This window comes from Macaca nemestrina, chromosome 3 (genome assembly GCF_043159975.1).
Source record: "Macaca nemestrina isolate mMacNem1 chromosome 3, mMacNem.hap1, whole genome shotgun sequence".
In the NCBI taxonomy this organism is placed as follows: Eukaryota; Metazoa; Chordata; class Mammalia; order Primates; family Cercopithecidae; genus Macaca; species Macaca nemestrina.
The window spans coordinates 117,589,570-117,733,748 of NC_092127.1; the positions used below are offsets into that span (position 1 = coordinate 117,589,570).

The window sequence follows — 144,179 nt, forward strand, 5'->3', positions numbered from 1 at the left end:
TTTTACTTTGCTAATACTTTTATTATTTTGGAGAATTACTTATAAACTTTATGCACGCCTTTATTAAGTAGGAGTGTTACTAATTATAGATTAATATTATCTTAGTAAAAATAATACAATCTCAGAATATTTTGGTTGGAAAGATGGCAAAGAGCAATTAATACACTCATAGAAATTACACTTTGAGCTAAGAGAACAGATGGAGTTGAAGACACCTGCCTCCAAGTTCCTATACTGTGACAGTGATGGACTCTAGGAATTTATGGCAGCAATTCTCTGTCATGTAATCATAAAAGTCACAGTGTAACACAAGATTATTTGCTGCTTTCCTGCCAATACAGGGCGGTCAAGGTTAAGACCTCCAGAGTCAGACAGGATTGCTCTGGAAACTGCTGTGCTGCTTACTAACTGTGTGGTCTGAAGCAACAGACCTACCTAGCCTTTCTGTAACTCACTTTTCTCGTCTGTAAAATGGAAATGACACTATTCTAAGGTTGTTTTGGGTTTTAAATGAGATAGTTCATTGAAAGCAGGATTTATCAACTTCAGCACTATTGTGATGTGGGGCTGGATAATTCTTTGTTGTGGGAGGTTGTCCTGTGCATTGTAAGATGTTTAGCAGCACCCTGGCCGCCATCCACTGAACGCCAGTTTCACCTCCCCACTCTCCTCCTCCTCTAGTTGTGACAACTGAAAATGTCTCCAGGCACTGCCAAATGTCCTCTGGTGTGCAAAACCACTCCTCCACGGTAACCAGTGATTTCAGGAATCTACCTGGCACACAGTAAATACACACAAAAAATTAGCTCTCACAATTATTATTATTTTGTATTCCTATTAAGGAGCAGTAATTTTGTACTTACAAAATCTTTGTTTCTTTTCTTGGCCTTCATGAAAATGTGTAGAAAAATGGTAAAATGCAAGGCATAGGGAAAAGATGAGCCACAAACTGTAGAACCAGCTTCTGAACAGTTTTGTTAAATGTAGTGATTATCTTTTTTTCTCATTCTCTAAGGAGAAGAAGGTGACCCCATACCTAACCCTTGGGTACTTTCTGATGTGTTCCAAATTTTACCATGCCCTGCAGATGCCTGAGTCAAGGGAATGTTGTCACCATACCAAGCCTGATGTATGAGGAAAAGAGAAAAAGATAACATGGTTAAATCACTTGCATGCTATTAATACAAGTTGCGCTCTGGTGAGCCAAGCCATCCCCGAATGTAATTTCTGTGTATTTCTTCACCTCTCACCTTCTACCATTGCTATTACTTAACCCACTGACCCAGATAGCTGCTTATTAACATTTAATACATGTTGAAGTGTTAGTGGGCTTTGAACAAAACATGAAGAAGTTTCTGATTTGCTTTTAGCTCATTGCCCTTGAACCATTACATGAGTCATTCTTTAAAGTCCTGCTCTGTCATTGCTATAACTGTGGGATGCATATTTTCTTTAAGATAAAAATGAACAATTATGAAAAAGAATTTCCTCCCTCCCCCATGCATGCAAGCTTTCATTCATTTAACAAATGTTGATGAGTTCCTATTATGCTAGACATTCTAGGCTGGAGAGGTCACAATGAACAGACATGGTGTTTATTTTCCAGTTGCTTGTAGTAGGGGAGGTTGGAGGCTGGGAGACAGGAGCACATAAGAGGGGGATTACAACACAGTGTGAGAAGTACAAAGACATTCAAGGTGTGTGTCTGTAAGCACACAGGGGACAAGTGGAACCTGTCCAAGGGCCCCTAACCAGTCTCAGGGGTTAGAAATATTTTCCCCATTTAAAAACAAATGAAAATAGAAGTATCCTCCCTCCCCTCCTAAATAAATAAATAGTCACACTGAGAAAAATACAGGATTCAATCATGTGGGAACCTGAAAGTCTGTGACATCTGAAGTGTGTAACCCTCATATATGCAAAATGCAAGAGCATTTGAGAATAGGAATGTTTAATTTGACATAAATATTTATTAATTCCTAAGTTCATTCCAGAAAATATTTGCCATAGCTAAATTGGGCAAATAGCAACTTATTTTTTTATTTCTTAAAACATAAAAGTAATACACGAACGTGTTTGAATAAAAGTTCAAACATTACAGAAACAAACAAAGGAAGAAGTGAACTCCTCTACCTAGCCCCCTCCCCCTCATTCCTTAATGTTACCCTCCTAGCCAAAATGAGCAATTAACAGTTTGGTTCGGCCGGGCGCGGTGGCTCAAGCCTGTAATCCCAGCACTTTGGGAGGCCGAGACGGGCGGATCACGAGGTCAGGAGATCGAGACCATCCTGGCTAACACGGTGAAACCCCGTCTCTATTAAGAAATACAAAAAAGTAGCCGGGCGAGGTGGCGGGCGCCTGTAGTCCCAGCTACTCGGGAGGCTGAGGCCGGAGAATGGCGTGAACCCGGGAGGCGGAGCTTGCAGTGAGCTGAGATCCGGCCACTGCACTCCAGCCTGGGTGACAGCGAGACTCCGTCTCAAAAAACAAACAAACAAACAAAAAACAGTTTGGTTCATGTCTTTTCAGAGATATATAAAGTCACATTATCAGCATCTTGGTATGATTCAACCTAATATTTAATCTAATTCAAATTATCCTACGCATATTAATTTTGTGACTTTCTCTTTTCTTTCTTTTTGAGACAGAGTTTTGTTTTAGTCACCCAGGCTGGAGTGCAATAGCGCGATCTCGGCTCACTGCAACCTCTGCCTTCCAGGTTCAAGCGATTCTCCCGCCTGCCTCCCAAGTAGCTGGGATTACAGCTGTGTGCCACCATGCCTGGCTAATTTTTGTATTTTTAGTAGAGAGGGGTTTTCACCATGTTGGTCAGGCCAGTGTCAAACTCCTGACCTCAGGTGATCCGCCCGCCTCAGCCTCCCAAAGTGCTGGAATTACAGGCGTGAGCCACCTCACCTGGCTGACTTTCTCTTTTTCTTTAACAACATATCTTTAAACTTTGTGTGAAAAAATAGAGATTAATCTTATTTCTTTGGCACATAACATCTCTAAAAGCATTATTAAAAAATACTCTTGAGAAGATAGATTAGTGCTACAGCAGAGATGCCAATGATGGAAGAGCTGCTGGAAAAATTACGAATAATAAGGGACAATTTGAAAAATAATTCCTGGTCACCTGAGGTCAGCCCAGAGGCCCAGTTCTTTCCAAAAGGCCCAGTGTACATGGTTAAGAAGCTTTTCAGTATGCAAACAAAAGAATGCCCCTGTCCCCTTCTCCCTGCTGGGCTGGCTTTTGCTGGCTGGTGTAATTTACCTTCCAGCCACCCAGCGCTCTCCAACTGCACTGTGCCGGGCTCCAAGCTGTCTGGGAGATCGGCTGGCTGGCTCCAGGACCCAGAAGCCGCAGTCTGAGACTCAGATGAAGTTTTTGTAGTTAACAACAAATGTTAACTTATTTTCTGATGACTGCTGGAGTCTTGGGATATTACCTGATCCTCCTAGATTGTTGTCTAGTATAATTTTTCATAATTTGCTATTTTTTATAATAATGCCCTAAGAGGGCAATTTGAGTAGAAGTAACATTGGATTTATGGTTTAAACATTGCGTTTAAACATCCACTCTCTCCACTGTTTATTAAAACAGATAGACTGGCTAAATCGCATATCCTCACTGAGCCACGATTAGTTTTAATAGCTATAAAACTAGAATAGTAAAAAAAAATATGTATCTGTCATTTATTGGGTGCCTCCTATATGCCAGGCACTGCTTTTAGCACTTTACATATATTAACTCATGTAATAGTCATCATAGCCCTAGGAGGTGGTTATGACCCTATTCTCACCCTATTTTACAGATGAAAAAATTGAGGTACAGGGAGGTTACATAACTTGCCCAAGGTCACACAGCTAGGGAGTGGAAGCAAAAGGTGCAGTGTTTGAAGAGGAATGAAAAGAGAATTAGGAGTGGTTTCAGTAGCTCCACTTGGCCACCAGAGCTAGCCAGGACAAAGAGGGAACTTTCTTTTTTCCTTTAACTTTTTTTTCTTTCTTTCTTTCTTTTTTTTCTTTTTTCTTTTCTTTTCTTTTTTTTTTTTTTTGAGACAGATTCTCACTCTGTTGCCCAGGCTAGAGGGCAATGGGGTGAGCTCAGCTCACTGCAACCTCTGATTCAAGCCATTTTCCTGCCTCAGCCTCAAGCCATTTTCCTGCCTCAGCCTCCTGAGCAGCTGGGACTACAGGAACATGCCACCATGCCTGGCTAATTTTTGTATCTTTAGTAGAGACGGGGTTTCACCATGTTGGCCAGGCTGGTCTTGAACTCCTGACCTCGGGTGATTCGCCTGCCTTGGCCTCCCAAAGTGCTGGGATGCCAGGCATGAGCCACCGCACCCTGCCTTTTCCTTTAACTATTGCCCTCATATCAGATAATTAAAATTTTAGAGCTGGATGGAACCTCAGAGATAAGAGATCATCTGGGGCAAGCCTCTCATTTTAAGAGGGACAACAGTAAGTCCAGAACATTGAAGGGACTTGGACAAGGCTCAAACTTGCTGACATGAGTGCAGGGCAAAGATTTTGCTGACTATGGTCCTGTCATTCCCTTGGTTTTCTCCATCTGGTTAAATACGTCAACAATTTAAAACTACTGTTTATTGTGGAAAAAGTTAAACATCTAGGAAAGTATAACGAACCTCTGCCTCCTGCCTCCCAGGCTTCAGCAACCATTTGGCCAATCCTGCTTCATCTATCTTCCCTGTCACCCCTCATCCCTGCTACACTGGAAAATTTTGAAGTGACTCCCAGGCACCATAGGATTTCATCATAATTACTGAATATATCACCAAACTATAAAGACTCTATTTTTAATGTTAGTACAATGCTACTATCACACCTTAAAAATTATCTTGCTTAAAATTATCAAATATCCTGTCAGTGTTCAAATTACCCCATTTGCCACACGTATTTATTTTTATAGTTGGTCTGTAGGAAGCAAGTTTTGAACTTGTATTCAGTACAAGACACCGTAGAGGACACAGATATGGCTAAAAAAACAATCCCTTTGGTTCTAAACAGTAAAGTGTGAAGTTGAAAACCTACTATTAAAATGGAACAATAGTGCACTATAGTCCCATGGTGCAGAGGGAGGCAGCAGTGTGGAGGTTTGCCTGGGTCTATTCTATTCTTCTTCTTTTTTTTTTTTTTTTTGAGATGAAGTCCCGCTCTGTCGCCCAGGCTGGAGTGCAGCGGCGTGATCTCTGCTCACTGCAAACTCCACCTCCTGGGTTCAAACAATTCTCCTGCCTCAGCCTCCTGAGTAGCTGGGATTACAGGTGCCCACGACAATACCCAGCTAATTTTTGTATTTTTAGTAGAGATGGAGTTTCACCATGTTGGGCAGGCTGGTCTCGAATTCCTGACCTCAAGTGATCTGCTGGCCTTGGCCTCCCAAAGTGCTGGGATTGTAGGTGTGAGCCACGAAGCCCGGCCTATTTTACTTTATTTTATTTTTGAGATAGAATCTTGCTATGTTGTCCAGGCTGATCTAGAACTCCTGGGCTCAAGTGATTCTCCTGCCTCAGCCTTCTGAGTAGCTGAGACCACAAGCATGGTCCCAGCTGGCTACCTGGGTTCCAAACCTACCTCCACCACTTCCTAACCAGGTGACCTCAAGTAAGTCACTTGACCTTTCAGTGCTTTCCTTTCCTTATCTGTAAAATGGGGCTAATGATAGACCTACCTCAAAGGGTTGTTTGAAGGAGAAATGAGATAATACAAGGAAACACTTCCATCAGCACATGAACCATCAGGATTAATTAATAAACATTAGCTAGTATTATTTCTTGATATGGCTATGGCCCATAAATAAGTCTTAAAGTCACTTGTGTAGTAAAAAGATGGGTATTCTGATCATTATACCATGAATATACAATTACGTATTATTATAATGATAATGAGAATGATGATTATTTTGGCCAGGAATTTTATTTTTAATATGCAAGTCAATACTATGGTGTTTTTCTTTCTTTCCTTTCTCTCTCTCTCTCTCTCTTTTCCTGGAGAGAGTCTTGCTCTGTCGCCCAGGCTGGAGTGCAGTGGCATGATCTCGGCTCACCGCAACCTCCGCCTCCTGGGTTCAAGCGATTCTCCTGCCTCAGCCTCCCAAGTAGCTGGGACTACAGGCACGTGCCACCGCGCCCGGCTAATTTTTGTATTTTTAGTAGAGACAGGGTTTCACCATATTGGCCAGGCTGGTCTCGAACCCCTAACCTTGTGATCCGCCTGCCTTGGCCTCACGAAGTGCTGGGATAACAGGCGTGAGCCACCATGCCCGGCCCCCTATTGGTGTTTTTCCACTGGCTTAAGCTCTCTCTCTCTCCCTGACACCCCATAATCTTCACAACTTCCCCCCAAGCTGAGGTCAAAAGCATCAGTACTTGCAGCCACATTTCCAGGGCATTTCTGTCCTAAAGGGCCTTAGGGATAGAAGAGACCTGATTCCTAAATGAAAAGGGTGGCAGCAGAGAAGTTTCCACAACCCCTATCCTGAGGATAACCATTCATCTTGGAGTGCCTAGTTTATGCCTTTTGTTCTTTTTCACTACTAGAAGTGTCCTAGTATGGATGATAAATTATATGATCATCCTACTTATACACAACTCAAAATATCAGGAGTGTTTTAAAAAACACAGCTTGTAGAGTCAGCCTTTCCTTATTTATCTCCTTCCTCTTGCCTCGGGGCCGTGCCAAGTAAATATCCCCATCTCGAGAATATCCCCATCTGGAGGCCTGTGGTCAAGCGATGATCAGAGACTCCTTCTGTCGCTGGGAATGGTTTATGCTACAGCACCTGTATAATAAAGGCCATGTTCCTAGCAGGAAGGGCTACCAAATTTTGTCAAAGGCCTTTTCTGCATCTATTGAGATAATCATATGGTTTGTCTTTGGTTCTGTTTATTTATTGATTTGCATATGTTGAACCAGCCTTGCATCCCAGGGATGAAGCCCACTTGATCATGGTGGATAAGCTTTTTGATGTACTGCTGGATTCGGTTTGCCAGTATTTTATTGAGGATTTTTGCATCGATGTTCATCAGGGATATTGGTCTAAAATTCTCTTTTTGTGTGTATGTGTGTCTCTGCCAGGCTTTGGTATCAGGATGATGTTGGCCTCATAAAATGAGTTAGGGAGGATTCCCTCTTTTTCTATTGATTGGAATAGTTTCAGAAGGAATGGTACCAGCTCCTCCTTGTACCTCCGGTAGAATTCGGCTGTGAATCTGTCTAGTCCTGGATTTTTTTTTTTTTTTTTTTTTTTTTTTTTTGAGACGGAGTCTCACGCTGTTGCCCAGGCTGGAGTGCAGTGGCGCGATCTCGGCTCACTGCAAGCTCCGCCTCCCGGGTTCACGCCATTCTCCTGCCTCAGCCTCCTGAGTAGCTGGGACTACAGGCGCCCGCCACCGCGCCCGGCTAATTTTTTGTATTTTTAGTAGAGACGGGGTTTCACTGTGGTCTCGATCTCCTGACCTTGTGATCCGCCCGCCTCGGCCTCCCAAAGTGCTGGGATTACAGGCTTGAGCCACCGCGCCCGGCCAAGGTCCTGGATTTTTTTTGGTTGGTAGGCTATTAATTATTGCCTAAATTTCAGAGCCTGCTATTGGTCTATTCAGGGATTCAACTTCTTCCTGGTTTAGTCTTGGGAGAGTGTAAGTGTCCAGGAATTTATCCATTTCTTCTAGGTTTTCTAGTTTATTTGCGTAGAAGTGTTTACAGTATTCTCTGATGGTAGTTTGTATTTCTGTGGGGTTGGTGGTGATATCCCCTTTATCATTTTTTATTGCATCTATTTGATTCTTCTCTCTTTTCTTCTTTATTAGTCTTGCTAGTGGTCTATCAATTTTGGATCTAGAACTAGAAATATCATATGACCCAGCCATCCCATTACTGGGTATATACCCAAAGGATTATAAATCATGCGGCTATAAAGACACATGCACATGTATGTTTATTGCAGCACTATTCACAATAGCAAAGACTTGGAATCAACCCAAATGTCCATCAGTGACAGACTAGATTAAGAAAATGTGGCACATATACACCACAGAATACTATGCAGTCATAAAAAAGGATGAGTTCATGTCCTTTGTAGGGACATGGATGCAGCTGGAAACCATCATTCTCAGCAAACTATCGCAAGAACAGAAAACCAAACACCGCATGTTCTCACTCATAGGTGGGAATTGAACAATGAGATCACTTGGACTTGGGAAGGGGAACATCACACACCGGGGCCTATTATGGGGAGGGGGCAGGGGGAAGAGATGGCATTGGGAGTTATACCTGATGTAAATGACGAGTTGATGGGTGCTGATGAGTTGATGGGTGCAGCACACCAACATGGCACAAGTATACATATGTAACAAACCTGCATGTTGTGTACACGTACCCTAAAACTTAAAGTACAATTAAAAAAAAAAAAGAAAATAAATGATTTGACATTTAAGAATTGCAAAAGAATTCATATGGGAAGAACCATAGACTAGAAATAGATAATGCTGGATGTGGAACTCTGCAAGACGCTATAAAAAATAGTGTGATGGGATACGTAAGGATTTGCTAATTGGACTGGGAATTTGTGAGAGAGAGGAGCTGATAACTCTGAAGTGATTTGGAAAAGAATATTATGTCAGCATTATAATAAAATGAAAAAAAAGGGTCAAAAACAAAATAAATAAAGGCCATGTTCATGTTGCTATTTTTCCATTGTGTTAATAGTTTCTGTCAATCAACAATGAGGGACAGGTGGCTCATGCCTGTAATCCCAGCACTTTGGGAGGCTGAGGCAGGCAGATCATGAGGTCAGGAGTTCGAGACTAGCCTGGCCAACATGATGAAAGCCCATCTCTACTAAAAATACAGAAATTAGCTGGGTATTGTGGTGGGCGCCTGTAGTCCCAGCTACTCGGGTGGCTGAGGCAGGAGAATTGCCTGAACCTCGGAGGCGGAGGTTGCAGTGAGCCGAGATCACACCACTGCACTCTAGCCTGGGCGACAGAGCAAGACTCCGTATTAAAAAAAAAAAAAAAAAAAAAGAATGAGAGGCAGTCCCTAATCTGAGATCATTTAGTTGCAAATGTTAAGAATTGCATAGAGATTATAAATAGTTCTGTCTGCCCAGTCCCCCACCAATCAGGAAACTTGATTTATCTTTACTCTTTCTTGTGTTAAACACATATTTACTCCTTGTATTTACTCAATCACTTAAGACTTTTGTTCTTAAGAATAAAAAGAAGGGCTGGGTGAGGTGGCTCACACCTGTAATCCTAGCACTTTGGGAGGCCGAGGCAGGTGGATCACCTGAGGTCAGGAGTTTGAGACCAGCCTAATCAACATGCAGAAACCCCGTCTCTACTAAAAATACAATTAGCTGGGCGTGGTGGCACATGCCTGTAATTCCAGCTACTCAGGAGGCTGGAGGCTGAGACAGGAGAATCACTTGAACCTGGGAGGTGGAGGTTGCGGTGAGCCAAGATTATGCCATTGCACTCCAGCATGGGTAACAAGAGCCAAACTCCGTCTCAAAAAAAAAAAAAAGAAAAGAAAACAACAACAACAACAAAAAAACTAGAAAAAAAGAATAAAAAGAAGAAAACCAAATTTTTCTCCTGCAGCAATGTAATATAACTTCTTTATCAGATCAGAAGGAAAATAATAAAAAGTAAAAAGAGTCATGGTGTTCACTACGAGATTAACATAGATTTGGATTATACAAATTTATGACAATAATAATAATATATTGGATTTCCTGGGGCCAAAACAAATCCTGATGAAGTAAAAACCACAGGGAAAAGCCTCCAGATGCATAATTTGTCAGTAATTATGGTTTTATAAACACAGTGCCTATTGGGTGCCTGGCTTGTCTGGCTGTGTTTTGGGCAAGCCCTTTGTTTGAGACTCACGGTTGACTTATAGTACAATTTCCTCAAATAATTTATTATTTAGTAAAGATGCTGTGACAAGATTACAAATAATTGTTATATAAGCCAAAAAAAGATATATGACTTAAAAGATGTCTGAACCATGTGCTAAGGAGATTTATGGAACTCTAAAGTTTAGAAATACTCCTAAATCTGGGAAGCAACACGGATTTAGATAAGATGCCCTATTACTTTACATATGTATGTATGTATGTATGTATGTATGTATGTATGTATGTATGTATTTCTGTGCAGTGCCTCTGTTGTAGGAAGTTCTCAGGAATGATTGTTGATAATTAGGAAAAAGTTACCTATTAGTATCATATTTTAAATACTCATATATATATATATATATAAAATGGGACTCTAGGATTTTTAAATTCACCCTACACACTTCTCCCATTTCTCACTGGCCTTGTTCCTTCTGGTGTCTAATGTTCATTCTTCTATCTTGGCTTTAGATTGTGTTTCCATTTCCCTTTTCAAATCTCCTCCCCCCTTACCTAGATCTTCGAGATTCGTTTTTTTTTTTTTTTTTCCTTTTCCTTTTTCTTTTTTTTTGAGACAGGGTGTCACTCTGTTGCCCCAGGCTCAATCAATTCTCCTACCTCAGCCTCCTGAGTAGCTGAGACTATCAGCACACGCCACCAAACTCAGCCAATTTTTGGATTTTTTTGTAGAGACGGGATTTCGCTATGTTACCCAGGCTGGTTCAACTTTCAGGCTCAAGCCATCCTCCCACTTCAGCCTCTCAAAGTGCTGGGCTTATAGGAAAGAGCCACTGTGCCAGCCCAAGATCTCTTTTCTCTGGTGCTTTCAGTAGAGCCTACAAACGCGCAGGGCTCCCCAATCTTCCCTTAACCTCTTTCCTCTTCCCCTCTTTCCTCATACCACCAAACTTGAAAACTTTCCAAGGAATAAATCCCTGGGCCTAACTCTTCACTTCTAACATATTGCTCAACCCCTTACATTCTGAATTCTGGCCCCACACACTGTGTATGTGTGTAGATGGGTATGTAGGTGTGACAATATGTGTTTAAAGTTACCAAAGACTTGTAGGTTTAGGGACGTGAGATATTACAGTAATTAAGCACAGGGGCTATGTCAAGGGTTCCAATCCTGGCATAGGATTCCAATTTTGTGCAAGTTACTTAACTTCCTTGTGCCTCAGTTTCCTCATTTGCAAAATGGGGAGAACAAGAGTATCTACCTGGTGGAGTTCTTGGGAAAATTAAATGAGTCAGTGTACATAAAAGAATTTAGAACTTTGGTAGACCTTGTCAGTTCTTATTACGATGACAAATTCCCACTGATGCTTTTCTGCCCTTATCTTATTTGACCTCCCTAAGAGATATGATACAGTTGAACACTCCAGCTTTCCTGAAAATCTCCTTTTGCCACACCCCTTTTTTGCCTTTCTGACCCCTGCTTATTGGGATCCTTAAAGGAGTATTCTTTGTTTTTTTGAGACAAAGTCTTGCTTTGTCGCCCAGGCTGAAGTGCAGGGGTGCGATCTTGGCTCATTGCAACCTCTGCCTCCCAGACTCCAGTAGTTCTCCTGCCTCAGCTTCCCGAGTAGCTGGGACTACAGAGGCCTGCCACCACGCCCAGCTAACTTTCGTATTTTTAGTAAAGACAGGTTTCTGCCATGTTGGCCAGGCTGGTCTCAAAGTCCTGATGTCAAATGATCTGCCGCCTTGGCTTCCCAAAATGCTGGGATTACAGGTGTGAGCCACCATGCCTGGCCCCTTTATGGGGTACTCTTTGTCTGTCCCTTATGGGTATTTCCCAAGGAGAGGACATCTTTCCTCTGCTTTCTTTGTAATGTACATTTTATCCGGAGTGACCTTGTGCAAATCTGAGGCTGCAGTCTCCTCTCTGCAGCCTGGTCCAGTGCTGAGCCCCAGGCTTGCGGATCTAGTGTTAAGAAGTCTGGCCTGACGCAGTGGCTCATGTCTGTAATCCCAGCACTTTGGGAGGCTGAGGTGGGAGGATCACTTTAGCTCAGGAGTTTGAGGTCAGCCTGGGCAACACAGTGAGACCTCATCTCTTTAGAAAAATTAGCCGAGTGTGATGGCATGTATCTGTACTCCCAGCTACTCAGGAGGCTGAGGCAGGAGGATGGCTTGAGCCCAGGAGTTTGAGGCTACAGGGAGCTATGAGGGCACCACTGTACTCCAGCCTGGACAACAGAAGGAGATTTTGTCTCTGAAAAAGTCAGCTGGGCACAGTGGCTCATGCCTGTAATCCCAGCACTTTGGGAGGTCGGGCTCAGGAGACTGAGACCATCCTGGCTAACACGGTGAAACCCCATCTCTACTAAAAATACAAACACAAAATTAGCCAGGCATGGTGGCGGGCGCCTATAGTCCCAGCTACTCGGGAGGCTGAGGCAGGGGAATGGTGTGAATCCGGGAGGCAGAGCTTGCAGTGAGCCGTGATTGTGCCACTGCACTCCAGCCTTGGTGATAGAGTGAGACTCCATCTCAAAAAAAAAAAAAAAAAAAAAAAGGTCCATGAGCATCTCAAAATCAACAGGCTCAACTCCAAATCCTTGACTGTCCGCTACCAACTACCTCCATGTCTTGCTGGATGGGAGCACATGTAGCTCCACAATACTTTTGGTCACACAGGCCTATTGAGTCTTCTTAACTTTCTTATTCATCCCCTTTCACTATTCTCACCTCTGTGGACTTAATTCAGTTCCCCGTTTCTCCCATGGATCACTGCATTAGGCTCCTTACTGTTTTCTTCCTGCCTTAAGTTTTGCCCCCTTTCAAGTCACCCTTCACTGAGTTTCTTCACTGTCTTTCCAAAAACGTAAATCTTATCACAACAGGCCATAGCTTAAAGTCCTTTAGTGACTCCCCATAGCTCAGAGGATGAGGTTCTCATTTCCGAGTATTTACAGTTCTTGTCTGTGTCTGTGGCCTCGACTCTCCCCACTCCCCTCCAAGCCCCGTTTCCTTGACTGGGCAGCACTCCTTGTTCTTCCTATTCCTCACGCTGTTTCCGGCCTCTAGCCCTGTGAGTTTGTCCTTTCCACTGCTGGAACATTCTTCTCTCCTTTCCCTTTCCCCTACTCCTGATCCTTCAGAGTCTAATGGCCACCTCTCTGGGAGGCCACATGAGCTCACCGGACAGGTGCTCCTCTGTGTGCAAACATTACTGTGCATAGCTCTGTTAGAGTACTTCATGCCATGTAATTTTTGCCCCTTTATTAATCTCTCCCCTCATTTGCTGGAAATCCCATGAGGGCAGCATCTGTGTCTTGTCTAACTTGGTATCCCTGGCACCTAATATACTACATCTGACACAGAGATGTTCATTCAATTAATACTGAATGAAAGCTGGAATGAAGACCATACATTATCTCCTTTCAGACTCACAAACTGCGAAGTGGCTATTGTTAGTATAGAATCTAAACGGGGGATTGTATTAATCTATTCATTTCTTCAACTTTATGGACAAAAGACTTTCAGATGATTGCTGAAAACCAAGAAAAGCTATTAAAAAGCAAACTTGAAAAGGATTATACTCTTGGTGTAGTAATTCCAACCCTGGGTAGGAATGCATACTTAATAACTAACCAGGAGCAGGCAAGTTTTATTCACCAAGACATTAATCATCAAGTAATTTATGATAGTAAAAAAATTGGAAAAAAAAGAGAAATGATTAAACACCCAGAATTATGGTACATCCATACAACTGAACATTATGCTGCCATTAAACAGTATGTTTCCAAAGGATTTTTAATGATCTGTAATAATGCTCATGTTATTTGTGAAAAAGCTGGATAGAAAACTGAAAATAGTAAAGATCTTAAATTATGTAAAGGGAAAAAAACCTCACAAATAAATAGAGAAAAAAGAAAGGAACATATTAAACTCTTCAGTGATTGTATCTTGAGTGCTTTCTTTGTTTTTTATAATTTTTGATATTTTCCAAATTTTCTACAATAAGTATCTTTACTTATACTGTCAGAAATATAATGAAATATTTTAAAGTTCGAGATTTTAGCTGTGTTAGTTGTATTTGGGTGGCATTATTCCTCTTTCTTCTGTTGATGGTGCATCAGTTTTTCTTTGGGGATGCACCCCTCCCCATCTCAGGCCACTGGTGTGAAGTGGACCCCTGACCCTGGCTTCGGGGGTGGGCACATGACTCAGACATGGCCAATCAGTATACTCTATCCCTCTGGCTCCTTCCCAATGGGCACATGACTTAAGCCAGGTCAGTGAGACTCGGTTTCTCCCGTAAACTTTTATAGGAGATGTTTATGGGGGCAGGAAAGCTCTACTTCCGTTGGTACTAGTGAGCTGTAAGCCTAGAGCCGCCCTGAGTGTATACAAGGATGGCAAAACAACACAGGAAAGTATTGTTGAGGATAAAGGAGGAAAGTGTACGTGCACTTGTGCACACATGCATCCACACACACTCACCCTTCAAGTCCTGAAAACTTTGAGTCCTTGGATCTAGGAAAGTCTGAAACACTATCATCCCTGGACTTTCTGGTTATAAGAGCCAATACATTTTAGGCTTCTTTGTTTGCTTGCTTAAGTTAATTTACGCTGCTTCTATAAGTTGCAATCGAGAGTCCTTGCTAAAAGAATTATGAAAACAATGAAATACATAAAGCACAATCCCTGAACATGCCCAGGACTATCACAAAATACAGTATAGAATTAATCCATACATCCTACCTGAGATATACATTTCCATCATTGCCCATGTTCCATTGGACACTGCTGATCTATAATAGAGTTCCTTATATATTACAGCACATATGTCCACTCATAGTGCCTTATATATATGCTTCCTTTCTTTATGTAACAGGCAGGGGTTATTACTAAAAACAGCTAACAACCCTAAAGGTACAAGTACTGGAGGCTCTCTGTTGTGGCCAGCATTAAAATTTTAATTCCTGGATCTAAGGAGATGTAGTGTGTCTCAAGGTTGGGTTGGGAGATGTTTTAGGGGATGGTTTTTTTTTTTTTTTTGTAATCAGTACACAAGGATTTCAATATTGTGTCAACCAATAAGGCCAAATTGGTGTGTACCGGCTGAACACAAATTCTGTTAGCAGATATTATAGTTTCTTATTTGAGTACCTATTTTCCCTGCTGGACTGTGAATTCCCCTAGGCAGAGACTTTGTCTTACTCATTTATGTAGGTCTTATGCCTACCTAGATGCTCAAAAGATATTTGCTGAATGAAAAACTGGAATGACAGTCCAACATTTTATAACTCCCTATTGAGGTTTTTTTTTTTTTTTTTTTTTTTCCTGATAGAAGTTTCTTGCCTAGAATTAAATTGCAATATGGTCTCTTTTCACCCACTCTTTTGAAGATGTTATCCTCTCCAATATCAGCTGATTGAAGAAGAAAATTGTAAATTTTCTCTCTCAGGCATAATGTTGATATTTTAACTCATAGTGATTTTTTCTCAATTCAAAATGGATTTTAGAAATAAATCAAGATCCCAGAAACTTATGATTGCTTTGAGTGGTATCTTTTATCTGTCATCCTAAGAAAAACATGAGATCTGATGGCCCAGAGCACAGAGACCTTTTGTATTTCAGTTCTCCTACAGCCACATGACTCGAACCTTTTGCTGGGAGACTGGGATGTAGGTCCCCATACTTGATTATAAGGACTGTGAGGGCAGGGGCCACATCTGCTTATCTGTCTATTAATAATAGTACTCCTGGTACCTAGCTCCTCGTTGCTCCACAGCAGACACTAAATAAATGCTTGCTGAGTGAATAAATACTTACATTTAAAGAGAGGCAATTATACACATTGATCATTTGATCATCCTCTAGTACTGATAATTTTTAAGTGATTAACTTTAAAAATCATTTTTCTTACGTCAACCTGGGTCCTCACACTATTAAACAACAGGAGAGCTTTCAACATTAAATGGAGTGGGGCAGCTGGGCAACTATAAATTTTGGATGATACTTCAGAGAAGAGTCTAGGTGTATCTGTTCTATCCCTTTTTCTCATGGGCATCTGCCACTTATTTTCCATTCTTAAGCTCTCAGGAGGGATGTCTTTTTAGTTTATCAGAATCCATAGGGAAAGCTCATCTTTCTTGGAGTAGGTCTTCAAATAAGGGTTCAAGCCCTGGGTCTTCCCTCACTACAATAAAAAACATACCTGCTCTACCCTCCTCACAAAGCTGTTATGGTGAGCATGAAAAGAAGAGTCGGTGTGGGGAAGAACTATTAACCCCTATACAGATACCGTGTTGCTTTCCGTTCAAGGATCCACCATGAGACTGTGGGTAAAGCACTTTCCGGGCAGTGAAATCTGGCTTAAGAGAATCATTGTACTTTTATTCTGCTCCTGGGACCGGCAAGGGCAGTTAAGAGGAACACAGGGATCCCTAGCCCTAAAACTGTCGTCTGATACAGAGGCAGATAAATCATTACTGGGGTTGGCAGCATTGGGGGGAGAGGGGGAAATGTGTATGAAAACCTGGGCTCCCAGAGCAAACTTTGCAACGCGCCCCTCCCCACTTCACCGCCCCAATCTCCACACAAGTCCCGGCAGGGGCTTCTTGGGCGGAGGCCACGCCGACCAATAGGAACCCACTGTATTCTTACAGGTTACGAAGCAGGTGGAGAAACTGAGCAGAAACAATTAGCTAAGCCGGGCTCAGCCTTTACCGCGGTGCCACGCGCTCCTAACAGGCCTGGAGGGTAATGTCGGGGCTCAATTTCCTAACGCTCCCCTCCCCATCCCCGTGTCACCTCCACCAGCAGCGGCGTCCAGCCTCCTCCCGCCCGAACGTGCTCGAGGGACGGGCAGCCGTCCTTTATTGTCTGGGGAGCACCTGGCAGGTGGCGGGCCCGTGCCCTAACGTGCGTGTGGTGCCCAGCTTCACAAAGCGAGCGGGCAGCACCTCTTTGGTCCGGGAACGGCCTCGGGCGGGCCGACCACATCCCAGGGGTGGAGAGGTGGAGAGAAAAAGGGGCTCCGGGGTCAAGAGCTGGGAGCTAGGGCGCGCGCGCGCCCTCCTCCTCCCCGCGGGCACAGCCCCCCCGGCATTAACACGTCGAAAGAGCAGGGGCCAGACGCCGCCGGGAAGGAGCGAGACCCGGGCGGGCGCGAGGGAGGGGAGGCGAGGAGGGGCGTGGCCGGCGCGCAGAGGGAGGGCGTTGGGAGGAGGGGCTGCTGCTCGGCGCTCGCTGCTCTGGGGGCTCGGCTTTGCCGCGCTCGCTGCACTTGGGCGAGAGCTGGAACGTGGACCAGAGCTCGGATCCCAGCGCAGCCACCGCGATGAGAGGCGCTCGCGGCGCCTGGGATTTTCTCTGCGTTCTGCTCTTCCTGCTCCACGTCCAGACAGGTGGGTCACCGCAGCTGGCACCCCGACCGTGCGACTCCTCGGCGAAGCCTGTGCCCGGGAGGGTGGTACACGCCGGAGTGCATCCGGAGAGAGGACTGCGGGCCCTCAGTGCCTGTGCGTTCCAGTCTCCGGGGGAGACTCCAGGTGTCCCTCGGACTCTCCTGCGCCTTGCCTCGCTCACCTGCGCGAGGAGACCCCAGCTGCTAGTGGTGGGGACGCGAAGCCGGGGTTCTTCGGGAATGGGAACAGCGAGGGGAGGTTAGGCGTGAGCGAGGTTGCAGGCTGCGTGCGAGTTTGGGGTGGCTTTTGTGCCGAGGTTGCGCGGGGGGCGGAGGCGAGGGGCTCAGGGGTTCCCACCGAGCGCCTTCTCTCGCCGTGCGAGGCGCGGCCGCAGCTTCCTTTTGTTAAAAGTTGCGTGTGTGTGACCAGTGCCCAGGAGGACCTGCCTGCAGGTTCTCCGCCGCGCGGAGGGCAAAGTTAGAGAGCCCTTTCTCTCCTCTGCGGCTGCTGCCTTCCAACCGCAGGCGCTCTTTGTGCCCAGAGCTGGGGACCGACCCGCTGCCGCCTCTGCTCACGGCGCCACCCGTGGAGACGAATCGAAGCCTGCGGATTTCCCCGCCTCCGGGTTAGGGTTTTGCTCTGGGAGTGCGCGGCGTGTGGCTGTGGGGCCGGACTCCCGCGAGCCTGGAGGTGGTGGGTACGGGGACAACTTGGGCAGGGCGTGTGGAAAGCAGCCGCTAGGTTGCAGACTTTTTGCTTTCGTATATCCTGTGCTCGTCCCTTTCGGCCGCGGCGCCGTTTCATTCCTGCCACGCGCCCCGGGGCGGCTGGAGGCTGCGTTTGCCGCCTGCTCCGGGAAGGCAAGGGACAGCGTGCTGGGACTATGCGTGCCCTGATCCCGGCTGCCTAGCACGCCGGCCAGTGTGCCCGGCCTGCCTGGCGGGCTCTGGAAGCCCGTAGTCCCGGTATCTGCGACCTGTATTCGCAGGTCCTGTTTTCTTCGGAAATTTTTGAGATTAGTGACCGCCCGCCTCCCTGTCCCCGGGGAGGGGACATCTATACTTCAGGGCTGCCTGGGGGTGGGGTGGGAGATGGAGTGGAACTTTCTGCAAATCCTACTCAGTTCTTAAAGCTATAACAAAAAACCAGATATATCCGCGCGGGAACTTGGGTCTTAGGTGAAGGATTTGCCGGCTGCTGGAGCCCCTCGGTCAGATTTCTGCCTCTCGTTCCCTTTTTTCCAGGTGTCGCTGGTGCGCGCGAGTGCAGGTCGCCCAGCTCACTCCTGAAGCACTGCTCTCTCCCAGGTCATTTTTAAAACAAACCTTTAAGGTTACCTTGATGGTGTAAGGATAGAAAGTGAGTCTTAGCTGGAATCAAGCGCTTGAAAGGAAGCGGCGCAATGAACGGTTGTGAGACTGTCTACTACTGGTCAGTTTCTCTATAAAGTCTCCAGGCGCAGTCTCCCGCGTCCTGGTCTTGTAACTATTGTGAGGGCTTTCCTGTGGGGGCAGAGAGGCCTTGCATCTGGACCCCTGTGCAGCAGGAGGGGTCAGCAGGGGTCACGAGGGAGTGTTCAGATTCCCTGGAGGATTTGATCACCTAGCTTAAAACAACACATCTGGTCTTTATGTTTTTGTGCCTTGACCTTTTTAATATCAGTTAAGGTATGTGAACTAGACCCCAGTAGGAGACTAGAAAGACCACATCGAATATCTCCCTTTTACAAAATTAAAAGAATCAATGGTTTTCTTCTTCCCAATAGATTTTTGGCAAAGGGAATTTTAAGTCTGTCTCCTGGGGGGGCAGTGTGGTGTAACGACAAAGCCTTGATCTGTCCCCTGGGTTCTCCTTTTCTCTGCCATTTCTTGGCTGCGTGCCCTTGGGCAGGTTGCTTAAGGCAGGTTGCTTAAATTCTGGGGAACCCAGTGTCCTCCAGAGTACAAGGAGGCATCTGCATCATGAAGGATCCTTTGGGTCCAGAATTTTCCAATGTTCTGAGTGTAGACTCAGCACTCTTTTCAACTATTCCCCTGGTCCCTGTCTGCCTCCTTGAAATTCCTCTGCCTCTCCTGCTCACGGGGACCTCATGGAGTATGGGTGCATCTGACCGTCTGCCCCTGGCTGCAGCAAGGAGCTGTGGCTTATGCTTCCCACCCCTCAATTCCCATATATTTCTCTGTATTGCCCTTTGAGGGCTAGGAGGTGCCCACTTTGTCCTAACCGTCATTCTTCTCCTCCCCCACCACCACCCCATTATTACAGCTCCTGTGCCTAACAGGATGAAGCTGCAAGGAATGGTGAATCATACCTTCCCCGCTTCATTCCTGCAGGTGTGAGGCTGGAGTCATTCTCAGCAGCTGGACGCAAGGCAGTCTAAATTATTATCCTGCTGGAAATATCCCAAATAAATATCCCAGATAATTCATTTATCCCTATTCTGTTTTTTCCCCCACTCATCCCCATATTTTTTCTTCATGACTCTCTAAATCATGTATGCTGTGCATTTATAACATGCTTTCTAATGGGCCTTAAATTTTGTATGACGTGTGTGTTATACATAGTTGTTGCTCTTCAGTTGGAAACTGTGTGCCAGGCCTGTTGCTTGGGGCTTTACCTGCTATTTCCGCTAGTCTCAATGAGCCTAGGAAGTAGTATTATTATTACCCCTAACATTTTACAGCTGGAGAAACTGGCTAAGGATAAGCGCCAAGTCATCAGTGGTGAAGCCTGATGAGATTGGCTCTATGTGCCCAGCTCTATAACCATTCACATGATTCACCGGAATCTGTAGTAAGACTCATTCAAAAATATTTAATGAGTTTTTACTATGTGCCAGGGATTGTTGGAAGTTCTGGGAATGCAGAATGGCCAATGTCACTGCCTTCCCAATTTTGGTGAAAAATATTTAGAATTGGGTGTCTTATGAAAGGGGAGTATTTATGGAGGGAGGATTAATTAAATTTTAGCTTGGAGGAAGGGTTGTAGGCATTTGACCCTGTGGTATGCTGGCCTTAGTTGTTAGCTGTCTCATTCTAGTTAGCGTCCCTCAGAAATGAAGGTAAGCTATTTCTAAAATGATGATGCAAGCCAGTTAAAAACTCATCTCCCACTCCAAAACATAAAAATGGTCTTGTGCATAGGTGTAAAAGAGAACACCCCCAATAATGGCTGATGCCATTGGCTATTTACCCTGGACAGCATGGTGAGAAATAATGACAATATACCATCCAAAGCCATTTTTTCTCCCAAAAGAAATTCTCGTCAGAAATGTGCCAAGTATTGTGCAGGCTTCCCTTGGAGCACATTTATGTACAGATGTTGTTGTGGTGATGAATTGTGCTGGTGTTGTTGACAGCCCTTCGAAGTTACCCTTAGGGTTTTGACTCATTTCCTCAAGTCTCTTCCAGCTGATTAAAGAAGGACACAAGGAAATGAACCTCGGTGTCTCTAGCGGAATTCTCAGAGCTAGACTGCAGTGTGGGGACCCCTTCAAAGTAGTGGTCAAGGCTGTGGCAGCATTTTCTTCAGAATGAATTTAGTTTAAGAGTTGGCAGGCTAGGATGTGGGAAGTGCTTTCTTTTGCTGCATTAATGTGTGGTAACTTTTAAAAGTTGAGATTAAATGACATTTGCAGGAATCCAAATATGCAGATTTCATGTGCAGTTTTGGTAACTTGAATAGATATTGCCACAGCTGTAAGTCCAGAATGAGGAAGGCCTGGGGGTGAGTTAGAGGAGGTAAAAGTTTGCCTGGAGGGCAAATCCAGTGTAAATCTTTGTTGTATATAGAGAGGAATTGAGTTGAGTCGGCTTGGCGCAGCAGCTCTGATTTCTGACATTTTTTGGACATGATCATGTAGCTCATCTTTTGACCTAAGACTCTTAATAAGTAAAGAGCAGTTGTAATCTGATAGCCCGCGGAGACATGTTTTCTTTGGCCTACATGATGCTTTTCAGAAAACATTGAGGCAGTATTAAGCAATCTAGAGATTTTTTAAAATCAAGATCTCTATTTATGTCTCCTCTTTAAGAATTATAGGTCATGGCTCCTGCAGATGAGGCCTGTGCTCTTCAGGTTGCATTAGGCTCTAGGGCCTGCCATCCCTTAGGCATTTCTCACTGGGCAATGGTGAGTGCAGGATTCCAAATATGCCCCTGGAACCAGGCAGATGACAAGTGGGAGGAGCACAGGCCTGCCTACCTTGTGTTGGTCTGATGGCTTCATGACTGACAGCTCGGTGGCCTTAGAGCAAATTGCTTAACCTTTTTGAGCTTTCATTGTCCATCCTAGTTTTGCCACTTATTAGCTCTGTGACTTTTGACAAATTACTTAACCTCTCTGTGCTGGTCAGTGTGTTGCTACATGTAAAACTTTTGGAATGGTGCCTCATAGTAGAGGCTCAATATGTGTTAGCCATAATTATCATCTGTAAAACAGGAATTATTATTGTCCCTAAAATGGGAATAATGCCCCCTCTTTTAAGATGATTGCCCTAAAAATTAGAGATTTTTTTTTTTTTTTTTTTTTTAAGAAAATGTCTCGCCCTGTTGCCCAGGCTGGAGTGCAATGGCGCAATCTTGACTCACTGTAACCTCCGCCTCCCGGGTTCAAGCGATTCTCTTGCCTCAGCCTCCTGAGTAGCTGGGATTACAGGCACCTGCCACCATGCTCAGCTAATGTTTGTATTTTTAGTAGAAATGGGGTTTCACCATGTTGGCCAGGCTGGTCTTGAACTCCTGACCTCAGGTGATCCGCCCACCTCTGCCTCCCAAAGTGCTAGGATTACAGGCATGAGCCACTGCACCTGGCCTTACAGATATTTGTAAAGGTTCTTAGCACAGGGTTTGGGATGGGATAGGCACCTAATAAATGAGTGAATGCCTCAGGTATATATAGAACTTGACTACTTCTCTATGATTCTTGAGCATGGGTAGCAGTAAATATGAACTTGACAGTTTTTTTGTTTGTTTTCGAGATTGAGTTTTGCTCTTGTCACCCAGGCTGGAGTGCAATGACGCAATCTCTGCTCACTGCAAACCGCCACCTCCCGGGTTCAAGTGATTCTCCTGCCTCAGCCTCCCTAGTAGCTGGGAGTACAGGCACCCACTACCATGCCTGGCTAATTTTTGTGTTTTTAGTAGAGGCAGGGTTTCACCATTTTGGCCAGGCTGGTCTCGAACTCCTGACCTCAGGTGATCCACCTACCTCGGCCTCTTAAAGTGCTGGGATTACAGGCATGAGCCACCATGCCCAGCCGACAGTTTTTAAAATAAACTTTAATTTTTTTCGTCTTGTTTTATTTAGCTTTTGATAAGAGGAAATCTCTAGTCTTAGAGATTGAAAAGATCTTGAACTTTTCTTTCTCTGGGGGGGAAAAAAAACAAACTACACATCTTATAAGATTTCTTCAACACAAACATTTGTGTCTGGTACTTTTCCCATTCATCTTATGTTTTAACTGTCATGCTTACATTTTGGTTATGACACACTTGTTAGACATCTTCCCATGCATACCTTTCTGACAGGTTTTCAACATTTTTGCAAAATTTAAGGTTTAAGCCAAATTATTATTCAGGACATGTGGCATCAGTTAATTATGAGCTTGGGCTCTGAAATTGACACCCTGGATTTTTATTCCAGTTCTGCCTCTTCCCTGCTGTGTGCTCTGGGACAAGACACTTAACCTCTCCTTAAGCTTCATTTCCTCATCTGTAAAATGGAGATGATGACATAGGGCCCCTGTGAGGATTAAATGAGATTCTGCATGTAATGTGTTTAGCACAGTGCCCCTCATAGAGGAAGTGTGTGGACTCCACTATCGGGCTGATTTTCTTACGTTCCCCTTTCAGCTTTGCCTCTTAGAAAACGGTGAAAATGTGTAAATAGAATATGTAGAGTGTTTTTTTTTTTTCCATATTAAGATGAAGTTGTTACATTTAATTAATATACTGCAATTAGTGGTAACGCATATTTATATGCTTGGCCCTTTGTTTAGCTGTATTCTTGGGTTACTTTCCACCAAAAGAGATACAAATTTCTTGATAAAAGTTTAGATGGGGGGAATATCTGCAAGTGGCCATTTTCTCTAGGTGAATAAGTTCATGTAGGCAGTCGAGGAGCTTTTCCTTGACTGCTCTGTCTAGGAGTTCAAGGACCAAGCTGAACTTGGCCATTGCCCCAGGCTAGACACAGTGGTTGGTGTTCAGTAAGTATTAGTTTAACATCTTTTCTATTCTCCAGCACTTATACTAAGTTTTGAACATAATAAATGCTCAGTAAACATTTTGGATTCAGTTTAACAGGCTTATCAGTCCCCATGCCTTGGTCCTCCGTTACAGGCTGGGGGTGGAGGAGGGCCAGGGCAAGAGCACAGCCCCTGATTTGAGGTAGAATTTGGTTGTCTTACGTGCAAAGTGCTCTGGGCAGGATTTTCAAGGAGATGAGCTTAAATCTTGATGGGCAGGTAATAGAGATCAGGAATCAGTAAAAACATCCACATAGGAGATAATATTTGAGATTAATTTCTGAACCTTAAAGGAAGAGGGCAGTGTAGTTGTGGCTTCAGCTGGAAAAAACTGCAGTACATGGAGCAAGGCATTAGGATCTTACTTGAGGATTATCAAACTTTTCTTTTGGTATGATGGCTGGAGGTAGGGAATTGGCTGGGAAGGTAAGACTCCTCTTATTAGCCTCAAGGAGCATGGAGGGAATGTGTATTTAGTGCTGAGTTTGGTCTAGGTTATGAAGAAGGCTTTGAAGTCAAGGCTAAGGTGAACTTGACCGAGGAGTGGCCCCCCAGGCTTTGCTTACTAGTCCAGGGCTGCCTATTCCACCATTCTGTCCAGTTAGACACACTCCCCAACCTGTTTCAATAGTCTGACGAGGCCAGAGGCCACGCCCTGCCTTAAAACTTGGACACTCCCTTGCTGTGGGCAACCAAGACTAAGGGAGAGTCTGTTTTTATTATTCATTTATTTATTTATGAGACAGGGTCTTGCTGTGTTGCCAGGCTGGAGTGCAGTGGCACGGTCATGGTTCACTGCAGCCTCCACCTCCTGAACTCAAATGACCCTCTCATCTCAGCCTCCTGAGTAGCTGGGACCCCAGGCATGTGCCACCACATCCGGCTAATTTTTTAAATTTATTTTTTGTAGAGAGTAGTCTCGAACTTCTAAGCTCAAGCGATCCCCCAGCCTCAGCCTCCCAAAAATGCTGGGGTTACAGGTGTAAGCCACCACACCTGGCCTGTTTTTTTTTTTTTTTTTTTTCTTAAATAGTAAAACATACATAATGTGAAATGTACTACCTTAATCATCTTTAAATGTATAGTTCAATAGTGTTAAGTACATTCACATTGTTGAACACTTTCATCTTGCAAAACTGAAATTCTGTACCTATTGAAGAGCAGCTCCCCGCTCCCTCCCCCAGCTTCTGGAAACCACCATTCTACTTTCTATCTCTGAATTTGACTATTCCAGGTACCTCGCAAATGCAGAACCATACTGAATTTGTCTGTTTTTTTTTTTGACTGGTTTATTTCACATACCGTACCATAACATCCTCAAGGTTCATCCCTGTTGTAGTATAAGTCAGAATTTTCTTCGTTTTTAAGACTGAAAAATATTCCATTGTATGTATAGTTCACATTCTGTTTACCTATTCCTCCTTTGATGGACATTTGGGTTGCAAACAATGCTGTAATGAACATTTGCATACAAGTATCTAAGGGAGATTTTTTGTGGAGACTGTTTAGGAGTGTTAAATTCACGGCTACGAGTTATGTGTTGGGGAGCTGGGGAGAAGATGGGCTCTTTAGATTATCTCTGGGTGAAGGGGTATAGGACCTGGGTATTAGGGTGCATGCTTTGGAAAGAAAGTGCCCTTAAGACACAAGAGGAGGATAAAGGTGCAGGTCTTCACTCACTCGGACTATTTATGGGCACCTTCATCAGGCACTGTTGAGACTGAGGGGAAGGAGAACTGGAATTATCATGGGTGTAGGTAACTGAGAGTAATGTTGGTACTATGGAATTAGTGGAAATAAAGCCAAGAGGAGTGGCCTATTTGAGGGAGAGAATATGATGTTGGACTCTGCTGTTTGTTCATTGATTATTTGTGAGCTGCATTTTCTTGAAACTCAGTTTCACAGACACGGAGGGAAGATGTCAGTGAAATTCTTCTTAGGGTCAGGTCTCTGTAAGAAATAAAACTAAACCCCAAAGTCACAGAACATGGCTCTATAATATTATGGTAGCATTGGGGATTATAAAGAATGGTGTGTTAACTGTGAACCAGTCATACGGTGAAAAGTAAGTTTTCATGAAAAGAAGTGTATACTAGGAAGAGAATCCTGGATTCTTCTCTGCATTAGGCCATGTTGAAGGTATGTTTTTTGTTTTTCTCAGAATAAAATGGCCATATTGGGTATAGAAGAGGACATAGAATTGATGAAAGCTTTGGAAAATAGGTCCTTTGAAGGCAACTTAAAGAAATTGGATTTATTAAGCCTGGAGAAGTTAAGGTGAGGGAAGTTTTAGTGAATGACAGTCTTAAAATATTTTTAGTGTGTGAGTGAAGAGCAGAACAAAATGAGAGTCATTTAAATTGCCCCAGAAGGAAATTGAAATTTTTTGTTTGTTTGTTTGTTTTTTTTTGAGACAGAGTCTCACTCTGTCGCCAGGCTGGAATGCAGTGGTGTGATCTCGGCTCACTGCAGCCTCCACCTCCCGGGTTCAAGCGATTCCCCTGCCTCAGCCTCCCGAGTAGCTGGGACTACAGGCTCACGCCACCATGCCCAGCTAATTTTTGTATTTTTAGTAGAGACAGGGTTTCACCATGTTGGCCAGGATGGTCTCAATCTCTTGACCTTGTGATCCACCCGCCTCGGCCTCCCAAAGTGCTGGGATTACAGGCGTGAGCCACTCCGTCCAGAAATTTTTTTTTTTTAATGGGAAAATTCTTTCATTGGAAGAGTTGGCAGAGACTTTATTCGGTTATAGGGCCTTTGCTGGAGCTGTGAGGAAAACCAAGTAATTGTCATTTTGAAATGGTTCTTAGGTCCTCCCCAACTCAGTTGGTTTGATGGCCCTTTAAGGGCCTGCCTGAAATCGTTTGGGAATAATTCAGAAATGGGAAAATAACCAATCGTTTTTCTTTCCTCACTGCCTTGGCTGTGGAGCAGAGTTTCTCATAAATGCTGACTAGATTCTAACATAATCCACTACTATAGTCACAATTTCGGCTATATTGAGAACAGCCAGTAAAGAACCCACAGCCTCAAAATGGGTTATCGATCTGTTAGGTGTGGCGGGATCTAACCACAGAAGAAATTGTACTGTGTGATAGCTTAAACTGAGTGTCAAAATAAGACAAATAAAAGGAAGCTCAAGGTCTACAGAAATCCATGATTAATCACTTAGCCCTACCCTAAGAATCGCTGTGCTGGAACGCAGCACGTAGCCAGAAAGTCTGTAAGGATGAAGGACGGCTCCCAAAGTCCTTTTCTCTTGATTACTCAGGGGTGGATTGGTTACCCACCACTCTTGACTACCCTTTCCATCTGTCCTTTCCCTCTGGTCATTTTGTGGTCATGGCTCAGTGGCACGTTTGAGATCAGCCCGTGGTCCAGTGGGGAAGGTGGTAGAAATGAAATTGCAATTCAGCAGCTACTGGTTGATAACATTTTATTAATACCTGTCACTTCGAAATTGATATCTAAGATGGGATCCCTGCCTTTAAGGAGCCTAGGACCTATAGGAAGATGGTCCTGGGTAGGCGCCAATGTTACAGGATTTGTAATAAGATTTAAATGAACAATTCGGTCCTATTCATTACCATTGGTTTGGAGGACATAGGCATCACTTCTTGAATTGAATGGCCAATTCAAAGGAAGATAGGGGCCTGAATTAAATCTTAGAAGAGTGGGGTGGAATTTGGTCAAGATGTGAAGAAGAGAAGCAAAGGTTAGAGGTAGCCAGAAGGCTCTGCTCCCACTGACGGAACGTCTGTAGAGACTAGTGGGAGATGAGATGGGATAATTTTTAGAGCACCTGGATTTTTATTCTTCAATAATTGAAGTCTTTTCTGCAGTGCTATATGTGATGAGAGTTTTGTAAATCTAATCTGGCTAAGTAGTTGCCTATTCAGAGAAATAACTTAAAAATGGAAAAGTATGGATATCACTTTCGCATGTATTACCTATTCAATGTGTTCAATGTACATCCAGTATAGATATGTATTTTTAGTTGTTTTTAAGTCCAAGGCTAATTCTGCTCCCTTCTCCCTACCCACCTTCCCCACCCCCGCCAAGATTAGAGATTTTGTGGGCTCAACTTCTGATTGTGGCGGTAGATGACCTTTCATTTGCTTATTAACATATTTTAAATATTTAGCAAAATAATACACCTTATTTATGTCAGTTCATTCATTGAAGCAAAGACAGCAATAAACAAGCCTGCAAACCTTGATAAGGGGCCTGTGTGGTTTGGAACATTTTGAGATTCTTCCCCGGATCCCCCCAGTCCTGTTTTAGAAAGCTATTAGGGACACACTGGTGGCCGCCCTCCCAAGGGAGTCTGGGGAGGGAGGAGGAGGCGGCTGTTTGTGGTGGGCAGAACTCTGTCACTTAAGGAAAAGGCGTGTCTGATAGCACTTGCCAGTAGCGAATGCCTCATTCTTGACCGAGAAGAAAAAGATAAGAGGGAAAATGACAAAGGTGAAACGGTTCTCCTTTACCTTGTATTTTTAAATGGCTTAGTGAGGCAAAATATCTACCTTCATTTGGCTTTACCCCAGGTAACTCATTTCTGAGGGTGTTAGAAAATTCTTCCAAACAACTCCGGGACTCCGAGTAATTTAAATATAATGGCCTACGTAGGTTCTTAAGCAGAGGAATTAGTTGACAGAGTTAGAACAAAGGAGAGCATTATCACAAAGAGCTCTGGAAGTTAATGTGTCTCTTTTTATTGGAAAAGAAGTATTTCTAGAACGGGATTCAATTGGCTTCTGGGGAAAATATTTACTGGAGATTTTAGAAGTGTGAAAGGTGGCAGGAGACGTTGGCTGTCTATTATTCTACCTGGCTAGTGCATGCTTAAAAATAAGACTATGTTAAGCCGGGCGCGGTGGCTCACGCCTGTAATCCCAGCACTTTGGGAGGCCGAGGCGGGCGGATCACAAGGTCAGGAGATAGAGACCACGGTGAAACCCCGTCTCTACTAAAAATACAAAAAATTAGCCGGGCGCGGTTGTGGGCGCCTGTAGTCCCAGCTACTCCGGAGGCTGAGGCAGGAGAATGGCGTGAACCCGGGAGGCGGAGCTTGCAGTGAGCCGAGATCGCGCCACTGCACTCCAGCCTGGGCTGGGCGACAGAGCGAGACTCCATCTCAAAAAAAAAAAAAAAAAAAAAAAAAAAAAAAGACTATGTTAAAAAGATCTTGAGAATTCTACTTGGAAAGACTGAAGTAAAGATAGTACAGGTACTTTTCAAAGGATATAAATTTTGGCTCATAAAGTATTTTGAATGCAATTCTATCCTAACTTTCACAATGCAGATTTCTTTTTGTGGCTGATGTTGAGAGAAGGTACCTGAGAAAGATTTTCAGTTCAAGAAATGAGTGATATTTATTTGGTTAATAAAACACCACAGGGACTGGTTTTTAGAATTTTTGTCATTGTTAAGCCAGTATTCTTAACCTAAAATATATTAGGATAGTTAATGAAAATACTTAATTGGAATGTTTAAATGTTTCTCTACTTATTTTAGTATAGTCTGTATATGTGCTGCTGGGAAATAGTATATACATTTTTAGCCAAACCAAAAAGCATCACTTTGATAAAAGAGGACCCCCCTCCCTTTGCTTTTTTAAAATAAACCAGCATATGTAGAAGGGTTTGTGAGTTTTTTTAGTAGATCTGAATGTGTTGCCCAATTTACATTCCAGCATTTTCAAGGGATATTATTTAACAAGATCATCTTGGTTTCAGAACCACTGCCTTTCAAAGAGGCTGGCTCAGAGCATGTGTGTGTGCCTGCAAGTGAGGGGGTCCCCCACGGGGGCTAGTGGCTTTGCACCATCCTGGCCACTGGGAACACCAGCTCTGGCCGTACAGCGGGGGCACTTAACATTACAGCGTCATTCTCCATTCTTTTGGTCCCGTCTCATATGTTTAATCTGACCTTATACCAGAAATCCATAGATTTATTCACAAATGAATAAATTTGAAGCATCAGAGGTGTAGCAGTGAACATACCAGGCAAAAGTCTTTGTCCTCTCTTGAGGCTTATGTTTTAGTGAATTATTTTTCTCTCCAGGAGAGAGAAAAGTCCAGGAGTCCAGAAAGAAAAAAAAAAAAAAAAAAGAAAGATGTAATTTGAGGTGCTCTCATAGAAAGCAGTTTAATTTAGACTTATTTCAGTTCCACATTATGGTTAGTTAAGGAAGAAAGAGAAAAGAAAGCTTATGCAGAAGGTCCAAGGGCACCAGTTCAACAAAGAGGAAAGCCAGAGAAGGCAACTAGAACAACAGGAAAAGGAGATTCAGGGGCTGGGGGAGATGGGCAGGAGTGGAGTCAGGGAAGCTTTGTGAGGCGCTTTTCACTACCTGCCACCAGTCCTGCCCTCCAGAGGGCTGAGCACCAGCTCCATCCCAGCATGTCCCTGCCCCAGTTTCTGTAACTTCAGAGCAGCAGGCCTCTTGATTCAACAGGTGTTTTTGATGGAGGATTTACCAAAGAGGATTGACTAGTGACAGGTGTCTTCACTTTCAGGACCTTTGGCGCCTTTAATGTGTTTTAGTCTGCAGGGTTGGAACTGTTTGTTCTGGAATGTGCTGGAATGCTCTTTCACAGCTGAGAGAGATGCTTCAGGGTCCAGGCTAGATGCTCTTTGGTATCTCTCCAAGGACTGGAGGTTCTGCACCTCTTTTTAAAATTCATTCATGTTTTTCTTAAAATATGACCGAACTCCTAACTCTTGCTAACCTTACCTCTGGGATTCTTAGGCCCTCAGCTGAAGAACTTGATGAATTTCAACTTTAAAGAGGTTCTTCTAACACTTGGCCATTTCAACCAGGCTTTGCTATAAAGTCCTGTGGAATTTGGGGACTGAAAGCCAATTACTTAGATCACAACTTTCCTGTGAAAACTGCAAGGACCGGCTGTCAGGGCTCATTAAACCCCAAAGCATGGCACCCTGGCATGCAGACTACCCTGACCAAGAAGAGACTGGAAGCCAGGTCTTTGTCCTCTCCTGGTTCCTGCACCCTTTTCTCCCCCAGAGTGAGTCACAGAAACCAGAATTCTTTTTCCCCAAGGCAGGTCATAGAAACTAGAACTCCTTTCTCCCAAAGCCAGGCATAAAACCTAGCAAGGTCCCTCTCTCCCTTCTCCCTGGAAGACCCTCATTCCCGAGGGGTCCTGCCCCATCCCTGGGGGAGGGGGAATTGTCCGGAGCAGTCTTGCCGGGTTTCCCCACTCCATCCATCACCTTTAGGCCAGATCCTTTGTGTCCAATCACATTTCTGCATGGCTGGTCATTCATCAAACCTAAATATAAAAATAAAGGTTTTCCCTGGGGGAAAAATATGACAGACATCGGTTTTAATCATAACTGTTGTAGCAACTGTCGGTCTGTTTGACACGGTGCTGTTTAGCCACCATCAGCCCTACTGCATGTCAAGTTTCGTCGATGCTTCTGTTACTGTAGCTGGCCTGGGTGAGGTGCCCGCAGAGAGGTTACGGGGTGACCTCATCCGACTTTTTGCATTTTCGCTTTAGGGTGGCCTTTCACAATTCCATGAAGTGACAAACTCTCCAGTTTCAAATGAAGGACGCCTCAAATTGAGAACTGACAGCATTGCATTCCTCAGGAAGGGAAAGTTCCTTCTCTGTCAATTCTTGGGCACTGGAGTAGGACTCTTGCTGCAGACAGTGTTGTTCTGGTTCTCAGGAAGGAATCCAAGATCAAGTCTGTCTGGGCATAGAAAGTGGTACCCTCTTGGAATACGGGCAGGAAGGCATCCCCAGTGACCATAGCCTTGGTTGAAGGTATTAAAGAGGAATCTTGAGGTGCTTGGCAGGGTGTCAGTTGACAAGTTCAATGAAATTAGCAGCATTAGGTCTGTAGGTGGCTGCTTAACTAATTATGAACTCAGCTGCTTAACTGTATTTGCTCCAGGTTTCACAATTCCTTTTGTCTACAGTAATTATCACTGGTTAGCACCTATTGTTTTGGGTGAGAATTTCAGGGTCTACATTTAAGTAGACCCTATTTAAATTTATTATCAGTTGACTAGGGAAGGGTTAAAGAAGCAGTAGGGAGTCTATGACTTCTAGAATATTCCCTGGCTTGTTTGAAAATGTGTTAGCAGCCATTTTATTTCAATATGAAATAACTGAACTTTAAAAAAAAGTGTATTTTTATTTATGGCAACATTTCAAATAGGATAGTGTAATGAACCCTCATATAACCATCTAGCTTCAACACTTACCAATACGGCCTCTACCCACTTTATCTCCCATTATTGGGAAGCATGTCTCAAGCATCATAGAATTTCATATATAAATATTTTCAGTATGTAGTCCTCAACTACAAAGACCTTCTTTTCTGAACATAATGATGATGCCAATATCAAACCTTTCCAAATAAATACAATTACATAACGTCATTGAATATCTAGTATTCACATTTTCCTATTGAAGGTAAATAAAAATATAAACAAATGTTTGCACGTTTAAAAGAAAGCAAACAAGATCTACACATTGTAATTAGTTGATATGTCCTTTAAGTCATTTCTTTTCTGTAGGTGTTAGCTCCTTTTTTGTTAAGGAAACTGCAGTTGTCCTGTGCAGCTTTTCATTCTGATTGCATTCCTTGGTCTTCACCTGTACCATTTTGAATATGTCCTGTAAATTAGTGACTTAGACGTTTGATCATATTCAGTTTTTTTTTTTTTTTTTTTTTTTTTTAATGAGGGTACTGCGTAAGTGGTGTGTTCTCTTGTTTTGCTTTCTCTTTTTGGTGTACCTTTGGTTATTTGTGAAGATTCATATTTTTTGTTAGATTTGTATTTTTGGTTTTAATGATTGCCTTCAGACTGATGCCTTTCAATAATATCCTTGTCTGCTCTTTCTGAGGGGGCTATTTTTCACTGGTTTGCTACCATAACATTTAAATTAGCCAGCGTTTGTTCTTTGCTCTCTCTTTACTCTCCTGAGCTGGGGATTGGAAGTAATATTCTTTCACTTCCAGTTAATATCTAAAAGGCAATCAGCAAGCATATTCTACTTTTCGGAACTTCACCTATTCCCCATTTTTCTGATGGCTGTACTCATTTTTCAGAGCATACAGCAGTTATATATTCTGCTATCTCCCTTGTTACCATCATTTAGTTTTAGCTGTACAGGTAAATATCTGTTTAATGCTGGGGGCCAGTCCTCATATCATGGCTTTCCTGGCATTTTCGTTTTCTGAAACGCACCCTCTAATAGATGCCTTATGGGAAGTAGTTCCTGAATTATATGTCCACAACGGCGAGTGTGTGGTCTCTATATTTAAAGGTCAGGTTGGCTAGTATAAAATTGCTGGCCCATCTTATCTTTGCTCAGATACCTTTATTATTTTACTGTATTGCCTTTTGCCATAAAGTGGTGTCAAAATCTGATGATGATCTTATTTTCTTTCCCTCACATTTAACTTGGTGTGTTTGCCTAGATACCCAAAGGAATGTTTTTCCACCTTTATTCTTTAAAGTCCACTAGTTAGTTTTATAGTATTGGCTGCTGTAGGTTGATTTTTTTTCCCTGTAGACACAATGTGCTGCTTTAACGTGTAATTTTAAGAGTTCTTTTTTATTTCCTTTCCAGTAAAGATTTCATTTACGATTTGTTCTGTTCTTTGTTGGCTTTAGGAACTCCCGTTATTCATGTTAGACCTTCTTTGCCTGTATTCTGTATCTGCCACTTACTCTCAAATCCTTCCGATCTCATCATAATTCGTTTGAATTAAAAAATTTTCCTCCTTTGTGTCTTCTGGTTCATTTAAGGCACTGTTCATATTTATTTGCTCTCGTGTTATCTTTACCTGTCATTTCTGAAATGATTATTTTCTTTATTTTTAATTCTTAGTTCTTTTGCCTCCATTTTTAAATCTTCATTTTCTTCAATCATTTCTGAGTTTTAAAAATTCTGATTTATGCTGTTCTTCATGGCATCTTTCATTTAGTTAATTTCTCTTAGCTTCTTCTGAAATATTAGGTCATAGCTTTCCTTTGTGCCCTTCTGGCCTGATTTTATTGTTTACACGATGGATGTCATTCTGCTCCTTAATTTTTCTTTAAAAATAACTATGTGGAATTCAACTGTGATTCTTTTCTGTTGTTAACTGAGTTTTTCTATACTTTTAGGAGAGCCAGTGTAGATTTCCTAGCATCAGAGATCTAGGAGACTCTTAGTTGTTTTCATTTTATTTTATTTTATTTTTGAAACAGAGTCTTGCTCTGCCTCCCTGGTTCAAGAGATTCTCCTGCCTCAGCCTCCCGAGTAGCATGCGCCACCACGCCCAGCTAATTTTTTGTATTTTTAGTAGAGATGGGGTTTCACCATGTTGGCCAGTCTGGTCTTGAACTCCTGAGCTCAGGCAATTCGGCCGCCTTGGCCTCCCAAAGTGCTAGGATTACAGGCATGAGCCACCGCGCCCGACCTCATAGTTGTTTTCATAAAGTGGTAATAAAAATATGAACTCTACTTTCCTATATCCTAAGACTTTTTTTTTTTTTTTTTGTCCCTACCCACACTGCTCACCTGAGCAGACTTTCCCTTACCGTGCCCCTATTTCCTCATCTTAGATCTCATCCCCAGGAGCTTCTCCCCAGGGTGGGGCTTTGCCTTGGCTTGTTAATTCATAGGAATCGGACCTCTCCCACTCCAGAACATTCTGGCACATTGGACATACAGGTGGCACAGCCCTCTCCACACTCACTAATTAAACTGGACCTTTTTTCTCCATCTGCTCTCAGGACGAGCCTGTGAGCTTTCCAGTGAGTGCCTGACGGTGGTTCCTGCAGCTGATGGTAGTTTGTCATCTAGAGTTGTTGTGGATGTTGTCCATGGTTTTTGAGTCTGCTCTTTGTCAGTTTTTATGGTTGGGGAGAGTCAATAATTATACTGCCACCACCATCTTCCCAGAATCTATATTGACATTTTAACATAAAATTTGGCAACCTTTGGGTCGACCAAATCTGGACTGAAGTCCTGTCTTGAAATCTCAGCTCACAAGTAGCTGTTTTTCAAAATAATTTGCTTCCAAAATAAGTTATTAAAAATTTCTAACTATCTGAAAACTGATTACCATGGAAATGAACACTGTATGGCCTACCTAACATTAGCTTTCTAAGCTTATTGTTTATGACAAAATATAGTGGCTGAAATCATCCGAGTGCCAGGAAACTCACTGCTGAGCTATTATTTCTGAGGAAAATTTGTAAGAACTGACATGCTTTTGTCATCATTTGTTTGGTGTGAGATTCCTTGAGTTCTGAAGGAGAGAGTGCTGTTTTACAGTTTTAAAAGTATTAAACCACATTTATACTTAATGCCATCTAATAAAGATAACAGCATTTCTTAATTAGGTGTATTTTTCTCTGATTTTTTTTTCCCCACTGAAAAATTTGCATATCTCTAATTATAATCATTTCTGGAAAAAATGCTGCTAGGGATTGACATAATATTAATTTAGATTTCCAAAAATACTAAATTTCCTTCCTCCAACTTGAGTTTTCCTCCAATTGGCCATTGATTTAAATTACCTACTAAAAGGTTACAGTTTTAGAATTGACCTCTTTACCCCTTGGCCATATAAAGAATAAGGAAAGATTTCTCAGTAGAAATAGTGGAAACTTTTGTTATTTAAATTCTGGAAAATAGAGCAAGATTGTTTTTAGACATTTCCTCTTGTTTTCCACAAAGAGATTGAGAAGAAATCATTTCAAACACAGGGCTGGTCGTTAAGAATTCTTTGCAAAGGGAAACAGGCTTAATGTATTGCTCTAAGTGAATGTCACCCAAGAAAAATTAAGGGAAAAGTGAATACTCATTAAGCAAATTGACCAGCAAGCGTTCTGATGAATGTTGAAACAAATTTGAATAAACTAATTTTGTCCATTAGTGTGCTTTTAAACCAATGTGATTGTTTGGCCTAATTATTTTCTATTTTGCTTATTCAAATGTAGAATGGTTGCAGAATTAACTATTGCAGCAATTATCTGATTAGCAATTTGGAAAATTGGTGAATGGTATCTGACTACTCACCAAGAAATATCTGGTATTTCATAGGGCTGTGTGGAAGAACAGACTGTCCAAGGAGGATAGTTGCTGTTTTTCACTCACTACAAATGGCAGCTCAGAGACTTGCTGGATTAGTATGGACTGTGGATGTGGGCTCCGGGCTCTCAGATGTAGTGCACCAGATTGAGGTCTGATGTGCTGCAGAAGTTGTATTTGCCACCCGGTGTCACTATTCTGGAGTCCCGTAGCTGTGACTGGAGAATTCTGCAACATTTCCCACTTCTAAAGCTTGGGGATTCGAGAAATCTGTGCCCGACTGGCTGCCAAAGCTTGTCAGGGGGACCCAGTGCTAGGCCGATTTCTAGGTGTAAAAGCCAGGCAGATTTGCTCACTCAAGAAAATCTGTTTTTGCAGGTTTGCTTTGAGTTCCAAGATACAGATCCTGGTAAAATTGTTTGCTGCGTTAATGCCCTGGGTTTCTTCTGGTAACCGGGTTCCCGAGTGTGGTCTGGACCAGCAGCATCAGGGTCACCTGGGACTTGTTAGAAATGCAAACTCTCTGCCCCTACCCAAGACCCGTTGAGTTGGAGACTCTGAGAGCAGGGCCCAGCAATCTGTTTTAACAAGCTCTCCAGGTGATTCTGCTGCAGGCGAAAGTTTGAGAACCACTGGCCTTGAGTATAAAAATTACTGGGCTTTGTCACAGCTGTCAGCCGTGCTAGTTAAAAAGTTAAAGCCCTCGTGGATTCTTCAATCCTCTTAATGTCAGAACGTCAGACCAGGGTGCAATTCTCAGCTCTCCTCCTGTCAGACGGAGAAAGATAGATATGCGTTTCGGTTAGTCCAGACAGGACAACAGACAGTTGGAGTACTGTAGGACTGCGCTGCAGTAGAGGCTTCGAGAAACCTGCATGGGTGGAGGGAGCAGGGGAAGAGTGGTATTTTAAGAGGACAAATACAATAGTGTCCCACTCTGATTAAAACCTTTCAGAGACTGCCCAGTGCTCTTGGAATAAAGTCTGACCCCATAGATCCCTTTCAAGCCTCCAGCATCTCCTTTTGATCTCCATTTTGCACACAGCACCTGCCTCATTCTTGGCTCTAAGTGCACCCTCCACCCCCGAAGGTGTCCAGCTCCTATCCACCCATCTGTGGCCTCTGCAGGAGCTGCCCTTCTGTCCGCTGTCAGAGGCCCCATGCTTCTCCCTGGCCTCCTAGTGCACTTCACAGCCCAGCTCCCACCCCTCCTTTGCAATCTTCTCTGACCTCCCAGGGTAGGTCAGATCAGTTCTCATTGTACAGTGTGCTTGTTCGAACGCATCACATTGTAATTATCTAATTGTAAAATTATTGGTTTATTGCTGATGTGGAGTTAAATATAAACTCGATGGGTGAGGGGTGGGGAAGTCTTGCCCTCTTGACTATCCCAAGGGTCCAGCACACAGCAAGCTTTATTATTGGATGAATGAATGGTGGGGCAGTCCCCATCTTTGTTCTTAGGACACATGGGCTGGTTAATATATTAAATTTTGAAGTGTCACCTGAGGTTTAGACCTCTCCATCCCTCCCACCCCCGTCCCCACCCTCGTTCTGGGAGCGTTTGCCACCACCATCTCGTTCTATGGGAAAGGCAGGTCCCTGGCACAGTGGCAGTGAAATTTCATAACTTGGTTCTAACTTGGGGTCTGCCCTGTGGGACACCAGAGAGAAGTTCTTGAGTGTCAGTATTTCAGGGATATGGGGAAGGAAGAACTCCTTTGCTTTTGCAGACATTTATAATACATGGATCAGAAGCCAGCAGCCTGAAGAGTAAAGGTGGCCCCTGGAAGGTTTTCAGGGAGAATGACTGTTGCCTCCTCTTTCCTCAGGGCTTCCAAGAAGTGCTGCCTCCTTCGCTCACAGAAGTTGATGGCAGGCAGGGGGTTGTGGGTTGTGTTTCTTCCCACCCACTTCCACATCTATTTGATAGAAGATATGCACTCCTTTGCCTATTTTAGTCAATTTACTTTGGCCTGGTTAAAGCCAGTGTTTTTTATTCCTGTTCTAGAAGGTAAAGGCATGGAAGTTGCCCTTCAGAAGCAACAGCTGTGCAACATTGGGACATTTGTCTAAAATAAGAAACTCAGCCTTGCTGATTTAATAGAAAGCTTGACAATAGCTTATAAAAATACATACATTGAGAATGAGGGCTCATTTTTTGTGAAAGATTGGGGTTTTAAGACCTAGAGGGTAAAGAGGCTGATGTGTTTATGGGAATCTTGCTTTTGATGGAGGAACTGGTAATCTGTTGACTATTTACACGTTGATTGATTGTTGTGTGGTTTTTGTTTTTTACATTTGAGGCTCAACATACTCTCTCATACCTATTGTAAATTAGATTAAGTAAATGTAATAAAACAGTAAATTTGGGAAAAATTATAAACACAATTCCTCAGTCACTGTCAGAATACTGTAGCTACCATCTGCCAGCAGTGTTGATAGCAGGAAGAACTATAATTTTGTGCTTTGTTATCTGTTTCCTTTATCTTCATCGGGTGCCATTTTTCTTCATAGCTTCAATGCATTCCATGGCTGGCTCGCTCCTTCCTTTCTTCCTTCCTTCCTTCCGTCCCTCCCCCAATCCCTGTGAGGCAGTCTCCCTTGCTCCTTCATGTTGCCTCACCCCCTTCTCTTCTTGCTGTAATTATAGTACAGTAATTATAGTAGTAGTAACAACAGGACCATTTTATTTTAGTATAAAGCATTTTATTTTGAAGCATGGATTTGAAGGTGACGTGAAGATTCCGACCTATTTTACCCCCATAGATGTCAAAACTGAAGTTTGTAGAGGTCAAATGAGTTTTCCCAAAGTCTCACATTGCTTAAATTGGAATCCATGCATGTCTGACTCCAAAACCCACACCTGTTTTCATAATATTCCTGTTGTTTTCACCTGCTCACCCAAGCTCAGAGAGACACCATAATTTCCAGTGTCTGATCCTCCTTCTAGACTTTCCAATATTGCTGAATAAAGTTACAAAGCTGGACCCACTTTTTGTTTTAAAGCTCCTTTTTTGGAAATAATTTCAAACTTACAGGAAAATTGCAAGATTAGTACAGAGAACTCCAGTACACCAGTTGTTAACATCTTACCACATTTATTTTGTTTTATATACATATTTTTTTCTGAACCATTTGAGAGTAAGTTGCTAGCATGACCCCCTCCCCCACCTTCCCTGTGCCCCTTTGAAGACCCACCAAAGGAGACAGCCTTGTGTTCCATGAGAACACTGAGACCACCCAGGGTGAGTTCCTCTGTCTCCACCCAAGTGCAGCCTTTACCCTGTCCCTCTAGAGCTGAGGGCCCTGCTCCAAGGAGTGACATTGTGAGCTGCTCACTTGTGAGCCCTTTAAATTAAACTCATATTCTAAAACACATGCACTGCCTTCCTGGAACTGGTTCTCTCTAGCACTTAAAAAACAGATCCTCCTCTATGGCAAGGTAACACAAAGGCAAGTGAAAAGGGGCTCCCTGAACGTTTCTACCAACTCCAGAAAGAGGGGAGAAAGGAGAGTCGCCTCTGCTTGTTATCCGGAGCTGTAGGTAAACTGTTCTGCTGCTGATAATACAAGTCTGTTTGCAGAACAGTTATCAAGGGCAGTAACCTTTTTTCTAGCAACAGCCTCAGATAAAACTTGTTTTTCTTATTAATAATTTTGTTTTTACTTCCTTTGGTATAAACCATCCCTGTGGCTATAAAGTGACAGTTTTGAAAGTGGAAATAGACGGAAAAATGTCCTCTCTGTTCAGTGTGTGGGATGGAGGGGAAGGTGCAATTTTCCCTATTTGACAGGACCATTAAAAGCAGGATTTCAGAGTATATTCACTAGCAAAATGTACTGATTTATCCATTATAATGAAAATTAGCTTAAGTATCTAAGTCAAGTATAATTTCTAGCATTTTTAAGAGCTAGAAAATCAGGCCTTTCCAAAACGTAGATCATAATTGAAGACAGGTTTTAAAAATGCCTTAGGGAAATAAAATGTCAAGACGAATAGATAAACAAAAATATAGCATCCACACAATGGAATATTATTCAGCCTTAAAAGGGAAGTCAACTTTTACAAATGATACAACATAGATGAATCTTGCAGACATTATATTGAGTTAAATAAGCAAAGAAAAGGACAAATACTATATGATTCCACTTATATGAGGTACCTAGAATAATGAAATCGTCCAGACAGAAAGTAGAATCATGGTGATCAGGGGTTGGAGGGTGTAGAGAATGGTGAGTCATTATGCAATGGGTACAATGTTTCTGTTTGGGATGATGAAAAAGTTCTGGAAATGGATAATGGTGATGGCCGTACAGCAACATGAATGTACTTAATGCCACTGAACTGTATACTTGCAAGGTTAAAATGGTAAATTTTATGTGATGTATATTTTACCATAGTAAAAAATTTCTTAAATGCCCCAGTTGCCAGATATATGTGTATATATACACGTGCACACAGATACGCATATGTGTATGTATAAATGTTAATCAGTCTCTCACTTATCTATGTTTCATTTGATATCATTCAAATTAGATGCCATACGTTAGAACTAGAGTTTAGGATTGTCACACTTTTTTATGTCTTGAAGTTTTCATTCATTCGTCCTTTTTTGTTGTTGAGAAGGAGTTTCGTTCTTGTCGCCCAGGCTAGAGTGCAGTGGCGCGATCTCGTCTCACTGCAACCTCTGCCTCCTGGGTTCAAGCAATTCTCCTGCCTCAGCCTGCCGAGTAACTGTGACTACAGGTGCCTGCCACCAAGCTCGGCTAATTTTTTTGTATTTTTGGTAGACATGAGGTTTCGCCATGTTGGGCAGGCTGGTCTCGAACTCCTGACCTCAGGTGATCCACCTGCCTCGGCCTCCCAAAGTGCTGGCATTACAGGTATGAGCCACCGCGCCAGCCTTACTTGTCTTCCTCAAAACCCCGTTTTCCCTCCTGAGTCTGCCGGGAATTGACATTTTGCAGAAGTCTGCGTTGCCTGATAGGAGGAAATTTGGTGATTAGTGAATATTGGAACTCACACTCGCTCACACCCGCACACGTCCAGGACAGTGCTAACATGAAGGCAGTCTGCATTTGACAGGTCCTCCTGCAGGATCTTCTTGTGAGGATCCGGCTACCCCCATCTGTTTGTAAAGCGTGCAGCCAGGAGGATCTGCTGGGAGGTGAGACTGCACCAGGGCTCCCTTATTGTATGTCCTAGGTCTGGGGCGGGGGTGAAGCCTTTGACTAGTGTGGCTGACCTCTGCCATGCTCTTTTGACCTGTTTCTTTTTACTTTGTTCTGAATTGTTCTTTAAGTGAAGGAAGCGAATGTTCAAAGAAGGGACGAGCTCTCTACCCCCACCCCAAACTTCACAGATGGTGAGGGCCTTGTTCTGGTGTTTATTGGATTCCAATCCTCAGTGCTTTTCTGGTTCACATTTCAATATGTGCTTTCCAGAAATCAAAACACAGAAATCTACATATTTACGGCGGCAGCGGGCAGGTAGAGAAGACTGTGCTAGGCTCTTGGGAAGAACCCGCTGGAAATGGGAAGGTTCCTCCTTTCTACTCAGGGGTGGATCCCAGCATATTTTCCTTGTCACATCCAGACCTTATGCAACTCCCCAAAGACTGACTTCATAATGGCAGAGAAAGGTTTCTTCTTAGTCTGTCTCTGAGATCAAAAGGGAAGGTCTTTCCTCAAGCCTTAGGTTGTATTTTTGTTAGGATGAGTGAGTGAGAAGAGAATATATTTAGTAGTCCTACGAAGGTCTTTGCTGCTGGTAATGTGTGCGTATCTAGGAGAAGTTTGACCACATAATTAGCTGAGAAAGGTACGTCTTTGAGTGTCAAATGATACTTGCATCTTCACAGTTAATTATAAGATGTCAGAGCCATAAGTCAAATTTCATGTTTAGGTCCTTATTCTAATTTTGTGTCCAAAGAGTAGTGTAAAAACAAAGTAGGCCTGGCATGGTGGCTCACACCTGTAATCCTAGCACTTTGAGAGGCCGAGGCGGGTGGATCACCTGAGGCCAGGAGTTCGAGATCAGCCTGGCCAACATGGCGAAAATCCGGCTCTACTAAAGATACAAAAATTAGCTGGGCATGGTGGTGGGTGCCTGTAATCCCACCTACTCGGAAGGCTGAGACAGGAGAATTGTTTGAACCTAGTGGGGACGGAGGTTGCAGTGAGCGGAGATCATGCTACTTCACTCCAGCCTGGGAGACAGAACAAGACTCTGTCTCAAAAACAAACAAGTTATATATTTTATGTATATATTATAAAAAATGTAAAAAAATTTATATATTATAAACACATATATGTTTAGCTATATGTTTATATTATAAGGGAATCACTGCTACTCATTCTTGCCACAAACATTTCAGTGCTTTCTATGTACAAGAACTGAATTTTCTTTTCTTTTTCTTTTTTTTTTTTTTTTTTTTTTTTGAGACTGGATCTATCTTTGTTTCCCAGGCTGGAGTGTAGTGGCACGATCACAGCTCACTGCAGCCTCAACTTCCTGGGCTCAAGCGATCCTCCCACCTCAGCCTCCCAAGGAGCTGGGAGTACAGGCACATGCCACCATGCCTGACTAATTTTTGTATTTTTTGCAGAGATGGTGTTTAGCCATATTGCACAAGCTGGTCTCAAGCTCCTGGGTAAGCAGTCCTCCTGCCTTGACCTCCCAAAGTTCTGGGATTACAGGCGTGGGCCACCATGCCTGGCCCAAGCACTGAATTTGTATTAATGTAAGAGATTTATCTGTTTTTTTTTCCTTTTTTTTTTTTTTTGAAATGGAGTCTCACTCTGTTGCCCAGGCTAGAGTGAAGTGGCACGATCTTGGCTCACTGCAACCTCCACCTCCCAGGTTCAAGTGATTCTCCTCCCTCAGCCTCCTAAACTGAGATTACAGGCACATGTCACCATATCCAGCTAATTTTTTTGTTTTTTTTTTTAGTAGAGATGGAGTTTCTGTGTTGGTCAAGATTGGTCTTGAACTCCTAACCTCAAGTGATCCATCTGCCTCGGCCTCCTAAAGTGCTGGGATTACAGGTGTGAGCCACTGTGCCTGGCTGATATTTCTTTATCTTGATGGTTTTTTTTTTTTTTTTTTTTTTTTTAAGACAGAGTCTTGCCCTGTCACCCAAGCTGGAGTGCAGTGGTACAATCTCGGCTCACTGCAACCTCCGCCTCCCTGCAACCTCCGCCACCCTGGTTGAAACAATTCTTGTGCCTCGGCCTCCTGAGTAGCTGGGATTACAAGCATGTGACACCACACCTGGCTAATTTTTATATTTTTAGTAGAGACAAGGTTTTGCCATGTTGGCCATGATGGTCTCAAACTTCTCAAGTGATCCTCCTGCCTCAGCCTCCCACAGTGCTGGGATTACAGGTGTAAGCTACTGTGCCCAGCCTATCTTAACCTTCCTATGGCCTATATGTTTAATTCCAAACATACAATGTAGAATGATTAAATCAGGATAATTGGGGTTATCCCATCACCTCAGCATTTATTTCTCCTAAGCATTTAATTACAGATCTTAGAATTGTTGGTGGCTTTAGACTAAATATTTACTTCGTCAGATGAGAAAAATGAGGCCTAGATAACCTAAGTAACTTGCCTAATGATTTAGAATCCAGAACTGCTATGTCTCTACCAGTATATTTTTCCCCTTCACATCCTTCACTAATTGCTTAAAAGTGTGCAGTTATGACCGGGCACGGTGGCTCACACCTGTAATTCCAGCACATAGGAAGGCAGAGGCAGGAGAATAGCGTGAGCCCAGGAGTTCGAGATCTGCTTGGGCAACATAGCGAGACCTCATTCTCCACAAAAAGGCAGGGGGCGGCAGCGGGGGGAGGACAAAAACCCCCAAAACCCAAGTGTAACTACCTGCAAAAGTATGCTGTTATATATTTCACCTAATATATACAGATATTAAATATTTACCAGACTCCAAGCATTTAATAATTTTGCTTGTCTTCTCCAGCCTGAGAAAAGCTGTGATAGATGTCCTGTCTCTAAAACTCACTCATTGGAAGCTTGAGTCCTTGCTGCTGGGTCCTCTTAGTAAGTTTCCTTAGAAGCACACAGAACATTTAACATGTTCTCTCTCTTGGGAGTGCTGTTCAAAAAGCAGAAGCAGCCTGAGGGCATCTTCTCTTGCCACCAGGTGGCACGCTTGTGAATTGGGAACTGGTGGAAGGAATGAGTCAAGGTGAGGGTTGCACTAAAATGAATGTCCTAGCTGGGCAATTTTGAGGAATCTGAGTGGGAAAATGCTTCATTGCAGAGAATGAAGTCCGTCTGATTTGCCCAGAGATCACAAAAATAAAAGACAGAAAAGCACAACATGAAAATGCTACAGGAAAGGTGGGATCGACACAAACGATACCTTGGCACTATGTCCGTGTGGTTCAAGGCAGAAAATTGAAGGGCTGACTTGGCCCTTCAAAAAGCCCTGAGGAGGAAACTACTCAGTAGCAGAGGCAGGAAGGGCCCAAACCACACGTGAATCCACCCAGGTTGAACGCCCACACAGAGGTGCGCGGGTGGGGTGGGGTGGTGCAGCCTGACTGCCTCCACTGCAAAGGATGTGCCTTTGTGTGCAGTGCGACATCCCTCTCTAGCCTTGGGGAGCCTGCGAACCACTTCCTCTCACATGTCCTTGGAAACGTGGGACCTACATGTACCATGGGCTCCTTTGTACCACTGAGAGTCTCCTGAAAAGAGTAGGTCCAAAAAAAGGGGGTCTTGAGCCCAAAATGAGCTTCTGCACCTTATGGACACATGCATCAGCTCCTGAGGCTAGCTGCAGCAGCCTGGGTCTTGGGCAGGTCATCCTAGGAGCCCTTCTAGTCACCCCTCTGGCTATCCCTCCCCTCAGTTCCTTCTTTCTTTATTGCCATCTTTCTCTGTGGATGTTCATCTCCCTAACTCTGAGCCCTCTGGGAGCACCCTGTGTCTTCATGCCACCACCAGGCACTGTCCCCCACACTCACTGATTTTGAGGGTCCTCCCTCTACCTCCTCCCCCAACCTCTTCCCTGACACCAGCCAGCCCCCGCGGTTGCCGCTCCCCCAGCAGCACGACAAAGCTCCCTTCTTCCATGTCCCACTTCTGCCATCCCAACGGCCAGGCCTGATTCTACTGTACCAATCTCCACGCCCTGCATCTAGAGATCCTGGTGTGACTACTGTAGGCAAAACTCTGGTGGTTCTGACATGCAGCTGGGGTTGCTAATGAGTGTATGAGTTCTGTGATTGTCTGTCCTCACTGCTGTCAATGGCCAGTCCTGTGCCCTGGAGACTTGGAGGGGGGTTCGCCATCCTTCTCTGCTCCCCCACCTGCTGCCTTGTCCTCAGAGATTCTAGTGTCCATCTGTTTTGCCATTAAAAGTAATGGCAAAAACCGTAATTACTTTTGCACCAACCTAACAGAAGGCCCTGTACACTGTCTAATCTTGAATTTCCTGGTTCTCCTTTAGCAATGTAGTCATTGTCATCTCTACCCTACTTCAGCCACCCTGGGCCTTGTCATTTCCCTCTGGCCCCTCTGTTCTTTGTAGTCTTCACTCCCTCCCTGGGGGATTTCACGGACACCACGACCACCCTCTGTGTGCCAGTAAGACTCCAGAGTATATCTGTGGCCTCGACCTATCCCCACCTCCTGCCTCCAGTTTCCAGAACCTTTATGCTGCTGCCTGCCGGGCCAAATGCCTCAAAATCTGTTTTACCCCTCCAGTCTATTGGCACCCCATCTCCCCATCATGTAAGACAAAACCGGGGATATTTTTCTCCTTCTTGCTTCTTCACTGTCCAGGGCCAGCCCAACCAAGGTCCTAGGCTCACCTGGCATATAGCCACCCTTCCCCTTCACCCCACTGCCTCTGGTTGATGCCCTTGTCAGCTCTTTTCTGGATCACTGACTGGTTGTCTCTGACTGACCTTGTCTCCGGTTCTTTTCCCCTTGCACTGTCCTTCACTGCTCCCAGAGGAGTCCTCCCAAAACGTACATCTGCAGCTCACCCCCTTACCATGGTGGAGGAGGCCTCCGGGGGTCCTGCCCTCCGTCCCTCTCTGGCCTCACACCTGCAGCAACTCTGAATGATTTTGTGACTCCTAGGCACTGACTCTACTAGTTCTGTGATATTTGGTCTTGAATGTCTCTCCCTTCTCCCCCAACCCAAGTGATAGACTTTTCTCCTCTTCTACCCCTCAGCCTGGCCACATGCATCACTTGTTTTGAGCCCTAGGAATCTTTTTCTGAGCCCTCTCCACTTGCCCACTGCCTTAGGTTCCCAGCTCAGTTCTCCATAATACTCTGCCCTGTGTTTTAGCCTATACTTGCTTTATTGTATGGTAATCAGATGAGTCTGTCTTCCCCACTGGGCTGTGAGCCCCTTCTTTGTACTCCCAGGCCAAATGATAGGAGCTCAATTCCCATTTCATCAATGAGGACATGTTACAGAAGTGCTTGCTTTGTTACTGATCCAGCCTTGTTTGCCATTAATTACTGACACTCTAGCTTTAGCTTTATTTCTCTGTTCTGTGATTCCCCTGTGTCAATTAGTTCATCATCTTTAGACCAACCTAGAAATATACTTAAGGAGCTATTTAAAAAAAAAAAAACAAAAAACTAAGTATGCTGTAATGAAGTCTGTTATTTTGTGAATTTTAAATGGCTAATCATTTTAAAATGGTATAGTGCTATTGCTTGAAACCTTAAACTGTCCAAATTCTGTAAAATCACTAAATATCATGTACATAATACAGTACTGAGACCTGGCATGCAGATAGAACATTTCTTTAATTTTTAACAGCTAAACAGAAATTTGCTTTGTCTAAGGGAACTGGTTTCTCAGGCCTGGACGTGGGAGTATTACAATGAAAGGTAAGGAGGAAATGATGTCCAACAGTTACCTATCATTCACCTCATGACTAAACCTGAGAAGGTTTTTTGTTTTTCTTGAAATGGGGCCTTACTCTGCTCCTCAGGCTGGAGTGCAGTGGCACAATCTCAGCTCACTGTAGCCTCGACCTCTTGGGCTCAGGTGATCCACCAACGTCAGCCTCCTGAGTACCTGCAACTACAGGAGTGTGCCACCACACCCGGCTAATTTTTGTATTTTTTGTAGAAATGGGGTCTCACCATATTGCCTAGGCTGGTCTATAACTCCTGGACTCAAGTGATCTGCCTGCCTCCGCCTCCCAAAGTGCTAGGATTACAGGTGTCAGCCACCACGCCTGGCCCTGAGCAGATTGTAATCATGAGTTCTGCCTATATACGTGCTTTAATCTCTGTGTTACTGGATTAAAGATAGATCTGAACTTTCTCTTACCCAGAAAAATCTTTGGAAATAGAAAGTGTGATCCATCCAGGCATGCTCTCAAACTTTTCCATGGAATACTTTTAAAGATTGGAGGGACCAGGGGTTTGAGTGGGACGTTTGGGAATGTGTAGTTGTAAAGTAATTCAATTTCTTCGAAAACTCATGTATTTCCTCCTGAAAAAAATATATTTGATTTTACCTTCTATATTACAATATGTAAAACAATATGAAAGACTGTTTAAAATTATTTACCACTGAGTGAAATCGACCTTCAAGAAGTCTCATAATCAACTTTGGGAGGCCGAGGCGGGTGGATTACCTGAAGTCAAAAGTTCAAGACCAGACTGGCCAACATGGTGAAACCACATTGCTACTAAAAATGCAAAAATTAACCGGGTGTGGTGGTGCACCCCTGTAATCCCAACTACTTGAGAGGCTGAGGTGGGAGAATTGCTTGAGCCCAGGAGGCAGAGGCTGCAGTGAGCCGAGATCGCGCCACTGCACTCCAGTCTCGGCAACGACAGAGCAAGACCCCGTCTCCAAAAAAAAAAAAAAAAAAAAAAAAAGACTAATAAACATCCTCAGTGAAAAAGCATTGCTCTGTAGGGTGATGCCACAAATTATTTAACCATTCTTTCCTTTCTGCCCCTTTGCATTTTCTGTACTGTAGGAGATTCCTTCCCTCTGCACTTACTGAGCACGTGCCATATTCCTGGCACTGGACAGAGACCTTACTTTGGATTGTGAGAGCTCAAAGCTTGGTTGGGTTGGCGTCCCCATAGGACTAGCTTTTCCTGAAGCACTGCACCCATTCATGCTTTGAGAACTTTGTCTTTGCCTTCCTTTTCCTTGAATACACGTAGAAACACATACACATGCAAATACAAATACAAAGTCTTCCTGGCTCAGCTCTCCCCTCCACCCTTTCATGATTCTTCTGGGCAGCACAGGCCTGTAGCATGTGCATCACCTCTTGATATTTTTATTTCATTAGCAGTTTGTCTTTGCACAAGGCTGTGAGTTCCCCCATGAGCACTCGTTCCGGTTACACAGTACATGCATGTTGAAAGGTCACACTTTAATGATGATGGTGGAGTGGGCTCCCCACAGTAGAACAGGGACAGTTTTGGGACTCTGTTGCATGACTTCCTTTGGTTCGTGTGGGTGATCCAGTTGATTTAGTCTCCTCACTTCTGGGCAAGAGCATTTTGAGGACTCGTGTGGTTTTCACTGAGTTCATACTCCCCCTCCCCCGTCTGCACGCTATTTCCAGTATCATCTCTTTGTTTGTAAAGCCTCATGGGAGTTGTGGGCGATTACTGGGATCCTTCCATCTTGGTTTTCATCCAGTTTATTCCTATGGGGATATAAAAGTATATCAGAAACAGTATGATATACAAATCATTAGCTTTTTTATTACGAATTGTGGTTAAACACTATGTGAACCAAAGAGTAGTTGAACTGCAATGCACAGGCTGTGCCCTAGTCACAGTTCTTCCTGCTCTACTTCCCCAAAACTAGAATAGGTCTCTCTAATGTAGTGGATTTTCTTTTCTTCCCCACCATTATTTTATCTAGTTCCTTATATCTGTGTCTAAAGGAAGACAGGTTTAGAAAGGACTTCCTTACTTTTAACCTCAGCTATCAATCCAGTTGTTGGAGCTTTAGCCTTTTGTGAAGGATAGAAAGACCTTGCAGTCATGGTTGACCTGGGCCAGCCACTGCTGAAATTGCCTGGGAGCACCCTTGGGCTCCATCAACAGGTCTCTCCTACTTCCACAGATCACTGCGCCCAGAATTGCAGTCTCAACTAGTCTGGGAATTGACGTGTTAAAAAAATACTACAGGTATGCTTGAATATTTTATTTTTACTTAAAAACAGAAGATGGACAGTTGCCTATCTTTTCATGGAGGTCCAAAGCCGCCTCTTTGAGTTTTGGTTGAGCGATGGTCTTTCTCAGGAAAGTTCTGAGCTGCCATTCTTTCCATACACCACACCCACAGTGCAGGATTTGTGATTCCTTATTTTTGTATCCTTAAATGGAGTACTTGTGAAACAATCCAAATGCAGAACCCCTGCTAAGGAGGCCCTCCCCTGATTTGCTAATGTTTGCCACATTAATTCAATAGTAGGCTTTCTTCAGTTGAGCGACCCGTAGAAAGCCTTTCTTAGTTATGGAAGAATTAGCAGCCTTCTCCCTGTAAGCACGCTCATTTTTTACCCATTTCTTTAATGTGCACTTTATACATATAATTTATACATAATAAAATATCAAATACAACTCCCATAAGCAGGTTTGGGGATAAAACCACATGACTCATGGTATGAGTAGAAGAGCAAAGATACACTAGAGAAGAAATTAAGAGCATTGGACATTAAAAATGCCTTGGGCAGCATCAGTGTGGTTTAAAATAAGAGCTAGGTCTTTCCGCTCAGAGTTAAAAGACCTTCCCCTGCCAATGCTTATTTAGTATAAGCTCAACTGTATAGAAAAAGTAAATAAAAATAGTGAAGCAATTAATTTTTTAATGACATGATTTAAAACAACATTGAGGTATTCACAGAGGCTAATAATAGAGGCCAGTGTGATGAGATAAAAAAAAGCGTCCAGATACCTGAGGCAAGTTTTAGGTTTAGCTGGGCATTAAAGAATTGTTGAGTTTTAAAAAAGTTAATTGCCGTAAAATACATGTAACTTAAGATGTACTATTTTTAAGTGCCCCAATTCTGTGTGTCACCAAGTATCTTCACAGTGTTGTGTAACCATCACCACTAACCATTTCCAGGACTTCTTCATATCCCAAACAGAAACTTATTAAATAATAACTGTCCATCCCCCTCTGTACTCCCTCCCCACACCTTGGTAACCTGTTCTACTTTCTGTCTCTGTGAATTAGCCTATCCTAGGTACGTCATATAACTGGTATCATACAATATGCCTTTGTGTCTGGCACATTTGACCTAGCATACTGTTTGCAAGGTTCATTCATGTGCGGCATGTATAGAGTGCTACTTTTTTTTTTTTTTGGCTGAGTAACATTCCATTGTATGTATATGCCACACTTTATCCATTCATAAGTTATTGGACCACATTTGGGTTGTTTCCACCTTTTGGCTATGGTAAATAATACTGCTGGGAACATTGGTGTACAAGTACGGGTTTGAGTTTCTGCTTTCAGTTATTTTGGTTGAATTTTATACTACTAGTGATGATGGAGACATAGCAAGTAACTGAAGAGGTTATAAGCAGAGGGTTTGTTGGCATTTCTTTTTTTTGAACTACCACTAAAATCTTGCATTGTTGACTGTTCTTAAGTGTCCCCTTCCTCCTTAAAGCTCTTTGAAAGCAAAGGCCATTTTCTAGGTTCAGCACTTATCAAGTACCTGTATTTACTGAATAAGTATTTATGGAATAGTTTCTGGAGTTCCTAGCTTAGAGCCATCATTCCTTATAGTACTAGCTGGTCTCCAGAGTGTTGGGTTTTGCCATCTATCCTTTTTTTGGGTTCATTAATTAACCTATGTTCAGGGAACATAAAACAAACCTTAATATTAGCCTCAGCCAAACATAATTGGGGAAGTACATTTGCTAATGCAAAAAGTCCTGATGCAGATAAAACACAATTCAACAAACATTTGTTAAGAACTTGCTGTCTACCACACACTTTTCAAAATTTGGAATTTCAGAGCAATTTCAAAGCTAAGTTGGAATACCTTTTTGAAAGGCATTCTCTTAATATGAAGCTCTACTCTTTTAAACAAATCTTTACAGTTTTTAACAATTGTGAGACTACTATAACAATATTAAACACAATTTAAAAAAGAGAATAAACATTGCAGTCCCACCCTAATAAAAGCCCTATTTTCATTTTATAATGTGAGTTTATAAATCGTTTATTTTGAAAATAAAACCCTGAATACTTCTGGTGGCAATTAATTATTTTTTAAAACTCTAGAAGTGAAGCATGAACTCATGATCTTGAATTTAGAGGGCCCTATTTGGAGGTATGCATGGCTTTTTGATTTAATGAAGCCAGGCTTTTCTTGGTGGAGCAGCAGAATTGACATGGGTCATCTTTTGGGGATAGATCTGTAGACTGTTGACATCTGTTACAGGGACTGGGTGTTTAGGAGCCTGTCCTCTCTTTGTTTTTTCATATGTTCAGGATTGAAGAGAATGTTTGTATTACTGTGCTAGAGGGAAAAGTAAGATTTAGGATCCTTACCTGCAGGATCTAAGACCTTGGAGTGAGTGTAGGAGATATGGATACAGTTGAACATCAGTACAAGGCAAATGAGTGATGGACTGCCTTTGTTGGTGAGATTTAGTGAGGACAGGTTATCGCGACATGGAGTGGCTAGGGAACAACATCCATGAAGAGGCTGTCTTCAGCGAGGCTTTACACAAGATAAGACGTGTCCAAGGGACACAGGCAGAAAGAATGATGGGCATGACAATGGATGAAGAATATTCTCAGGATCCTTAGCCAGTCAGCCTAAGGAGAGGCAGGTTGGGTCTGGGGAAATTAGCTAGAAGTTCACCCCATAGCAGTTCCTTTAAAGTTGTAAGAGCTGCTACTGTTAGCTGCTGCTGCCTCTGTTGTGGTATAGAGGCTGGGGGTGGAGTTGTTTTTTAAAAAAAAAAAAAAAAAAAAAAGGATATTGTTTTAGGCTGGACCTCAGCTTTGAGGGAGGATGAGTTGGGGTGGGGTGGGTGGTGGCTGGCGAGGAGTCTTTTAGGAGAGGATGTTAGCTCTGTGAAGTAGTTGGCTGGTCTCGGGTAGGACAGCAGGAATGGAAGGGATACAGGGTGTGTGGAGGAGGCTCTGAAGGAAAGAATGCTAGGATGTGCTGCCCGAGATGGGGAAGTCAGGTAGGAACGTGTTTGGCAGATGATGGGAACTCGTCCCATACATAGGAAGTGGGTGAGTCTGGACTGATTTGGAGGGCCAATAAGAAGTTCCATTTCTGGAATAAGTGTGCCTGACATTATGTGTTTTCCATGTACCCAAGCATAGTTCTAAGAGCTTTACATAACAGCCTTATAAAATAAGTACTGTTACTATCCCCACTTTACAGATGAGAAACTGAGGGCAGAGTTGAGTAGGAACGTGCCCCAGGGTTACGCACTTAGTATCAGAGCCCAGATGCAAGTCTAGACAGTCCTAACTCAAGAGCCAAGCTCTCACTTGGTATGCTGAAAGGCTTTCCTGCTTTTCTATGATAGCATGTATTAAAAACTGTCCAGTCCTGTTTTAATCTCCTTGCATGTGTTACTTCACCTGATTCTCAGAAGAATTCTATGAGATGAGGGTATTTTTATCCTCATTTTCCAGGTGTGGAAAGTTGGACACAGAGTTAGGGTGATTTGCCTGTGTCACACAGCTAGACTTAGCTGCATTGGCCTGGTGTGTCTCAGGAAGTCAAGGATGTTTCCTTGACTGGATTGTAATTATCTATATCCATCAGATCAACCCATGAGAAAATGGAATTGATTGAAATAGATTGCAGTATAAATCTTTAAGAATTATTGGGTCAAATTTGCTATCAATATCATGCACATTCATTGGGAACTGTTCCTTTTTTAAAAGGAATAAATAATAGAAATAACATCTCTATTTATTGCTGCCTCTGTTTTTATTATTTAGTGCTCTGGACAACTCTGAAAATAATCCTGGCCACTGCGTGTCTATATTCTTGCTGCCACATTTAGATGCTGCACCTAGCAGACTCAACGTCTCACTCTATAGCCTTTATCACGTTGTTGGTGCCTAATAATATTTAGTGTTTATAATTGGCCTTATTGTCTTTTGATCTGGGGTGTACTTTGCTTGACATAATGGGCCTACAGTGGATGCCACCACAGGCAATATTTGGCTAACAAACAGGAATTGAGACTGGTCATCTATACACACACCTGCAGGAAGCAATTTCCACCCTCCTATAAAGCACCTTCAGTGTGTCCCTACCCATAAGTGCTCTTCTTTCTATCTCACATGTGAGAAGGTCTCCTGTTTTCTTTACCTTTAAGCCTGGTTCGGCTGCAGATCTCTATTTCCATCTTATACTGCCAGAACTACCCAAGGGAGAGCTCTGCATTTGCAGCCTGTAACCCTGGAGCAAATGACACTTCCCACTCAACTGAAATTGTACTTTAGAATTTCCAGCGGTCTCTTTGTAACCAGATTAGGGGTCTTTTGTTCATTTCCTGCCATCTTACTGTGGCATCTGCCCTTAGAGCCACCACCCTCTCTTTGAAACTTTGTACTGCATTGACTTCTTTGCCACTTAGCCTCTCTCCCCTTTCTTCCTGGTGGTTCTTTTTCTTAAATCTCTCATGACCCTTTCCTACCCCCTCTTGGCTGGAAGATCCCTTTAAGATCAGTGCTTGGTTGGTTCCTCAAACCCGTTTCTTTAATGATCTGATCTTGTTTTTTAACTTCACAAGGTGTCACTGGACCACCATCATCTGAATTCCAGGTTATAAGCAACCCACTGCTGAGAAGTCCCATTACCAGCCAGGTTGTACCTGTGAGCAAATTACACCTCTCACGTCCCCTCCCCTCAGACTATGCCCCCATCCCCTATCCTCAGCCATGCTGAACTTGTGTGGCTCACTCAGATCAGTCGTCATCTGCAACGTTGCATATGGTGGCAGGGGACATAAATCTGATGTGCATGAACCGTTCCCTGAACCATTCCCCTCACCATTCTGCAAGAGGTCACTGAGAGCCCCCAGGGAGTCTTGTTATCACACTGCCCCAGCCCACCTCACCTGGAGACCTTGCCTTCTGCCTCCTCACTGAGGTCCTCCCTGAGTCAACCTTTTGCTTTTTCATCCCACTGACATGTCCTTCCTCTGACAATCTATGGTGTCTTTTCCTCTTTATTCTGAATTCCTTACTGTAGGTTCTCATTACTTCTGCCTGCGACTAGCACTTTTCACTCACTTCTTTGAATCTAGTTGATTCTCTGGGATTTCACTGTGCATGTCACTTCTCTGCTGAAAAACCTGGAGTGAATCTACAGGGTCCCGAGGTACATTCCCAGAATTTACACGCAGAAGTTCAGAACCCTTGGTGGATCTGGTTTCACTCCATGTAGTCTCACCTGTCACATGCTCCACAAGGTACCGTTTTTTAGCCAGGCCAGTTTCTGAATGACTCTAGAGGCTCTGTGCTCACTTCACTGCCAGCCCTTTCTTCATGCTGTCGTCTTCTCCTTCTCCTCCTTTGCCGTTATGATATGGTTACACTCCAGCCCACCTCTTCTTTTTCTTCAGATTGACAGCAAATCTCATAGCTATGTTTTACTTCAATAGTTCGTTCTGTTTTTTTTTTTTTTTTTTTTTTTTTTAGAGAGACAGAGTCTCACTCTGTCACTCAGGCTGGAGTGCAGTGTTGCAATCACAGTTTGCTGCAGCCTCGACCTCCTGGGCTTAAGTGATCTACCACCTCAGCCTCCCATGTAGCTGGGAATACAGGTGCCCACTACCATGTCCAGCTAATGTTTTTTCTAGTTTTTGTAGATGTGTTGGGGGGGCGGTCTCACTGTGTTGCCCAGGCTGGTCTCGAACTCCTGAGCTCAAGCAGTCTTCCCACCTCAGCTTCCCAAAGTGCTGGGATTACAGGCGTGAGCCACGGCACCTGGCCAGCAGTTTGTTCTTTAAACCCTGAAATATATGTGAGGATCATGCCTCACACTAGCATGAACTTTTCCCCAGCATCTATCATGGTGCTTTTGTAGATGATAATGAATAGGTATTTGATTACATGGCGGCATGCATGACTGGATGAATTGGCTGTTGTAAAATTTCTAGAGTTCAGGTTTCATATTCAGAGCCTAAAGTTTGCATCTTTATAAACTAAATAGTTTCCTATCTAGGAAACCTATTTAGGCATTAGGGTGTTAAAACAGGTGTATCATTTTCTGCCTTAGTATTTAGAGATTTGTGAATGGTTCTCCTTTTGCTGAACATTGCCATGTAAAGGGAATTATATAGAAATCACTGAATTCACACAGTTTTAAGGAAAAGCTATTCTATGTCATGGTCATGTACGTTCTGCCAAAGAGAGTGACAGGCCAGTAGTTCCCCGCCCCCCATAGTGTGAGGTTTTGTTTCTGTTGTTGTCTTTTTTTTTTTTTTTTGAGACGGAGTCTCACTCTGTTGCCCGGGCTGGAGTACAGTGGCCGGATCTCAGCTCACTGCAAGCTCCGCCTCCCGGGTTCACGCCATTCTCCGGCCTCAGCCTCCCGAGTAGCTGGGACTATAGGCGCCCGCCACCTCGCCCGGCTAGTTTTTTGTATTTTTTTAGTAGAGACGGGGTTTCACTGTGTTAGCCAGGATGGTCTCGATCTCCTGGCCTCGTGATCCGCCCGTCTCGGCCTCCCAAAGTGCTGGGATTACAGGCTTGAGCCACCGCGCCCGTCCGTTTCTGTTGTTTTCTAAGCTAGGTGTCTGCATGGCCACACTGCGAAGATGGCCCATATTCAGAATGAAAACTTGACCCAGTTGTATGTTTAACCCAGAGAAGGCTGTGGCATCCAGCACATCCTGGCTTGGGGACCAAATGTGACCCTCAGGATTCATTGAGGGTTGGAGAAAATAACTTAATTTTCCAGATGAACTTAAGAAATTTTAGGCAGAACTCTCTTTTCAACCATAAATAGCAGGGCAGCTTTGTCCTATTTTTATTGTAGAGTACACAGAAGATGGAACTCAGTATTGGAAGAAGTGCTTTATTTCGCCAAGGAAGACGATCATACTCAACACGATTCTGTTTTTCTTGGCAGGCTCTTCTCAACCATCTGTGAGTCCAGGGGAACCGTCTCCACCATCCATCCATCCAGCAAAATCAGAGTTAATAGTCCGAGTGGGCAACGAGATTAGGCTGTTGTGCATTGATCCAGGCTTTGTCAAATGGACTTTTGAGATCCTGGATGAAACGAATGAGAATAAGCAGAATGAATGGATCACAGAAAAGGCAGAGGCCACCAACACCGGCAAATACACGTGCACCAACAAACACGGCTTAAGCAGTTCCATTTATGTGTTTGTTAGAGGTAAATGCTTGGCTTTTTGCGATGCTGTGCTTTCGAGAATTTAATATCCTGCTCTTAATTTTGGATGACATATGGATCACTGAGCCATAGATAAAATATTTCTGGCTGGGTCTAGGAAGCCTAAAACACATGTTTCTTTACTGTTCTCCCCCATCTTTTGATATGATACATAGTGGCTTTGGGTATGACCCCAGCTGGAGGACTGCAGGACTGTGATACTTCTCCTAATGAGATTACAGTAGGTTTAGCCCATTTGTGCTGGTGCTTTGAGTAAACCCTGAGAATCAATTAGGCCCTTTGGGAGAGCTGCATTTTAATGCCTTGAGATACTAGATACTCCCACTTAGTAAAAACACTTCAGGGAACCAAAGGCCTCTCAAGGCCTAACCAGACCGACACTTCAAAAGATGTGGCCCACTCTTAAGGAGTAAATTTCAGAAAAATAATTTGGTCAGCTAAACATCCCATGTCTGTCATGGGTTCTTTGTAGAGTTATCCATAGAAAACATTGTGACCTCTTATAAACAAAAGAAAAATAAATATGGTAGTTGGAGTTCTATGCCTCATTTCCTATGACAAGTTCAGTGATTTGTCTATGATTTTAATAGGCTTGTCAAGAATGGGCATGCTGGGCAGCAGTGTATCTTGTAGTTGATGTAAAAACTGATCCACTGACAGTTTATGGGGCATATCCAAGTGACGGGAGGAGAAATAGAGTCCTGTTTTCTAGTTCTCAGTGTCCCTAGACTAGGGCTGTCTTTGAAACAGGCCGGAGTGAGAGGCCTTATCCATGGTATTACGAATGAATAATGGATACTTTTATTCTAGATTGGAGATCGTAGGTGCCTCCTGAGTTCAGTTCCTTACTACAGTATTTGGATAAGATGATCCATTCTGTCTTGTCTTCCTTACATAATTGTTAGGGAGCCCGGATGGTACAAATTCTAACATGCTCCATCAGGAGCGAATAAAGCTGACTCTAAAGCTTGACTGTGCCTCTCTGCTTTATCAGTTGTTCTTTCCTAAGTAGGTAGCTGCAAAGAGATATACCCTGGTAAGTCACCACTTCGCCTCAGGGCATGCTTCTGTAATTGCTGAGCTAACCCATGTGCTGTCCTTTACATTCAGGAAGGCATTCTGCAATTTCCAGGTGGTGATGAAGTAGCATGACAGTTGAGTAAATGAGGAAAACTGTTGAATTAGTTAAATCACTCTAACAGGGCTCACAGACTTTCTTCATAGGGAAAGTCATCTTCTGTGTCTTGGAACTATCCTTAATTATAACAAATGTAAGATGTTTGAATATTTAAGTAATCTGTGTTAAGGCAATGAAGGAAGGTGGAGCATCGTTGTAGGAGCTAGACTCAAGTGACCTACAAAGAGTAGATAGAACAGTAACTAGCTATGGCCTGGGACCATACATAGTTCAACCATCATGAAGTCATTTATTTGCAGAATAAATTAGTAAGGCTGGGAGATGCGTAATTTATCTTGGAAAACTTTTTTTCAAAATTGGTCAAGGTTAAGGATAAAACACAAACCTATTTCAATGATGTCAAGTTCATGTTTGTGAAACACCTGATTTTCAGATGGAAAGGATAGTTTAAAAACAGATTTTAAATGTAATCTGTGGGCCTAAACATGTATCTGTATTATCATTACACTGTAGAGGGTGGCAGCATATTGTGTATACGGAATTAGGTTTGTCTGGCTTCTGTGAGGCCCCAGTCAGCCTGAGCCACTCCCAGTCTGTGCCTGGTGTCCTGTCATAAAGACTGATAGTGTTCACTTTCACTCACAAGCGTCCTGGCGGGCTACGGTATTTGTCACAGCATTCCTGAAACTCACAAGCTCCCCTTGTGCATTTGAAATCATTTGATTTCCAGAAGTTACATTTGCATGTTTCTTCAGAGGAATATCAATCGAGTGAGGCTCACCTATCATGGGTACTAGGTGGCCTGGTGAGAGTTTTCTGGATTCTCTTTAGAATCTGAAAGACTCTGGAGACGGGAAACCCTGGAAAGGGCCCTGCACCGAGGGGTTAGAAGGAGGAAGCCTTTCCTGCTCTCACTAGGAATCATCACACTGGCTTATTGGCGGATGATCCCTGGAGTTGTAATAAAGTTTTCCCAAAGTTTTAAGAGCTCAAATGCTGCTGTCTGTTGGACCTGGGTTTGAGTTCCAATCAGCCATTTCCAGGTCATGTCACTTTAGGAGGGTTGCTTTTATGACGGTGCAGTTTCATCTATGAAATGGCAATAATGATAGTACTGATCACGGGAGGGGCAATTTGAAGATTAAATGAGATTAAGTGTAATGGTGTCCAAGCTTAGTGTGTGATACATGGAAAGCGTTTAATAAATGTTAATTCTCAATAGTACTAGATGGATAAATTTTGCTTTTGTTTACACAGAAAAAAGCAGCCATTTGCGCCACTAGTCATGAAAGGCAACATATTAGATCTTTTACAAAGTGTTTTCAGTGTCTGCGACCAGCCATTCCAACTACTAATTTTGGATATGCGCTTCTACAGATCCTGCCAAGCTTTTCCTTGTTGACCGCTCCTTGTATGGGAAAGAAGACAATGACACACTGGTCCGCTGTCCTCTCACAGACCCAGAAGTGACCAGTTATTCCCTCAAGGGGTGCCAGGGGAAGCCTCTTCCCAAGGACTTGAGGTTTGTTCCTGACCCCAAGGCTGGCATCACGATCAAAAGCGTGAAACGCGCCTACCATCGGCTCTGTCTGCATTGTTCCGCGGACCAGGAGGGCAAGTCAGTGCTGTCGGACAAGTTCATCCTGAAAGTGAGGCCAGGTACTGGCTGTTTCGTATCTGCTTCTGGGAGTTGAGAACTCACTTACCTAAGGAAGACTTCTCTTCTCGTTGGTCCACCTTAGTGTAGTCAGTCAGGGAGCTGGCTCTTCATGGTTGCCCCAGCTTCAAAAAATGTCATCTGCTTTTGAGTTTGTTTATTTCATGGTCCTGACCCTGTGTGGCGGTTCCACAACTGCCTCTCATAGAGGCGAATGTATCTGCCATCGATTGGCATTTAGACTGGACTGACTTAAGTCAGCCCAAAGTTTCATAATTGCATCAAGTATTCCTTCCAAGAGAAACCCATTGGGCAGCTTCAATTATGTTGGTTGAAAAGATTAGCATGCAGATGATTCATTCTTTGATTTACTATTGACATGTGAATTGGCTTTCCCTTCAGCTGATCAATTGCAATGCATTCTCAAACTGTTTGAGATCTGAGAAGGAAAATTCCAGTTGACTGTGGAACTTGTTATTGTTGTGCCATTATGTAGAATATTTCGTTAGCTGGAAGATAATCTAGGTTTTAAATCTCAGGGATCATCTAATTCAACACCAGCTGACATTCAGCTATTGAGTACAGTTTTTACTAAGGCTTTTGAAAAAGTATACTTATTGAAATTAGGGAAAATTTGATTATTTAAAGCCTGGGATTTCCAGAAGTGAGCAGGGTAGGATTTGCATGAGAAAGATGCCTGTTTGCTTGAAAGAATATAAGTAGTTGTTGGTCACATCCTCATGACACCATCAAGGTTGTCTGAAGTAAAGATTAAAGCAGCTTCCCTATGCTAGGGCTTCTCTTGGTTTTGAAAAAGCATTTTCCAGAAGCATTATAATCTCACAGTGGGCATTTCTGTTATTTTCACTCAATGTACTTGAAGGAGGCATGATTTAATTGCTGATACCTTCAGATATGCAAGTAGTACAGATAGGTTAGCACCATGCTTTGTATTTTATTTAAAAGATGACAAAGTAAGCTGTACACATTTGAGGAGAAATGCTAAATCAAAATTTCATGCTATAATACAACACATTATTTGAGGGGCCACATTTCTTTTCATTCTAGCCTTCAAAGCTGTGCCTGTTGTGTCTGTTTCCAAAGCAAGCTATCTTCTTAGGGAAGGGGAAGAATTCACAGTGACATGCACAATAAAAGATGTGTCTAGTTCTGTGTACTCAACGTGGAAAAGAGAAAACAGTCAGGTGAGTGAATTGCTTCATTCTTCTCGACATAGTGTTCTGTCTCTGTGGGAGATGATAAGGTTTCTCTTTAAGAAAGGTCTGTCCTGGAACTACCTCGATTAGTGTAGTGGATTGTCTGGGAGAGTGTTGGGATTGCATATTTCCCCCTTTCATACCTCCACATGGAGATATATACATTTATTATTAGTAACAAATTAATTTTATACATTTATTTTGAGAAACTTGAGGGAACTTCAGATTCATGTTATGACTTCATGCTGTTTCTTTGAAAAACTCTGTTAGGGACTTAAAAAACATGGTTAACTTCATGAATACTTTGATTTAAACTATTATTGATACTGTTTAGGCCAGACTATTTAAAATATTGAAAAGCGTTGCCACTTCCATACTTAAAAAGAATAGACAGTCTCAGATATTCACCAGAAAACTGTATTTTCTTTCTCTTCCTCTTCCTCCTCCTGCCCCATATTCAACATTGGCAACTTTATACCTGTTTAAAAAACTCTTTGCTAAACAAATAACCATGGTGATTACCATAATACAAAGACATTGTGATGATATTCATGTAGACCTGTGATGGATGATTTCTTGCTAAATGAAGCCTGCCATTGACTGGAAGAATGGATTGTACCGTAGACTATTCTTTCAAACCAATGACTCAGAGAAACATTTTAGTTTTTGTATCATATAATGTAATAAAAACAATAGCTTAGGTATGGATTTTTGGCTAACCTTACAGAATACAATCCCATATTAATTGGCTTTCTATAATCCTTGATTTCAGATGAGAGAACAATTTAGACTGGGTATGCATTTGAGCCTCTGTATAACTTGAACATTACCCTTTTTTGAGATGAGAAATTAAATTGCCCCAGGCAGTTTTGTTCTGAACCATTTTTCTCAGGAGCCCTGCATGCCATTCCCAATTAATCCACTGGTGTTGGTAGATAAGCCTTCAGTGTTAGGAGCTCTTTGGGGAAATCCCAGTGTGCACCTCCAAGGGTTAAGGAAAACCAAATCACGTGCAAACAATATGTAATGTGTGACTTGCAGATGGGGCTCATGGCTGTCTGCCAAGTTTCATCCATGAATCTTTTATTGATATCTTTTGGCTTAATTTGGAATACTATTAGCACTATCAAATTATTCAAAAATCCATAATATTTTATTCTGACCCTTTGGAATAAGTTTAACTCACAATGTAATTTAGGGTAAAATGACTTTTTAGCATTGTTGCCATTGTTTGTTTCAGCGCAGGGGAATCCTGGAGTTTGTTCAATACTGTTAATCTTGGTTGGTTAGCTTTCTTAATGCCTCTAGACCCTCGCATTTTTACTTACTTATAATTAGAATCTTTGACAGTATCCTAAGTTATGGGCTTTGGGTTTGGATGTTCAGGCTGCATCTCTTGTGACTGCACTATTCCTTTGGGCGCTGACAAGTTCAGTGTTCCTGTTTGAGTTCTGCTGTGGACTCTTGGGCTCTTGAAAGAACTAGAAGGAAGATACCTTAAATCGAGACTTTAGTATGTTATCTGTCCATTGTCACTCTGCCTTTGTAGAGAAGTCTGTATAACTATGAACTGGGAAAAGCCAGTTTGAAAATGTTGCTTCACCTTGCTTTTACATCTTCTTGACAATTGATCTTATGCTGTGAAATGGTACATTTCTGCCAGTTATTAGAAGACTCTCTTAGAAGGGGGTAGTAGGAAATCTACAAAGTGTTACACACTGGAAAAGTCTTTAAAGATAGTTTTGTTCCCAAATACCCTTTTGGAAACAAAAGTCAAGCCTAGTGATGCTCTTGACTTACCTAAGATCTCACAATTAGTTAACAGCAAAGCAGGTTTCTGTTCTTTTTAAAAAGTTTGAAACATTCAGCTTTCACAGTCAACTTTTATGTGTGGTTACTTCAATGTAAAAATATTTGTACAACCATAATAACATTAAAAAATAGGTATAATCCCACCATCATAGATAGCAATGCTGTGTAATAGAAATACATGAACCTTATATGTAATTTTAAATTTTCTAGTAGGCACATTACAAAAAATAAAGGTAAAATTGATTTTAATAATATATTTTATTTGACCCAGTGTGTCTAAAATATTATTCCATAATGTAATGAACATAAAAATTATTAATGAGATGTTTTACATTTTTTTTTAATACTAAGGCTTCAAAATCCAGGACATATTTTATATTTACAGCACAACTTACTTTGGACTACCAGATTTCAACTGCTCAGTAGTCCCAAGTGTCTAGTCCTTATAAATGCTATATAGTCTGCATTTTTTCATATTTTTTTCTCTTTTCCCCTATGCATATATATTATCACGTGATTGCAATTTTAAGGTACATTCAATTTGTGCTTTTTAAATAGGTAAACACCTCTCTTACAGTCATAATGCTATAGTTGATATACATTTAGGTCGTTTCTGAGTTTTTACCACAACCAACATGTTGGAGCTTTTATTTTCTGTTGAGCAATTTCCTCAAGTTAAATTTGCTAGAGTTGATCAGAGGGTATGAACATCCTGGCACGCTCCTTTCCAGAAGGATTTTTCTGATTTATAATACTGTCAGATGCTTTACTAGGTTTACCAAAGCCTCGCCAAGGAATCACTCTTGGTCTCATTCCATGTCAATATTAACTCCTTTTACTTTACTTAGTTGTTTTTTTTTTTTTTTTTTTTTTCCCATTGTGATAGGAGTGTGTGTACATTACAGAAAATTTGGAAGATGCAGAAAGCTATATTTGACTTTCTTTAATCTTTTCAGAAAGCTGTTGTAGCTTATGTTATGGTTTCCCCCATGACTTTTTAAATACGAGAAATCTCTCCATGTCTCGTCTGCAGACAAATAATGAGTGAGATGGTGTTATCACAAGGGTAAATGCACAACCTTTTCTTTTCAGCTCATGCTTAAATAATTTGGGCCTTGTTCTTAGATGTCTGTTACACCTTGAAACTCCCATCAGTGGTTCACAAGATTCTGCTGGGTGAGAACTGCAGGATGAGTTTCCAAGCTAGTTGTTGATATTGTGATTCTGTTTTCATTCTTGCAAATAATAAATTTTAATAAAATAGAACATTATTGTTATTAGCAGTGTGTTTGCTCTCAGTTGTTGGGACATAGAATAGAAAAAGATATAACAGGACATGACAAAAATATGTTGACTCATATTACAAAATATCAGTATCCCATAATATTTCATATATAGCAACTTTTAAAATTTAACGTTGCATAGAATTTGGAATTATACATACTAGGGTTAAGAAATGAATTTTCATTTTTTTCCCAATCATTAATAATGACTGTCTTTCAATATAATCCTGTAATATGAAGTGTTCCAATGACAGACTTGTCATGACGCTTTATTATTCTTACTTAAGTAGTGTATAATGAAAGCTAATATGGAGAAGTTAATTGCTGCTATTTTTAATTTATCTAGGAAAGATTCTGAATATAAATTATATGGTAATCTTTATTTTTTTTTCTCCTTTTCTGAAACCAGCAGACTAAACTACAGGAGAAATATAATAGCTGGCATCACGGTGACTTCAATTATGAACGTCAGGCAACGTTGACTATCAGTTCAGCGAGAGTTAATGATTCTGGAGTGTTCATGTGTTATGCCAATAATACTTTTGGATCAGCAAATGTCACAACAACCTTGGAAGTAGTAGGTAAATACCTCTATGGGAATGTTTAAATTACTGGCAGTAGTGAAAGAAGAAATTACTAGATAGTTTCCTTTTTATGTAAATGGAATGTTGAACAGATTCTTAGAATTTTGTTATCACTGAATGAATGAATGAAAATTATTGTAGCCTCTTGCAATGAAAGCACAAAACCAAATTCTACCAGTTTATTGGAGGAAAGTGGAAAGCTGTTACTAAAATTGTTCAAACCTATTATTCTCTGTGCACCCCACCCTCCTTTCCCCACCAAACAAACAAAAGTTGAGGTTTTTCAAAAAAGCTAGTGCTCGCTGAATGACTTGAGTTTGGAAATGGATGTAGAATTTATCAAGGATCACAAATGCTTAGAGCCTGAAGTATTTCTCAGAAACTTTTGGTAGGGGCTCTGCCCCTTGGTTTATTGTTTTGCCACTCATCAGCTCTAGTTCCTTGTAGTAAGGACTGAATTGGACTTTTCCTCCCAAGTATGCCCTACCTCCTTATCTCACCTGTTCTCTAAGCATAAAGATAATAGCATAAACCTTCAGGAAGGAGTGACATTGGGACACAGGTCATTGGTTCTACAAAGCATAAACTACAACATGGTAATCTGTCCCCGGGCCCCATCATATCTGGTATGTACAATTGGTTTAGCCTTATCTTCTCTACTCTAGAAATTTCACTAAATATTTATTTTCTAGTTAAAGAGAGCAGAGCACAGTGAGTTTCTTCATGCTTTTGATTTACTGAGATTAATAAGTATTTTTAAATTACTTTGTTTACAATTTTTTTTGTCTTTTGAGTATTGTTTGAATTTAATCCATTTTTCTGTCTTTTTAGTACAGCCATGTTCCTAGTGCTTGACTTTCATTAAATGCTTCTAGGGTGACAAAATTCTTTATCAAAAACAATAATAAAGTGATGCAGTATTTGTTTTCATCTCTTTCCTCGCCTCACCAAATTTCTTCAATAATTTATGTGGCAGTATTAAAGCTTTATGATTATCCCACAATAATCTCGTAAAATTTTGGCGTTTCTGCCCATGTTATAATGGACAGTTTCTCCCCAGACTGAACATGGAAAAGATACTTTACTTGCAATTATAGTCAGCACACAGAAAGTGTACTACTTTGTTCCTAAACATGATTGTGAACCATTTATTAATTTGAATAGAAGGCTATGCTTTTAAAATATTAAACTCCATAAGCACTAATTTGCTAAGTTGATTAGGGAGCATGTTGATATATCAGCTTCAGCTCCAGAAAGCAATTAGTAAGGATGTTTTGAGAACATTGTTGTATGTAATCGGATTTTTAAAATCCATTCATCACTTTCCAAGAATTATCACTGTATGACTGGAAGGACTTGTGGCTGTGAAACCTGAATCTGGTTTTGTATTGTTTTGAGAATGGTTTGGGGTGGAACAGGAACAGGAGGAGACAAAGAGAAAAGTAATTTTTTAGTGGCTGGGAGGAGGATTTGGATCCATCATGGAGTGATGAAGAAAACAAGGCTTTGGGATCACTCTTTTTTAAAGAAATAATTTTTTTAATTATATATTTTTAAGATACACAACATGATGTTATGGGGTACATATAGATAGTAAAAAGATTACTGTAGTATGAAGCAAATTAACATATTCATCATCTCACAAAGTTACCCTTTCTTTGTTTTTGGTTTTGTGATAAGAGCTGTTAACATTTTACCTGGTTTTGAATTGGGGCCTCTGCCTGTAATCCCAGCACTTTGAGAGGCTGAGGCGGGCAGATCTCTTGAGCCCAGGAGTTTGAAACCAGCCTGGGCAACATGGCGAAACCCCATTTCTACCAAAAATACAAAAATTAGCCAGGCATGGTGACACATGCCTGGGTTGCAGCTACTTGGGAGGCTGAGGCAGGAGGATTGCTTGAACTCAGGAGGTCGAGGCTTTAGTGAGCTGTGATTGTGCCACTGTGCTCCGGCCTGGGCAACAGAGGGATACCCTGTTTCAAACAAAACAAAACAAAACAAAAAAACAAAAGACTAAGTGTCACAATTATTAAGTAAAAGGTATGCTAAAGTACTTAAAGCAGTTCTTAGGACATAGTAAGCACATAAATGGTGGCCACAAAGATAATGTTAGCAATTACTTTATTGCCTTCTTTTTCAAGATCTTTTTAATATTATTATATAACCTTTTCTAAGGACTCCATTACTTATTTAACTAGTTCTCTGTTTTGCCAGTTTAAAAATTATAATAGTGTATGATAGTGTAAATAGCACTTTTTTTTTTTTGGCCTATAGCTATCTATCTCATTTTAGGAAGAGTTCTCATATGGAAATTACAAGATTTAATCAAGGAATAGATAATTTTAAAAAATCTATATTGCTAAATGCTTCCTAAAAGAATTGTGCCAATTTACAGTGTGTAATTCAGCATGCTACTTTTACCACACTGGCAAAATTATTGAGTTTAGTTAAAATTAGTTTTGCTATTTTTAATAAGTGAAAAGTGATGTCTTATTTTAATTACTAGTTTAGCTAAACATTTTTTCTACATTTTATTCTCCTCTTTTTCCTGTTACATTATTTTACTATATAGACATTTAAAAATATTTATAGATTTAAATTTGTCTTTTATGATGTTTTTCTTCTGTTGCTTCTAAAATGCCTAGAAAACTGCCCGCTCTGTAGAAGTTTCATAGGAGTCAATTCTGTTATTAAGTTAAAAATATCATTTTATTGTTAAAATGCTCTTTGATTTATCTGTGATATATGGTAAGAAGACCTAAGGTTATTTTTCTTCAAATACTAAAGAACATTCTTTGAACATGTTTATTAAACATTAGGGGTCCCTTTTTTTCCCTTGATTTATGATACCTTATCACATATACAATTATGTCGGGTCTGTGTATGAACTCTCTATTTATTCCAAATATTTTTTAACCTAATAAACATCAAGACTAGTAGATTTAGAAGACTTTTAAGATGGTAACAATCTTTAAGAGGATTGCTTAAGAGATGGAGGTGGGAGAATCAGTATTTCAAATGTGTATCCTTTCTCACTTGTGACAGTGATTCTACAAGAGCAGAATAAAATGGAAAACGGCTAGTTAAAATGCTTTTACTGCCAATTAATACTGGAAATCAATCAATTATCTTTGTAATTCCAAGATGAGGTTCTGTTTTTTTGTCCAGTAGTTGTAGGTAATGGTTTCTTTCTGTCTTATTTCATTCTAATTAGATAAAGGATTCATTAATATCTTCCCCATGATAAACACTACAGTATTTGTAAACGATGGAGAAAATGTAGATTTGATTGTTGAATATGAGGCATTCCCCAAACCTGAACACCAGCAGTGGATCTATATGAACAGGACCTTCACTGATAAATGGGAAGATTATCCCAAGTCTGAGAATGAAAGTAATATCAGGTAAGAAACAGACCTTGCCCTAGGGGATTACACATTACCCCCTTTTCCACTGGGCTTATCAGATTATTTCTGTAACCCGTAAATCCACAAGAAGATACCTGGTAAAGAAGAAATTCTGGGGCTGCTTCCTGTGTCCTCATCCTAGTATTCCATTTTGTTGTGTGTTTAGAGCATGCACATGTGTGCACACATACACACCTGTGGGCCTCAGTTTTCTCACTTGTAAAATGGAGGACAGTTTTCTAGAGATCTGAGCTTAGCTCAAAGCGGTAACTGGCATGTACTCGGGATACAGCAAGTCTCTTCAGAGAAAAAGGGAAGTTAATACTTATAATTCTTTTTTTTTTTTTTTTTTTGAGACGGAGTCTTGCTCTGTCACCCAGGCCGGAGTGCAGTGGCCGGATCTCAGCTCACTGCAAGCTCCGCCTCCCGGGTTTACGCCGTTCTCCTGCCTCAGCCTCCCGAGTAGCTGGGACTACAGGCGCCCGCCACCTCGCCCGGCTAGTTTTTTTGTATTTTTTAGTAGAGACGGGGTTTCACCGTGTTAGCCGGGATCGTCTCTCGATCTCCTGGCCTCGTGATCCGCCCGTCTCGGCCTCCCAAAGTGCTGGGATTACAGGCTTGAGCCACCGCGCCCGGCCATAATTGTTTCTTAAAGCTCTAAGAAAACTAAGAGCCAAATAGCTTCGCTTCAGGCAATGAACCCGTGTTCTTTTACATTAGACCTCTCATTTGATCCTCAAAACATTATAGTAAAAATAGTAGCAATAGTAATACTTCAGGTAAGACATAAGTGCTTTTTTCTGAAGCATGGTTCTAAGTACTTTACATATATTCACCCACTGACCTGAAGCCTCACAGACGTTGTGAGTAGCCATTCTTATTTCCCACCATTTTTATAGAAGAGGAGACAGAGGTACAGAGGGGTGAAGTAACTTGACCAAGACGGAATGGCTAATAAGGGCTAAGTACCTGGATAGGGTTTTGCTCTCTTTTTCCAGTCAGGACTGTTGACTGTTGGAAAAATATGGGTGAGAGATGATAGCGTCCCGGGCCAAGGGCTAAAGGTTGGAGGGAAGAGGATAGATTTGGGAGGTCTCCGGGTGATTGAGAGAGCAGGAGAGGCAGGGAGGAGTTGAAGATGGCTTTAGGTTGGGTGGTGAGAGACCATACCATTCAGGGAGAGGAGGAGAAGGCAGAGGGACAAATTTCTGAGGAAAGACAGTGACTTCAGTTTGCGGTTTGTTGGATTTCAGATTGATAGAGGGATCTTGAGTGGGATTGTTCATGTAGGAAGTATATTAGGTCAAACGCCCTAGAAGCAGAGCCTGAGACAGGGATTCTGAGACAAGTGACTTATGCAGGGAGAGAGAGACTGACCAGGGAGTAGGGGAGGAGGGGTGGGGGGGAAGGGAGGCAAATAAGGATGTGGCTCAGATGACCCCAAACCTCAGTCTTATCCAGGAGCTGAGCGGGGCTTTTGCACCTCTCTGGCTGTCAGTCACTCACTGGCTGTAGACCTGGCTGTACAGTCAGCTTCTTCCAAGGACCGCGCAAGGGCAATCCTTGGGAGAAAGCTGCAGTCAAGGGTTTGGGGCCGTGAAAGTAGCTCTGTAGAGGAGACATGGTACAGAGAACCCCGCACTGGAGGTAAAGACGTGAAGCCTGTGGGCCAGCAGCAAGCAGCTCAGTGTGAGAGAGTGGGCTGCCCAGGGAGCTCGCACAGTGTGAGAATCGGAACACCGCCTATGGCAAGTTGGTGTTGTGGCCCATGTGGATCGTGTGTGTCATGGGCTGCCCAGGGTGACACATGTACATCGGAGCCCCTGCCAGTAACCCCGACAGGATGGTAGGGTGCTCAGTGTACACAGCCCTATATGGCAGCCTTGCAAGAAGTCAGAAGCTTGAGCAGCAAATACTACCAGGAGCACTGAGAATCTGCGGGGTGGAGGAAAACCAGGAGATGGGGGTTTTGCAAGAAGGAAGGTGAGCAGCGTGGACCTCGCTGAGGGCCCAGAGTGTCTGTATGAGGGCAGTGAGCATGTGCGTGCAGAGCAGGCAAGTTCAGGACACTGTGGAGAGCAGGCTCCTGCAGCACCATGGGCAGGGGAGGAAGTGGTATGGGGACAGCCCGGAGTGGTGGGGGAAGGGGGGAGGTGGTGGGCCAGTGGAGAGACTGCAGCCTCTGTCAGGTTGCCTTTGTGCTTAACTTTCTTCACTCTGTGTTCTCTCACAACAGGCGTTTGTCCCAAATGGAATATGTGTGTGCGTGTGTGTGTATTTGTTAATGTGGATTTTGCTAATATTTACTGAATTAAATGAGTTATATTTTTCCTCAAGCAGGCATAGATTTCCAGGTAGAAACTGAAAAAGACATGCCTTCCAAGGCAGACTATCCACAGGTGATTGATTAATTGTCTTTTCTTTGTAGATACGTAAGTGAACTTCATCTAACCAGATTAAAAGGCACTGAAGGAGGCACTTACACATTCCTAGTGTCCAATTCTGACGTCAATGCTTCCATAGCATTTAATGTTTATGTGAATAGTAAGTAACATGAAGGGCTCCTTATCTTTTAATTCTTTATTCTTTTAAAGTTGTGGCTCGTGTTTGTAACAGCTGCAAGGACTCAACTTGTGTTCTATGTAAATAACGTTTCATGATAATCTTGACCTTCACAGAGACTTTGTGGTTTGGTGGTTAGAGTGTGTCAAAAAACCAGTTCCTTGTCCTACATTTCACTGACCACAGGACCTTGTAGAAGTTGCTCAAATTCTGTGTGCTGCCTTTGAAGTAAACAAAGGAGCCATAGAAGTTGACCATAACAGTTGTTTGAGGGAAAATGTATTATTATTGATTGTTGGAATGGGGGGCTAGTGGTTGAATAGGAGCTGAATTACTGTATTAGGAAAGAGATGCTATCGAGCCCTGACATGATTTCTTTGTTACAGTGCCATCTCTTTTGAGGCTGTGATGTTATTTGTGTTTAGATTGTTCTTCCACTGAGACAAATGCAATATTGACAGGCCCATGGCTCACTACTGAGTACCATGTGGTATGTGGGAGAAGGTAGCAGATGGTTTAAGATGGGAGATGGGCATGGCCATGGGCATCTGTGGGGTCCCACCCACCCCACTCCTACAGCCCACCACTTCTTAGAGAAATGTCTGCTCTGAAGTTGAGGCCAAGGGAGCCCGATTATGAGCTAGAGCTTTTGCCAAGTGCAGGGCTTCTTCCTGGCTCCACTCTGGGCCCTGTGTGCATTTCCAAGGAAGGTGCCTGCCACACCATACCTGCTAGGGCAGGGGAGGCCCCCAAAGACTAGGAATTCCAAGGAGTGGCCCAACAAATGACTCTCAGAATTGGTTTTCCTGGGTGTGTGGAGGATGAGGAGACACCTGGAATATTTCATAGAGAAGAGCTTAGGAGCTGGGCACTTTATGTGTGTTGGGCTATAGGGAGTTGTGGGAACAAAGGACTGGGGCCAATTCCTTGTCTTAAAGGAGCTTACTTTCTGTACAAAGTGTTGTGGTTTTGGTTTTTTTTGTTTTTGAGACAGAGTCTCTTGCTCCGTCTCCCCAGCTGGAGTGCAGTGACATGATCTCGGCTCACTGCAACCTCCACCTCCCAGGTTCAAGTGATTCTCCTGCCACAGCTTCCTGAGTAGCTGGGAGTATAGGCGTGCCACCACACCCAGCTGATTTCTGTATTTTTAATAGAGATGGGGTTTCACCATGTTGGCCAGGATGGTCTTGAACTCCTGACCACAAGTGATCACTTGCTTCGGCCTCCCAAAATGCTGGGATCATAGGCATGAGCCACCGCTCTCAGCTAGATGTTTTGTTTGTTTGTTTGATTTTGAGACAAACATGTTTTTGTTTTCAAACATGTTGACAAACATGTTGAGCCAGCGTCTGTCTCTGTCACCCAGGGTGGAGTGATCATAGCTCACTATATCCTTGTACTCCTGGGCACAAGAGATCCTCCTGCTTCAGCCTACCAAATAGCTGGGAGTACAGGCATGCACCACCACACACAGCTAATTTTTAAATGTTTTTTAGAGACGGGGATCTTGCTTTGTTGCCTACACTGGTCTTGTCCTCCTGGACTAAAGCGATCCTTCTGCCTTGTCCTCCCAAAGCACTGGGATTATGGGAGTGAGCCACAATGCTCAACCTGTATGAAGTGATTTTACATAATTGTCTTATTTGATGCTACAGCTCAGGAAAGATGGTAGGGTGGGTGGTGTGAACCATTTATAAATGAAGAAAAGAAATAACTGGACAGATTTTTGATTGCTAATCCAGAGTCTTTTGACTATATGAGCATTTCAAAATTTGTGTTTTCTGAATAAGACATTCATACGAGTTTAGATGAAGAAGGTCACATTCATGTAATTAAACACATATCTTTATTACTGGCCTTCCCAGAATCCTAATATGCTGATGTGACTTTGCCGGAGGGGGCCATGGGATAGGAAGTATATATCCCAAACTTATTTGATCACACAGTTCTCCCTTTTCAAGGGAAACATTAATTATTATCTGAGTTCCAGCAAACAGTTTTGATTACATAGCATTTCACTGGCCCTCAATTCAAGTATCTCTAGATTAATTTCAATGTGAATCAGAAAGTAATAGTATATAGAGGCTGGACGTGGTGGCTCGCACCTGTAATCCCAGCACTTTGGGAGGCCGAAACAGGTGGATAACCTGAGGTTGGGAGTTCGAGACCAGCCTGGCCAACATGGTGAAACCCCTTCTCTACTAAAAATACAAAAATTTAGCTGGGTGTGGTGATGAGTGCATGTGATCCCAGCTACTTGGGAGGCTGAGGCAGGAGAATCACTTGAACCCTGGAGACAGAGGTTGCAGTGAGCTGAGATCGCACCATTGCACTCCAGCCTGGGCGACAGAATGAGAGTCCGTCTCAAAAAAAAAAAGTTATAGTATACAGAGCTTAGTATATTACCCATGGACAAAATTACTTGCTTCTGAAAAGTCTTAATGTTCATCTCGTTTAAGAGATGACTGGAGGTAAATCCATATCCTTGCAAGCATAATACGCATATTCATACAGAATTTTATTGTGGCTGCTCTTGTGTGATGCATCTCAACCTTTCTATGGTAAAAGACTTTCTTTTCTAAGATTCCCAATTCATTGTGGATCAATACTTCTTGTAAAATATAGTAAAAACCAATTACTAGAAAAGTGAAATGAAAAAGAACAGCGATATACAAAATACAGGCTCGGGTTTTTCTATGTTTTAGATTCAATAGATGTAAAAATTACTCTCTGTCAAATTGCTCCTCCTCAGGGCTTCTTCTGAGTTTCTTATTTATCTCCTATGCACCAGCAACAGCAGACCGTGGGTGGGGCCCACTCCACAGACCTCACTTTGAGAGCTCAGTGGTTGGGAATTTTATAAAGCAAGGTGCTTTGTGTTATCGCTGTTTCCCTGGCTTTAAGTCCAAAGGGGCGTTTAGATGTGTCTCTTTTCCTCCTTTTTCATGCTTCCATTTGCCAGTGTGTGGTCTGCCAGTTGGTCATGAGATACTGACCTCAGGAAGGTGTTTCTGACTTTTCTGTGGCAGGGATAAAATTGCTACCATTTTACTTACCAGGCTAATTTGCCATTCCCGCAGTCTCAGTTTTAATCATTGCTGCTGGTGAACCCGTGCCTATTTGAAACTAGATAGGATATGTTGTTAACCTTCCAAAAGGATATCTTCTTGGATTCCCTGTAGGTAGGAGGCCTTTTCTGCATTCTGGAGTGTGGTTCTCTTAATACCCACCCAGCACTTCCTGAGGTCCCACTGTATTTCACTGGATATACAGATGAGGATCATGTTGGTCCTGACCTCAAGTTAAGCTCTTCAGAAAGTCTCTTCCTTGATGTCAGTTTGTTACAAATAGCAAACTGACAAAGGCATTTATTTCACTTACTTAACACATTGGATTTCTTGATTGCCAAACGTTTGGACAGAGGTAGTAGCATTTACGTTTGAGCTTTAAACTGTCTCTGAGGTATGTCGCAGTTGCTCTTCACAGATATGGTTAGCTGATTTGTTTGTTGATTTTTTAATTGAAAAAAAATTTTAGTTAACATTATTATGTGGTAGTATTCTTTTAAATTTTATTTCAATAGTTTTTGGGTTTTAGTTACATAGATAAGTTCTTTCATGGTGATTTGTGAGATTTTGGTGCATCTGTCACCCAAGCAGTGTACACTATACCCACGTATAGTCTTTTATCCCTCACCCTCCTTCCACCCTTCTTCCCAGGTCCCCAGAGTTCATTCTATCATTCTCATGATTTTGCATCCTCATCGCTTAGCTCTTGAGGTAGGATTTTTTTCATGTTAAATTTTAAAATCAAAAGCTAAAATAATTTTACAGTTTTAAACTTAGGATAGTTGTGGCCTTTTTGGCATCATGTTAGCTGAGCCAGTTACATATGTGGGTGTACTGTATGGTTTATTTTGTGAATAAGCTCAGCCTCAAGGACAAAAGGGATTGTGCTCTGCAAAAATCAGAATTGATAAAAATCAGAATAATGAATGCATAGTGTTAGTGCCGAAATTCAGCCTACTTTTACTCTGTGACACTAATGCATAATTGCTTAATAGATTCATCTGCAAGAAATGCTAGTGAAATCCTTGATTTGGCCTGGTTAAATGTTTGGCGGTTAAAAAATCTATTTGTTTTGAAAATTCCACATGAAAATTTCAGTATATTGAATGTGGGGAAGGGGCATGTTTTAATTGCTTATATGGTAGACTTTAAAAAAATATTGTGCTCTGACAATTTATGTTAAGAAAACCAGTATATAACAACTTGTTAAGCTTAAATGTTCTAATACTGTTTCTAACCTCTCTAATCAAGCCATGATTTACATGGACATGTTGAACTGACTCAGTGACATTTAAGGTGGTTTATAATGGCCAAGAGCTATAACATGGTTGCCATTTTTGAGAACTTCTAGTGGAAACTGATAGGAATTTTCATTAAAAAACAAAGCAAAACCAAAAATTAGTGATTATATCTGCATTGAATTTGCATTACTCTAATTACTTTTGGAATTGCTTATCCAAGATGTGTATAGAAATCAAGTTCTTAGATCTGCAATGTTTGATATCCTTCAGTGAAAATGGTGATTTGTTTTTCTTGGAAGTGAAAATCAGGAAAAAAGTAGAGTTTTGAAACCTTACCTCAAAGTGCTTTCTTAATAGGCATTACCCTTTCCAAAATTATTGGAAATATTAGAAAAAATGACATTGCCAAGATGCTATGGGTAGCTTATGCTACTTATTTAGGAACTGATGGCCTCTTTGGTTATATTAAATGTCACACTATGAGGTTTTTTGCCAGATCCAGGACAAATAAAAGGCCAAATATGCACTTTAATCCTAATATATCCATTTGGCCTGTTTTCCCACTCCATCTCGTATTTCTTGAATAAATAACAAACTTTATAGTGGACTGAAAGGATAATCAGTAAAGTAAATATTTTGTAGGTTTATTTTGGCTTTAATTTTAAATACCCATGTGAATCCCGAAGTAATTTACATAATTGTAGAAATAAATTATGATTGATATGATAAGCCAGTTGTTTTTCAAACTTTTGGAATGATTTTAAGAAGATCCTGTAACCTCAAAGTGGATAGTTCAAAACATGATTTGGTAGCATTTCCAGGGCGGTATTATGCATTTAAAATATGTGGCAAATGGTATTTAGGGATCATAAGTAGATCTCTTTCCCATCTTAAAGGCTTATCCTTTAATGACGATTTCAGCCAGTGCAGTGGGAGTACTGTGATCCTCACGTGGTAGTGACGGGGAGGCAGACATTGAGAACTGAAGGGCTCCCTTTGATCATTAGCCTTACAGAGGATGCATTTAATGTTGAGCTAGATTGAAACCCAAATGGCTGCTGAAGTGCACCAAATTAACTCAGAAGTCACCAATTTCACTGAATTTATGGAAGGGTATTAACAGGGAGTTGAGAAACAATTTAAGGAAATGTTCAATAATGTATTATTTCTAAATCACTGCATCATATAATTAACATCCTATCTGTTGTTAGCAATTATTTATAGGTCATACAGTATACCAAAATCAGCCAAAGCAATTAAATCACCCAGAATAAGGCCTCTTGATGAGAAAGATCCCCTTTGACCATGTTTGCAAAGTCTGGGCTGCCTTTTAGTGTTTTCGGATATAGTTAAATCCAGTTATGGATGGCTGAACCAATTCTAGTGAGAAACTCCTGCAGATAAAGCACATAGCCAACTAGCTTTTGGCCAGCCTACCAGAAGTGATCACAGGTAGACTACTGTCAGTGCATTTGTGTTGCTGTTAAAAAACAAAACAAAACAAAACAAAACCCGAGGCTGGGTGATTTTTAAAGAGAAGAGGTTTATTTGGCTCAGAGTTCTGCAGGCTGTAAGAAACATCTGCTTCTGGTGAGGGCTTCAGGAAGCTTCCACTCGTGGTGGAAGGGGAAGGGGAGCAGGCATCACATGGCAAGAGAGTGAGAGAGCGAGAGAGGAGAAGAAGGGTGCCAGGTTGTTTTTAAAACTCAGATCTCGAGGGAACTAATAGTGCGATAAGTCACTCATTCCCTCTAGGACAGCACCAAGCTAATCATGAAAGAAAGATCTGTCCCCATGACACAGACACCACCCATCAGGCCCCACCTCCAGTATTCAGGATCAGTTTTTAAACATGAGATTTGAAGGAGACAAATATTCAAACTGTATCATAGACCTGGGAAGCCAGCCATATAGATGACTTCACCTGTTTGCCAGCTCTCCGGGTCACCCACCTGACTGGAATCTCCAAGTACCCTTATCCAGAGTAAAATAATAATGGCAGTCTTGCCTGCAAGGACTGCTCAGATTTGGTCCTTAAGGCCACTGTGCTGTTCAGGAAGATCCTCACAAAAAAGAGCGAAGTTACTAGAACTTCAACTTTTTTGGAAGATGGAAATGTCTTCCCACCACTTAACCTATTAGCTTTTTATTTCCATTTTTTAAAAAAATGGTAGGACCTTTCAAAAACATGCGTGTCCAAACCATACTTGTGTTAGAGGCCACAAATTTGAAGACTTGATGTTGATTTTTGCTTGAAAGTCTTTGCTTTTCAGTGTTTTCCCCCATTAGGTGGATTCTGTTAGAGTGACTTCCTCTTATATTAAATAATTAGAATTTTTAAACATTAAATAAAGTGCTGAATAGGACTCCTTTCTGATTTATTTACTTGCTTTTGAGAGTTTGCTCTAAGGCTGCAACAGTAACTGGAACATAGCTTGGTTTGTGTGAACATTTGTATACTGCATATGTTTTTAAATTAAAACAATTTTTTCTTATTACAAAAGCATTATGTGAAGGGTAGAACAATTAGAAAATGTAAATAAGTAAAAATAAAAATCATTTTAAGTTTATTTTTACTTTTTATGTTTCTTTACTTTTTATGGATTACCATTACTAATATTGTTTATTATATATTCCTCCAGACCATTTTTTTAATAAAAATGAGATCATATTGCTTTATAACCTAGATTTTTGGCGCTGCACAACAAAAGCATTGTGAATGTCTTTCTATAACATCATTTTGGCATCTCAGTGTATGGATCTTTTATAATTTCTCTAGCCCATGCGTGATGCAATTTTGAGACATCCGGGAGTGAGGTGGGACTTTGAAATGATGTGACTGAATTTTAAAAGAAACCCGTCAGATGATTATTTAAAGTTTATAATTATCTTGTTTAATCTCTAACGAGTGACCTTGCTTAAGTGGCTAGAAGTTAATAAGGTTATCATCTGTCGTTATTTTTCATGCTCTGTGTCTTCAATATATGATATGGTAGATATACTGTGCTATCTTTCAGGATAGTTTTAAATTAAGGAATAATTTTCAGATCTTCTTAGTGTGGTAACTAATCTATGTAAAAATCATTGCTTGTCTTTTCACATTAATCTTTTTATAGATAATGTGTGTTCATTTGAGATATCTGACAGTGTTTGAACTCTGTTTTTATTTCCTCTTCCTGAACTTGAAATGAGATTTTGTTCTCAAATTGCTTGGGAATTATGAATGTTGTTTTTGATGTGACACTCTAATATCTCTTTCTCCTTATAAAGAGGATCTCTGTGGAGGCAAGAATTGTTATAGATGTTTAAATTGGAAAAAAAAAAAAAGATATAATGGCAACCTACTTTTAAAGTAGAACTTGATTCTCTTCTGTTCTGAAAAAATGTAGCAGATGTAGCTCTGAACTAAGCTAAACATCTTCCCCTCCTCGAAGGTTGGTGTCATTACTGTTCCTCCCTATCTCATAAGAAAGTTGGTCTGGTGGATGTGTTGCTAATTTAGGGGCCCTGATGTAAACACTGAACCTGTAAGAGAACCAGGTAACCTGTCTGGATCCATAGCCCTTGGTTGCCCCCGTTTGTGTGGTTTGGCTATTTTTTTATATTGATGGTGGAAAAGCAAGAGAAACAGGTTTAGGTATGTAGCCATATAAACTGCTGGAATTGACTCTAAACTTGGATACCTAGACTTTGCTAAAAGCATTGAGTGGCCCCTTTTATATTGTGGAACTTCCACTTTGTGGAGATTTTCTTTTCAATTGAGCCACTTGTTTTTACATCAGATTAGCTTCCTTCATTTACAGGTGTATGCAAGGTCACCTGTAATGTAGTGAAATTTAAATTAATCCAAGAATAGGGACTTAATGTTTCCATGGGCATTCTGTCAATACTCGTCTTCTCCACTTCTGAATTATGTGGCAAAGTGAATTAGCTACTTTTCCAGAGTAGGAAAAAGGAGACTTTGTCCCATGCCTGCACTGCTCGGCAGCAAGCCGAGTGGAATTGTGATGTGTGTACAGGTCTTCTTCCCCACGGCTGGGTGATACAGCAACAGTGCTCCTGTAAATTGAACAGTGATTCTGGCTGAAGAAATCTCTGTCCAAGTAGTTTCATCATTTTTCAACATAATCTCGCAATTGGGATATCTTTTTGATTGCTGTTTAGAACAGGGGTTGGTAGAACTATAGTCTGCTGGCCAAAATTGGCCTGTAGCTTGTTTTTGTTTTGTTTTGTTTTTTTGCTTTTGAGACAGAGTCTTGCTCTGTCGCCTGAGCTGAAGTACAGTGGCACAATCTTGGCTCACTGCAACCTCCACTTCCCAGGTTCGAGCAGTTCTCCTGCCTCAGCCTCCTGAGTAGCTGGTATTACAGGCACCCGCCACCATGCCTGGCTTATTTTTGTATTTTTAGTAGAGACAAGGTTTCACCATGTTGGCCAGGCTGGTCTTGAACTCCTGACCTCAAGTGATCCTCCTGCCTTGGCCTCCCAAAGTGCTGGGATTACAGGCGTGAGCCACTGTACCCAGCCTATAACCTGTTTTTGAATGGCTCACAAACTAAGAACGTTATTGAATTTATTTTTGAGTAGTTGAAAAAAATCAGGAGATTTCATGAGACATGAGAGTACAACTCAAATGTTAGTGCCCACGAGGAAAGTTTTATTGAAAACAGCCATGCCTATTTGATTATATGTTGTCTATGAGCACATTTGTCCTACAGCTGCAGAACTGAGTTGCAGGAAAGACCTGATGACCCACAAATCTAAAATAGTCACCTGGAATATTTATCTCACCCCTTTAGAGTAAAACTTTGTTGAGCCCTAGTTGAGAACATCACTTCATTAAGAGAATGATTTTTTCTTTTTAAAATGACAGTCACTGTTAAAGTTAAATAGGTACAGGAGATTGTAGTTGAGTTTTATTTTGTTTGTTAAATAAACTTCTGTTAGTGTCCATATGCCAGTTTCTGGATATCTTTAAGAATGTATAAGACACAGTGTATGTCTAAAATATCTATTCTGGGAATTTTTTAAAAAGTGTAATATTCCTTTTATAAGTAGAGTTGAGTTATTTTTATACTCCAATTTTAGCTGACTTAAATTTCTTTATTATAATGGTATTATGGCATAAGTGTAGGTTTTACACAGACCCCAAGACTGGGATAGTGACAAATTCTGGAAAAGCACTGCTTCATTGCCATTAAACACCAGCAAACCTCAAACTTTAAAAACAGAAATTCATTCTTATGATCCCTCTTCATTTAGTCTTTTATTATTTGGATACTTAAGTGTTTGTGTTTTTTGTCCTGCTGATTATAAAATGTGGTCAAATGCTCATTTATAGCGGAAGTTGGTTAAAGTGGCTGGGGTGAGAGAACTCTACTCAAAAAATGCCTCCCTGCATTTAGATGAAGAAAGGAAGACCCCTTCTACCACTGGCTTGTGTATTCCCTTTCAGCCACCAGCCCTCAGCTTTGTTATCTGTATTGTGTTCTTAAAATTCATTTTGTTCTTGCTTTCCACATGGACTGGATGGTGATGAAAAGGAGTATTTTCCAAGATCACAAATCTGTGGGGTAAATCACTGGATGTGTAGGAGTTTTAATTGCAAGAGCAATAAATTCTCAGCAGAGTTACAAGCATCTGAAATCTGCCTACAAGCTGATCGGTGTTGTTGGAGATATCCGAATGACTCAGGTCCACAATGTTTTTAAAGGCAAAAAGGCTATTTTTTTTTTTTTTTTTATCTCCACAGTAAATGCATAACTTATATACCTCTTAGGCTTATCTAAACCTCCAACTTGGGAGGAATTAGGGAATGTGTCATTTGCTATACTGCTTATTGCAGAATATCTAAGAAGCCACAGCTCAGATTTAACCTGGAGAACTGCAGAGTTATGTATCTTTAAAAGCAAGATGTATATTTAATGCCAAACACGGTGCATTGAGGCACTTACAAAATGCAAATGAGCTGAGATTTTCATTTTTAGGAATTAGATTTCTACCTGGCTCATTCTTTATGCATTAAATATTTTCATAATGCAACTTGCCATATACAGCTCATGCCGTACTAGTATGTCTCATCCTTTTCAGAAGGAGGTCTCTTAGCACCAATGTTAGGGAGAGGGCTGGACCGAGGTGAGGCAAGAAAGGCACCTAGAGTGTGAAATGTAAGGAGGTACTCGCACAGGTACCCACTCATAGGCCTTTTAGGGTTAGTGCCCTTCTTATTTTTATGCTCGGGGTGCTTCTCTTGCCCTACTCTAGTCCTGGCTTTGATAAGGGTTCCTTAAAGGCCCTTTAAAGAAGTACATTGCTGGCTCATATCCTCAGCTTACCAGATCTCTGGAGGTGTGGCCCAGGAATGTGCATTTATCCTCTTCCCTTAGAGAGTCTAAGGCATATTGAAGATTTAGGACCCTGTGAGCTTGGTTGGCCAACCTCAGGCCAACAGGACAAAAGCTGCTCAATTAGCCTTAGGTTATGACCCACCTGGGATAGGAACTTAACAAAACTGCTTAATTAACCGGCACATGGGAACAAGTAGGCCAGCCAGACCACACCGTTGGCAGCCATGGCTGTTGTATAACTGCTACCAGGTGTCACGCTAGAAGGCTTGGATGTTAGAGCACACTTGTAACCAAAGCTAAATGGAATTGATTATGTAATTTTGAGCTGTTCCAATTTTTTAATTAAACAATGTCTTATAGGTTCACTTTCAGCTACCCATTCATTGAAAAATAAAATTAGAAATAAAAGAATAAAATAGAAACTTTTCATAACCCTACTACCCAGAGATACTCATTGTTGACATCATCTTAAAGTGTGCTTTCAGCCCTTCCTCCGCCTATTGAGTTAATATTTAATTCCACTAATTTACCATGTAGTGTTATAAGCATTAAGAAGTATGAGTGTTAAGGGAATATAGGTATGAGTACATCTGTTTGTGAACTTAGCTCCTATTTGAGTCCTATTCAGTTATCTCTACCATCTTAGTGTAGACTGATCCCACTCATCATTCATCTCAGTGTTATAAAGAATTCATGTGGTCAGCCACTAGGATTTCTTATCTCATGGCCCTCTATTGCAAAAATAATAGAAATAGTGCCGTATTTACAAAAGTCACCATTAGGCTGTTCTCACAGTTCTCTTCTTGTGATTCTATAATTGAATGCCTTTGGAATCTTAGAGACTTGTTCCTTTGGGTGGGGTCTTCATCATTCAACAGCTCTTACTGTGCGCCTGCTGTGGGTCACACTGAGCTAGGAGTTACAAGTATACTCAATCCATAAGATGTCATTTCTGCCCTCGAGAACATCGAGTCTGATGGAGGAGGCAGACCAAGATCTTGCATACCAGCATCAGGTGTTCATAAATGCTTTGGGAATAAGGAAAGGAGAGAGACCAACTTGGCATCAGAGAGTTTAGGCTTGCTTAGAAAAGGAGGTGACACTTAAACTGAGTCCAGAGAGACCCACAGTATGGCACCTAGAGTCCCCAGCAAATAGCATTATCCTAAGGGTCTGCTGATTTTTTGTGTTGTGTCCTACTTTTCAGCTTGATCACACAGTTGCCCATGATAATTAAATGAAACTTGCCAGATGGATGCTTTCGCAAGACGATGGCTTGTCTTCTTGCTCTATTTGTGAAAGCTGGCACTGGATCCAAACTCTCAAGGATGCCCCTACCTTGAGATTGTTTTGGAGAGTTTCTCTTTTGTGTATATTAGCCAAATGGCCTGCTCATCAGCAGGGCCAGGTTGAGTGACAGGTGGGTGTGTCATGCATGTGGATACTCTGATCTCTGCCTACTCATTTGCCTCCAGGGAGGTGAGATGCTGAGAGGTTGTTCTACAAAGATGTCATTTATCAGTGTTACCTTCCTTTGGGGAAATAAACTTCCTAAGTTTCTGATCTGTCAATCTTTCCTTCTCACTGCTTTTATTTTCCCTATCAGTTGTAACATAATTGATGTTGAATTCCCTGTGCATTGGGTTAAAATATATACCTTATCAGACTATTTTAAAGAAGGAATTTTTAGATTATTGAGGAGAATAGAGTGGCAAATACAGTTCATTTCATTTGTAGTGAAATTAATCATCCAAGAAAGGTAGATATTCTGATTATAAAAGAATAACTCAGGAATAATAGTAATAAAAAATTTTCTTTTTGAGATGGAGTCCTACTCTGTCACCCAGGGCTGGAGTGCAGTGGTGGTCACTGCAACCTCTGCCTCCCAGGTTCAAGCCATCCTCCTGCCTCAGCCTACCGAGTAGCTGGGACTACAGGCGCATGCCATCATGCCCAGCTAATTTTTGTGTTTTTAGTAGAGATGCAGTTTCACCGTGTTGCCCAGGCTAGTCTCCAACTCCTGACCTCAGGTAATCCACTGCCTCAGCCTCCCAAAGTGTGCTGAGATTGTAGGCTTGAGCCACCGTGCCCAGCAATAATAATAATAAATAACTGTTTCATTTCTATAAGTCATTCTTAGCTCTCTCTATGTGCCATCTCATTTAATTGTCTCAATATCCCTATGAGACGGGCACAGTTATTATTCCCATTTTACACATAAGGAAACAAAAATTTAGAGAGATGTAGAAACTTACTCAAGTTCAAAGACCTGAGAAATGTAAGAGCTGGTATTCAGATGTGTCCACTATGCATGGGGCTCCCGTAATTCTGTGCTTAGACTTGGCACAATCAATGCTGTACTCCAAGTACAGGGTGAGCATATCACCATCCCTGCCATAGCACCATCCTGATGCTTCTGTTGAGCTTATTTATTCTCAAAGGGTTAGAATCCTTCAGATGTATTGCTATCGAAACCACCGAGTGCATCTTCCTTTCACTTTGTAAATAACTTCAAAAATTAGAAATTCTTGAGTATCAGCTGGTTATTGTAGTTACATAGAAATACCAAATTAGAGCATTTCTGCTGTTACAGTGAATATATTCAGATATATATATATATATATTCAGGTTCATATATACATAAATACATAAATCTTGGGCTGGTTTTCTCTTCTAGTTTTCTGTTCGTATTTTGCATTTGAAACAAAGATTTGAAGTAAAGCCCATATTGTATTTTACTCTTTATGTTCTAGCTTCTGTGTAAATAGAGTGATGCAGCTTTTAATCAGCACCACCCTTCCACCCCGGAAAAGGAGACAATTCTTGTAAGAGCAAAGAGTGGGGCTTATCTTTTCCTCTAACAACTCCTAATTTCATCCATTCCAGTTCCCACAATAACTTGAAATTCCTAGGGCAGGTACAGTTGCTTGAAATCCCATTGGCAGGAATCCTTTAAAGTGGATTTTTACCTATAGAGCACTCTGGAGTCCTGGAGTCTTGATTAGAAGCAGTCTTTCAGATCCCCACTCCCTGAAAGCAGAAACTCTGCAGTTGGCCCTGCGACCTCTGCCTCAGCCATCTGCTCTGGCGCTGGGCCACTGTCGCTGGGAAAGCCTTTCTGGGTTGGACCCTGACAGCCGCCTCCTTGTACCTTCCACTCCCTGGTTCAGATTCTGCCCTTTGGACGTGCTCCCTCAGCCTCCTCAGCAGCCTCAGGAAGGTTGTAGGGATTAGACAGGGAGTGAAGTGAATGTCGCTGAGGTTTTTCAGCACTCTGACATATGGCCACTTCTGTTTTCCTGCAGCAAAACCAGAAATCCTGACTTACGACAGGCTCGTGAATGGCATGCTCCAATGTGTGGCAGCAGGATTCCCAGAACCCACAATAGATTGGTATTTTTGTCCGGGAACTGAGCAGAGGTGAGATGATTATTTTTGGCACTGTTTATAATGCAGAGAGGAAGGACTGTAGTTCACTTGAATTTCAAATATGTTTTCTGATTTTTTTTTTTTTTAAAAAGCTTTGTTTTGATTATTTTTTTTTTTCTAGCCATGTGGCTTTTTAGAAGGGATAATTGCTGTATTTTTCTTGGTAGACATTAATTTTGTTTGCTGAAAAATGATTACTGAATGACTTCTCTATTTTGGTGGTTATCTTTCTGGATTTATCATGCAATTTCTAGCCTGCAGGTAGATAAAGCAATTTTGCAGGACAGAGTAATTAGATTTCCATTCTATACACAGGAGGTAATATGTGTGGGAAATGTGACTGTAGTTATCATGAAAAAATTACCTCAGTAGTTAATTGCCAAGTTACCAAAAAGTAATGATCGCACAATTACAACATACATATGGCGTTTGCAAGTGACCGCTTTTAAAAAGGGTTTCTTCTTGATTAGGTGCCCAGCCCCTGAACAGAGAACATCTGGCACTGTGCTGCTTGCCCCTCACCATCCACACTTAAGCCTTAAATTGTCCTTTTGCGCTACCTGAAGACGAAAATGGGGTCACTATAGCTGTTTTCATCCATCAATTGCTATTTTATGCTCAGGCTTTAAAAGCCCAGGTTAACGTCACAATTGAATAGTCAGTATGATCGCGGAAATTTTATTTTTCATGGAATAAGCCTCTTTATCACAACAAGTTGGAAGGGGTTACATCAGATTGCTGTTTTCAGCTGGATTTTAGGAGAGTGTTTTCTTTTGGGGAATACTAAGGAGCCCCTGGGAGGAATGACCACAGCGGAAGCAAGCCCTGTAGTTACAGGCATTAATTCAGTAGATACACAGGGAGTGGCGAGTGTGTACCAGACACTATTCTAATGGACAGAACACACCCAAGTCTTTTTGCCTTTATGAGTTTATATTCTAGTGCAGGGGAGTTCAATCTTTTGGCTTCCCTGGGCCACATAGGAAGAAAACGACTGTCTTAGGCCGCACATAAAATACAGTAACACTAATGATAGCTGATGAGCTAAAACAAAAATTGCAAACAAAACTCATAATGTTTTAAGCTTTATGAATTTGTGTCGGGTCGCATTCAAAGCTGTCGTGAGCCACATGTGGGCTGCAGGTGGGACAAGCTTGTTCTAGTGGGTAGAGACACATAATAGATGGAATAAACAGTGAATGTGTGTAGGTGTTAAGAAGGGAAACAGGAAATAGCTAGGTGTTTAGAATAGGGAAGTTGGGGTCTGGCTCATGAACAGATCCCTTGCAGTGGTGGTCTCAGCCACTTGCAGTACAACTAGGCCTTCCTGCTTAGAACTCACAGTTCGGTCCTCACTTTGACTATTTCCTGGTCTACATTCTTGATTTTTTTGTTGTTGTTGAGACGGAGTCTCCCTCTGTTGCCCAGGCTGGAGTACATTGGAGTGATCTTGGCTCACTGCAACCTCTGCCTCCTGGGTTCAAGTGATTCTCCTGCCTCAGCCTCTGAGTAGCTGGGATTACAGGTGCCTGCCACCACACCCAACTAATTTCTGTATTTTTAGTAGAGACAGAGTTTCACTGTGTTGGCCAGTCTGGTCTCGGCTACTGCGCCCAGTCCCTTGAAGATTTTTTATGATTTCCTCCTCTATGCTATTTATTTTCAACCATTCATGTACCCTTTTGAAGCTTGTTTATTTTAGGGATCTGCTGTGTACCAGCATATATGCCTGCCATTTTATTGAATTCCTTTCCAGTCCTTTCAGTAACCCTCTGCAATGGGTATTACCATCCCCGTTTTACAGTGGTAGAAACTCAGTCTTTAACTCATCAGGATTCAAACCCACATCTGACTCCAAAGCCTCCTCTGCCCTTTCTTCTCTTCCCCAGTGCTTTTTTCACTCACTAGGTCACCAAAGTGCTTATTCTTAGACACTTGTAAAAGGACATTTTCTGTTGATTATGAACCTCTAACTTTGTTTTAAAAGTGTGCCACGTCCCAAGGGTCTTATGTATTTATTTATTTTCCTAGAGTAAACCTGGGCTTTTGTTTTCTTCCCTTTAGATGCTCTGCTTCTGTGCTGCCAGTGGATGTGCAGACACTAAACGCATCTGGGCCACCGTTTGGAAAACTAGTGGTTCAGAGTTCCATAGATTCTAGTGCATTCAAGCACAATGGCACGGTTGAATGTAAGGCTTACAACGATGTGGGCAAGACTTCTGCCTATTTTAACTTTGCATTTAAAGGTAACAACAAAGGTATATTTCTTTTTAATCCAATTTAAGGGGATGTTTAGGCTCTGTCTACCATATCAATCATGATTTTAAGTTCATTCCAACATTGACCATGTCATTTCTGGTAATACGTACATCACACCATACTGTCATCAAACTCGCTATGTTTCATTTTGTACTAGCTTGTTAAGTATATGTTTTTACCAGAGCACTTTTAACCATGCTACTTTATATATTTTATATGTATGTGCGCCTCTTTTATATTAGTTGTATATTTACAATTGTCTCCATTAAAAAGGGGTAGAGAAAGCAAATGGGGGGAATATATTTACCTTACACCCAAACAGAATTAGAACAATCTAACATTTAAATTCAATTAAAAATTTCAATTATTTAAAGTGAATTATTTTAACACTTTGCCAGACACTGTATCCAAAAGTTAACACTGCCTTTATGAAGTCATGTTAGCAAGTTATTTCTTTAAAATATTTAAAATTTGATTCATGTGTGACTAACTCTCTTAACATAAGTTAAAAGTTCCTTGTGGGCAAATTGCTGAATTGGTACGAAGTGGGAAGACAAAGAAAATGGGCACTTACTTTTTAGGCCTTCTTGGGTTTTGTTTGTTTTTTGTGTTTTTTTTGTTTGTTTTGTTTGTTTGTTTGTTTGTTTGTTTTTTTGAGTCAGCAAAGACTAGTGCCAAAAAGTGGCGTATTTTCTCAGGTTTTGAGTAATGAGGGGAAGAATCTTCCATTGTTCTACATCATCGATTTTTCAGACGGGGCAACGAAAAGCATACCTTAAAAATGGTGTTTTTTTTTTTTGTTGTGAAAGACATTCATGCTCAGTGTAGAAAATTTAGAAAATACAGGAAAGTGTAAAGAAGAAAATATAAACCATCCATAAAGGAAGCTTCTTTTTTAAAGTTGTACAAGGCAGGGATTTGATTGAAGTACAAAGTGCATTCAGATGTTGCTTTTCATAGAAAAACAGCATAAATTATTCCTTTTCTACAGAAATCTCAACTTCTATTCTGCAGTATTCTGGTTTCAAGTTATATTTTTAAAGATTCATTTGAATAACAAGAGTACGATGTAACCAAGGTGAAGCTCTGAGAGTCACATAGCTTTGCTTCCTGCCATGGGCTGTGAGTTGGGAGGTCAGTTTGGGAATGAGTGGCTGTGGTAGAGATCCCATCCTGCCAAAGTTTGTGATTCCACATTTCTGTTTGATTTTAGAGCAAATCCATCCCCACACCCTGTTCACTCCTTTGCTGATTGGTTTTGTAATCGTAGCTGGCATGATGTGCATTATTGTGATGATTCTCACCTACAAATATTTACAGGTAACCATTTATTTGTTCTCTCTCCAGAGTGCTCTAATGACTCCGACAATAATTCTTACAAGGTGATCTATTTTCCCCTTTCTCCCCACAGAAACCCATGTATGAAGTACAGTGGAAGGTTGTTGAGGAGATAAATGGAAACAATTACGTTTACATAGACCCAACACAACTTCCTTATGATCACAAATGGGAGTTTCCCAGAAACAGGCTGAGTTTTGGTCAGTATGAAACAGGGGCTTTCCATGTCACCTTTTTGGGTACACATAACAATGACTTTAAGGAACTCCAGTAGCTTCCTTTGTTTTGTTCCACCTGAAACAATGAGTTTTCTGTGAAATTGCACCCCTTTTGATAGGTTTGGCATAGAGAACATTGTAGGAAAATGTCTCTAGACAAAATTGTTTTTAATTCCTTTATTGATTTTGAAACTACATAAATGATCCTTCAATTCCACCACCAGCACCACCACCACTTACCTTGTTGTCTTCCTTCCTACAGGGAAAACCCTGGGTGCTGGCGCTTTTGGGAAGGTTGTTGAGGCAACTGCTTATGGCTTAATTAAGTCGGACGCGGCCATGACTGTCGCTGTAAAGATGCTCAAACGTAAGTTCCTGTATGGTACTGCGTGCGCTTGACATCAGTTTGCCAGTTGTGCTTTTTGCTAAAATGCATGTTTCCTATTTTAGCAAGTGCCCATTTAACAGAACGAGAAGCCCTCATGTCTGAACTCAAAGTCCTGAGTTACCTTGGTAATCATATGAATATTGTGAATCTTCTTGGAGCCTGCACCATTGGAGGTAAAGCCATGTCCAAACTGCCTTTTATTGTCTGTCAAGTTATCAGAACATGACATTTTAATATGATTTTGGCAATGCTAGGTTATAAAGTGCTTGGAAGATTTTTTACCCAGACTATTGTTCTCTCTTGCTAGATTTTGTTTTCCTTATTGTTCTTAAGAATGCAGGTTTTAATTTTATCATTATGGAGTAGAACAGCCCAGGACATACACTAGTTATTGTCGTGTTTGTAACATCAACAACATTGGCCTCTTGTATATCTTATCCCGACCAGAAGGCTTCTCTTATCTTGTAAGCTTTATATATTTCTTGATCATATTTAGCCACTGAAAGGGTTAATATTAATTTGCATACTATAATTTAAAATAGGCCCCTAAGCCTACTGGTTCTCAAATATACACCAAATGAGGCAAACATTTCACTTCTGTAAAAAATAAGTTTCCAATTCGAAGCCTTAGTTGAGGTTCCCATCGAGGATGTCTGTGATGTTCGCAGAAAGTATTTCAGTTGAAAGAAACAAAGATGTGTAAAATGAGCTGTTTCTAGAGATCCATGGTAAAGTTGACAGCTTTATATAATGTCTTCAAACAACCCCCATAAATGTTGCTTCACCACATCATGAATTGTTCATGAGAAAATTTCTTTCCTAAGTTAATTAGTTGCCTGTTACTTCCAAATTACAGTTTTAAACATTCATAACACCAAAATTTTTTTCAACTAGTAGTGCTCAGAACACAGGTCATTTTAGGTTTTCACTCACTTTCCAGTCTCGTCCCAGCTGGCTGCTCCATGTGACTGATTTTCCCACTATGCCGCAGTTTGTGCCTTCGTTATTTCCATAATAACGTTACAGCGAGTGTGTGAAGCCCTGCTGTAAACAGAAGTGAATCAAAGGATTCACGTAGGAAGCTTGATAATAGTAGAACCTTTGAAAGCAGTAACTTCTGTCTGTCAAATCAGCAATCACGCTTGGCCCCAAATACTAATGTCATTTGGAAATTCAGGTCAAAAGAGACTTGCTTGTTTTATGTTACTCCACATAATGCTGCTTTTTTGATAAGCAGTGTTAATATATAGGATTGTATTGGGACTAAGTAGGCTTATCCACTGAAGCTGAATATTAATGGCCATGACCACTCTTGGGTATTTTTATGGGAGGCAGAATTAATCTATATATCTCACCTCTTTCTAACCTTTTCTTATGTGCTTTTAGGGCCCACCCTGGTCATTACAGAATATTGTTGCTATGGTGATCTTTTGAATTTTTTGAGAAGAAAACGTGATTCTTTTATTTGTTCAAAGCAGGAAGATCATGCAGAAACTGCACTTTATAAGAATCTTCTGCATTCAAAGGAGTCTTCCTGGTAAGACTGATTTACATAAATAGTTAGCTGTTGACAGGCAGTTCATGGGGTCATAAGGGTTTGCAATCAAGGCTGATTCTTTAAAAAATGAACTGAGGTACTCTGAGGTATGAAATCAAAATTATTAAATCATTTAAATGTGATTAACAGTTTAGAAAGTTCAAATTGTGTTTTTAAAGATTCAAACTGTGTTAAACCTAGATTTTTGCTGATTTTTTAAAAATGCATTTTTAGTTTTTTTCTACACTTTAGTTTCACGCAACTGAATGAATTCTATTTCTGTTTCTCTTACGGTTCTGTCCTGCATGTATTTCCATTTATACCGTTGAGCTTGGTACTGTATGCATGTTTCCAGTGAGATACTGTTTATAGGGGAAATGCTAAAGCCTCTCAAGTTGCCACAATAAAGTCCCTTTAAAACCTTTAGCAGAATGACAAAGAGCTCTGAACTTATCTCTACATGTAGGCTTTTTGCTATTGACCTCTGGATTATTCCTATATACCTTGCCTCTTGCCCCTTTTAATTCATCATGCTATTAAAAGTCATAACTATTCCAGCACGTTTTTAAAAATTCTGGACATTATTTTCATCTCTTTCGTCATTGATGCCATTCTGAATTTGAATCATGTATAAAGAGCTTCGAGTTTGATTTACAACCAGAGAAGAATTCTTCTCATACCTTGCCTATTCTTTCTTTGGAAATGCTGTTAAGAGCCACCATTTGAGAAGACTTCCTGGATGTACCCAGTCCAACAGAAGTCATGGTTATTTCACCCAGTCCCCTATACTGTATATTGCTGCAGTTGTGTGGTCGATTTTTCCTAACCTTTTTATGCACTTTATATCCACTGCATCTTGCGATGACAAGACATTGCCTCCTGAACTCTTAACACCAGGCCCTCAAGGAGACCTCAGTAAATGTTATTGATGGGCAATTACCTCTTAAAGCCATTTTCTGTACCTCTGACTAAGTTTAAAACCACAGGTGAAACTTTTATGTTTTTTTAATCCTATAAACTTGAGTAATGTAAAGTGGTAGTAGAAACTGTACAAAACCACTTTTTGTTAGTTTCTCCTGGGCATGTGCTCATTATATGAAGAAACCCAATGAGCCATTTTGCTTCTTTCCGAAACCTTGGCCCTATATATATCCTTTAACTTTCTGATATAATGGCCTAAATTGTTCAATCCTGTGTGATGTTCTTTGTGCTTTGGGATCCCATATGGGATTGGAACCACCAGCACACTCTGAAGGAGATTGTTGTCATGGTGTTTCTATGCTAATCAGAAGCAGGAAGTACTAGAAATCTTGAAGAGTCTCCAGCCAAATGTTGCAGACTGAAGAGGTCCAGATGGTTCAGAAAATCATCCAAATTATTGGTGTTTATCTGAACCAACTTGATTTTTTTTTAAAACCTTTTTCCATCAGTCACTATATGTTAACGATCTCTGCCTCCCCCATAACATATCTTGGAAGCTCTTCTTTGTCTTTCTTTCATCTTGTCTCCTGGGGCTCATTTAGAGAGTCTGAGGTGATACAGGATAGCATATTTGGCTCTCTGTCTCCCATTAAATTCATTGTGTCAAGAGATGGGAAATTTCTAACCTGAGTCCTCTATATGATTAAACACAAAAAGGACACCTAGTTTCTGGGCATGGACCCCAATATCAAATATTAAAAAGTCATATCTTACAGAATAAGATTTTCAAACTCTATTCAAACTTTACATGGCTTTCTTCAAATTGGTCCAGTCTATTATGTAGCAAAGGGGATGAGGAGGTAGAGCCTGACCCATGAGTGCCCTTCTGCATGTCCCACTTGATTCAGTCATGACTTGTTTCATCTCTCCCAGCAGCGATAGTACTAATGAGTACATGGACATGAAACCTGGAGTTTCTTATGTTGTCCCAACCAAGGCTGACAAAAGGAGATCTGCGAGAATAGGTGAGTACCTACCTATCAAGCAACAAGAGCAACTTTATTTACAAAGAGTATATGTATCATGCTAATGTGGAATATAACATCATTCCCAGTAGCAACGATGCAGACCAGTTCTGCTTTACGGTAGCAATGCCAATGGTCAATGGCAGTTAGGGTTGTAAGTGGGAATTTGGGGTCAGAGCATTTGTTTTTGTGCCTGAGCATCTTACTATAGATATGGGATCTTTGTATTAATTCGCCATCCCTCTCTACGGATTTTGTAACTCAGCCTAGGATTGTTGAATATTAACTTTGTGATTCAGCATCTACCTTTGCTGGACACGAGGGAAGTGATCTGCCTGCAAGTTCACATTAGTTCATTCATGACCAGCCTTTGGTATTGTCATTGCCACTGTCTTTTCCTGTCCTAACCTTTATGGTTTTAATCGCTAAGAAAAATCCTCTCTTCCTCACAGGCTCATATATAGAAAGAGATGTGACACCCGCCATCATGGAGGATGACGAGTTGGCTTTAGACTTAGAAGACTTGCTGAGCTTTTCTTACCAGGTGGCAAAGGGCATGGCTTTCCTTGCCTCCAAGAATGTAAGTGGGAGTGATTCTCAAAAGAGTTTTGTGTTTTGGTTTTTTGATTTTTTTGATTTTTTTTTTTCTTGAGAACAGAGCATTTTAGAGCCATAGTTAGAATGCAGAGTGTCATTTTGAAGTGTGGTAACCAAAAGCAGAGGAAATTTAGTTTCTTCATGTTCCAACGGCTGTCTCTTTGGAATTCCTGTTCTAATTTGTAAGCTTTAAAGTGCAAGCCTGTCTAAATGAGTTTTTCTATGAATATTCTTTTATATGCATTGAAATTCATTTAAAACTTTTGGCTTTTAGGATATAGGATATGTTCCTAGAGAACAGAATCATTTTATCAGTAAAAGCAGAGGGCACCTCATAGTTACAAGGCTTAGGGTGAACCATAGGCTTGAGTTTTATTGAAGTTAGATCCAAATATTATATGTGTGGCTTATGAAGTATCAGGAAATAAGGGGTCAGAGAGAATAATAAACACTTGGGAGAAGGATAGGAATGGAAAGAGAATGATGGAATGAAAACAAGGAGCATGGTCTGTGGAAGGGTGAGAGGGTTCCTTAGGAAGTAAGATTAACCAAACAGAATGAGGTTACCAGTCCTACCCTTAAATGTCATGGGTGACATTTCCCAACAATTACCAAACTAAGAAAGGATATAGGATGGCTGAAATAAAGACCTTCTTCCGTGTGTCCTTGGGACATGTTAGATTGAAGTTGCAAAGGCATGTTAGGAACTCTGTGAAAGGACATTCAAAGAAATGCATGCAAAATGAATTTTCAGTTTAAACAGTATGATATGACTATTTCTTATGTATTTCCCTATGAATGAAGGCAGTCCTGAGAAGAAAATAGCATTTATTAGAATTGCTTTTGAAAGAGATTATAGTAATTAGACTCTTGATTATGTGAACATCATTCAAGGCATACTTTTGATTTTTATTTTTGGTGTACTGAGTACTTTAAAACAAAAGTGTTGGATTTTTTATAATATAAGCAACACTCTAATATTAAAAAGTTAGTTTTCACTCTTTACAAGTTAAAATGAATTTAAATGGTTTTCTTTTCTCCTCCAACCTAATAGTGTATTCACAGAGACTTGGCAGCCAGAAATATCCTCCTTACTCATGGTCGGATCACAAAGATTTGTGATTTTGGTCTAGCCAGAGACATCAAGAATGATTCTAATTATGTGGTTAAAGGAAACGTGAGTACCCATTCTCTGCTTCACAGTCCTGCAAAGGATTTTTAGTTTCAACTTTCGATAAAAATTGTTTCCTATGATTTTCATAATGTAAATCCTGTCCAGGGATATCACACATTTTAGCAGTCAAATTAAGTGTACTTCAGCAAAATTTGCATGGTATGCTGAACATTACTACAACTAACAGTCAATAATAGAATTCCTAATTCTAATTGTGTAATTATGGGGCATGGGAAGGAAACAGAAATAGCCTTAATTTTCATTATAGCCTGAGAATGGCAATGAACTTGATTTTGCTCAAGTGTAACAAATGTAGGTCATTGAAGGTCACAGCAGGATAAATTTTGGCGGGATTGACATGCCGTGTGAAAAATACTAAAATCTAAGATCGTGTTCAGAGTTAGCCATATAGAATGTTGGATCCTAGAATACACGGAGAGCTATTAAATAGGTTCATAAGTAATAGCGGGTTTGTAGAACATAGTAAATGTTTTTCAAAGTGCTGTATTTCATTGCCAATTACTGAATCCTCAGAACAAGCCCTCGTCCTATAATTGCAGCACCTTCCTATTTTAAAAGTTGGAGAAACTAAGGCATAGCACATTTTAGTGCTTTTTATCTGAGGTGACACAGGGCAGTAGAGACTGAAACCAGAGCCTGTGATTTCCAGACTGGCATCTCATCGCCATGGAAAACCATATCGCCCTTTATATTCTTCTGTGCCTGTCTTCCTGGGCTCATTTCTACAGTCAGATTTATTCCTGGAGGTGGAATTGGGCCCCTTATGAAAATGTAGTGTCCCCCTCATCACTGCAGTGTCTCTATTGGTAGCCTGTACCCGACTTGGTTTTGTAAGAGTGTTGCTGTGTTTATCTCCTGGCCAAAGCATGAATTCTGAAAAGGCTGCCCTGAAGCTAGATATTATCATCAGGAGTGGTAATAAAAACAACTTCTCTTCATCCTTGTGCAATTTTGGAAGGAAGAATGATAAGTCGTTAATTATCCAGTCCTCTGAATATTGACCAAAGGGAGGAGGAGGAAGGTGGCAGTCTCCAGGCCCAGTCTTGATGAATTCTGTAATCTGTCTCCATTATTTCCTGGCTGTGTAATTTTGTCAAGAGTTATCCAATAACTCTGAATCTTTGTTTTTCTCCCCTTGGGAATAATAGTGATTCCTGACTGAGAAAGTTATGAGTTAATATATGTAAAGTGCTCAGGACAGTGCCAGACATATTGTTACAATTCTTTATAGTTGTCTTATTTACGATCTGAATAATCGTGATGATGGTTATATACTGTCTTGTTATTAGTTAGTGACCTTAGTTTGAATTGACAGAGGGGTTGGCTCCATCAGGCTTCCAGACTGTAGAGTCCAGTTCAAGTCAGTTGAACTAACCAATCACAGACGTCGCTTTCACCTGTCTAGTGGGTAAGGAGAATTTCTGGAACAAGATAAGAAACTCAAACATGTTACTGCCCTGCATTTATGTCATCATCATTTGAGATCTCCTTGTTACGTCAGGTTCTCTGAAGTTCTTTCCTTTCACGTGAGTTCTTCATCATTTTTCATGTCATGGCCCCTTTTAGAGTCTGGTAAAGCCTATGGAACCCTTATCAGAACACTGTTTTCGACGCCTATGATGAAATATGTAGGATTACCAAGGAAAACAGTTAAACCGAAATAACTATCACGTTATTAAGTAAATTTGTGATATGTCAGTACATGTGTTTACTACAGAGAGTAACAGGCTCTGTTAGGTTGGTGCAAAAGTAATTGTGGGTCTTGCTATTACTTTTTTCTAAAAACCACTGTAATTTTAGAGTGGTGATTAATGTAAATATGATTTTGAGATGCCTGTAAAGACTTAATAGGATATGAAGATGTTCATGAGAAAGTCGCAGGTACAGCTAATACTACTGTGGTTTATCACCTTTCTTAGTAATTTGAAGAAATGCTAAATTTCATCTAGAAATTAGCAAAAGTAAGGATGTCATTTTTCCTTTCCAAGTTCACAGGCCCCTGAATTTGACACCCATAGATCTCAGGTTAGGAGCCCTCATAGGAACTTTAGCACAACATCTAGGAAGAGAAGGGATATTGGAAGTTTGTTTTGTCTTGTTTTGTTTTTTTAAACTGACTAAAATAACTTTAACACCAAAAAAAAAAAAAAAAAAAAAAGCTGTCCCAGATTTCAATCCTAAATGGATTAAGAGAAGGATTGATTTAGCTTTTTATGGCAGATTAAGATTGGGAATCCAGAATGCATCTAAGAGGAATAGTTACAGAAAGTTCATCTCAACTTTAATGGAGAGAGTTCTCCAAAGAGTCATGATCACAAGCCACTACTGTTTATTGGGTACTTGCCTTTATTCTAGGCAGTTTTTCAGATAGCACTGAGTCAGGTGGTGCTAAGCATTTTTACCCACTAAATAAGTGGGTAATTTACCCATTAAATAAGCATTGTCTTATTTAATGGGACAATTCACAAAATTCATAAAGGACAATTCATAAAATTAAAAGTGTTCATTTTGTTTTACAGAAGATACGGAGGTTTAATTACAGATACTTTAATGACTTCCCCAGTGTATTAGAGTTTTGGGTTTTGACAGAAAACCCAGAATAAAAGAAGTCTAAGGGTAGCAGGCCAGGATTGGTATAAAGATTCCATGGAGTACCTGGGCCAAGTCTTTCCCTTCCATGCTTAGCAATTCCTGGGTGTAACCCCCATGTCCATGGTCCAAGATGACCACCAGGTAGATAGCCAGCCATCACATCCAGAAGGCGGGGGGCCCTTGCACTACAGAAGAGAGGGCAGAGGGCACATGCCAGCTATATTATAAGGAGGTATTCCTGAAGCTGCCATATAGCACTTACAACTTGGTGGCCAAAACCGAGTCACCTGACTACAGCTAGCTAGCTGCAAAGGAGGCTGGGAAATGTAGTCCTAATTGTGAGAGGCCATGTTTCTGTTTTTAAGGAAGGAGAGGGACATATTCAGTGGAAACTAACAAATCTCTGCATTACCTAAGGCCCATGATAGAGCCAGAGCTAAAATGTCTGGCTGTCTCTGATGTTTGTGCTCTTAATCTCCATGCCGTACTGACATAGTGTTCACATCTTAAAATGGGGATAATGAACTTGTGAGCCATGTATTTCAGAGGTGATTGGGATCATCTGAGATTATATAGGTAGAAGGTTTTTGTGAGATGGTACTTAAGTTATCATCTCACATTTCAGCAACAGCAGCATCTATAAGAATATCTTCTGTTCAGTTTTGTTGAGCTTCTGAATTAACATTGTTGACTCTGTTGTGCTTCCATTACAGGCTCGACTACCTGTGAAGTGGATGGCACCTGAAAGCATTTTCAACTGTGTGTACACATTTGAAAGTGACGTCTGGTCCTATGGGATTTTTCTTTGGGAGCTATTCTCTTTAGGTAAAATGATCCTTGCCAAAGACACCCTCATTAGACTCAGAGCATCTTCTTGAGGTTTCATTAGTGTCCTGCTTCCTTGTGATTAACACTGCTTTGCAAACTGTGTCTCAGGAAGCAGCCCCTATCCTGGAATGCCAGTCGATTCTAAATTCTACAAGATGATCAAGGAAGGCTTCCGGATGCTCAGCCCTGAACATGCACCTGCTGAAATGTAAGGGTCGAAAAATTTTTCCTTTAGATCACATTTTCCCTTTTATTTTTCTTTTTAAAGACAGAAACCCAGATGTTGAGGGTTTTCATAACACAGTTTGAAATGTCACTTGGTTTCTTTATGACACGCTGGTCAAATGTCATTTCTGTAGTTTATTTTCATAATCTCTTGTCACCAAAAATACAGAAAGTTTCAGCAGCATTTCATACATGCAGTGTTTTATGTTATCCATATGTCAGTCCATATGTCCAGTTGCATAGCCCTGGAATTATTACTGAAGTTGCTGGATGCCATACATTTGAAAACAGACTGAGGGTGTTGAGAGGGATAGTAAATGGCCCTTGTCTCGCAGGTATGACATAATGAAGACTTGCTGGGATGCGGATCCCCTAAAAAGACCAACATTCAAGCAAATTGTTCAGCTAATTGAGAAGCAGATTTCAGAGAGCACCAATCATGTGAGTATACTCTGGCCGAATCCCCCTTCTCCCAGTTCCAGGTGTGTCCTCCTCCTCAGGTTTTCAAGGTGAGGACTAACCTCCCAACCCCTTCTCTCCTCATCTTAGGTTGCAAATTGGGCTTCAGGTAGGGGAAGTAAAGCAATGGAAACCAGTTCTTTCTGCCCAGCCCTCCTCTTCTGAGCCAAAGAAGGATGTGAGATGGAGGGGGAAGGGTGGAGAGTTTTGTGCTCAGTGGAAGTAGAAGTTTCCGTAAGGATTTGCCATGTTTCCTCCCCTATCTCAAATGCTGGTCATGGGGTCAGTATTTTCTCCCTCTCACGTGTCAGGGCCATTCATCCTTTGGAGGGTTGGGGTGATGTGAATAGAATAAACGCATAGAAAAGACAGCTTGTTACTGCAGTGAAATAAGCCTTCTGATCAAACAAGCATAGCCAGAAAATGGCAGATAGCTGTCATGCCCACAAGCCATATAGAATGAAGAGCTGTTTGAAGTTGGGAGATCCCTCCCAGTGATTTGGGAAGTGGGGGGGAATGAAAACTCAAATCTATTATTTCCTCTCTTGCTTTTAAGGAAGAATTAGTGATACTTCGACTCTGATTTTTTTAAGCTGCTTTCTTTACTGGGCTGTGTGCTTGGAGCTATCTTTTCTTTCCTAATAGCACACCACTGATAATTTTTGGGTTAAAGCTTGTTCTTCTGGGTTTCAAAGCGTGTTTCAACTTAAACAGCATTTTTCACCCAGTTACTTTGATTCTTGACAGGAGACCCCTGGAAGGGCCATGGGTTTCTCGGCAAATTACATTGGTTGTTGGGTTGTAGTTGGCTGTAGAGATTTACAAGCCTTTTTAGATAGGTTTGATAGTGCTTGCTCCCTGGTGTGCCCCATTAGAAGAGCTAAGCTTGTGCATGTTTTGTCCCTACTTCTTGTATGAAGTTATTTCCTTTGGAAAAATGAAGGGGAAAACAAAGCTTATATTTGTTGTGTCAGTATGACTTGGGTTTTGGCCATAAAGTTCTTGTAAACCACTTCTCTCTTAAGAGTTTCCATCAGTTAGTGGTGATCTTGACACTGTAAGTATGCCTTTTGTTGCTGTGTTCATTGTAGGGACCTGGTGTATTGACTATGCGCTTGTTTTCCCCAGATTTACTCCAACTTAGCAAACTGCAGCCCCAACCGACAGAAGCCTGTAGTGGACCATTCCGTGCGGATCAATTCTGTCGGCAGCACCGCTTCTTCCTCCCAACCTCTGCTTGTGCACGACGACGTCTGAGCAGAATGAGTGTTTGGGTCACCCCTCCAGGAATGATCTCCTCTTCTATTGGCTTCCATGATGGTTATTTTGTTTTCTTTTGACTTGCATCCAACTCCAGGATAGTGGGCACCCCACTGCAATCCTGTCTTTCTGAGCACACTTTAGTGGTTGATGATTTTTGTCATCAGCCACCATCCTATTGCAAAGGTTCGAACTGTATATATTCCCAATAGCAAAGTAGCTCCTACCATGAACAGAAAACATTCTGATTTGGAAAAAGAGAGGGAGGTATGGGCTGGGGGCCAGAGTCCTTTCCAAGGCTCCTCCAATTCTGCCCACAAATATGGTTGATAGTTTACCTGAATAAATGGTAGTAATCACATTTGGCCTTCAGAACCATCCATAGTAGTATGATGATGCAACAAGATTAGAAGCGGAAAACCTAAGTCCTTTATGTGGAAAACAGAACATCATTAGAACAAAGGACAGAGTATGAACACCTGGGCTTAAGAAATCTAGTATTTCATGCTGGGAATGAGACATAGGCCATGAAAAAAAATGATCCCCAAGTGTGAACAAAAGATGCTCTTCTGTGGACCACTGCATGAGCTTTTATACTACTGACCTGGTTTTTAAACAGAGTTTGCTATTAGAGCGTTGAATTGGAGAGAAGGCCTCCCTAGCCAGAACTTGTATATACGCATCTATAAATTGTCCGTGTTCATACATTTGAGGGGAAAACACCATAAGGTTTCGTTTCTGTATACAACCCTGGCATTATGTCCACTTGTGTATAGAAGTAGATTAAGAGCCATATAAGTTTGAAGGAAATAGTTTATACCATTTTTTAAGGAAACAGTGTAACCACAAAGCACAGTCTAAAAATCTCCTCTTTTAGCTGATGAACTTACTCTATAGATTCTGCGGAACAAGTCTATCAGCTTCAGAATGGCATTGTACTCAATGGATTTGATGCTGTTTGACAAAGTTACTGATTCACTGCATGGCTCCCACAGGAGTGAGAAAACACTGCCGTCTTAGTTTCGATTCTTATGTAGCAGGAAATAAAGTTTAGGTTCAGCCTCCTTCACAGGCATGTCCTGGACGCCGGGCCAGTATCTATATATGTGTGTGTACGTTTGTATGCGTGTAGACAAATATTTGGAGGGGTATTTTTGCCCTGAGTCCAAGAGGGTCTTTTAGTACCCAAAAAGTAACTTGGCTTTCATTATTAGTACTGCTCTTGTTTCTTTTCACATAGCTATCTAGAGTAGCCTACCAGAAGCTTCCATAGTGGTGCGGAGGAAGTGGAAGGCATAAGTCCCTGTGTATTTGCAGTCCACCTGCACTTAAGGCACTCTGTTATTTAGACTCATCTTACTGTACCTGTTCCTTAGACCTTCCATAATGCTACTGTCTCACTGAAACATTTAAATTTTACCCTTTAGACTGTAGCCTGGACATTATTACTGTAGTTTACCTCTTTTAAAAAACAAAACAAAAAACTCTCCTTCCTCACTGCCCAATATAAAAGGCAAATGTGTACATGGCAGAGTTTGTGTGTTGTCTTGAAAGATTCAGGTATGTTGCCTTTATGGTTTCCCCCTTCTATGTTTCTTAGACTACATTTAGAGAACTGTGGCCATTATCTGGAAGTAATCATTTGCACTGGAGTTCTATGCTCTCGCACCTTTCCAAAGTTAACAGATTTTGGGGTTGTGTTGTCACCCAAGAGATTGTTGTTTGCCATACTTTGTCTGAAAAATTCCTTTGTGTTTCTATTGACTTCAATTATAGTAAGAAAAGTGGTTGTTAGTTATAGATGTCTAGGTACTTCAGGGGCACTTCATTGAGAGTTTTGTCTTGGATATTCTTGAAAGTTTATATTTTTATAATTTTTTCTTACATCAGATGTTTCTTTGCAGTGGCTTAACGTTTGAAATTATTTTGTGGCTTTTTTTGTAAATATTGAAATGTAGCAATAATGTCTTTTGAATATTCTGAAGCCCATGAGTCCTTGAAAATATTTTTTATATATACAGTAACTTTATGTGTAAATACATAAGCGGCGTAAGTTTAAAGGATGTTGGTGTTCCACGTGCTTTATTCCTGTATGTTGTCCAATTGTTGACAGTTCTGAAGAATTCTAATAAAATGTACATATATAAATCAAGTGGAATCATTTGATTGTTGAGATTCGTGAGATTAAACTTTAAAGCATTAAAGTGCATTCATCCTGACAACATTTTGTACTCAGTTTTCATAAAATATGTGCAAGACTATCAGACCATACTAGGATTTACATACTTAGAGATTGACCAGATATTAAGAATTTTCATCCGTGTGATATTTTCTCATTTTAGTCTTACAACCTGAGGTCTCTATTTAAATTGAAAAATAGATACAGTGAACATTCTAAGAATTTTACACATAGCTATGATTACTATTAGATTGATTCATGTGAATTTTTGGTATTCACGTGAATTTGCTGCCATTTTTGGCAGCAAAATAATGGTCAAATAACAGCAATTTCATGTGGCTTAATTTAATATGACTGGCATGTTTCCTCCCAGAAGAGACCGTCTAAAAACATGAACAGTAAAATAATAGACCAAGTTAACATGAGGAATCCCAAGAAAGTGGCTTGTATTCTTGTTGGCTTGGGTTTTGAAGACAGGTCATTTCAAAATGAGATATTCATGCTCCACCTGAAGTCCTTATTCTTACTTGCTTCTGGAACAGAGTTAGGTTTCACTTCTACTTGGAGGGAGGTGCTTAGTATGTATGAACTGGGTGCCATCATGCGGGTGAAACATTCTGCATGCCCAAGTGATACTGTCCAGACCACTGGAACCCAAACAGAGGCTGAGAGTCCTTCAGCTTGAAACAAAGGAGGCACCCTGAATCACATAATCCTATTAAGAATGAATTAGGCACCCACACACTCTCAGTCATGACTGCCTTTATTGATGTGACATCTACACCTGCAGAAATGTCTCCTGAGAGGAAAGGGAAGGAGTGAAAAGTGACCTGTAATGAAAAGGAATCCTTTTAAAATCAAGAGGGAATTGTGTGGCAAAGAATGCGTCGATAATCAGTGAAAAACACCCACATTTCAGTCAGGCGATTCCCATTATTTTATTACAGACAGGAATGAATGCTAATTGACCACAAAACAAAGAAGTCTTTTCTTTCCAAATGTTTTCGCTGTCATTTAGCCTTTGTCGTGTGTGAGAAATTTGCGTTAGAAGCGGTTGACAGGCCCCTGTGTTAGGAGTCTAGCTAATTTTCCTCACCAGCCTAGCTTTTCAAAGGAAAGTAATACCAGGTCTTGGTGCCCAGGCTCAAACTTGGTTCAAATCTCAGTGCCACCCCTGTCTCTACCACTTACTGTTGTGTGACATTAGGCAGATTAGCTCTTGAAATCTCAGTTCGTGGGAGTAGTGTCTACCTTGATGTATTAATGTGAAGCTGTCGAGACCAGCTCGTTCATATGCCTAATAAGTTTTGCCATGGCCAATTCACCTTATTAAGCAGGGAGGGTGGTGCTTCTGTACTGACACAACTCATATAAAATTATTCAATCAAAAACTTGCTTCTAATTTTCTTAGGTGCAAACAGTATTGTACAAGTGTGCTGCAAAACTTGACGTTGCTATAAAGATTTCTGGGTGGTGGTGGTTTTTTTTTTTTTTTTTCTTAAATCCCGGCGTTTGGCCAGGAATTCAAAACTCTCTATTCTTGCTCTAGCCTTCCTTCCTACTTCTCTCCCATTATCTAAGGCCCATGAGTGTGCCCCATGCTCTTCTCTGCTTCCATTCTCAGACTGCATACTGTCCCTTCTCTCCAGCAAGACAGACCCGCAAAATCATCTCGATGGGAAGTTGTCGCTGAACTCCCACAGCACTCTTTACTTTTTATGGCTCTTACAATTGATTTTCCAATTATTTTGGCTCTTGTCTTGTCCCCATCCCCACTATATCCAGACTTAAAATCAGTTAACATAAAATTCCCGTATGTGCCAGGGTTACTGCATTTACTTGTTTAAATATTGAATTGTCCAGACACTCAGGGGTTAAATTGCCCAAGAGGTTGCAAGAGTTTACGTTTTGCCCAAGGTCACTGAGCAGTACATGAAGCCAGACTTAGAATCCAGATCTGTACCTCAGTGATGGCAAATACCTGGTCTTCCCACGCTGGTGTCTCCAACCACCCTGGCCATGCAGACATCACTCATCTGCCACCACACCCTCCAACTGAGCCCAGGTGCCTTAGAAGTCACAGTCTTCTCCAACAAGCTGATATGAATCCATTGGTGTTAGCCTGCAGAGAGACTTACCTGTCCCCTTTAAATGATGACCAAGTTTCCATCTTCCTGAGGGACAGATGTTCTTCATCTCAGACACCCCCAAAGCTGCTAGCACAGTACTTCAAGAGTGGTTCTTTTTGAACAAATAATTAAACATCCCATCAGTGTTTGGAGTGGGAGAGAGCCATTTGGGAGGAAATGGGCCCAAGAAAGAGGGGAAATAGAAGAAGACAGAAGGCAGTGAAGTTAGCTTAATTTCACATGAGGGGGTGGCACTTTGGGGAGAAGGGAAAGGGGAACTAGAAACATTCCTTTGGACAGCCTTACTGAGGCCTATACAGAGGCTTTGTGGGAACAAGGAGAAGAGAAGAAAAGGAAGGCGTTGGTAGACTGGGAAGGGTGGAGAGGAAGGGAAAGTGGCAGGAGTGCTCTTCCTTATTCAGAAGCAGGGAGAGGAGCTGAAGCTGACAAGCAGTTTCTGGGCTTGAGGTGCAGAAGCTGAAGACAGGAAGACCGTGCCGCCCCACACTTGGTCTTGGAGAAGGTCAGCAGCACTGGCGTCTGCATGAGAAAACGCCCCAGCGGAGAGGTCTCGGGATGAGCAAGGCTTCAGGAAGCACCAGCTGGGCAGCCTTTGAGTGAACCTTTATGAAGAAAAGTGTATGGGTTTGCTAGGGCTGCCATAATAAAGCAGTTGAAACTGGCTGGCTTCCGTATGGAAACTGATTGTCCCACAGTCCTGGAGGCTAGAAGTCTGAGATCAGGGTGTTGGCAGGGTCAGTTCTTTCTGAGCACTGTGAGACTCTGCCCCATGCCTCTGCCAGCTTCTGGTGCTTTGTCGGCAGTCTTTGGCATTCTTTGTACATCTCTGTCTTCAACTTCAACTTCACATGGTGCTCTCCCTGTGTGTGTGTCTGTGTCCAAGTTCCCCCTTTTGGTGAAGACACTAGTCATATTGGATTAGGGGTTCAACCTATTCCAGTACAAGTTCATTTTAACTAATTACATCTCCCAAGACCTTATTTCCAGTAAGGCCATATTCTCAAGTACTAGGAGTTATGGATATGACTTCAACATAGGAATTTGGAAGACACAATTCAACCCAGAACAAAAAAATCTCAAAACCCTCTTGATTGCAGGTGACCTGGTCTTCCCTAGAGTACTGAAATGGGCTCTCTAAAAACTCTTGAATGATCTCCAAAGTTCCAATTTCAGAGCCCTCTGTTCAATCATTGCATTACCTAGAGCAGTGTTTAGAACAGAGTCTGGTCTGTAGCAACCACTCAATTGTCAAATAAATGAAGCTTTATGCATTGAAATACTCCTCCTTGTAACTTGCCTTCTTGCCTGCATTCTCTGCTCCTCCTCTTTGTCTTCCTCCAGCACCCTTTTAAAAGTGGCAGTTTCAGCGTTTGGTCCTTTCTTATTTCAGCTGATACGTTCTCCAATCTCTGGTCAATCTCATCTAATCCCTGAGATGTGGCTGCCATCTACCAACCTACAATTTCCAACTCTGTCTCTGGCTCTGACATCTCTCTCTTTGTGTAGACTAGAATTGCCAGATAAAATAGAGGACATCCAGTTAAATTTGAATTTCGACATTTAATATAAGTATGTACCCTTAAGTATTTAGAACATATGGATCCTAAAAAATTATTGTGCACTTGAAGTTCAAAGTGAAACTGATGACCAGTATTTTGTTTACTAAATCTGATAACCCTTGTCTAGATTGTGAGACTCTTGAAATTAAGGACGGCACTTAATTAATTATTGGATATTCTAAGTCCAGCACATGGAAGAAATGCAGTTTCAAAGACACTAAAATATGGAAAAGGAACTTTATTTTATTGAAGATCTGCAAGTGGCAAACCCTTTACTTTTTGATGTCTAAATTGTCATTTCACCTTCATTCTTAAAAAAATATTTGCACTAGATATAGAACTCAAGGATGGCAGTTATATTTTTCAGCACATTCGTTTCCACCCTCTTCGAGTTTCCATTTTTTTGCTATTGAGAAGTCTGTTCAGATTGTCATTCTCCTGAAGATATTATTTTTTTGTTTTCATTATTGCCTCTAACATTTTCTCTTTGTCTTTGGTCTTTACAGTTTCACTATGATATGTCTAAGCTTGAATTTCTCTTTACTTATTTTATTTGAAATTATTTGGACTTCTTGAATCTATAGATTGGTGTCTTTAATCAATACTGGAAAAATCTCAGTCCTTTTAACATTGTTCAATCTTTAAAAAATCTTTCTTCTCCATCTTATTTCTCGTCTCCTTCTGGTACTCCAATTCAATGCATCTTAAAGTCTCACTGCATCCTCCATATCTCTTAATCTGGCTTTCGTATTTTCCTTCTTTTTGTCTTTCTGTGCTACACGCAAGGTAATAACTGTTCTTCCTGTTATCCGAATTCCCCTTCAGCTCCTGTCCATGGAGAACCATTTTAGTATCTTTACTGAGGTATAAGGAACATAGCATAGACTCCACTGGCCATTGTAAGTATAAAATTCAATGATTTTATTAAATTACAGAATTGTGCAACTATTCCCACAATTCAGCTTTAGAACATTGCTGTTATCCCCAAAATTTCCCTTATGCCTGTTTGCAGTTAAAAGGTATTCAAATAATTTTAATGGATTAATTTTCAGTTACTTTTGCCCTGTGAGATGATACCACATATTTGACTTTCTCTTATATTACTCACTCATTGAGTCATTTATTATCTCTAGGCTCTTTCTAGATGTTTTGGTCATATAAATAACAGTGATAATCAACAGGTTGCCTTGGTTGGAGAATTACCAGTGATGATAATACTGATGATAATGAGAGCTACCATTTATGTAATGCCTATTATGTCCCTGGATCTTTATTGGGTGTGTTATACGCATTACTTTATTTGAGCCTCACAACAATCCTGGAAGGTAGGTATTATTTGTCTCCATTTAAAGGTGAGAAAACTTGGCCTCTGAGAGACTTGCTATCTTGCCCTAAACTTCACGGTTATGGGCAATGGAATTGAGAGGTAAGCTCTAGTTTGACCCTTGAGTCATAGGATTTTAAGCAGCAACTTCACCAAAATGAGCAAGCCCTTTCTTTTTCTCAGTGTTGGATGATCTTTTAGCCATTTCATTTCACTTTTAAAAATACAAGAGAAGGCTGAGCATGGTGGTTCACACCTATAATCGCAACACTTTGGGAGGCTTTTGCTTCAGCCCAGGAGTATGAGACAAGCCTGGGCAACACAACGAGACCGCATCTCTATAAAAAATAAAAGTAAGATAAATAAAAATACAAGAGAAGGTAAGGAAATCAAATCAGCCACTTTGCTACGTACTACTAATTCCTCTAAAATGCTGGTGAGAATGTAGTTGAAGTAAATGCTAACATAGGCTCCAGAATTATCTGTTGATGTCACAGGTTTGTGATCTGCCCACTTCCTGGTGTGCCATGTGAACTTCCCCATGTCCTTCAGGGACATTTATCCCTCTGTTTCAAAGAGTAATCTTTTTCATTTGAGCCTAGTGAGAAAAACAAAATGCTGGATTTACAGAGGGGTATGGAGTCTGAAGTGTGGAGAGGAGCACTAGATAGAGCCAATCAAGAATTTCAGATCAATGAGAGTGTGGGTGAAAATACCGCCTTTCTCTCGATCCAACAGTTGTTATTGTTGATTATAAATTAACAAGCTGTTACCCATATGTCTCCTCCACTGTCGATTCCATGTTCATTGGTTGAACGCGGCTTCTATGATGTGGGTTCTTCTATGAAGGGTTTAACTTCACAAGGGCTAAGTCCTCAGGGTAAATGCTCCTAGTTGAAATCAATGTTCTCAAGTGACTCAGCTGTGTGTCTCCATCCGTGGCTGACTTTGAAGTGTGCGTGCCTTTTTGAGCACATCAGCAGGACTATGGTGTATTTTATGATACTGACCTTTTTCTTTGTGGTCTGTGGCTTAGCAGCCACTTTTGTTCTATAGCAAATGAAGAATGAGGACAGGCAAAAGGACTTTCTTCATGGCTGCTTGTCTCAGGATATGAATAGGCATCCTAGGGAAACTGAAAACACTTGTGTCCACACAACAGGCCACCTGGGTGGCCTGAGTGCCAAACCCTCTTATGTGGCATAATTTGCTTCTAATCAGGGTGCATTTTACTCCTATGGAGTGTTTGGTATAGAAAGCGGGTATGTGTGAACTGAATTTCTCTACTGCTACATTCGGATAATCCAGCTGGCATGATAGCATGATGTGACAATAGTTTTTATTGAATGATCTGGTTCATTAGCAAAGACATGAAGTGACTTTGTTGACAAGGATACAGAGGCTTCCAACAGGTTCAGTGAGAAAGAATGCTGTGGTTAAGTTCTGTCTGCTTGGACATAGGCATGGGGAATTGTATTTTGTGTGCTAACTCTTACATAGCACCCATGTTTGGCTCGTATGTTCTCAGTGCTTTACATACATTCATTAGTCTAATCCTCTCAAAAACCATATGTAATAGTTATTATTTTACAGATGAGGAAAATAAGGCACAGAGAAGTCAAACAGCCTGCCAAATGTTACAAAGCTAGTAAGTGGCCAAGACAGGACTGGAATCCAAGGAACCTGGCTTCAGAGTTTGGGTTCTGAACCACTATGTCAAACTGCCTCTCTATGTACTTATTTTTCCATTCTAATCAAGACAGACTACCTAGGTCAGCCGGATTCCATACAGGCCTCATATTTTTCCCTGGCCTAGGATGCGAGAGGGGGTCTTCTCCACACGGATGCCTCCTACACGTGAGTTTCATGGGACTTGAATGCCCTTCTTTTCTCCTAGGCTGACAAGGATTTACATTCCTGACTTTGCAAAATGAGATGGCTTTTTCAGGCAGACAATGAGGAAGCTCCAAGGATAAATAGGCACCCAGAGCACATGTTGGTGACAATTGAACTGTCTCTGAAATGCATGATATCTAAGGATGACAGGGAAAGTAGAAGACAATGGTACAGTGTAAGGCAGCAGTCCTTACCTTTTTAGCACCAGGGACCAATTTTGTGGAAGACAATATTTTCATGGACGGGGTGAGGAGAATGGTTTCAGGATGAAACTGTTCCACCTCAGATCATCAGGCATTAGATTCTCATAAGAATTGGGCAGCCTAGATCCCTCGCATGTACTGGTTAACAATAGGGTTCATGCTCCTATGAGAATCTAAAGTTGCTGCTGATCTGACAGGAAGCTGAGCTCAGGCAGTAATGTTCCCTTGCCCTTGCAATGCAGCCTGGTTTCTAACAGGTCATGGACCAGTACTGGTCCCTGTTGGGGACCCAGGTTATAAGAAGTTCCAAGCCCATCCTCTTGCCCTAGTTGTGCTACTATTTACCACTTACCTGACCTCCTTTCTTAAGCAACCATTTATTAAGCATTAAACACTTAACTTGCATTATTTCATCCCATCCTCACAACAGCCCTAGGAGATAGGGAGTTATCTGTATTGCAAAGATGAGGAAACTAAGACTCAAGGAGTTTAAGTAAATTTTGTTTAACTCCAAATTCCCTCTCAATGGAAGCAGAAAATTTCCACTGTTGTTACTGCTGAACCCCAAATTAAGTCCCAATAAGCAAAATAGACAATAGCGATAGGGGTCCCTGAAGTCCACTTGCCCGCCCAGCTCTTCCTCCACAGCTACCCCTCAGACTCTAGTCTTTCACAGACCACATTTGGGAAACCACTGGAAGTTCCCTGCAGTTCAGCAGCTTAAAATCCCACCTTGTAGTGATGTGGTTGACTGTGGCTGAGGTCTCCTCTTACTGAAAGACCTCCAGTCCCTGGGGCACCTTGGGGGAATTCCCCAGTCTCTTAAACTCAGCCTCTTCTATTGACTCAAACAGGAAGACATGGAAGGAAGCACACCTTCCCTGTCTACAAGTTTCCGAGATTTCTGCAGCACTAAGGCTCTTGTTTTTAAATTTCTTTTTAATTTTTATGTAATATGCTATTATATTCAAAAGATCTGCTCAGCTCTTATTTTCCTTTAGATAATCAATGTTAACTTTGATATAATATCTTTCTGTTCTTGTGCATATATTTATATCTATTATTTAAAGAAATGGGATTATTCTATTAAGGAAGGCAAAGAATTTTTATCTGAGGAATGTGAGTCCTTTCTAACTTTTAGGCCTAAAAAGTCATTAAAATGAGAAACAATCACATCCTACTTCCCTGCTTTGTGAGCTATGCATTCATCCACTGAACCTGCTTGCTATTGCCTATAAATTAATCTAATAATGCCACATCAAACACTATAACCCACACTCTATAGTTTAACAATGTATAGCCAATCACTAATCAATGTTATTTCTGTAAACCAATGAGAATTCCTGACAAACTGAGTGTCCTGTCAGCCCACTCCCTGTCTCTCTTTTTTTCTTTTTCCTTTAAAAATCCATTTGTAACTTCCACTAATTGAAGTATACATTCATGGCAACTTGAATCTATGCTTCCGAGTTGCAGTCCTCAACCTTGGCCCAAATAAATTCTCTGCTTATATTAATTTTGCCTCAGTTTCTTCCTTTCCTTTTATGTCAACATTATATATATATGTTATATATATACACACATATATATGCAACTAACATTGCATTGCATATATATATGCATTGCATGTATATATTCTGCAACTAGCATTTTAACTTACAATGTATTATGATTATCACTCCATATCATCACATATAGATTAAATTTACAATTTTCCACAGTATGGATCTACCACAAACCTGATATTTTCAGGTAAGAACTTGTCACATTGGCTATTGGCAGTCTAAGATCTTATCATTTTTGGTCCACTTCTACCAAATGCAGAGGATGGCATACATTTGTTTGTATGGACTAAAAGCTAAGTTAGGGGGAAGTATGTGATATTCTATTTTGGTCAGTTTAGTAAGTAAAGATAATTTATATGAGAGGGCCTAGTGCAGTGCCAGTTGAGGCACATGTGCTCATTAAATGTTAATTAAATCTCAAAATACAATATGCTTTGGTAAGTAAGAATAACTGAGAAAGTAGAAGGAATATTAGTGTGCCTGGACTGATTTTTATTGAATGTATTTTAGAAGTAAGATTATTAGTTTTTGTAGATGTCTAAAGGAAATGGGAAGAAAAGGAGTTATTTTCCCATCACACACATACTTCTATAGATTGTCTGCCTATGATTAAAATAGAGCCAAACCACATCAGGGTTGTATTAGACATTCACCCTTCAGATAACAATAGGTTATCACTTTCCTTTTGAACTGCTCTCCAATGAATGCAACCCCCCTCCTCCCAAGAATGTCAATCAATCCTTACTCCAGTTTGGGCTGATTGGTAAAGCATTAGCCTGCTCTTAACCGCAGTGAAAATAGCTGCACTCCAGGTACTTGTCTGGCAGTATAAACTCCAACTCCCTGGCATTCAGAATCCATCAAAAGCCTGGTTGATAGAAACAATACTTATGCACAATTGTCTAAAGAATAATCAGTTCATCTGCCCTCTCTTTTGAAATTCAAGTTCCATTCATGAACGTAAGAAAGCTGTGTGTATGGATTGGGTTATATTTTACCATAACCCCAGAAATGCTTTTGCCAAATTATGCTTTGGGTTTAATCCATCAGCTTTCACCACAGATTAAAGAAATTGTTGAAGAAGAGCATTATTATGATTAATGTTTATTGTTTGGAGTCCAGAAGAGTTGAGTTTTCATTCCACCTCTGCCATCTATTAGCCATAAGTCTTTAAGGAAGTCATATAATTCTCTAATATACAGAATTTAAAAGGAACAACAACAACAACAACAACAACAACAAATAATCACATTCACAAATGGGCAAAGGACATGAATAGACATTTTTCAAAAGAAAACAAATAAATGGACAAGAATATGAAAAAATCTTCAATATCACTAGTCATCAGAGAAATGCAAATTAAAACTACAATGAGACATCATCTTATACTAATCAGAATGACTATTACAAAAATGACAAAAAATAACAGATGTCAGTGAGGATGTAGAGAAAAGGGAACTCATACACTGTTGGTGGGAATGTAAATTAGTACAACCTCTATGGAAAACAGTATGGAGATTTCTCAAAGAACTAAAAAGAGAACTTTCATTCTATCCAGCAATCCCACTACTGGGTATCTAATCAAAGAAAAGGAAATCAGGCCAGACGTGGTGGCTAATGCCCGTAATCCCAGCACTTTGGGAGGCTGAGGCACATGAACTGCTTGAGTTCAGGAGTTCAAGATCAGCCTGGACAACATGGTGAGACACCCATCTCTACAAAAAATTCAAAAATTAGCCACATGGTGGCTCTCACCTGTGGTCCCAGCTACTTGGGAGGCTGAGGTGGGAGGATCACTTGAGCCCAGGAAACGGAGGTTGCAGTGAGCCGAGATCATGCTACTGTACCTCAACCTACACTGAATGAGACTGTTTCAAAGAAAGAAAAAGAAAAAGAGATTACATCAAAAGATACCTGTACTCATATGTTTATCTCATCACTATTCACAATAGCAAATATAAGTAATCAATCTAAGTGTCCATCAACAGAAGACTGGATAAAGAAAACATGGTATATATACACAATTGAATACTATTGCGCCACAAAAAAATAAAATCACATGTTTTGCAGCAATGTGGATGGAACTGGAGGCCATTATCTTAAGTGAAACAGCTCAGACACAGAAAGACAAATACCACATGTTCTCACCTGTAAGTGGGAGCTAAGTAATGTGTGTACATGGAAGCAGAGTGTGAAATGACAGACAATGAAGACTTGGAGGGGTTGGGGTTTGAGGGGGTGGATAGTAGGAGGTTGCTTTGGGGGATACAATGCACATTGCTCCAGTAATGGATGCACTGAAGGTCCTAACTTCACTGCAATGCAACACATCAATGTAGCAAATTGTACCTGTACTCCATGCATATATACAAATAAAAAAATTTTTAATGAGGAAAATACTATTTAAAAGCCTAGAAGAAATATATAATCAAAATGCTTCACAAATTATGTAATTTCACACTCCAATTTAAATAAACTGAAATTCAAAATCATAGATGATGTATTGTGGATGTGATGTATACAAGAAAAATGGCACCATAGTTCAAATCAGAGGACTTTTAATCAAAGAAAGGGCATTGAAAGACTGGAGAATGAATGCATGTTCATGGAATTAATTTAAATAAAAGGTTTAAGGTATTACTGAGTTGTTTTTTTTTTTTTTTTTTGGCTTTTGTTTTTGTTTTCAATTAGTCAGTGAGTTACTAGACCCAGATAATTTTTATTGTATTATTTTCACTAACAGCACTTTTAAGACTCATGAAAGAAATCTCATGAAACCGAATGTTTTGGCTTATTGGATTTCGTGAATCAAATAATGTTTTTTTCTCTTTGTAGTTACTCCTAGAAAGCTTGGAGCCAAATGAGCAATTTACCCCTTGCAAATGGAGACCATTTGATGATACACATTTTGTATTAATCTTGTTTCCTCCCTCATTTCATTTTCCTTTATTTGTTTTAAAGATTTATGTTATTTTATGTAACTCTATGTATCATGCAAGATACAGATATCAAACCTGCGACCTTTCTATCTCAAGCAGAGAGGGATTCAGTGTAGAATTAGGTGCTTAATCAGGGGCTGGAATGGTGGGCTCTAGGCTGGTTCTCCAAGAATATCTTCCGTAAAAACACTGCTAAACTGACCACAAGGGCTGCTGCTGCCTCTGACACAGTCAGGATATGAAAATTGGGAGGCCACCACTGGAATCGTTGATCTCAAAAGCTCACCTCATAGCTGTATCCCAAAGGTGAGGAAACTACTGTTGCTTAGGTTGCTGCCTCTGCTTTCTCATGCCCATAAAACCAGGAGCTGGGCAATGTAATACAGAAAAACTCCCTTCCCAGTGCCCGTGTTTCCCAGCAACAGAAGCTGAAGCAGGAGGGGAATTACCACCTCGCCCTCACTTCCTCCTGCTACACCTCAGATAAGTACTGCTGACAGGTGGAATTGAATTCACAGTAAGAACCCTAGCTTCAAGAGAGTCCAGGAAATACTTTCTTGTCAAGCACTCTGCAGCACTGCAACCAAACTAGAAGAAGGCTGCAATGAACGCTAAGAGCCAATCCAACTATAAGTATTTTTGTGAGTCGCCATAAATCCTTTCCAGTGTAAGGTATGGTGGGTAGGGATATAATTAGAAAGATGCTCCAAATCCCTTCACCTTTTAAAAAATAAAAGTAGCATATCCCCTCCTTACATTATATCCAACATACCTATTTTTTCCCTCACACAAATATTAAGAGTAACACTTGGAGAAAAGAGGAGACTGGAAATTAATAAACTAGAGCTGAGCACTGATTCTACTAGCCATGGGACGTGAAACAAGGCTGAGAACCAGTTTTCTCACTAATATAATGAGAATAACAGTAACACCTTCCCTAACTACCTCACATTATATTCTAGGGATAAAGATCTCTTTATTTTTGCCTTTAAAAGACATGTGGCATTTATGTTTCTAAATCACATTTTATCTGCTGTACACCCCCTATCCTACCAAGCTGGCAAGATATTTAATCTAAGTCATTATTGGGCTTCCTCTCTTCCCCAGAGAGGACTTACACAGTAAGACAGGAGAGACGGTTCTTCGCCTTTGGTCCGTAGTAGTCGATGTAAGATCCTCATTTAAAAGTCATGCATGGTCCCTTGAAACCAGGCATTTCTGTTGCTCCCGTACCAGCTGGGGAGCCAGGTCTTTGGTGCCAGACATACATCGACAAATGAGGCACAGACAGCGTCCTTAAGAAGTAGATGGGCTCCTGGGAAATAGAGATCATAAATACATAATTTATTACAATGGGATCAGGGGTAGGTATACAGAATGCCTTAAAAGCATAGAGCAGGGATTGATTAGTTTTGTCTGGGGAGTCAGAAGAGACTTTATGGGGCCTGTCATAGAGTAGCTACTCAATAAACCTGGGGCCTGGCTCTTCTTTGTTTTTCAGAGTATTCCTAGAGTATTGAGGTGTCACAATGCATGAGCCCCACTTAGCTGCTGCATCGCAAAACTCCTATTTCCTTGCGAGTCTCAGGAAATTTCCCCAAATATCCCTTATCCCCTCTGAGAAAACCTAGCATAATGCATTCTGTAAGCCCAGGTTTTAAAAAATGAAGGCTACCAAAAGGAACAGGTGTTGTCTTCTGGCAACTTCTGCCTGCCACACAAATTAATCTCTCAACAAATTGTACTGCCACATCTGAAAAAGAGTTCTCAGACGTGTCAAGTGTTATATAAACGCATAGAACATAACTCAAGGCCTTGCTGTTTGTCTAATCTAGTACGAGGCTGGTCCTAACAAGTAGCGGCATTTTGGCTGCAAGATTCAGAGAATGCCCTGAAAATTGTACAGATTAGAAAATATACAGCATTATTTTAATTGTTATTTTTAGAAGATTAGAAAGAAAGGAAGCAGAAGGTCATAATGAAGGAAAACCTTCTTCAGGTCTGTCTAATCCCACCGATACGCTGCCAAGCAGCTGGGGGACTTTGCACAGGTCATTTAAGGTTTGTGGGAGCTGGATTTGTCATCTTTGAAATGAGATGACCGTGATATAGCAATGGTTTTCAACATATTCAGTGGGCATGAGGACGGGGGTGGATAGATCTCTAACCTTGTTTTAATTAGAGCTATCTGACATTTATCTGGTTTATAGATTGGGTAAGAAGAAAGAATTCTGCACTCAAAGCAAGAAAAGGTTTTGAAAACCACTAGACAGATTGATCCCTAGGTTCTTTGCTTCTGTGAATGCAGGTGAATCTTCTGAGAACAGGTGGTGCATGCTGTGCCATCGAGGTTCTCTATTAGATGCCAGCAAATGATGGCTGCAGCCCCAGCCATGGGCTCAGAACCCAAAAATGCTGTAACAGGACTAACCCTCCTAGGATGTGCATAGCTCCTTGGGAAACAGGAGTTGATGGTGCAATGCCTCCTACTCTGGCTTTGCCAATCCCTCAGCCTTGTTTTATTTTTTATTTTTTTTCTTGTAATCTTGCCTTGGGGTGCACATGTTTGAGGTAAATGAATCAGGACACGGGCAGGCAATCTTACACTTCTCTTTCGGCTGCCTTCACGGCTGCTCTGTCGTTTTCCATACTAGTCAAGTAAAGCCCACAATTCTAGAATCTGAGCCACTAGCTCCAAAGTCACAGCAGATAACATTAATTTTTTTAACCACCACAGTCTTCCATGCAACAAACATTTTCTGCATACCTGCTCTGTGTGAGGCACAAGAGTAGGTGGCAGACATACATTGATTAAGAAGTCATAGACAGCGTCCTTAAGAAGTATATGGGCCCCTGGGAGATAGAGATCATAAATATATAATTTATTGCAATGGGATCAGGGGTAGGTATACACAATGCCTTAAAAGCCTAGAGAAGGGAACAATTTCTTTTGCCTGGGTGGTCAGAAGAAACTTTATGGTGCCAGTCATATAGTAACTACTCAATAAATATTTATCAGTGAGAAGATGTTTGAGGTGATAGACTTTGAAGCTAGACTGCGTAGAATTGGATCCCAGCTTCATCACTTTATCAGTTGTGTAACTTTGAGCAAGATATTTAAGTTTTCTGTGTCTCAGTTTTTCTATCTGAAAAAATGGGGTAAATTGTACTGGGGTCAAGAGTTGTGGTGAGGATTAAGAGTTAATGTAGGTAAGGTACTAAAACAGTGTCTGACATGTGGTAAATGCATTGCATAGGCTTGCAGCTTACTGTGGGCATTGAACTGGAGTTTGCAGGATAGAGAAAAGAAGGACAGATAGTGCCTGGGATCCAGATTAAAAACAGAATTTTTCTTTTCCTTTTTTTTTCTGTAGATTAAGAATTTCCCATGTTTGTATTTTTATTATTTCTTTTCTTTTTTTTTTTTTTAATTATACTTTACGGTCTAGGGTAAATGTGCACAACATGCAGGTTAGTTACATATATATACACGTGCCATGTTGGTGTGCTGCACCCATTAACCCATCAATTACATTAGGTATATCTCCTAATGCTATCCCTTCCCACTCCCTCCACCCCACAACAGGCCCCGGTATGTGATATTCCCCTTCCTAACACTGCATGTTCTCACTCATAAGTGGGAATTGAACAACGAGAACACAAAAACAGAATTTTTCAATAACTAAGTGAGGAAACTTGCTCTTAGTGGAATTAAAGAAAAGGGGTGGGGCTGGGGGGGAGGGCAATGCGGGAGCCCCAGCTCCCTGTACTTGTCCTCCCTTATTCTCTGTCTCTGGCCTCCTGCCATCTTCTTCTCTATCTCTCATTTTTGGTAACGTTTTGTTCTCCTTTATTTCCTTCTCCTTTTTTTTGACCCCAATTCCCTTTTCCCTCCTCCATCTTTCTTCTACTCTTTGCTTTCTCCTCTCCTTCCCTCTATCTCTCTTTAGCCTCCTGAGACCTCCTCTTTGCATCCTCTGTTTCTTCCCCTTTTTAATTTCCCTGAATCCCTGTTCTTCCTCCCCCTGCCCACTCAACCAAGCTGGCTCTACAGATACTTTTCCAAGGCCTGAAAAACCAGACCTTCTTCTTCTCTCTGCCCCCCTGCCCCCGGCAAGTAGCATAGTAATAGGCTTAGGACAGACAAGAACAGAGAAGTAAATCTTTTTTGTTATTGTTGCTTCTCAGAGAATGATACCAGTGGTTGCCCCTTTGTTCCAACATAGCCAGGGCTCTCTTTATGACATGTGTAGCTTGGGGTGATCATGGCTTTTGGTCTTCTAACTTCTCACTGTCAAACATTTTAGCAGTTTTCAGGGTTTAAATGGCAGTCATTGATATGAACAGAACCACCCCTGCTGACACCCTGAAGGGGATAAAGCCTGAATCTTCAGAAGGAAAAATTCATGAGTTTTCTACACTCAGAAATTAATGCTTGGGCATGAAGTGTAAGCCTGGAGCTGGGGCAGAAGGCCTTTGAGAAGTCTGGCCTGGGCATCTCCCGAGAGGGGCTTTCATTTTCTTTTTTCGTTCTGCAAATGATTCCTGCACATTGACTGCATTCAAGGGGATGCAACGTTGACAAGACAGACAAGGTCCTTGCCCTCTTGGGATGACTTCTAAGGGGGCAGGTAGACCATAACAAGTCAAAACATGAAAGAGTTACTTTTAGATAGTAGCACTATAGTTACTTTTAGATTACTAGTGCTATAAAGAAATTAAGACAGTTATTAACACAGGGATTTTTATGGAGAAAGAATTTGCTTCAAATCACATAGTGAAGTCCTCCCTGAAGAAGAGCCCTTTGAGCTGGGTCTTCAATAATAGTAAGAAGCCACAGAAAGACCTGGGGAAGGGAATTCCAGCAGCCAGAAGGGCAAATGCCAAAGATTGGAGATAGGAAGAGTTTAGAGAAAAAAGACCCCAACAGACGGAGAGTAGGGACTGAGTGGGGAGGGTGGTATGTGATGAAGCTGGGGAAGGAGGCAGTGACCAGAATATACAAGCCCTTCTAAGTCATGTGTGTAAGTCCATTTTGTAAGTGACAGAGACTGACTGGCTGATTATATCAGAAAAGTAATTTGTTGAAAGGAGCTTAGGTGTCCCACAGGATTGCCAGGGAAGGATATGGAAAAGAGATTAGATCACAGGCAGTAGCTGGACACTTGCAACGCCAGTGTTGTACTGCCACCCTTGCCATCACTAGACAGCAGCCTTGTTGCCTCTGCCCAACACCTGGATAGAGTGGTGGGAAGATTAACATTCTAATGTTAATGTTAATCTCATTCAAAAAACACCTTCGCAGACACACCCAGGATAATGTTTAACCAAATATCTGGGCACCCATGGCTCAGTCAAGTTGACATGTGAAATTAACCATCAAAATGAGCAAGTGCAACTGATTGGCTAAGTGGTCATGAGCCTATTCCTTCAGAATGTGAAAGCCTGGGAAAGTGAGTATATAAGGTATTCTTGAGTGAAAAGCAAAGTCTACCACCCAAAACTCAGAAGGTGGGGAATTTCCCAAGGGTAGAATGTGGATTAGGATTCTAGATAACAAAGGAAATGACAAATGTCCACTTTAACTTAGCAAGAGTTATCTTTTTATTTAAGTGCAATGGGAATTCATTGGTGGACTTTAAACAGAAAGTGATATGATCAAACTTGTATTTTTAAAAGGTCTCCCTGGCTACAAGGTAGAGAGTAAATTATAAAGGGGCAAAAGTGAAGTCGGGACTCTCCTGCAAGAGATAATGTTGAGAGATGATGTTGACTTGACCAGCATGTCTGCAGTGAAGGAGGTAAGAAAAGGTTAGATTCAGGTTTATTGGAGGTAAAATGAACAACACTTCCTGATGATTTAAATATAAGGGATTAGGGAATGGGGCTAATCAAGGGTGACTCTAGTTTTCCAGTTAAAACATTTGCTGGATGGTGATGCAAGCTACTGGGATGGGATGGGGAGACTGGGGGTGAAAGAGGAAGGGAAAAATCAAGAGTTCACTATTGACATGTTAATTTTGACATGGATGAAGTTCCTATTAGTTATCCAAGTAATGATATAAAGTAGATATTTAGATGTTATAGGTTTGACTCGGGAGAGAAGTCAAGGTCAGAGATAGAAAATGGCAGGATGGGCTTTAGAGCCAGTCAGCTTTGCTTTGACTTTTGCTTCTGCAAATTACTAGCTGCATAAACTGGAGCAAGTTGCATAATGTCTTTGAGTTACAGTGTCCTCAACTGTAAAACAGGAGCATATTAGTTTTCTCAGGCTACTGTAACAAAGTACCACAAATTAGGTAGCTTGAAACAGCAGAAATGTATGTTCTCACAGATCCAGGGGCTAGAAGTCCAAAATCAAGTTGTCAGCAAGGCCAACCTCCCTCTGAAGATTCTAGAAAAAATCTCCTTCCTGGCAATCATTGGCATTTCTTGGCCTGAAGCTCCAGTCTCTGACTCTGACATCAAAGGATATTCTCTTCTCCCTTTTCTGTTTGTTTTTGTGTCTCTATGTTCAGTCTCCTCCTTTCTTTTATAAATATACTAGTCACTGGGTTGAGGGCAACCCCAATTCAGTATGACCTTCCTCATCTTGATTACATCTGCAGAGATCTTATTTTCCAAATAAGGTCATGTTCAGGACTTCAACATATCTTTGGTGGGACACAATTCAACTCACAAGAAGGGATATCTATTTTAAGTGCCTGCTACTAAGTAATTGCTCAATTAATGCGTGCACTTATTCTTTAAAAGTTTTTTTTCATTTCCATAGGTTATTGAGGAACAGGTAGTATTTGGTTACATGAGTAAGTTCTTTCGTGGTGATTTGTGAGATTTTAGAGCAGACATCACCAGAGCACTATGCACTGCACCCTATTTGTAGTCTTTTATCTCTCACCCTCTTCCCACCCTTTTCTTCTGAGTCCCCAAAGGCCATTGTGCCATTCTTAGGCCTTTGCATCTTCACAGCTTGCTACCACTTATGAGTGAGAACATACAATTGTTTGGTTTTCCTTTTCTGAGTTGCTTCACTTAGAATAATAGTCTCCAATCTCATCCAGGTCACTGAAAATGCCATTAATTCATTCCTTTTAATGGCTGAGTGGTATTCCATCATATATACAATCATATAACTGTGAGATATATATATATATATATATATATATATTTCTTTATCCACTTGTTGAGTAATGGGCATTTGAGTTGGTTCCATGTTTTCACAATTATAAATTGTGCTGCTTTCATATAATGACTTCTTTCCCTCTGAGTAGAGATACCAGTAGTGGAATTGCTGGATCAAATGATAGTTCTACTTTTAGTTCTTTAAGGAATCTCTACACTATTTTCCATAGTGGTTGTACTAGTTTACATTCCCACCAGCAGTGTAGAAGTATTCCTTGTTCACCACATCCATGCAAATATCTACTACTTTTTGATTATGGCCATTCTTGCAGGAGTAAGGTGGTATAGCTTTGTGGTTTCGATTTACATTTCCGTGATCATTAGTGATGTTGAGCATTTTTTCATATGTTTGTTGGCCATTTGTATATCTTCTTTTGAGAATTGTCTATTCATGTTCTTAGCCCACTTTTTGATGGGATTTTTTTTTTTTCTTGTGGATTTTTTTTTTTTTAATTTCATGTAGATTCTGGATATTAGTCTTTTGTCAGATGTATAGATTGTGAAGATTTTTTCCCACTCTGTAGGTTGTCTGTTTACTCTGCTGATCATTCCTTTTGCCATGCAAAAGCTCTTTAGTTTAATTAAGTTCCAGCAATTTATCTTTGTTTTTAATGCATTTGCTTTTGGGTTCTTGGTCATGAATCCTTGCATAAGCCAATGTCTAGAAGGATTTTTACAATGTTATCTTTTAGAATTTTTATAGTTTCAGGTCTTAGATTTAAGGCCTTAATCCATTTTGAGTTGATTTTTGTATAAAGTGAGAGATGAGGATCCAGTTTCATTCTCCTACATGTGGCTAGCTAATTATCCCAGCACCATTTGTTGACTAGGGTGTTCTTTCCCCACTTTATGTTTTTGTTTGCTTTGTTGAAGATCAGTTGACTGTAAGTATTTGGGTTTATTTCTGCATTCTCTAATCTGTTCCATTGGTTTATGTGCCTATTTTCATACCAGTACCATGCTGTTTTGGTGACTATGGCCTTATAGTATAGTTTGAAATCAGGTAGTGTGATGCCTCCAGATTTGCTCTTTTTTTCTTAGTGTTGCTTTGGCTGTAAGGGCTCTTTTTGGTTCCATATGAATTTTAGAACTGTTTTTCCCAATTGTGTGAAGAATGATGGTGGTATTTTGATGGGAATTGTGTTAAATTTGTAGACTGCTTTAGGCAGTATGGTCATTTTCACAATATTGATTCTACCCATCCTTGAGCATGGGATGTGTTTCCATTTGTTTGTGTCATCTATGATTTCTTTCAGCAGTGTTTTGTAGTTTTCCTTGTAGAGGTCTTTCACCTCCTTGGTTAGGTATATTCCTAAGTATTTTACGGGTTTTTTTTTGCAGCTACTGTAAAAGGGGTTGAGCTCTTGATTTGATTCTCCACTTGGTTGCTGTTGGTGTGTAGAAGAGCTACTGATTTGTGTAGATTAATTTTGTGTACAGAAATTTTGCTGAATTCTTTTATCATAAGTTCTAGGAGATTTCTGGAGGAGTCTTCAGGGTTTTCTAGGTAAATGATCATATCATCAGCAAACAACAACAGTCTGACTTCCTCTAGTGATTTGGATGCCCTTTATTTCTTTCTCTTGTCTGATTGCTCTGGCTAGGACTTCCAGTACCATGTTGAAGAGGAGTGGTGAGAGTGGGCATCCTTGTCTTGTTCCAGTTCTCAGACAGAATGCTTTCAGCTTTTCCCCATTCAGTATTATATTGGCTCTGGGATTGTCATAGATGACTTTTATTATATTGAGGTATGTCCCTTGTATGCCAATTTTGTTGATAGTTTTAATCATAAAGAACTGCAGGATTTTTGTTGAATGCTTTTTCTGCACCTATTGAGATGATCATGTAATTTTTGTTTTAAATTATGTTTATGTGGTGTATCACATTTATTGACTTGCATATGTTGAATCATCCCTGCATCCCTGATATGAAACCCTTTTCATCATGGTGAATTATCTTTTTGATATGTTGTTGGATTCAGTTAGCTAGTATTTTGTGCTAGCCATAAGTAGAAAGCTGAAACTGGATCCTTTCCTTACTCCTTATACGAAAATTAATTCAAGATGGATTAGAGACTTAAATGTTAGACCTAATACCATAAAAACCCTAGAGGAAAACCTAGGTAGTACCTACCATTCAGGACATAGGCATGGGCAAAGACTTCATGTCTAAAACACCAAAAGCAACGGCAGCAAAAGCCAAAATTGACAAATGGGATCTCATTCAACTAAAGAGCTTCTGCACAGCAAAAGAAACTACCATCAGAGTGAACAGGCAACCTACAGAATGGGAGAAAATTTTTGCAATCTACTCATCTGACAAAGGGCTAATATCCAGAACCTACAAAGGACTCAAACAAATTTACAAGAAAAAAACAAACAGCCCCATCAAAAAGTGGGCAAAGGATATGAACAGACATTTCTCAAAAGAAGACATTCATACAGCCAACAGACACATGAAAAAATGCTCATCATCACTGGCCATCAGAGAAATGCAAATCAAAACCACAATGAGATACCATCTCACACCAGTTAGAATGGCGATCATTAAAAAGTCAGGAAACAACAGGTGCTGGAGAGGATGTGGAGAAATAGGAACACTTTTACACTGTTGGTGGGATTGTAAACTAGTTCAACCATTATGGAAAACAGTATGGCGATTCCTCAGGGATCTAGAACTAGATGTACCATATGACCCAGCCATCCCATTACTGGGTATATACCCAAAGGATTATAAATCATGCTGCTATAAAGACACATGCACACGTATGTTTATTGCGGCACTATTCACAATAGCAAAGACTTGGAATCAACCCAAATGTCCATCAGTGACAGACTGGATTAAGAAAATGTGGCACATATACACCATGGAATACTATGCAGCCATAAAAAAGGATGAGTTTGTGTCCTTTGTAGGGACATGGATGCAGCTGGAAACCATCATTCTTAGCAAATTATCACAAGAACAGAAAACCAAACACCGCATGTTCTCACTCATAGGTGGGAACTGAACAATGAGATCACTTGGACTCGGGAAGGGGAACATCACACACCGGGGCCTATCATGGGGAGGGGGGAGGGGGAGGGGGGAGGGTTTGCATTGGGAGTTATACCTGATGTAAATGACGAGTTGATGGGTGCTGACAAGTTGATGGGTGCAGCACACCAACATGGCACAAGTATACATATGTAACAAACCTGCACGTTATGCACATGTACCCTAGAACTTAAAGTATAATGAGAAATAAATAAATAAATATTATCATACATTTATTAAAAAAAAAAAGAATGTTAGTATCTCTTTTCATCAGGGATATTGGTCTGTAGTTTTCTTTTTTGGTTATTCCCTTTTCTGGTTTGGGTATTAGGGTGACACTGGCTTCATAGAATGATTTAGGGAGAGTTCCCTCTTTCTCTACCTTGTGGAATAATGTCAATGTGATTGGTACCATTTCTTCTTTGAATGTCTGGTAGAATTCTGCTGTGAATCCATCTGGTTCTGGACTTTTTTTTGTTGGTGGTAATTTTTAAATTACCATTTCAATCTCACTTCTTGTTATTGGTCTGTTCAGGGTATCTAATTCTTCCTGATTTAAGCTAGGAGGGTTGTATCTTTCCAGGAATTTATCCATCTCTTCTAGGTTTTCTAGCTTATGTGGATAAAGGTGCCCATAGTAGCCTTGAATGATCTTTTGTATTTCAGTGGTGTTAGTTGTAATATCTCTTGTTTTGTTTCTTATTGAGCTTATTAGGATTTTCTCTCTTCTTGGTTAATCTTGCTAATGGTCTGTCAGTTTTATATATCTTTTCAAAGAACCAGCCTTTTTTCATTTATCTTTTGTATTTTTTGTTTGTTTGTTTCAATTTCATTTAGTTCTGCTCTGACTTTGGTTACTTCCTTTTTTCTGCTGTGTTTGCGTTTGATCTGTTCTTGTATCTCTAGTTCCTTCAGATGTGACCTTAGATTGTCTGTTTGTGTCTTTCAGACTTTTTGATGTAGGCATTTAGGGCTATGAGCTTTTCTCTTAGCATGCCTTTTCTGGGTCCCAGAGGTTTTGATACATTGTGTCACTATTGTTCAGTTCAAAGAATTTTAAAATTTCCATCTTGATTTCATTGTTGACCCAAGGATCATTCAGGAGCAGGTTGTTTAATTTCCATGTATTTGCATAGCTTTGGAGGGTCCTTTTGGAGTTGATTTCCAGTTTTATTCCACTGAGGTCTGAAAGAGTACTTGTTATAATTTCAATTTTCTTAAATTTATTGAGGCTCATTTTGTGGCCTATCATATTGTCTATCTTGGAGAATACTCCATATGCTGTTGAATAGAATGTACATTCTGCAGTTGTTGGATGGAATGTTCTGTATATATCTGTTAAGTCCATTTATTCCAAGGTATAGTTTAAATCCATTGTTTCTTTGTTGACTTTCTGTCTTGATGACCTGTCGAGTGCTGTCAGTGGAGTATTGAAGTCCCCTCCTATTATTGTGTTGCTGTCTCTCTCATTTCTTAGGTCTGTTAGTAATTGCTTTATGAACTTAGGACCTCCAGTGTTAGGTGCATATATATTTAGGATTGTGATATTTTCCTGTTGCACAAGGCCTTTTATCATTATATAATGTCCCTCTTTGTCTTTTTTAACTGCTGTTGCTTTAAAAGTATGCTTTGTCTGATATAAGAATAGCCACTTCTGCTTGCTTTTGGTGTCCACTTGCATGAAATGTCTTTTTCCACCCCTTTACCTTAAGTCTCTGGGAGTCTTTATGTGTTAGGTGAGTGTCTTGAAGGCAGCAGATAGTTAGTTGGTGCATTCTTATCCATTCTGCAATTCTGTATCTTTTAAATGGAGCATTTAGGCAATTTACATTCAGTGTTACAGATGTGAGGTACCATTCCATTCATCATGCTACTTATTGCCTGTATACCTTGGTTTTTTGTTTTTTGTTATTGTTTTTTAAATTGTGTTTTTGTTTTATAGGTTTTGTGAGATTTATGCTTTAAAGAGGTTCTGTTTTGATGTGTTTCCAGGATTTGTTTCAAGATTTAGAGCTCCTTCTAGCAGTTTTTGTAGTGGTCAGTTGGTAGTGGCAAATTCTTTCAGAATTGTTTGTCTGAAAAAGACTGTATCTTTCCTTTACATATGAAGCTTAGTTTTGCTGGATACAAAATTCTTGGCTGATAATTGTTTCATTTGAGGAGGCTGAAGATACAGCCCCAATCCCTTCTAGCTTGTAGGGTTTCTGTTGAGAAATCTGCTGTTAACCTGATAGGTTTTCTTTATATAGGTTACCTGGTGCTTTTGTCTCACCGCTCTGAAGATTCTTTCCTTCATCTTAACTTTAGGTAACCTGATGACAATTGCCTAGGGGATGATCTTTTGGCAGTGAATTTCCCAGATGTTCTTTGTGCTTCTTGTATTTGAATGTCTAGGTCTCTAACAAGGCTGGAGAAGTTTTCTTCAACTATTCCCCCAAATATGTTTTCTAAACTTTTAGATTTCTTCATCAGGAACACCAATTATTCTTAGGTTTGGCCATTTTAACATAATCCCAGACTTCTTGGAGGCTTTGTTCATATCTTCTTATTCTTTTTTCTTTGTCTTTGTTAGATTGGGTTAATTTGAAGACTTTATCTTCGAGCTCTACATTTCTTTCTTCTACCTATTCAATTCTGTTGCTGAGATCTCCCAGAGCATTTTGCATTTCTGTAAGTGTGTCCATTGTTTCCTGAAGTTTTGGTTGTTTTATTATTTATGCTATCTATTTCTTTGAATATTTTTCCCTTCACTTCTTGTATCATTTAAAAAATTTCCTTGCATTGGGCTTCACATTTCTCTGGTGCCTCCCTGATTGATTAGCTTAATAACTAACCTCCTGAATTCTTTTTATTTTTTCAGATGGAATTTCACTCTCCTTGCCCAACCTAGAGTGCAATTGTGTGATCTTGGCTCACTGAAACCTCCACCTCCTGGGTTTAGGTGATTCTCTTGCCTCAGCCTCCTAAGTAGCTGGGATTACAGGTGCATGCCACCATGCCCGGCAAATTTTTAGTATTTGTAGTAGAAACAGGGTTTCACCATGTTAACTAGGCTGGTCTCGAACCCTTGACCTCAGGTGATCTGCCCACCTCAGCCTCCCAAAGTGCTGGGATTACAGGCATGAACCACAGCACCTGGCCTAACCTCCTGAATTCTTTTTCAAGTAAATCAGGGATTTCTTCTCGGTTTGAATCCATTGTTGGTGAGCTAGTGTGATTTTTTTGGTGTTTTGTCATATTACCAGAGTTGGTTTTCTGGTTCCTTCTCATTTGGGTAGGCTCTGTCAGAGGGAAGATCTTGGACTGAAGGCTGTTGTTCAGATTTTTTTGTCTCACAGGGTGTTCCCTTGATGTAGTGCTCTCCCCCTTTTCCTATGGATGTGGCTTCCTGATTGCTGAGCTGTAGTGATTGTTACCTCCCTTCTGGATCTAGCCACCCAGCAAGTCTACCAGGCTCTGGGCTGGTACTGGGGGTTGTCTGCAGAGAATCCTGTGATGTGAACCGTCTGTGGGTATCTCAGCCATGGATACCAGCAACTGTTTTGGTGGAGGTGGCAGGGGCTTGAAATGGACTCTGTTAGGGTTCTTAGCTTTGGTGGTTTAATGTACTATTTTTGTGTTGGTTGGCCTCCTGCCAGGTGGTGGCGCTTTCCAGAGAACATCAGCTGTGGTAGTATGGAGAGGAACAGGTGGGGGCAGGGCCTAGAAATCCCAAGAGTGTAAGCCCTTTGCCTTCAGTTACCAGGGTGGGTAGGGAAGGAACATTGGGTGGGGGCAGGGCTAGGCGTGTCTGCGCTCAGACTCTCCTAGGGCAGGTCTTGCGGCAGCTGAGTATTTGGGGTGTCTCCAGGGTCCTGCAGGAGCAAGCCACTTCCTTCAGGTGGTCTGTGGGTCCTTTCAGGTTTGCAGTCGATCCGGAGCAAACGTTCATGATGCAAGCCTCCACACGCTGCTCTGTCCCTCCGAGTGGGAGCTGCAATCTAGTCCTGCCTCCCGACTGCCATGATCCCAGCGTGCACTTATTCTTTTTGTCCTTTTTGATATGGATTCCACAGGAAGCTGTTATGATGAGATTGTGCTGAATATATTAGTAGAGGGCAACAACAACAATAAATAAAACACATGCTTCCTTAGCATGGTAATTCTGGATCATTAAGAGTTAGGAAGACAGAGCTCTCATAGCTTTATTGTCTTTGTATACAGTGGTCCTTTGGAGTCTGTTGAATTGTATTAGAATTCAGTCAATAAGCATTCATAAAATAAACATTGGTTGAATTATATTGTTTTTAATTACGTTTTTATGTTCCCTTTTGGAGTTCAGGTAGCATATATATTTTCACTACCTTCAGTGCCTAAAACAGGGCCTGGCACATAGTAGGTGCTCAGTGATTGAGCTGACAAATCATAAGAAAAGCTATGCAAACTTCGCTGGCTTTAATCTGTCCTCAAACTTAAGGAATATTACAAATGACTTGCAAATCTATGCTAATTCTATATGACAGGAGTCTGACAGGGTTGCTGGGGACATCCTTCTCATTAAATCTATCTATATGGCTGGGATTGGAGTACTTCTCAGTAACTAGGTAGAATGGTCTGTGCAGGCTTTTCATTCATTTATTCAATTTATCTGTAACACTTGCAAACTCAAAAACCACGTCAACTAGTCTCAGTGCAGTGAAGTTGTCCAATAAACCAATGCAGTTTTTAAAGAAATTTATCTGAAAATAACTTTCAACTTACAGAAAATTTGCAAGAATAGGAATAGTACATAAAGCACAACCAACAGCCTTTACCCAGATTCACCTGTTTTTAATATTTGCCTTATTTGCTTTCTATTTGTGCTTTTTCTCTCTCTCTATATATATATGTGTGTATATATATATGTGTGTATATATATACACGTGTGTGTATATATACCCACAAATACACATATACATATATATATATACCCACCCATACAAATATATACATATATGTATATAATAAAATACTATTTTCCAAACTATTTGAGAGTAAGTTGCATTCCTCCTGGTTCTTTATGCCTAAATATTTTAGTGTACATGTCATAAGAATACTACTCTCTGTTGTCCAGTTAGGTAAATCCATCCAAAAATACCTTTTATAATTTTATTCCTATGTGCAGGATCAGGCATGACATTTAGCTGCTGTCTCTTTAGTCACCTTTGATCCAGAATGTGTCCACAGCCTTGCATGGCACAGACATTTTTAAAGAATATGATTGTGTTTCCCCTTCTTTAGATTTTTTTCCTCATTTTTGGTTTGAGTGATGTTTCCCATGGTTAAATTCAGATTTTGCTTTTAGACTGGACTGTTACATAACCAAAGTGGTCTTCTCAGGACACACTTCCGAAGGCATAGGATGACCATCTGTCCCACATTGGCAAAGCAATTTTTTAATAAACATTTAATTGAAGTACAGTATATACATAGAAAAGTGCACAAATAATAAATGGACAGCTCTGTTAGTTATCACAAAGTGATCACGCTCATCACCTTATCAGCTCATTAACTTACTAACTCCTTATTAGCAGAGTTTTTTAATAAGTCTGGATGTCCGGTAAGGTAAGTTCTCTATATTTGAACTTCTTCAAATTTTTTGGGGGGGCTATTCTTGACCCTTTGTATTTCGTATAAAATTAAAAATTGCCTCATTAATTTTTGACAAAATTGCCTGCTGAGATTTTGATTGGCATCACATTAAATCTGTGGATCAATTTGATGAGAATTGACATTTTTATAATATTAATCTGATTCATGAAAACTGGCATAGCCTTCAATTGATTTAGGATTTTAAAATTTTCTCTCAGGAACATTTTATAGTTTTCAGCATAGAGATCTTGAACAGCTTTTATTAGATTTAGTCTTAGATATTTGACTGTTTTGATGCTGTTATATTTTATAGGTTTTGTTTGTTTGTTGGGGCTGGTATATAAAAATATAAATTATCTCTTGTTTCTCTTATATTCAAAAATCTTACAAATTAACTTATTATTTATAAAAATGTATATGTAGACTTCTTAGGTGTAGATACAAATCATGCCATCTGTAAATAAGGACAGCTTTATTTCTTGACTCTTAATCCTTTTACCTTTTATTCTTTTTTATTACATTGTTGCATTTTTTACATTATACTGGCTAAGACCTCTAGTATAATGTTCATCAGAAGTCATGATGGGGCATCGTTATCTTGTTCTTGGTCTCAGTGTTTAGTAGAATTTTTGCAGATAGTTTTCACCAGATTAAGGGAGCACGCTTCTATTTCTAGCTTGCTACAAATTTTTATCCTGTGTGGGTGTTAAATTTTGTAAAATGTTTTTTCTGCTTCTATTAAGATGATTATATGATTTCTTTCCCCTTTGTTCTATAAAAGTGGTAAATCACAGCTACTGATTTTCAAATGTTAAATCAATTTTGCATTCTTGGAATAAACCCAGCTTAGTCCTGATACATTTTCTTTCTTATATTCAATGCGCTAATACTCTTTTTGGAATTTTTGGAATTTTGCATCTCTGTGAGAGACTCTGGCCTGCATTATAATGTGGTTCTTAGGATTTAGTGTCAAAATATTGCTGGTCTAATAAAATCAGTTGGGAAATGTTTCATTTTTTCCTTTTCTCAGGAAGAGCTTGTACAAGATTGATGTTTTTTCTTCCTTAAATAGCTTAAATATTTGGAAGAATTCACTGATGAAGCCATCTGGGTCTGACTTTTCTTTGCAGGAAAGATTTTACTATACATTCAATTACTATAACAGATACATGGCTGTTTAGATTTTCTTTTTATTCAAGGATGCATTTTGGTAGGTTTTGATTTTTCTATTTGCTTTTTCCTTATTTTTTTACTTTATTGGCAAAAATTATTCATGATATTCTTTTATTATATTTTCAGAGTCTGTAAGATATAGAATGACATTCACCTTTTTATTCTTGATATTGGTTATTTGACTATTATTTCTTTTTTCTTAATTAGGTTATCAAAAAGTTTATAAAATTTTTTAGTCTTCAAAGAATCAACTTTGAATCCTTTGTATTGTACATGGCTTTTCTTTCATTAATTTCTACTCTTTATTGTTTTCTCCCTTCTACTTTCTTTAGTTTTAATTTGCTCTTTTTCTAATTAACCTTTTTAGTCAATTTCTAAACATTTGAAGTTATTTTTATTATTGATCTCTAGCTTAATTCCTCAGTGGTCAGAGAATGTACTCCATATGATTTCAATCCTCTGAAAATTTTGAGTTTTGTCCATCATTTGGACTCTAAAGAAATGCTCCATATGCATTTGAAAAGCACATGTATTCTACAGCGTGTGTGTGTGTATGTGTGTGTGTGTCAATTTATATCTATTTATACATTTGTGTATATCTATTGATATTTATAAATTAAGTCAATGTTAGTAATAGTGCTGTTTGAGCCTCTTATGTCTGTATTAATATTTTTGTCTGCTTATTTTATCAATAAGAGGAATGTGTTAAAATCTCCCACTGTGTTCATGAATTTTCCTGTTTCCTCTTTTAGGTGTGTCAAATTTCACTTTATGTATTTTGAGAATTTGCTTTTACTTCTGCAGGCGGTTACAGGGGGTTGGATCATCCTGACCCAATGAGCTGACTTGAAGCTGGATCTTTGTGAGAGCTGGTCTGTTCCTATTCATCCTCCCTGCTTAATATTCCAAACTATAAGATTGTTCATACATTAACAATACTTCTTGCATATCTACTATATACTAGGTACTATAATAGGTAACTGAATCATCTGTGTTATTCTAAGGATTATGAAGAGAATGCAACTGTCTCTGAGAAGGAATCACCACCACTAAGGTATTTCCCATTTTGTCTCCTAACTTCTCAGGGTTTACCACTTGAAGCCATCCTACAGTCTACTGCCAGACTAATTTCTCAGAAGTCACTTTTTTACTTCATCCCATGTAGACTCAAAAACTTGCCTTTAAACAAGAATGCTAATACCTGAAGAATAGAAGTAGAATGGAAGTCTTTTTCTAGTCAGCTAGGATATATAAGGTGTTACCTTATATTTTACCAAAGGTCTTAATGACTTTCCCAGCCACATACTTGATCTGAATTTAACCTGAGTCCATTTTAACTGGTAGTGTCCTAGCTTTGGTCTTTGCTTAAGAACATCTCTTAATTTAAGAGCTTCTTTTCAGACTAGAAAGACTTTTCTGAGCTTTCTATATTGCTTTAAATCCTGCATGAGAATTAGGCAGTTCTTTCTTTAGTTAATCTCTCTCTTCTTATACGTTATAGGCAGCTAGATAAAACAGACTGATACTTTTAATATACTTTCTGGAAATTTCCTTAGCCATAACTACTAATTAATTAAATATCCTTTCTGTTTTCTCAGTAGCCGTGGGAAACAGTTTTGGCAAACTTTCTGTAATTACATAACAAGGGTTGCCTCTTCTCTGGGCTCCAATAACATTTTCTTCATGCCTGTCCAGTCTTTACGGAAAGTATTCTCAAGGTTAGCTTCTACCTGCCATTTGGTCCCACTGCCACATATTTTAGGTTTCTGTTATGGAAGCATCTTGCTGACTGTAGCAATTTTTATTTTGATTTCTATTGCTGCATAACAAACCACTCCACTAATCAGAGGCTTCAAACAATAACAATGTATTATTTCTCATGTTTGTGTGCTTGAATGGCATTTTTTTCCTGCTTTTCAAGGAATTCAGCTGTTTCTATAGTCATGTTGGGGGTTTGGTGGACTGGAATCTCCAAAACTGACTCATTCACATTTTTGGTACCTTGGTGAGAATGGCAGGAAGACTGGGCTTAGCTGGGATGCTGGAATAGCTGGGCCATTCTCCCACTCTCCATCTAGTCCCAGGGGTATTCCTCTCCACGTGGTCTTCTGAGCAGTGTAGCTGACTTCTTTCATCTGGCTCACATGCAAATGGCACTTTATTTGCCATGGCCCACAGATTCCCTATGAAGGCTTTTTTAGATCCCACTTCTCTTGGCCACCAATGAAAGAAGCAACAGGCACACTGGAAAGAAAAATGCAGTCAGCTTTTCTAACTTCTGCTTTGAGAATAATTCTGTAGATATTTAAGGATTACTTGGGATATTCCTGGCTCCTCTCAGTTGCTGATATTTGAGACATTTTCTAAAAGTATTTCCACCTTCCTAAAAGTGAGTGAACAAGGATGAAAAGAGAAGAGAAACGGGAATCTGTTGAAATGAATTTGTTTACAACCCTAAGAAAAGGTTTGGCAAAGTGGATAAATTATGACTATTAATTAAATGATGCTTTGGTATTTTCTCTGCTTTAAAAATACCCTGTACTTATATAGGTCTTATTTTCTAACTGGCAAAGCAGTCTATCGTTAGTTTTTTAACAGCCCTAATAGGAGACAGAAGGTATTTTCATTTTAATTCTGTAAGTCTGGTAGAAGAAGAAAAGCTAAATATTTTCCCTAACATGACTGAGGTAATAAAATCATTCATCTATGTAGTCATCAATTTATTTAAGAAAATTATCCATTTTTTCAATATACTGCAGGTCCCCCCCTTCAGTTTCACTTTCTGCAGTTTCAATGACCCGTGGTCAACTGTGGTCCAAAAATAGGTGAGTATGGTACAGTCAGATATTTTGAGAGAGAGAGAGAAAGAAAGAGAGAGACCACATACACATAATTTTTATTACAGTATATTGTTACATTGTTCTGTTTATTATTGTTATTAATATCTTACTGTGCCTAACTTATGAATTAACTTTACCATAGGTATGTATGTACAGGAAAAAACAGTAGATAGAGGGTTGAGTACTATCTGTAGATTCAGGCATCCACTGGGGGGTCTTGGAACATTTATATATTTATACATTTATGTATATCTATAGATATTTATAAATTAGGTCAATGTTAGTAGTAGTGCTGTTCGAGCCTCTTATGTCTGTATTAATATTTTTGTCTGCTTATTTTATCACTAAGAGGAATGCGTTAAAATCTCCCACTGTGTTCATGAATTTTCCTGTTTCCTCTTTTAGGTGTGTCAAATTTCGCTTTATATATTTTGAGAATTTGCTTTTACTTCTGCAGGCGGTTACAGGGGGTTGGATCATCCTGACCCAATGAGCTGACTTGAAGCTGGATCAGCACAGCCTGTTCAGGACCTCATCTCATAAGGAGGAACTACTGTGTATTCATTGATTACCACTATTTACCAATAATCACTTTCAATGTATATTTCATGATTCTCCACATACTGAGTATACAATAGTAAGAGACCATTCCTGAAACTTATATTCTAGAGAATGAGCAGAAATTAATCAAATAGTCACTCATACTCAAATTGGATCATGACATGTAACCCATAAAAGCAATCATGAAAACATGTTTTAGAGATCTGAGATTTATCTCAGGGGTTCAGGAAAAGTTTTTCTGAGAAGTGCCATGGTGCCTTTCAGCAGATTGAAATCTAGAAGGATGTTCAGGCAGAAGGTAGTTTGAGTATAAGGCACTGAGGCAGGAAGGAGCGACATCTTTTGGAAGTGAAGTGGAAGCCAGTGTGGCTAGAGGCTAGCCACCATAGGCCAGTAAGTCTGGAGGAGGCTGAGAAGACAGAAATAGACCCCACATCTTAAGGGCTTTTGGAGGTCACACTAATAAGCCGTATGACTTTAGGTAACCTTTCTAAGCCTCAGTTTTCTTAAAAGGGAGATAATTTTCAATATCAATATGGTTTGCTTTGTGTCCCCACCCAAATCTCATCTTGAATTGTAATTCCTATGTGCTGGGGGAGGGAGCTGGTGGGAGGTGATTGGATCATGGAGGCAGATTTTCCCCCATGCTGTTCTTGTGATAGTGAGTGAGTTTTCATGAGATCTGATAGTTTAAAAGTGTTTGACAGGTCCTCCCTCTGTCCCTCTCCTGCTGCCATGTAAGATGTGCCTTGCGGGCCGGGCGCGGTGGCTCAAGCCTGTAATCCCAGCACTTTGGGAGGCCGAGACGGGCGGATCACAAGGTCAGGAGATCGAGACCATCCTGGCTAACATGGTGAAACCCCGTCTCTACTAAAAAATACAAAAAACTAGCCGGGCGAGGTGGCGGACGCCTGTAGTCCCAGCTACTCGGGAGGCTGAGGCAGGAGAATGGCATGAACCCGGGAGGCGGAGCTTGCAGTGAGCTGAGATCCGGCCACTGCACTCCAGCTTGGGTGACAGAGCGAGACTTCATCTCAAAAAAAAAAAAAAAAAAAAAAAAGATGTGCCTTGCTTCCCCTTTGCCTTCTGCCACGAATGTAAGTTTCCTGAGGTCATGAAGAGCTGTGAGTCAACTAAACCTCTATCCTTTATAAATCACCCAGTGTCAGGTTCTTTATAGCAGTGTGAAAACGAATGAATACAAATATGCTAACACTCTAGCCCTGACTTTTCCTCTGAGCTCTAAGTCATCTAATGCCAATTTGATGTATTCATTTTGATACCAACAGGCATATTCAACTCCTTTTCACAACAGAATTTCTGATTCCTGCAGCTCCATGCTCTGAAGCTTCCTCCTCATCTACCTTCCCTCATTTTAGTGAATGTCTCCAACATTCTTCCATTGCTCCAGTCAAAATCTCCGGAGTCATCCTCCCTTTATCACTGTCCCTCATTTTCCATATGAAGTGAATCTTGTTGGCTCTGATGCCAAAATAGATCACAAATTCAACCATTTCCACCATCTGCACTGTTGTCATTGTAATCTCAGCCTACATCTCTTCTTACCTGGATTACTGCAGTAGCCTAGCTGTCTCCCTGTGTCTACTCTTGTTCTCTTGTAATCCATTATCCACTCAGAAGCCAGAATGTGCTTTTTATAATGTAGATTTTCATGTCGTCTCTCTGTTTAAAACACTCCTATAGTTTCTCACTACACTTAAAATGAAGTCCAAACTCCTTACAATCACTGAAGGTCCTTGGATGAGCGGTCTCTGCCTGCCTCTCTGATACCCTCTTGTACCTCCACGCTCAATGTGCTCCAGCCATGCTGGCCTTCTGTTTGTTTCTCCAACACGGCAAGCTCACTGCTGATCTTTATGCTATCAGATCCTGCTCATCAATTGGTCTTCTGCCAAAAAACCACATTCTCAGAGAAGCTTCTCTGACCACCTATCCTCAGCCCTCTGGCTGGATACTCACTCTCCCATTATCTCATTTGAGTTTCTCAATAGCAACTACCATTCTCTGAAATTATGTTTACTTATATCTTGCTGCCCTCATTCCAACTTCCAAATATAAGCTCCACAGGAGCAGGACCTTGTCAATCTGATCCTCCTTGCTTAGCAAAGTGGCATAGAGTTGCAGTGCAATTCAACTCTTTGTTGGCTAAGTGAATCAATATGTGGATGAAACCACCTCACAGGGGTCCCATTCATCTCAAGAGTCAGAATCTGTTTGCCTAGACTGCATAATCTGGTTTCATGGATAAGACACACTGAAAGCTGTCAGGTTTTGCCTGGATGAGTATTTCATTAATGTAGACCATTTCAAGGCCCAAATCCATCTCAAGTTTTGAAGAGCCAAGTCCATTGCCTCTAGTACAATTTGGGGACTACTCTCAACATCATAATCTGTATGAGTAAACTCATCCAAATTCAGTGATTTCACCCTGCTGTGAGTTCTGTAACACTGGATAACTTATTCCTATGATCAACCTAAAACAAACATAACAGGACTCAGGAAAACCATCTGTCAGAGAAGCACATAAACTTTCAAGTAATTGTTTAAAACATCTATTAATTGCCCAATGGATGATTTGTAATTACAGATTACGCATTTGGTAAATAGGTCTTTGTGGCCCTTTGAACTCGTTTTATTGGGTTAACAGATAATTAGGGTCTGTTACGTGGATACACCATGATTGCTCCTTTGGAGCAGTTGAATTTTGCGGAATTGACCCCTAGCTCTGCTATTTCTTTGTTGCATCCCTCCAGCTCCTAATAGAGCTAGTGAGAATAGCTGAGAGAGGCTCAACCTGGTATTTAGGAGGCAGCTGTTTTGCATTCAAGGTAGATTCCAGAAGCAGCAACCTGGGTGGCAGGGAGGGCAGCAGAGAGAGTTGGTTCTATCATCCCGGAGGCTGTCCCAGCTGCCCCCGCCAGCCAGCCTTGGGCATAGTGTAAATTGCTGCTGATTTCTCACCATATGTGCACCACCAACATGAGCTGTGTCAGCCTCAGCACTTTCTTCTCTGGGTAAGTCACATGTTTTTCAGATTTCAACTCCAAGTATCTGTTCCTAGACTGGTGCTGCATCAATACTATCTCTTTTCTCTTCTTTCCTTTATGACCCCTACTTCGAGAAGCAGTTTCAAATACTCATCATCAAGTTCTATTCCTCTTTCAGACTCAAAAGAAACATCCTGGTTTAGAGGCTGGGCTCTGGAGCCTGATCCTGGTTGAGAGACTGGGCTCTGGAGCCTGACTGTTCTGGGTTTGAATTCAGGCTCTGGAATTTACTAGCTGTGTGACCTTGGGAAGGTTGCTTAACCTTTCTGTAAGCCAAGAAGAATAGTAGTAGTTGCCGCCTTTTAGTGGACACTTGCTAGGTGCCAGGCACCATACTAAGTATTTACATACATCACTGTCTTTTACAAAAATAAGAACTAATTTTTTTTAAAAAGCTACTATCTATCTCCATTTTGAAGGTGACAAAAATGCCTTGGGAGTTAAATAACTTGCTCAAGGCCAGAAATCTTCTAAGTGGTAGAGACAGGGTTTAAGCTGAGGCCTAGCTCATGTGCTTAACTATTATGCTCTCCTCTCTCCTGAAGGTATCCATTTCATGGAGTTATTTTGAAAATTTGATAAGATAACGTGTGTAAAACACTTTAGCACAGAGCTAAGTAAATGTTCAATAAATGTGAGCTAATATGATTGGTCTTCTTTTCTTGTGAAACTCTCCTTTGCTTCACCCTGGCCAAATTAGTTGCCCCTTTCTCTGGCTTTTATCATATTTATACATTTTGTCCTCTGTAATATCTGAACTGTAATGATTTGTTTACCTGTCTGTCTGTTCTACTGCCAAGTACAATGTTAGGCACAATGAAAGAGCTCCAAGAAAATGTTTTGAATGGTAGTAGTGAGAAGGTGAACTTTATAATTCACAGATATGTAAAGACCTAGAGTCCCAAGAGAGCACAGCCTGTTCAGGACCTGCTGCAAGAACAGCATGCCTGAGGAATAAGAGGTGGGCCAAGGTAGGTGGTGAGATATGGGAGGAATTATACGAGATGAGGCTGGTGAGGTAGGCAGGCCTCATAGGCCATGTTCCAGTGTGGACTTTACCTCCACAACCATGGGGAATGATGGAAGAGATTTAAGCAGGGTTTGTATGATTAGATTTGTTTCAGAAAGATCAGTCTGGGTAAAGTGTGAATGGATTAGGGGTGATGTGGAGCAGGCACCAGACAAGAAGCAGAAAGTCTGCTTAGGAGTCTCTTGCAGTGGCCCAAGCAGGAGACGATGGGGCCTGGGTCAGGGAGTGGTCGTGGAGTGAGATTTCACATGGATAAAGAAGAGAGTGTAAATTCCCAGTGTCTGGCAGACCCTGGGGCTTTTATTCAAGCTTGGAAAAATCCTGTCTACCCCTCAATACCAGATAAGAATCCCAAATGGCTGTTGTTTTTGGAATACCACTTATAATGTGAATTATTTCCTCATTTGTTTAAGAGACTAACCTGTGGAAAAGCAAGGGCTATGGATCAAGTCTTCTTTGAAGCACCCTGTTCACTTCAAGGTTCTGGAGGGAATTAGAAAACTTCCAGGAGTTTCCAAGAATGCTGATATCCAGGTCACCAGTTTATCCACTGGTGAGGAGAAGAAAGTCAAAGGAAACCATATGTCTTAGACCTTGGTCTCCACAGGTGACCTCTGTCTACCCTGACCCTTTCTCTATCAGGTGACCTCTCTTTTCTGACCTTTCCCCTAACATAGTTTTAGATATTACTGCTTTTTCAAATCCAGATCAATAAGAAGGAAGAGAGCTTTCCCCAAAATCCCTGGGAAAAGTTCTAGGCTGCATCAGACACACTCTTCCTTCCAAATATCTACAACAGTTAAGAAAGTGATGTCTACTTGGAGTATGGATGAGAGCCAGCCTTGTGTGTTAGGTCCCTGAAGAGCTATTCCACTTTTTGTCCCTTAAAATAATCCCAAGTCACTAAGATACTCAAAGGTATAGGCTCTGTTGATGCACATGACTTTGCATTTCCTTTCTTTTTCTCTGTGCTTTGAATGAGAAGTCAGTCAGAAAAGAGGACAAAAAGCCAGATAGATGGCTGTGTTTATGAAGCACAAATACACCACATAAGCATACCAGCTCAGCCAGGGGACCGATGCACCCCTCAGGGGACAAGCTGGCCCTATTTCACTCCTTGCTGAGCCTCTGAGTGCCCTGGGCTTGAAGCCCAGTTAAAAGCCTCGTGAAAATTGCCAACATGCTGTCCAAAGTCTGCTCCTTCTGCAAGTTTAGCCTACCAAACTGGAGGAAACACCCTTTGCTTCAATGGGGCGATACTGAATTTGAAGTTTGAGCTTCTACAAGGTTAAGAATTTATGAAGCATTTTATATACATATTAGCATACATCTTCTCCATGTAAATCCTGTAATATAGGTATTGTGAGCCCCATTTAGCAGTTGAAAAGACTGACACTCAGAGAAGAAGTTGAATATGCATTTCCAAAGATCACATAGCAATTAAGTGGTTGATAAGGAATCAAACTTAGGTTTGATAAGGAATTCAAGTTATCAAATATTTCACTGGCTTCTAATATAGTCAGGCAGTGTCTCAGGCACTGGGAATACAATGGTAAATGAAGAGATATGAAATTTTCCCTCATGGATCTTATAGTCCAATTGAAGAGACACTCATTAGATGAAGTACTCAAAACAACAGAAAACTGTAAATATGGATAAGAACTAGGAAGGAAAAACAGGATGCCAGGGGAAGATATAGCAAGGGTGTAATTTAGATGTGGGGTGTGTGTTTGTGAATGTGTGTGTGTATGTGATTGAACACCATTTGTAACATTTAAGAGCCGAGAAATAGGAGGAAGGAATATGGGAGAAGAGCAGGAGCATGAGGTCTCAGCAGGAGGTGATAGTATGTATAAAGGTAAGAAGAACTTGGCGTGTTTGAAGAGCGGGAAAAGGCTGAGTGAGTGTGACTGGAGTAGAGTGGGTTAGGAAGAGCGTGACGTAAGATGAGATCAGATTATTGGTAAGCTAGGCAAAAACATTTAGCCATGGGTTTTAATCCAAGGGGGCAAAATGAGAAGCAAGGAGACCAATTAGGAGGACATTGCAATAACCCAGGAGGACGATGATAGCTTTATGTTTCCAAATTTTGTAATTTTTTGGTATGGTATGTGCTATGGTTGTGATCTAGAGAACTGGCTGACAGTTGAGAAAGGTTGTCCTTTGCCATACTTTAAAAATCACTCTTAAGTTTTCTTTACTTACAAGATGTTGAGAGACAGTGGAGGCCTTGGTACATTCCAGAATTAGCAAAAGATCTCAGCCACATAGTTCTAAAATTAAGAAGACCATCTCTTCATGATCAAACAGGCTGCACAACATTCCATGCAGGTGACATTTGAAAAGGAAATTGACCATCGGAACTCTTAATAACCGGTCCTCCCCAATAAGAGATGCTCCACCACTCTTGCTAGCGATGTGACAATGGGCATGTTACTTAACCTTTTTGAACCTAATTGACACCATTTGTGAAAAAAAGATAGAAGTAGTACTTTTCTCATAGAATCATAGTGAAATGGGATTAGATTTAGAATTGGATTCATGGGAAGATTAAATGAGATAATACACACAAAGCACTTAACACAATGCCTAACAGGATAAGGATTCTGCTTTCAATAAATAATAGCTGTCATAATTATTAATAATGATACTTTTACAGCATAAATGTAATAAGATTAGATACCAGCATCACTTCTGTGGAATAATTAATTTCTGTCCCTAGGCAAAGTATTGACATATGTAGCTTAATTTATGAAACATATATATCCTATGACTCCAAATTATTTTAAAATGCTTTGAAATGCTTGGATGAAAGAAATTATAAAAACATTACATATATTATTCCAAAGAGAAATTATATCCTACAGAGCTAGATTTTCCCAAATGACTATAGGCCTTCTTAAGAATACCCTGTTTTATTATCAAACTGAACAGTTGGCTGTACTGAACACAATTACAGATTCTGCTTTAGAAAACCAACGCTAATTGGATTTCTGAATGCCATTTGAACTACAGAGAGACACAATTCTCCTTCTAGCTCCAAAATCCACTTACTTTTAGCAGAGCACATTACATGGAGTTTTAGTTCTCCTAATGGCTTCAGGTAAACCCAGAACTAGAGCATTAGCTTCTCAGTGGAGGAAGGATGTATCAAGTATTAAATGCACAGGGCTGCCATTTATCTCTCTCCAATTCTGCTAAAACAAATGTCCTCTGAAAAATGTATCTGATGAGAGTGTATTGTAAGGGAGATTCTTGAGATCATCTCCCTTGCTAGACCTCCGTGATCTGAGATTAATCTGAAGATGGCTCAGAAGATCTGAGAGTTAACTAAACTAGATTGCAGCACGTAGTCCATGTGCCTCCTTGACCACATGCCTCAGTTTCCAGAGATTTATATTCACAATCTTATAGACCAAACAGTCAAAAGTAATAAAAAAGGAATTGAGCCTCTAATATGTATGTCTTAAAAAGAAGTTATGAGGATGTAACTTACAAACTGGCAACACTTTTCATATGTCCTTTTCTGCCTCCCCAACTCTCCTGGACCCATGTTGTTCCACAGCCCCCATTTACTAACACCTCCCACTCCCACCACAGAATACTCTCCCATCTCATTTAGCTTTTTGTCCTTACCCAGTATTTAGATTAACTTGCTCTTTCTTCCTGCCTTCTTTTCTCTAAACTGAACCTGTGATTTTTCTTTCTTTGCCCATTGTCCAGTTTCCAGTTCTGTGTTATGGATGTCAAGGGGTCTAACTGACAGAGGCTGAGTCTCCATATGGAATAATGTTCATTCTCTTTTTTTGTTTTTGTTTTAGATTGGATCTTGCTCTGTTGCCCAGGCTGGAATGCAGTGATGCAATCATGGCTAACTGCAGCCTCAACCTCCTGGACTCAAACTATCCTCCCACCTCAGCCTCCCAAGTAGCTAGGCCTACAGGCACATGTCCCATGCCCAGCTAATTTTGTTTTTTGTATGTTTTATAAAGACAGGGCTTCACCATGTTGCCCAGGCTGGTCTTGAACTCCTGGACTCAAGTTACCCACTCAACTCAGCCTCCCAAAATGTTAGGATTATAGGCATGAGCCACTACACCCAGCCAACATGTTTATTCTTAATAAGGACCTTATATTGGGTTCTGTGAACTGCTCTATACAGTGCTGGATTATAGTGTGCTGTGGGGGTGGGGCTTGGGTCATCGGGTTCCTCATTGGTTGTATTCAGTCCCAGTTTGGACACAATCCCCAAGTTCTCCTTGGAAAGAATTGGAGTGGGACAGGGAGGGAGGAGGGGAAGGGAAATATGAGTGAATCTGGCTGTGTTGATACTGATGCAAGCTTAGAAATATGAAAAATAGTATCTGCCATCAGCTGACGTGCAGAGAATGGAAAAAACGGAGGCAGGAGAGATTGGTAAGGGAGAAAAGGGATGAAGGTAGAGGGCTCCAGTAGGTGGGGCAAGGAGAGCAGGGAAGACATAAGATGCAGAAAGAGCCGAGGGGCCTGTCAAAAAGTCAACAATCCAACTCCATTGCTCTGGCAGTAGTCAGTTGCTTCACAGTCCAGGGAACTGATTACAGGGGCGAGTGGTATGCCAGGAGCCTGCTTCTGGATGGAGATTTGGACTCTGATCAAAAATGTTTCTTGGCTGTGAACAGTTGAACTAGCCTGCTAGGAATATGGCCCTAGATAATGAGCAGGTGGGATACACGCCTCTGTTTTCCACATCCATTTTATTATGCTTTAAGCACATGCCATGGCCATGGCCCAGCTTCTGAGAGATCCTAGCCCAGAATATATGCTTCTGTGGTGAGCTAACAGAGATTAAACTGAGGTGTTCTTAGATGTTGCCTCTCATTCCAAAGTAGGTCAAGACTTCATGATTGCCATTCTTGAATGGACTGTCTGCCTTTTTTTCTTTTTTTGTGGAAGGTTGGAAGAAGCCTTGGAGAGCACACAGAAGCACTTCCTCCTTTTACAAACAAGAAAAGGGACAGAGTGACAACTTTAAAAAAATCTACATCTGAAGTTGGTTCTATAGTTTCCTATCTCCAGAAGAGGCAGAAATGAACTCTAGCATGCCTAAAGTTTGGTTAGTAGAACACGACTAATGACAAATAACAGAATACAGAGCACCTCATTTTCCATGGTCCTTTTCCATCCTCAGAAGAATACTGTGACAGGACAAGTGGGACTGATCTATTTCACAGAAGAAGAAACTGAATTCAGACCGTCTAAAATCCACAGACAAGGCAAAGAGGGACTTCCTGGTTCAGACACACTACTCCAGAGGAAATGCTTGTGCTGCTCTAAAAGGTGGCCTCCTCCTTAATTGTGTAAATGGCTTTACTTAGCTCTCATCTCTGTGGTGCTGCTAAAGTTGAACAGGACAAGGTGGAGCCTTGTTGACTCACTGATGCTCAGTTTTAGTATTGATAACAGAGGTCCTCATGGTATCCACCATCTGTAGAGCCACTCAAAGCGCAAATTGCACAGTAAAGAGATGAGTTAAGAGGACAAGAGGAATGGTGAGAAAGAAAAAATTAGGCCGTCTTTTTTCTTGCCATGGGGTCTTTTGTCCTGTTTTCTTTCATTGCTGTTTCCTCAAGGGTGGACCTTTGGTGGCCACATTGGTAGGAGTATTGAGAGAAAGATGCTGTGATATGTCAGTACCCACACATCGCCTGGCTGCTGGCTGGTAGCGAGCCACTTAGGACAGGGAAAATCACTTCCTTCTTCCACTTAAGTGGGACTCCGGACTTCTAGGGATAAGTCTTCAGCACCCACTGTCTAAATGCCTCAGACACTATAAACACCAGGAAATTTCAAGAGGAGTCTGGTCCGTATCTCCGTTTTTGTTTTTGTTTTTTTTTTTTTTTTTGAGACAGAGTCTCTGTCACCCAGACTGGAGTGCAGTAGTGCAATCTCGGTCACTGCGACCTCTGCCTCCCAAATAGCTGAGATTACAGGTACCTGCCACCATGCCCAGCTAATTGTTGTTATATTTTTAATAGAGATGGGGTTTCACCATGTTGGCCAGGCTGGTCTCAAACTCCTGACCTCAAGTGATCTGCCCGCCTTGGCCTCCCCAAGTGCTAGGATTACAGGTATGAGCCACCATGCCCGGCCTGGTCTACATCTCTTCTGATACACATGACAGGGTCAAAGCACTGATCACATGTAAATGGTCCTAGAATCTCTCTTAGCAGCACCCTCCACAGAGGATGCTGTCTTTGGCTGCTGGGTTTCTTCCCTCTGCCCTGTTGACCAACTTAGGGGACCAGTGAGAGTCTCTACCTTATCTTGAATCATTCCCAAGCTCCAAAGACTACCCACCTCCACATTTAAATATTTGTTTCCCCTGACTTCCTGATTGGCCTGCTTCTCCCAAACTTTCTACTTTCTCCTCCAAGTTATCATTCTTTTTTTTTTTCTTTTTTAAGTTATTAGGTCACAATTTACTTTTTTTAAATGGGCAAGTGTAAATGAGGAAAACTGGTAGATTTTTTTTTTCTATCCACAGGCAAGTACAGTTTCAAGACAGCTCAGTGCTGGTAGTGGAGGAGTGCCTGAGAGAATGAAAAGAACCTCATCCAATAAAACTGGTCTGTTGTTGTTGGATCACATGCTGTGAATTGATTTATTGTTTAAAGTGATGAAAAAGGTGTTCAGAGACTTGGAGGAGAGTTTCGCACTGTGGTGATGCCCCCGCAGTCAGGAAACTGTCTTCTGAGTGATTCAGAGCTAGGAAATGTGGGGTTATTTTGGTAGCTGTCAGCAGGAATTGGCTACAGTCTGTATGTTAAATAAATACAAACTGCCTATTTAATTATTTAACAATGAGAACAAACGTCCCACTGTTGGCAAGAGGAAAACAGTCAACACTCAAACTATGTAGAATCCCATCTCGTTCCCATGATGTGATTTGACCCTGTTTGCACCCACAGGCTTGGCTGCAACCCTCCAGGGCATCTTATCACTGTTTTATTGGAGTTGGAACCAGGCTGGAATTGGAGTACAAATTTCTTTCAGCAAGGAAATGCTGCAGAAACAAGAGCAAGTTAACCTCCAAATGGGTTCCAAGGCAACCACTGTGGTGAAATTTCACTTGGGTTCCACTGGCTCTTTTTCACCTGCCTCTGCCAAATTGTTGATGCCCTCGCCTGTTGGAAATGGATGACTTTGAACAACCAGGGGCAAGGAGCCTCTCTTTTACTTCAGAACTACTACAGCAAGAATTCAAACTCTTTGT

At 40.9% G+C, this 144,179-nt stretch overlaps 1 protein-coding gene across 8 annotated transcripts; it reads left to right on the plus strand.

The window, feature by feature from the left end:
* Positions 1–17,140: 17,140 nt before the first annotated feature.
* On the plus strand, positions 17,141–100,761 carry LOC105463525 (KIT proto-oncogene, receptor tyrosine kinase). Of its 8 annotated transcripts, none has more exons than XM_011710670.2 (21): positions 17,141–17,289; positions 55,735–56,004; positions 58,538–58,819; positions 59,886–60,022; positions 63,539–63,710; positions 66,928–67,117; positions 69,549–69,664; positions 83,644–83,758; positions 85,832–86,025; positions 87,240–87,346; positions 87,438–87,564; positions 87,845–87,949; positions 88,033–88,143; positions 89,357–89,507; positions 91,362–91,453; positions 91,906–92,033; positions 93,105–93,227; positions 96,551–96,662; positions 96,774–96,873; positions 97,226–97,331; positions 98,478–100,761. In XM_011710670.2, exons 1-21 carry the CDS (start codon positions 17,223–17,225, stop codon positions 98,604–98,606), a joined length of 2,934 nt encoding a protein of 977 aa, XP_011708972.1. In that variant the 5' UTR covers positions 17,141–17,222; the 3' UTR covers positions 98,607–100,761. The 8 variants fall into 8 exon arrangements, with proteins under 8 accessions (XP_011708972.1, XP_011708974.1, XP_011708975.1 ...); XM_011710672.2 differs by having other exon boundaries at positions 91,365–91,453; XM_011710673.2 differs by having other exon boundaries at positions 85,832–86,013.
* The last annotated feature ends 43,418 nt before the right edge of the window (positions 100,762–144,179 follow it).

Coding starts and splice junctions, on each gene's coding strand:
- LOC105463525 (XM_011710670.2), top strand. CDS start 17,223: ATGAGAGGCGCTCGCGGCGCCTGGGATTTTCTCTGCGTTCTGCTCTTC. Junction 96,874..97,225: donor GAACATGCACCTGCTGAAAT/GTAAGGGTCGAA, acceptor CTTGTCTCGCAG/GTATGACATAATGAAGACTT. Junction 97,332..98,477: donor TTTCAGAGAGCACCAATCAT/GTGAGTATACTC, acceptor TGTTTTCCCCAG/ATTTACTCCAACTTAGCAAA.